The sequence below is a fragment of the Eulemur rufifrons genome, chromosome 7 (genome assembly GCF_041146395.1).
Source record: "Eulemur rufifrons isolate Redbay chromosome 7, OSU_ERuf_1, whole genome shotgun sequence".
NCBI lineage: Eukaryota > Metazoa > Chordata > Mammalia > Primates > Lemuridae > Eulemur > Eulemur rufifrons.
The window spans coordinates 57217872-57362050 of record NC_090989.1 but is presented as its reverse complement, the minus strand read 5'-3'; the positions used below and the strand labels follow the sequence as shown (position 1 = coordinate 57362050).

The 144179-nt window shown below is 39.8% G+C and overlaps 2 protein-coding genes across 8 annotated transcripts; one reads left to right on the top strand and one right to left on the bottom strand.

Annotated features, from left to right (window-relative positions):
• Nucleotides 1–24703: 24703 nt before the first annotated feature.
• Nucleotides 24704–44665, top strand: USF3 (upstream transcription factor family member 3). Of its 2 annotated transcripts, none has more exons than XM_069475094.1 (6): nt 24704–24802; nt 26258–26322; nt 27484–27512; nt 29699–29781; nt 34985–35081; nt 37972–44665. In XM_069475094.1, the coding sequence occupies exons 2-6, from the start codon at nt 26276–26278 to the stop codon at nt 44424–44426; spliced, it is 6711 nt and encodes a 2236-aa protein (XP_069331195.1). In that variant the 5' UTR covers nt 24704–24802; nt 26258–26275; the 3' UTR covers nt 44427–44665. The 2 variants fall into 2 exon arrangements, with proteins under 2 accessions (XP_069331195.1, XP_069331196.1); XM_069475095.1 differs by having other exon boundaries at nt 24795–24823.
• Nucleotides 44666–59076: 14411 nt separating this feature from the next.
• Nucleotides 59077–141356, bottom strand: SIDT1 (SID1 transmembrane family member 1). 6 transcript variants are annotated; one of them, XM_069472621.1, is made up of 26 exons: nt 141135–141356; nt 114662–114783; nt 113402–113572; nt 107432–107477; nt 104333–104434; nt 103626–103709; nt 101955–102042; nt 100469–100540; nt 99212–99305; nt 90233–90276; nt 82229–82300; nt 80740–80885; nt 79887–79960; nt 78991–79057; nt 77507–77580; nt 76406–76529; nt 76079–76196; nt 73527–73663; nt 72777–72885; nt 70296–70310; nt 69222–69301; nt 66337–66383; nt 63904–64009; nt 63697–63807; nt 62248–62361; nt 59077–60512 (listed from the first exon to the last, which is right to left on the bottom strand). In XM_069472621.1, exons 1-26 carry the CDS (start codon nt 141354–141356, stop codon nt 60450–60452), a joined length of 2502 nt encoding a protein of 833 aa, XP_069328722.1. In that variant the 3' UTR covers nt 59077–60449. The 6 variants fall into 6 exon arrangements, with proteins under 6 accessions (XP_069328722.1, XP_069328723.1, XP_069328721.1 ...); XM_069472622.1 differs by having other exon boundaries at nt 69222–69298; XM_069472620.1 differs by lacking the exon at nt 70296–70310 and having other exon boundaries at nt 69222–69298.
• Between the last annotated feature and the right edge of the window lie 2823 nt (nt 141357–144179).

Here is a 144179-nt window from a genome sequence, read left to right as displayed (position 1 = left end):
GTTGGATTGGTTTGGCTTGCAACCGTCCTGACTCTGCTTGTATTAATAACCATAGTTTCAGGTTTGATTTCATCCCAGATGTTTCTGTCTTAGTAGCTTCCTCATACCTTAACTAGCATTGGATTCATGTGTAGACATCAATTTTTTTCCATATCTTTTCCTATTTTCTTCAGTAGATCGATTATTTTCTCTTCTCTGGCCCCATAACAGCTTATATTTATTTCTATGTTGGCACTTACCACATTGCCGTAAGTATGTGTTTATCTGCCTTCCCCACCATACTGCCAACCATGGTCTCCATGTTCACCAACTCCAAGGGGTACCATTCACATTATATTCTTAAATACCATTGCAACATGGCAGAAGTAGAAGCCCACCAACATAGGAACTGTGTTCCTTTATCTTTGTATCCTTTAGACCTAACATTACCTTTGTCATTACTAGGTACTTAATAAATGTTTATTGAATGAGTAAATGACTGCCATGTTATATATTATACAAAGACAGTTATGTACATCTTGAGTGAAGGTTGATTGGCATTAAGTGGTTTTGCTATTAAATATTCTTATGTTCTGTACTCTTGTTACAGATTTCTTAAAGGTTAGTGGAACCTAAGTGATTGTAGTTGTGACAGACCCCTTAAATATGTAATCTTCCTTCCAATATGCACAGGCATATATACGTTAAGTATTTTGCTCTGAGCTATAAAGGTTTACCCTTGTTATCCATAAAATATTTGTGGAAGTCTTGCCAAGAGTAAAGTTAACTGTCCAATTGGGTAATTTTTCTTTTTCTCATTAAAATTTCCATATGGGTATAATTGCACTACTTCAGAAGGCCAGATCTTTTAATTAGATCAGTAGGGCATGATAAGTTGCTCCTATTAATGTGTAATATTGTGTTTTTAATTCAGTTCTCTAAGTATTTATTGAGTACTTACCATGTACCCAGCACTGTTAGGTGCTCAAGAGAATACAGTTGTAGTCAATGATGGATTCAGCTGTGAGAACTTTTTAGAATTTTTGGGAAGATTGAGGAACACCCATATGAAATAACCAATGGACTCAATGGAGTCCTCATTAGATGCTAAATTAAACATAAGTACATAAAACCTATGATGTAATGATTTCCTAATACTAAAATATTAGGAAAGACCAGATATTCCTTCAACAGACATTTATTGCTACATTACCAAATACTAATTGTTGAGGATACGAATATGAGAGAGTGTGGTTTCTGCCACTTAGACCCTTATGGTCTAGTGGGAAAAACTAATAAGCATATGGAGAGTATTTCTTGTTAAGATGCTGTGAGGTATTATGTCAGGATGTTTGGGACTGTGAAGAAGGGTGTCTATTCTAACCTCTAGGGGATCAGAGAGAATTTTAAAGAGGATGATTAGGAGTTTCCAGTTGGAAAGTCGATAAGGACATTTCATTCAGAGTAACAGGCACAAAGCCATGGAAATGAGAGAGGGCATTCCTTGGTTAAGTAGCTGCAAGTAGCTTGATATCAGTAGAAAGTGGTGTGTTAAAGAGCATGAACCTCAGAGTCATACAGATACGGTTCACCAACTTATTCCTGAGAGATCTGAGCCCTTGCAGAGCTTGCCTGTGTAGGGTAGCAGTAGTCTTCTGGTAACTTCACTGCTGGTCTTAGGGCAAACAGGTGCCCCAGGATTTGCCCAATTTCCAGTTGTGCATTTTGTAATTGCTTTTTTGTCTGTTGCCTAGCTACATGAGGAGCCCCAGGTAGCCTTATCTCCATTATTGGGTCTGCTGATGAAAACATTCTCACATTAAATGTTATAATTTCTTGTTTGTTTTGAGACAGAGTCTCACTCTATTGCCCCAGATAGAGTGCAGTAGTGTCATCATAGCTCACTACAACCTCAGACTTCTGGGTTCAAGTGATCCTACTGCCTCAGCCTCCTAAGAAGCTGGGACTACAGGCATGTGCCACCACACCTGGCTAATTTTTCTGTTTTCTGTAGAGACAAGGTATTGCTATGTTGCTCAGGCTGGCCTTGAATTCCTAACTCAAGCGATCCACCCACCTTGGCTTCCCAAAGTGCCAGGATTATAGGCATGAGGCACTGTGCCTGGCCTGTTATAATTTCTCAAGCAGCAGAAACCACAGTGAAGGGGAGAGGGAGAAGAAATTTGTGGTATTACCATGAGAGGTACCACTTCTACCTCTATGCCACTTACAGGACCACTTGCTCTGTGGTTATAAACAACAGAAATTGACTTTGGCTAACTTAAGCAAGAAATGGATACTGGGTAAGCTCTCAGAAGTGAAGGAAGAAAGAATAACAAAACCTTGAGAAGGCCAGGGAAACAGAAGCTCCCAGGTTCACATGGATTCATGGAGCTAGCTCAGCCTCAGCCAGCTTTCCTCCTTGTGTAGAGAGTCTTATTGGTCACCGCTTTGCCCACCCCAGAGGGGAGCCCATGTTTGATGGGCCCATCAGACCTTAGGAATGGGGCAGAGAAAGTCTCCAAAGAAAGTTTATTGCCAAAAGGCCAAAACAATAGATATTTCCTACAAAGCTCATTGGATTTAGCAGTGTGGAAGTTTTTAGGTGAGCTTGGCATAAGCAATTTTAGGAATAAAAGTCAGATAACAGCTTGTTGATGAGTGAATAGGAAGTGAGGAAGAGGGGGTAGTAAGTGTAAACCCCTTGTTCAAGAAGCCTTATAGTTAGGAGGAAGAAAGGGTGGGAGCACCTAGAGGGAGTTGCAAGGTCAGGGAGAAAAATCATTTTAGCCTTTTAAATGGAAAAAATTGAATAAGAATATTTTTAATGGACAAGCACTAATGGGAAAAGAGAGATGAATAATAAATGAGAGAGAAAACATATTATGTAACAAATTTACTAAGCAGCAGGAGTAATAGAGTCCAGGGTATAGGTAGAGGGTTTAGTTTTAGCTAGAAATATAAGGGAAGGTTTTATAGAGGAGGACAGACTTACATTGGACTTTAAAGTGTTGGTAGGATTTGGATAAGCAGAGCAAAGCAGAAAGGTCATTTCAGTAGGAAAATAGCATGGATTTAGCAAACAGTGAACTAGCTGATAAGGAGCACAGAGAAGAAGCTGTCTGAACCTGTCTGAACTGGAGAGGAGGGAAGAGCAGATGACATGATTAGCTCCATAATGCTGCTGCTTTGTGTGTTGTACTAGGTGAAAGTGGGCCGATGAGACTGGCCAATGAAGAAGGTAGAGTCATGAAGGCCAGGACCCAGAGTTTGGATGGTGGGAATTTATACTGTGATTCTAGAGCAAGAGAGGAACATGATGATTATGGTGAATTGGAAAAATTGATAAGACATTGGGGTATAGAATCCTTTCAGTAGGAGAAAGGCTGGGAGTTTAAAAACAAACAAACAAACAAACAAACAAAAAACTATTTAGAACCAGACATGTGTAAAATGGGACCTTGTCTAAGATGGCAGTAAGAAACAGGAAGAGATGAACGTTGTAAAAAGGATTGATAGAATTTGGTGAGAAGATTTGAAGATTATTTGAAGATTATTTTTGGGTTTAGAGCCAGGTTAACATTTTGGTGTCATTGATAAAAATGGAGAACTTGGAAGTAGATCTCTTAAGAGGCAAAGCAATTTAACACATTCCAAGCAGACTTGTTAATTTTTTTTTTTTTTTTTTTTTTTTAGACAGAGTCTCACTCTGTTGCCCGGGCTAGAGTGCCGTGGCATCCGCCTCGCTCACAACAACCTCAAACTCCTGGGCTCAAGCCATTCTTCTGCCTCAGCCTCCCAAGTAGCTGGGACTACAGGCATGCGCCACCATGCCCGGCTAATTTTTTTTCTATATAATATATATATTTAGTTGTCCAGATAATTTCTTTCTATTTTTTAGTAGAGACAGGGTCTTGCTCTTGCTCAGGCTGGTCTCCAACTCCTGACCTCGAGCCATCCACCCGCCTCGGCCTCCCAGAGTGCTGGGATTACAGGTGTGAGCCACCACACCCGGCCATTAATTTGTTTTGAAATGAAATGTTCTGAAGAGACCTTTGCTCAACCAAAGATTTGAAGTGAGATCGGAGTTGAAAGCTAGCTTCATTATAAAAACATAATGGTTTTTATACAGAAACAATTTGAAACTTTGTAGGAAGGAAGCAAACAGAAAAAAGAGAAGAGAGCGGTGAGCCTTGGAAGTGAAATGAGAAAGATAAGGATTCATGTTAGAGAAAGAGGATGTATAATTGGAGAAGAGGAAGGCAACCTAGGAGAGAGAATTTCAAGAAAAGGAGAGATCAGCAGCCTCAAATCCTGCAAAGAGGAGAATGATGACAGAGACAGGACTGTTGATTTGGTGAAAAAGAGTCCCTGACCTCCAAGGAAGCAATTTTGATTGGAGCAATCAGAAGGTATTCTGCCGTGGTATAGGAGGGATTGGTCAGTGAAGGGGAAGTTTCACAGGAACAGGAGGAGAGAGATGGAATGATAGGCCGAAAAGGCAGAAAATTCTTATTTAATATGAGGAAAATCCTGTGTTCTGAAAGGAGCGATGGTTAAGAGAGGAAATAAAGTGCTAAAGAGGAAAGAATCAAGTAGAGTCTCTCTTCTCAGATCAAAGAATTAGCTTTAGGAAGTCCTGGAGGGTTGAAAGGATAGAGGCACAGACTGGGGTCTGTTATGGTAAACTTAGGATCCAGCTAAGGAATTTGTACCAGATGACTTCCATTTTCTCAATTAGGGGGAAATGGAAGAAAGGCAACTTACATGTATTGAGCTCCTGCCATGTACCAGGCATTTTGCTAGATCTATGAAATATATTATCATGCAAACTCTTAGCAGTCCTCCAAGGGGTTGGTGATACTTTCCTGATTATAAATGTGAGGATGCTGAGATTCTGAAGAGAACTTATTTCAAAACCAAATAGCTAATACATGTCAGCTTTGAAATATGATCCTAAGTCTGACATCAAATGCTACTTCCATCCACTGTATCATTCGTTGTTATGAAGTGAAGGATACATGGGGGCTTGATAGCATCTATATTAATGACAATAGTGGCTGTGCCTCAGAGTCATTTTAGGAGCTTTAAAAAATTTCTGCGCCCCACCTCAGTCATTCATTTTTTTCATTGAACAAATACTGATTACCCACTATGTGCCTAGCATGGTTCTAGGCACTTGGAATACACCAGTGACTGAAACACACTCAAATGCTTGCCCTCAAGGACACTGCATCCAAATCTACTGAACCAATCTCTTGAAGCAGATTCTGGTGATTCTGATGGTTATTCAGGTTTCAGAACCATTGCTCTAGGAGTTATCAATGAGAAACAGACTAGGATTGCTGAGTGTGAATTCATAATGGGCCAACTCTGCACAGATGGCAGTCAGGGGCACTCAGCAGAGGGGGGGTATTACTGGAGGGTGATCTTGCATCAAGGGACTAGCATAAGACCAAGGAGTTAAACTTTGGATTAGCTGACTCTAGAGTCACTTATATTACAAAGGAAGTTTATTAATGATCATAATAATGTTTGACATTTGTATGGATTTAGCCATATTAGTTACAGAGAGGACCTTTGTTCATTTAGCAAACACTTGAGTAACACATTGCGTTAGGGGGCCCTTGGGATACAAGGACAAAATTGTCCCTGCCCTAAAGGAACTTAGACATGTATGATATCAGTTGATCCCTAAAAGAACCGTGTGAGGGAGTGTGAGCTATTCTGGAACCACTTTCCATGGATATTTGGGTTGAACCAAATCAGTTAAAGTAATTATAGACATTGGGAGCCAGGTTTCTCACTGTCAGAGAAGGATGTTACAAATAAGCAAGAGGGGAAGAGTATACTGAGCCTTGTGGTGCTGGATTAGAATCAAAGATATAGGTATAAGATCATGTCTTTGTAATATAAATACAGATACAGATAAGAATATAGATATGTGCATATACATGAGTTAGTAGACATACGTTTATGTCTGTTTGCTAGCTCTGTCTGCTGAAAGGGCCTGGAAGCACTGACACCCCTGTAGCAATGAGTACATGCAGCACCTAGATCTTGGTTTCTAAATTTCATTCACGAATAAAAAGAACAAAAGTTCCTTGGAGAAATAACTGATTCTAGGCGTAGGGCAGAGAAAACACAAGATGAGCCTGGAGCATCTTGTAGTGCCGGAAAGCGAGGAAGCACTGAAAAGGGGGGGCATGTGAAAAAGGCATGGCGGTCAGTCCTAAAGAGCACCCAACGGCCAAAGCTCAAACAATTTGAACAACTTAACTCCAGCATTGAATTGTGACCCAAAGGATAAAATAAATATCCACGAGTCCATACTGATATAAATAAATGATTGAATAATCGAGGGAGAAGGGACAAATCTTCCTTTCAGAAGAATTCTAAAAATATATTTAAATCCCATATCCACGAGGTAGAGATTAATTCTCCTCTCTTTGAATGTGGGCTAGACTTAGTACTCACTTCCAAAGAACAGGGTATGGAATGGGGAAAAGAGTAATATAACAATAATTACTTGAGTAGTATTAACAGGAAATTTGAGGAGGAAAATTGCTGGGGAGGAGTACTTCTCTTTACAACTGAAATCCTTCACTATGATTTGAGTAGTTTAAGCATGTTGTGTTTGTTTGATGGAAAAAAAAACTAGGTAAGTGACAAATAATAAGAAAATAGGAAAATAAGGATACATCCTACTTAGTGTTGAAAAGTTGGGAAGAGCGTTATGTACAGATCACAAACATTGAGTAATTTATGAAAAATGCAAAGCATATGGGTTCAGATTGATGGCAAAACCTTACTGTGTGGAAAAATCTGCAACCTAATACAGGTTTAAAAGAAAAACACTAGTAAAGTGAGTTTTCCCAACACAATTCTGGAGAACCCCAGAGCTCAGAGACTTCGAAAGTCAGAGTGGGTTCAGGGTGGTCAAAAGGTTATTAATTACCACACCTCAAAACAGCTGTAACAGGATACACTAGAATAGCTAATTACATTTAGCCATAGGCTAGAACATAGCTACATAAATTGGGGATATTTCCAACATGAGCTTTAGGGACAGAGAGAAAATCAGGGTTATACCTTGGAGAACTTGTGGTTGCCACTGTGAATGTGGAGCTCCTTCCTTCAAACCCACCTCACCTGGCTGTTCGCTGGTACTCACACGTGATACTCCTCATAGCCAGAACTCCTAGGAGTGATTATCACATGTGTTAAAACAGTGATTCTTAGTGGTAGATACACATTAAAATCACCTTGGGAGCTTTTTTTTTTTTTTTTTTTTTTACAGTGTAGCCAGAGTTGAGAACCACTATGCTGAGAAAACCAATGTTAGCCAACAATTTATTTAACCAAGAATCACTAAATAAGGAAAATCAACAGGATGAAAGAGGGACACCAAGCTGAACAGAGAAATCAATCTTTGAGAAAATAACTTGAATGTGTTAGACAAAGGGCCATATTTTTTGTTCAAAATATCCTCAAAGATTTGAGAGAATATCATTTCCACAAAATAACACTGGGTTGTTATGAAAAAAGAAATGAGAACAAGAAATTTTAAAAAAATTGAAAACGTGTTTCTGAAATGAAATTTCAATAGCAGGCTGAGTAGCAACGTGGCTGTAATAGAAAACTAAATTAATGAGCTAGAAGGTAGACCAAGGAAATCTTCTGAAATATGGTGCAAAAGCACAAAGATAAAAATGAGAGATTGAGACATGGAATATAGATCTAGGAGAAGAACTAATATTCTAGTACTAAGATTCCAGACAATTTCAATAAGTCCTTGGCAGAAGTGGATGGTGAGTGGTTGTTGGATAAGAAATAGAGTGTGTTAAAACTAGGAGGGGAGGAGACCATAAATACACTTTTTGATAGGAGGAAAAATATTGAAATTTTAATATTAAGATATTTTAGTTGATTGATAAACAGCTCCTTTTCTCTGACGTCCTTTCCTTTGCTTTTCATTGTTTCTCAGTTTCGTACTCAGATTAGCTTCCTTCTTTGCAATATGCCTGCAAGTTCAGTATTTGGAATTATATACTTTCTCTTTAAATCAGGGAGAGAAATCATAGCTACTTGTATCTTCAAAGAAAAGTCCTGGCTTTGCTATAATTTAGCCAACCTGAGACTAATCACTGCGGCTGGAGAAAAGTCATTTGCAAAGACCTGCCAAGAGCTGGTACTGAAAGGACAAAGGCTGGGTTGGTGAAGGGTACATACCAAAGTGAAAATTGGGGAATTTCATGAAATGGAGAGGAGAAAATATCTAACACATGTCCACCGCAGTATGTTTCTTAAAATTGTTAAGGATGTTCACAAATAGAATAGAAATAAAAGGAAAAAAGATATTGAGGAAAATAACAAGAAAATATTTATCAGACAAGTAAAAGTAAAAACGGGTGAGGAGGAGAGAGGGAACAGAATATGACCAAATATAACAACAGATGTGACTGTAATAAATCCTCATTAAACAAAAAAAAAAAGGCTCAAAGATTGTAGAGAAATAAAACTCCAAATTTGTGTTATTTCAGACAAATATAAAACAAACCAATGCAGAAAGGTTAAAAATAAAATACATGTATACACACTCCAAGCAAATGTTAAATAAAAGACAATGCATGGTAATATCAGATGACATTTAATTCCAGACAACTATCATTTAATTTCTAAAATAATTTAATATAACTTTGTACTTAAGGAATTAATAATACACACTCATAGAACACTTAACAAAAATATATCATGTAAGATGGCTATAAATAAAATCTCAAATTCCAAAAAGTAGATAATTATTTCCAATTATAATGCAAGAAAACAGTTAACAGCAACAACAAAATTAACAAAGGGAAACCAAAGAAGAAATATCACTACTTGGAAAGCTTTTAATTTCAACTCAGGTTGAGGAGGAGATAAAAATTGAAATTACAAGGAAGAAAAAGTCACAGTAATAATAACAATCAAATCCCAGAAAAAGAAATATAAATGATTTATAATGTATGAAAGGGTATTCAGCTTCACTAGTCATCAAGGAGATTCAAATGAAGCAATAACAAGACACTTTTTTTTTTTTACCTTTGGAATGCTAAAAATTTAAAAGGTATTTTAATTTAATTTAATGTTTTTAGAGATGGAGTCTCTCTCTGTTGTCTGGGCTGGAGTGCAGCGGCACTATCATAGCTTACTGCAGCCTTGAACTCCTGGGCTTAAGCAATCCTCCTGCCTCAGCCTCCTAAGTAGCTGGCACTATAGGCACCAACCACCATGCCTGGCTTAAAAGATTTTTTCTTTTTCTATCTTTCCGTCTTCTCCTTCCTATTCCCCTTCCCTTCAGACAAGGTCTTGCTGTTTTGCCCAGGGTAGAGTACATGGTGTCATAGCTCACTGCAACCTCAAACTCCTTGGCTCAAGCAATCCTCCTGCCTCAGCCTCCCAAGTAGCTGGGACTACAGGCACACTCCACCACGCCTGGCTAAGTTTTTCTATATTTGGTAGAGATGGGGTCTTGTTCTTGCTTAGGCTGGTCTCAAACTCCTGACCTCAAGCAGTCCTCCCACCTTGGCCTCCCAAAATGATAGTATTGCAGGCATGAGCTACCACATCTAGCCTTAAAAGAGATTTATTTTTTAAAGCATTGTTTTCAATAGAAGAAAAAAAAAGAGGGAATAAAGATATATTCATCAATGAGAACAGCTAAATAAATTAAGCTATAGCTCATCTGTTCTATGTAATGCTATGGAGGCATTAGAAAGAATAAGGTAAATTGATATATTGATATGTACTTACCTGGAAAGATGTCCATAATATATTTCTTTTTTTTTTTATTTCAGCATATTATGGGGGGTACAAAAGTTTAGGTTACGTAGGGGTCCCTTGCCCCCTGGCCCCCCCACCCCCAAGTCAGAACTTCAAATGTGTCCTTCCTCTAGTGTCCATCCCCTAGACGGTGCGCATCACACTCATTATGTATGTATACATCCATCCCCTCCCCCATCATAATATATTTCTATATAAAAATAAAGCATGTTTCAAAGTGACATATATAACATAATTTCGTTTATTAATTTCATTTTTTTCATTTTTCAAACCACCTGCCTTTGAAATGATTTCATGTTTATAATAAAATTCTGTGTATATGATAATATGTATATATAGATAACCCTGTGGGAAGATCAGAAAAATTGATACCAAATTGATTCTCAACTGGGAGAGGGTAGAATTGAATAGGTAGTAGTGGGTACTTTGATCCATTTCCTCAAAAAAGGGGATGTTAGAGGTAATGTTTTTGTGTTGTTCTGTACTTTAAAGTAATTTAAAATTTAACTTAAATTGCATACTATTTAGAAATCAATGACTATAGAAATATTGCATTAAAAAGTCTATGGGCTGTGGCCAAAATTATACCTTGAGAAAATATCATAGCCTTAAATATTTTGGAATAGAAATGCATGCATGTAACAAAAATTTAAAGTTGTATATAGGAATATACAGTAAATCTTCCTTGTACCCTGTCCGCCATTTCCCGTCCTCAAAGGCAATGCTTCCAGAGATAGTCTGTACATTTATTAACATAGACATATGTATTTGCCCCATTCCCAAAGGGATAGGTATTATATACAATAGTTTGTAACTTTAAATTAAAAAAAATTGTATATAATAGTATTAGTTTGGTAGGGCTACCATAACAAAAATACCACAGACTGGGTGGCTTAATCAACAGAAATATATTTTCTTACAGTTCAGAGGCTAGCAGTCCAAGATCAAGGTTTTGGGGGGTTTGGTTTCTTATGAGGCCTCTCTGCGTGGCTTGCGGGCTTGGCTTCTTGCTGTATCCTTACGTGGTTGTCTCTGTGTCTGAGTCATCTGTCTCCTGATTTCCTCTTACAAAGACACTAGTCATATTGGATTAGAGCCCACCCTAATGACCCCCTTTTAACTTAATTATCTCTTTAAATACCATATCTCCAGATACAGTCACTTTTTGCTGTACTAGGGGTTAGAACTTCAACATATAAATTTTTGGGGAACACAGTGTAGCACATCCACACCCCTCTCTCTCTCTCTCTCTCTCTCCACACGCATACACACAAGTACATGATACAATGTATAAGTGGAGATATTAAATTCAACCATCTAAAACTGCAGTTTCAAGAGACAGAAAAGGTTGAATATAGGCAATTTCAGATAGTTCAACACAATACCATGACATATTTAATCAGTCTCCTTTTGAAGAGCCTTTAGGGTGTTTTCTTGTCTTTTCCTACTTCAAACAACTATTTCAATGAATATCCTTGAATAAATGTCTTTTTAAACATACATGAATATGCCTGTAGGGTAAATTTCTAGAAGTTGCTGCGTCAAAGAGGTGTGTGTTTCTGTGGACCAGATTTGGACCAGTCAAGGGAGCTGGTCTGGGCACCCTGCCACAGGCCTTCCTGACGGGCAAGGCTGCTTCAGCAGACAGACGGGAGCTGTAAGGTGAGAGGCAGAAGTTGGGGGGTAGAGGGAGAGTATAAGATACTGGGTGGGAAGAGACATTATCCACTCAAGAGAACTGTATTGAGATATTCCCAATGGATTATTTTGTGACTAAAAAGGTCGAGAGGATTTTTATTATATAATTGTGATCAGCAAAATCATAGGATCTACCCTAAATTTTATCCAAGGAGAAGGAAAACTCTACAGAGAAGATCTGAATTGGCAGTGGAAAGTATTTTATACTATTTGAATTTTATGTGTTCTTTCAGTTACTAATGTGTATAGTCACTAATGTGTACATAGTAACATAGGACATAAGTAATTGCTTGGACATACGTAGGAAGATGTCTGGAATTGATACTACCAGACTGCTATAAGTAGAGGGGCATTGATACTTGATATACATCTTTGCTGTATAAAATTTTTACAAAGAGAAGGGGTTACTTTTGCAACTGATTTTTTTTTTTAAAAAGCTTTAAAGCATGAAGTTCTCTTTGAACTTAGTTATGATATAATTTCTGTGTCAGAAGTGTTTGTACTTTGGTGAAGAACAAGACAAGGTCTAAAAAAAAAGTCAAGCTGTTTACAATGGTTATCCCATTTAACTTTATACATTTCTGTATTCTTCAAAAATAATTTTTATGTAAACAGATTACTTGTGTAGTTTGTTTTTTTTTTTTTTTTTTTGAGACAGAGTCTTACTCTGTTGCCCGGGCTAGAGTGAGTGCCGTGGCGTCAGCCTAGCTCACAGCAACCTCAAACTCCTGGGCTCAAGTGATCCTCCTGTCTCAGCCTCCTGAGTAGCTGGGACTACAGGCATGCACCACCATGCCCGGCTAATTTTTTTTTCTATATATATTTTTAGCTGTCCATATAATTTCTTTCTATTTTTAGTAGAGATGGGGTCTCGCTGTTGCTCAGGCTGGTCTCGAACTCCTGAGCTCAAACGATCCGCCCACCTCGGCCTCCCAGAGTGCTAGGATTACAGGCGTGAGCCACCGCGCCCGGCCATACTTGTGTAGTTTGAAAATAAAAGTTTAAAAATATATTCAGCAAATCATGCCTTCGGTTTATTTCTTTGTTTCAAGATATAGTTTGGCTCAACTTCACAATGAAAGCTCTAGTTGCAGGACTTCATTGTTTCATAGTCTTTATATGTGTCATAGTCTCTCAAGATTGACATTATGAACCTCTGCAACTGATAGTACCAAACATTATGGTCATGTGGTTGACAGGAAGGAGCCAAGAGACACTGTTGAAGGAGGTAAGATTTCTTTAATGGCACAGGAAATTAGAACTTCTGGTAGCAGGTACACAAAACAGAAAACAACACAGCACACCCCACCCATAAATAGGTCCTGAAGTTCCCACTGAGGTATAAAGCAGCTGCTGAAACCGCATATACAGATGAAGGATTCTTCTGGGTGTGACAAGCACCTCTGTGCTGTTCCTGCACTATCGTACAGATATGTCCAAAGAGTTCAAGATTTAATGAGTTGAAGCAGGTAGACCAGTAATAGGACATTCCAGGTAGAAGATTTTTAACCTAAAAGATAACTGCAAATATTATAATAATAGCTCATATAGCAAAGTCCAGAGAGCAAAGATGCATAAAGCATTACATAAAATGATAGAAATTAGAGCATGAGTATCTGTGTGATATTATAAATGCTGTAATCATGATTTTGAATATTTAATGAAATGGGGAAATGCTCATGCTAAGTAAAAAGCAGAGTACAAAAATTGTGTATGGTTCAACATTTGTGAAAAATCAGGTGTATATAGAAAAAAATCCAGAAGGAAATCCCTAAAAACCCACAGTGATTCTTGTGGATTCTTGTTGAGTGATGTGATTGAGAGCAGTTTTAATTTTTCTTTTTTATCTTGCTTTGCTTTCTTGGTATATGTTACTTTTATTACAAGGAAAAACTGTTAAAGCAAAGTGATCAAAATAAGTAAAGCTCCTTTTGTTACAGAGTGTAAAATGAACTAGTAGTATAATGGTTGTGACCCAGACCAAGGATTTAGGCTTAGTTATATAATTTCAGTGGATCATATTCTAGGATGAGTCATTTTGATTGGAGAGGACTGAGGGTTTACTGGAGATGTCAGATAAAGAAATAGAACACATTTATGGATATATCCATGTAGCCATTCCATAAAACATTTTATATATAGTTGCTCTTCAATTTATGATGGTTACATCCCAATAAACCCATCCTAAGTTGGCAATATTTTAAGTTTAAATACATTTAATATGCCTAACTCACTGAACATCATAGCTTAGCCTAGTCTACCTTAAACATGCTCAAAACTTACATTAGCCTACAGTTGGCAAAATCATCTAACACAAAGCCAATTTTATAATAAAGTATTGAATATCTCATGTAATTTATTGAATACTGTATTGAAAGTGAAAACAGAGTAGTTGTATGGGTGCTCAGAGTATGGTTTCTACTGAATGCGTATCACTTTTGCACCACGGTAAAGTTGAAAGATCTTGTTGAACTATCATTAAGTCAGGGTCCTTCTATAATTGTAAAACATTTAGAAATGCATTAAACAACAGCAAAGCAGAATTAAGTAAAGAGATTGAAAATATTGTCCCAAAACCATGAACAAATAAAGTTTAAGCAATGTACCATAAAATATTTTCAATTAAGAACTTTAAATTCTAGGCCGGGCGTGGTGGCTCACGCCTGTAATCCTAGCACTCTGGGAGGCCAAGGCGGGAGGATCCCTCAAGGTCAGGAGTTCAAGACCAGCCTGAGCAAGAGTGAGACCCATCTCTACGAAAAAGAAAAAAAAATAGAAAGAAATTAGTTGGACAACTAAAAATATATAGAAAAAATTAGCTGAGCATGGTGGCGCATGCCTGTAATCTCAGCTATTTGGGAGGCTGAGGCAAAAGGATTGCTTGAGACCAGGAGTTTGAGGTTGCTGTGAGCTAGGCTGACACCACGGCACTCTAGCCCAGGCAACAGAGTGAGAGTCTGTCTCAAAAAAAAAAAAAAAAAAAAGAACTGTAATTCTAACTTGAAAATTTTACGGTAAGAATTAGATTTTTATCTTCATCATATCTAAAGACATAATTTAAATGAACCCTTTCCCACTAATTTGCTTCTTAGTGGGAGGAAGAAAAGGTTTGCCACTGACCCGTTAGACTTAATTTACTCCTAAATAAATGCTAGTACTTATTTTTGGTAACTTCATATTGTTTCTACATTGAGGAGATTGGAGATGATTGGTAACTAAATAGAATTTTGGAATTATATACTGAAAGAAATCTGATGTATAAACTAATGAAAAAAAGATAAATGGGTGGAGAATTTCAAATTGTGTAATGAGACTTTTATCAAAGTATTCCTTTTATTAAAAAAATAGTTGATTAAGAAATAAGTCACGTACCATAAAATTCACCCAGTTAAAGTGTAATTCTTTGGCTTTTAGTGTATTTACAGAGTTGTGCAACTATTATCATAATCTGTTTTTAGAACATTTCATCATCCCCAAAAGAAATCCACACCCATTAGCAGTCATTCCCCATCCCCATCCCCCACCCCCAGCTTTTTGCAACCATTAGTCTACCTTTTATCCCTATAGATTTTCCTATTCTGGACATTTAATGTAAATGAGATCGTACAATATACAGTCTTCTGTGACTGGCTTCTTTCCCATTGCTTAATGTTTTTAAGGTTCATCCATGTTGTAGCATGTATCATTATTTCATTCCTTTTTCTTGCCGAATAATAGTCCATTGTGTGAATATATCACATTTTATTTATCCCTTCATCAATTTATATACATTTGGTTTGTTTCCACTTTTTGGTTGTTATACATATTGCTACTGTAAACATTCAAATACAAGGTTTTGTGTGAATGTATGTTTTCAGTTCTTTGGGTATATACCTGGGAGCATATGGGTCATATTGTAACCCTATATTTAAATTTTGAGGAACTGCCAAACTGTTTTCCAAAGTAGCTGTGCCATTTTTCAGCCCCACAAGCAATATTTGAGTGCTCTGATTTCTCTACATTCTCGCCAGCACTTGTAATTGACTTTTTTTAAATTTTGGTTATCCTAGTGGGTATGAGGTCATATCTCACTCACATGGTTGTTATTTACATTTTTCTAGTGACTAATGATGTTGAACATCTTTGCTTGTGCTTGCTGGCCATTTGTATGTCTTCTTTGGACCCATGCAAATCCTTTGCCCATTTAAGCATTCCTTTCTCTCTGCAACCATGGCAGCATCTATTGTTTTTTGACTTTTTAATAATGGCCATTCTAACAAGGGTAAGGTGGTATCTCATTGTGGTTTTAATTGTATTTCCCTAATGATTAGTAATGTTGGACATTTCTTCATATGTTTGTTGGCCGTCTATCTTCTTTTGAAAAACTTCTGTTCATGTCTTTTGGCCACTTTTTAATGGGGTTGTTCATTTTTTTCTTGCTGATTTGTTTGAGTTCTTTTTAGATTCTGGTTATTAACCCTTTATTGGATGTATAGTTTGTGAATATTTTTTCTCATTCTGTAGATTCTCTATTTACTCTGTTGATTATTTCCTTTGCTGTGCAGAAACTTTTTAATTTAATTAAGTCCCATTTATTTATTTATTTTTGTTGTTGCTGTGTTTGCCTTTGGGGTCTTAGTCATAAATTCTTTGCCTAAGCCAATGTCTAGAAGAGATTTTCCTACATTTTCTTCTAGAATTTTTATGGTTTCATGCCTTACATTTAGGTCTTTTATCCATCTCCAATTAATTTTTGTATATGGTGAGAGATAGAAATTCTGCTTAATTCTTCTGCATGTGGCTATCCAGTTTTTCCAGCACAGTTTATTGAATAGGGCTTCCTTTCCCCAGTGTATGCTGTTGTCTGTTTTGTTGAAGATCAGCTGATTATAGGCAGATGGTTTTATTTCTGGTTTCTCTATTTTGTCCCATTGGTCTGTGTTTCTACTTTTTTATACTGTAATAGTACCATGCTGTTTTGGTTACTGTAGCCTTGTAGTATAATATGAAGTCTGATCATGTGGTGCCTACAAATTTGTTCTTTTTGCTTAGGATTTCTTTAGCTATTTGGGTGTTTTTTTGGTTCCAAATGAAGCTTAGGATTATTTTTCCTAGGTCTGTGAAATAAGATGTGGTGTTTTGATAGGAATCACATTGACTTTGTAAATCACTTTGTTCAGTATGGACATTTTAACAATGTTGTTTCTGCCGATCTGTGAGCAAGGGATGTTTTTCCATTTGTTTGTGTTCTGTGATTTCTTTCATCAGTGTTTTATAGTTCTCCTTATAGAGATCTTTCGCCTCCTTGGTTAAGTATATTCCTAGGTATTTTATTTCTTTGTAGCTGTTGTGAATGGTATTGAGTCCTTGATTTGACTCTCAGCTTGACTGTTATTAGTTTATAGAAATGCTACTGTTTGATGTACATAGATTTTGTAACCTGAGACTTTGCTGTATTTATTTATTAATTCTAGGAGTCTTTTGGTGGAGTTTTTAGAATTTTCTAGGTACAAGATCATATTATCAGCAAACAGGGATAGTTTGATATCCTTTTTCCCAATGTGGATACCCTTTATTTCTTTCTGTTGCCTGATTGCTATGGCTAGAACTTCCAGTACTATGGTAAATAGAAGTGGTGACAGTGGACACCCTAGTCTTGTTCCAGTTCTTAGGGGGAATGCTTTCAACTTTTCCCTTTTCAATATGATGTTGGCTGTGGGTTTGTCATATATGGCTTTTGTTATTTTGAGGTATATTCCTTCTATGCCTAGTTTTTTGAGAGTTTTTATCATGAAAGAGAGCTGGATTTTATGGAATGCTTTTTCTGCATTTGTTGAGATGATCATATCATCTTTGTTTTTGCTTCTATTTATGTGGTGAGTCACATTTATTGATTTGCATATGTTAAACCATCCTTGCATCCCTGGGATGAAACCCACTTGATCATGGTGAGTTATCTTTTGGATGTGCTGTTGAATTTGGTTTGCTAGTATTTTGTTGAGGATTTTTGCATCTATGTTTATAAAGGATATTGGTCTATGGTTTTCTTTTTCTGTTGTGTCCTTTCGTGGCTTTGATATTAAGGTGATAACTGGCTTCATAGAATGAGTTAGGGAGGCTTCCCTTTTTCTCGATGTTATGGAATAATTTCTGTAGGATAGGTACCAGTTCTTCTTTGTAGGTCTGGAAGAATTTAGAATCTGTCTGGTCTGCGGTGGTTTGTTTGTTTGTTTGTTTGTTTGTTGTTGTTTTGGGGAGATTTTTTTATTACTGCTTCAATCTTATTGCTCATTATTGGTCTGTTCAGGATTTCTGTTTCTTCCTGATTCAAGCTTGGGAGGTTTTGTGTTTTCAGGAATTTATCCATTTCCTGTGTGTTTTCTACTTTGTGAGAATGGAAGTTTTTGTAGTACTCATGGATAATATTTTGTATTTCGGTGGTATCAGTTGTAATGTCTCCTTTTTGATTTCTGATTGAGCTTATTGAAGTCCATTCTCTTCTATTTCTAGTTAATTTGGCTGATGGTCTATCAATTTTATTTATCTTTTCAAAGAACCAAGTTTTTGTTTCATTGATCCTTTGTATTTTTTGTTTGTTTGTTTGTTTTCATTTCATTTAGTCCTGCTCTAAATTTTGTTATTTCTTTTCTCCTGCTGGCTTTAGGTTTGGCTTGCTCTTTTTCTTCTGGTTCCTTAAAATGTGACATTAGGTTGTTAATTTGTGATCTTTGTGTCTTTTTGATGTAGGCATTTAAGACTATATAAATTTTCCCCTGAAGACAGCTTTTATTGTATCCTGCAGATTTCAATAGCTTGTGTTTCCTTTGTCATTCAGTTTGAGGAATCTTTTAATTTCTATTTTACTTTCTTTTCTTTTCTTTCTTTTCTTTCTTTTTTCTTTGTTTCTTTCTTTTCTCCTCCCTTCCTTCCTTCCTTCTTTCCTCCTTGCTTTCTCTTTCTTTGACTGGGTCTTCCTCTGTTGCCCAGGCTACAGTGCAGCTCAAGCGATCCTCCTGCATCACCCTCCCTAGTAGCTGGGACTACAGACATGTGCCACCATGCCCGGGTAATTTATTTATTTTATTTTATTTTCCTTCCTCCCTACCTTCCTTCCTCTTTTCTTTTCTTTTTTTCTTTCTTTCTCTCTCTCTTTCTTTCCTTCCTTCCTTCTGTTTCTTTCTTTCCTTCTTTCCTTCCTCTTCTCTTTTCTTTTCTTTTCTTTTCTTTTCTTTTCTTTTCTTTTCTTTTCTTTTCTTTCAACAGTCTTGCTCTTGCTCAGGCTGGTCTTGAACTCCTAGGCTCAAGCAATCCTCCTGCCTCAGCCTCCCTAGTAGCTGGGACTACAGGCACACGCCACCATGCCTGGCTAATTTTTCTACTTTTTGGTGACAGGGTCTCGCTCTTGCTTAGGCTGGTCTCAAACTTCTGAGCTCAAGTGTTCCTCCTGCCGTGGCCTCCCAGAGTGTTAGGATTATAGGTGTGAGCCATGGTGCCCAGCCATGTTTTTAATAATTTTATGCAGGAAACAAAGTTTTGACTGTGGCCCAGCACATGAGATCAGGTATGGAATTTTCCATTTGTGGCATCATATTGGTGCTAAAAAAGTCTTGGATTTTGGAGTGTTTTCGATTTTGGATTTTCAGATTAGAGATGCTCAACCTGTACCATCTATTACTATATAGCAGGACCATAAGATGTAAATTGAGAAAGAGGGAATATGATAGTTGGAGGAATAGTCTGCTGAAATGTACAATACTATGTTTGTTCCCTTGGGAGAAGCACTATGAAAAGCACTACAGCATAGTTAAGGACTTGGTTCTGGAGTCTGATAGAACTGAGTTAGAATCCTGTCTCTGCCATTATTAACTATGTGACTGTGGACAAATTACTTAATTATTTTAATACCACTTTATAAGTTAGTGAATATTAAATGAAACAATGTATATGTCTATAAATAGTTATGTAATGTTTGTAGTTATATAATTTTTTGTATTAATAAAATGAGTTTTAAAAAGCATATATCATATTGGATTGATTAAATCAGGAGATATCAAATATTTTGTGTTCATAGCATACTTTTTTGTTTTTCCATTCATTATCTATTAATGTTAAGATATTTTTAATTAAAATACAATTCATGTACCACAGTACTAACCCTTTTAAAGTGTACAATTCAGTGTTTTTTTAGCATATTCACAAAGTTATGCAACCATGTCCACCATCTAATTCAAGAGCACCATCCCAAAAATAAACCCCGTAACCATTAGCAGTCACTCTCCATTCCCTCCTCCCACCCCTGGTAACCACTAATCTACCTCCTGTCCATATAGATTTGCCTATTCTGGATATTTCATATAAATGGAGTAATATAATATGTGACCTTCAGTTTCAGGCTTCTTTCACTTAGCATAATGTTTTCAAGGTTCATCTGTGCTGTAGCATATATCAATACTTCATGTCTTTTTATTACTGGATAATATTCCGTTGTATGAATATACCACGTTTTATTTCTCCATTCAGCATTTCATGGACATTTGGGTTGTTTTAACTCTTTGGCTATTGTGAATATTGCTACTACAAACATTTGTAAACAAATTTTTGTGTGAACATATTTTCAGTTCTCTTGGGTATGTACCTAGTAGTGGAATTGCTAGGTCATACAGTAACTCTGTGTATAACTTTTTGAGGAGCTGTGAAACTGTTTTCCATTTTCCATTCCTAACAGCAATGTATGAGATAATAGTTCATTTTTGAGTATATATTTTTAAAAGAAACTTCAAGGGATTAAGTGGCAGGGACCATGAGAAAGCCTTTTGAGATGCTAGTCATGTTCTATATCTTAATCTCAGTGGTAGTTACATGGGTTGTATTCATATATAAAAATTCATCAAGCTCAGTACTTGAGTTAGTGACTTATTGTATCTAAGTTGTATATCAATTAAAAAAATCCTTACTTCATTGTCCTCTTTTTCATTTTACTATAGACCAGGGAGACTTTGTTTTGGACCAATGTTATTTTATAGATTGATATTTGGGAACCACTGATCTCAAGATAAAATCTGAACACATTCCTTAGGCATAGAAAATTCCTTCCTAGTCTGGTCCAAGTTCTCTTTCTGCCCTCACCTCCTGCCTTTCTCCCTCCCTTCTATATTTTGTACAGTCCTAGTGCAATCCTCACACTCACCAAGCTTCTTGGAATTTCATTGCCCTTGCAGTTGCTCTTCCTTCTACCTGATATCCTCCCATCTCTACATGGTAAAATCCTACTATTTTCTAAGACCTAGCTTTCTTTGAGTCCCACAGGAAACGTGCTTGATTCTCTGTTCTCACCTAGCATTTTATTAATAAATCTTTGAGGTAGCACTTACCAATTTTTAAATTCACGTTTGAAAACTTTTTATTTTAAATAATTATAGACTCACAGGGAGTTACAAAAATAGCATGAGTCTGCTTACTCTTCACCTAGCTTCCGCCAGTGGTGCTATCTTATATACAGTTGTAGGGCAATGTGAAAACCTGGAAGTTGACATTCACTAATCAATTTCTGTTACTTATCTTTTCCTTTTCCTATGCTGTCCAATATGGTAGCTACTGGCCATGTATAGCTATTTAAATTTAAACATAAATTACTTAAAATTATATACAATTAAAAATTTAGTTCCATGGTTTCACTAACCACTTTTCAAGCCACATTTCACTAGTGGTGACTATATTGAACAGTGGAGATGTAGAATATTTCATTATTGCATACAAAGTTGTTTTGGATAGCTCTGATCTAGCCTGTGCTGTTGTTGAGGGCAGACATGCCTTATTCATCTTTATATCTATAATTCCTATGGATTAAGTGTGTGCACTTAATCCATACTTGAATGACTGAGGCTAGTGCTGTCCTCTTGTTTTACACATGAAGAAACATAGGCCCTGATAAATGACGTGATACCACTAGGTGTGGTGGCATGTCACTATAGTCCCAGCTACTCAGGAAGGTGAGGCGGGAGGATCGCTTGAGCCAGGAGTTCGAGACCAGCCTGGGCAACATAGTGAGATCCTTATTTCTAAGTAAACAGATAAATACATACATATATACATAAAATGATATCTAGATATTGAGTAGCAAATCTAGAACTAGAACTCAGGTTTCCTAATTCCAAGTTCACTGATCTTTCCATATGGGCCTTAATTTGTGAGCTCCTCAGCTTGTGTAAGCTTTAGAGTAAGAAGTATTGAAGTAATGTAATACTTCTCAAACTCTAGGGTGCATTAGAATCAACTGAGAAGCTTGTTAGAAGTGCATATTTCTGGACTGTCCTTCCCACGATTCTGATTCATTAGATCTGGGTGGGGCATAGGAATCTATATTTTAAACATGTACTTAAGACTGTGTGGTAGTGACATAAGGATAGATCAGAGTAGACAGCAATGGAATAGACAGTCTAGAAATGGACACATTTATATCACACTTGATTTTCAACAAAGGCGCCAGAGCAATCCATTGAGGAAATCTTTTTAACTAATGGTATTGGAATAACTAAATATTCCATATGGGAAAAAAATGAATTTTGACCCCTACCTCTTGCCATATGTAATATGGATCATTGACCTAAATGTAACAGTTAAAACTGTAAACCTTCTAGAGGTAATCATAAAACAATATTTTGGAGATAGGTAAAGGTTTTTTGGATAGGACACAAAAAAGAATAATTATAAAAGAAAAATTTGATAATTTATGCTTCATCAAGAACTTTTGCCCACCAACAGACACTACTAAGAAAATGAATAGGCCGGCCACATAATGCATAGGCAGGTTTTCACAATGTTTTGAAAACATTTACAAAATATATTTCAGATTACAGGTAAAGGACAGGTATCCAGAAAATACAAATAACTCAGAATACATAAAGACTTTCTATAAATCAATAATAAAAAGATAAACAGGCCAATTAAAAATTAGCAAAAGATATGAACAGACAAAAGAAGATCTACAAATGTGGCCTTAATATGCACATAAAAAATTCATTAGTTATCTAGGAAATGCAAATTAAACTATGAGATGCAACTATATACCTTCCAGAATGGCTAAAGTTAATAGGCTGACAATACCATATGTCAGTGAGGATGTGGAGCAATCAGAATTCTCCTATATTGTGGGTCAGAGTGCAAAATGGTACTACCACTGTGGATAAATTGAGATTAGCTTTTTTTTTTTTTTCCTGAGACAGGATCTCATTTTGTTGCTGGGGCAGTGGTGTCACCATAACTCACTGCAACCTCAAACTCCTGGGCTTAAATGATCCTCCTGCCTTAGCCTCTCAAGTAGCTGGGACTATAGGCACATGCCACCATGCCCAGCTAATTTTTTATTTTTTGTAGAGATAGGGGTCTCGCTATTGCCCAGGCTGGTCTTGAACTCCTGGCTTCAAGGGATCCTCCTTCTTCGGCCTCCCAAAGTGCTAGGATTACAGGTGTGAGCCACTGCAGTCAGCCAGGATTAACTTGCTTATAGAAATATTTTTGTGGATATTATCTTTCATTTCTTTTTGGTGAAGACCAAGGTGTAGAATATCAGGGTATATAATATAATTAGCAATTCCACTCCTAGATATTTACCCAAGAGAAATGAAGGATGATATCCATAAAGGAACTTCTACAAGAATGTTTATAGCAGCTTTATTTGTAATAGCCCAAACATGGAAATAGTCCAGATGTCCATCAACAGAAAAATGGATAAACAAACTCTGTTATAAATTCATATGCAGTTACATATTTATACTCAGCAATAAAAAGGAACAAACTACCAGATGAATTTCAAAACATTATGCTTGTGAAAGCTTGACACAAAATAATTTTCAGTCAATACAATTAATACATTTACATAAAGTTTTATGGTGAAAAAAATTAGGGTACTGGTTGCCTCTGCAGTCGGGGAAGGGACTGACTAGGAAGAGTCATAAAAGAGCTTTTGATGATGTTCTGTACCTTGGTGGGGGTCGGGTCACGCAAGTGTGTGCATTTATCAAACTCACTGAATGTTACGCTTAAGATATGTACAATTTATTATTTGTAAATTTTACCTCAAGGAGAAAAAAAGTTTGAAAAGATGTGATTTTGATGCAGATGATCTGAGGACCACATTTTGAGAACCATTGAGTTTGACTAGTTTTAGAAATAATTCTTTCTTACCATAAAAACATAATTCATAGATTACTAATGTAATATTTTGGTAGTTTTAAAAACTCATGGCACTTTAAATATTTTAAAGGGTATATTTGTATTTAGTTATGTAAATATTACATTAAAATGTCGTTTATTAGTTGGTTAATTAGTAAGTGGACAAGGATTTTTGAAAATATAGTATAGTTCCTAATTCCAATACATTTTTTTTTTTTTTTTTGTCAACCCGGCTAGAGTGCAGTGGTGTCATCATAGCTCCATGGAACCTCAAACTCCTGGGTTCAAGCAATCCTCCTGCCTCAGCCTCCCAAGTAGCTGGAACTGCATCCCTTTGGTTAAGTCTGGGATGAAGCCCCCAAATCTACATTTTTTTTTAGAGCACATACAATGCACAGGTCTGAGGGCTGTCTTATTGTCACTGCCTTACTGGAAAGTTCCTGAGTAAGTTTTAGTCACTCTTACAAGAGAGAAATGGGAGGTAGGAAATTGAAGGAAACATAATTTTATTTTATTTACTTATTTTTTTTATTTTTTAAATTTCAGTAGATTTAGGGGGTACAAGTTGTTTTTTGATATATGGATGAATTGTATAGTGGTGAAGTTGGGGCTTTTACTATACCTGTCACACGAACAGTGTACATTCTACCCGATAGGTAATTTTTGATCCCTCACTTCCCTCTCATCCTTCCCCCTCCTAAGTCTCCAAAGTCTATTAGACCAGGCATGATCAAAATTGAAGGAAAAATAATTTTAGAATTGAGGACAGTTGTAGGTGGATGACTTGGAGTAACCAATAGGCAATGAGGACCTAAGGAACGGTGAGCATGCAAAAGAGAAAGGGGGCCAGAGCATGGGTAACAAACTGCAAAGTGACTTTTGAGAGCAACTGCATTTGTTTGTTTTCAAGAGGTGGAGAGAATTCAGGATCATCTTAGATACCACTAAAAATCTGCCTATATGCCTTAGGTTGCCAGCCCTTGTCCTATGTGCTACTAGTGGACATTGAGCGACTATAAACATTCATTGCTTTTTCTTTTGTGTAGTAAGAAGAAAACATAACCTATAGACCATCTTCTGGCAGAAGATGATAGATTTGGATCAGAAACGGGAGGTGTTGGAAGCCAGGAATCAAAAGTGAAGAAACTCTGTAAGCCCTTGGGTGAGAAAGGTGACAGGGATTAAATAATTAATTAATTATGTATGTATTTATGTATGTGTTTATGTATTTATTTAATGACATGTCCCACATCATCGTTACATGGTCATCTAACGTGAGTGCATTGCTAGTAGCCAATAGGTTCCTTCACAAATGGTAGTGAGAAAATGGAATAGAAATAAGCTGCTGGAAATGGGTCCCGGTCACACATTTCTCCACAGGCTGCTTCAGTACGTACTCTCTGTCATCCCTCTGCCTGCATTCTCTTCCACTTATTTCCTAGGACACTTCCCTCTCCTTCTTGGGGCTGAAGGTAACTTGAAATACCTCATTAATATCCACAGCTAACATTTATTGAGTCCTTGTTACTGCTAGGCACCATGGTGTTGTGCTGTCCCTGCCTAATTTCATTCCCTTCTCAAAATAACCCAATACTGTAGATATTGTTATTATGATCCATGTTATAGTGAACCATCTGAGGTTCTGAGAGATTATGTATCTTTCCTGAGACCTGACAGCTAGGAAATGGCAGAACCAGACTTTAATACTTTCTGACTTCAGATTCCATACTTGTGCCTTCTTTCTCTCTCAGAGAAAAAAAATGGGAAACTACCCTTATACCTCCTCCTATACCACAACAGGTATTCCAACTTGGCAGACATCTTTTTGAAAAGTTGTCAATCCATGGGATTTAAAAGCATTAAAGTTTTCATTATGAAATTTTTGAATATCAGAGATGAGAAAGAAATCACCTATTATATTGCTGACCTTACATAACTGTGATTAATATATTAATGTATTTGTTTTCAGGCTTCTTCCATATAATGTGTATATTTCCCAAAAGTACATATATTCTTTCATATCCTGATCTTTTAAATATAAATAGGATTTTCATGCCCAGATTTTAATGATTCTCAAATGATAACATGAGTTTTCTAGCAGTTTGAAGTTAAAGAAAGCCCAATAAATGAATGCTTTTTTCCATGTATGGAATATTACATGTTTTGCACTTGTCACTTTTTTTCCCGTGTTCAGAGAGTGGTGACCGTTGTTCTAATTGAACTTTTGTATAACACTTCAGTATCATGGACAAAGAACATACTTTCCCAACTCAAGTATGTACTACCTGTCTTTCCAGCTCTTGTTCAAATGTATATCCTCTTTAAGCTTTTTTTGATTTCCAAGCCTGCAGTGACCTTTCTCTACTCCAATCTTCTCAAGGGCTTTCTACTCACATTTGACATTCACCATGTTCTACATTTGCTAGTTATAATATTTTTGTCCTGTTTTCTTATACCTCTCTTTCTATCCCCAACACCGAATCCAGTGCTTTTTCAGTGTCAATTTTTTTTGCATTTTGGTATTCAAATCAAATTGCTATTGATCAACTTTTCCAAGATTCTAGAATAGCTAAACTTTCTGGTGTGTCTTTCCATCTTTTTATAGGTTCCTATCACTGTAACCATGCCAGAAATGACAGAGAATGAGACTCCTACAAAAAAGCAGCACAGGTATGTATCCATAGTCCAAAATTAATATACTTTGAGCAAGTAAGAAGCAGAATTAGTTCCTATTTTGCTAAGTAGGTAGTCCTTAGGGAACTTTTATGTGGATGCTTAGAAAATTATTACTTTTCAAAAATACATGTGGATAAATACTAATATAAATAGATTTACTGAAGGGGGTATATGGCTAAAATTTACCTCTCCTCCTCATTCTGTTAGCAGTATGACAAGAAAGAATGACTATCAGTAGTTTAAATAGTATATTACCAGATCTATGCTAAATGTTTAGTTTCTAATGACATTTTTACTTGCATACAGTATTAGTTTTTGGATATCCTAAGTTCATGTAGGCTGTAGTCAGTTTGAGTAGACATTTTGTGACATTACAATCCATTAATACCAATATGCATATCAGCACAATATTAACTCCTGGTTTTTTGTATAACATAACCTCTCCTGAATTTCCAGCATTTTGGGTAACATTTCTGCTTAGAATTGCATGGTCAATGCTTTTACTAATATGAAAATCACTATCCTCTTTCCTTATCAAATAGCTATTAGAGAATGCTGATGTATTGGGCAATTATGCATAAAAGGGAAAATCAATGTTTTTAGTATATTGGCTTTCAAGAAAATTTAAGAGTTTATGCAATCTAAGGTACAGAAATGTAAAAGACAGCTCAAATGCGAATTGTCAGTGCATGGGTGCTGTTGGCCGCCACATTTTCCTCCATAGGGATTACAAAGATACTTTCTACTGTTGCTTTTCTCTTGTACATACCCACACCCGCTCCTGCCCAGGTGCCAGGACAAACATCAGCAGTCACCTACTTGGCACATTACTTTGCGAATTTATTAGCAGCTAAATTACATTCCAAATAAAGTTTTCCATGATTGCTTTACTTCCTAACCTATGACTTCTGCGTATGGAAGAATAGAGAGTTGTAGTTACTTTCAGAAATTGTGGTTTCTAAATTTATATTGTGGTATCTGCTTTTAGGCTTTTATACCATAATGTGTGTTAAGAAAATTTTTCTTTAGATGGTTGCTTATTGATGCAACATATACAAATTCGTAAAATTTATTTTTATGATTCTCAAAATATAAAGTGGTAAGAATGGTTTCCCATTATTTCCGTGTCACCTTTATCTATACTTTTTGTTTCAGAAAGAAAAACCGGGAGACACACAATGCAGGTAAAAACAACCATTTAAATTTTACTTGTTAGTATTTTTTAAATTCAAAATGAAATGATACTGCAGCTAATTATAGGTTTTTATGTTATAAGTATAGAATCATTATTCATTATGCTTTAGGAAAATGTTCGTTTATTGTTTTTGACAAAATACTCCCTGAGTCTCTTGAAGATGGTTTGCTTACTTTTCAACTTCTGATTTGTAGCCTATTTAGATAACTTAAGAGATTTATATATTTCTGGAGCTAGTGTTTTAAGTGATTTCACCCATCAAATCCAGATATATTTGTCCTAAATAGAATGAAGGGTATGTGTCTTTGCAGAAATTCTAGAGGGGGCTGGCTGCATAGAGGTGTAGGTAAGAGAGGAACAGCAGGCTGTAGATCTTAAATTGTGGAATTCTCGATTATAGGAAGAAATGTAGGAAATAAATATTTGATTTTATCTCCAATATTGAAATTATAGGCCAAAGCCAAATAAACATATATAGAAATAATAGCGCATACGTTTGCAATTTGACACATTGTTTAACATTTCATTTTCCATCAAGAAGTGCATTCAGATCTAAAAAAAATTATTTTAGACATTAATTTCTATTACTCTATAAATGATATCTTCCTTTCCCTAAGGAAAGGGCACTTGGGAAAATTTTATCTATGGAAAGATGTGTTGAATGCTGGTGGGATATCGATGTTTCCCAGAATGAGGAGTTTATTGCCTTTTAAACCCCATTTATTACTAGGGGTAAAGAGCTGACACTTTTTTTTAAATCTCCACACATTAAAAAATCCACTCTTAGATAACACATACTGTTGTTAGAGAATTCAGAGGAAAGGTAAGCCAAAGTTTATTGCTTTGCTTTTTTTGGCTGTATGAATTAAATCTAATCTTTTTTGGCCATCTGAGCTAAATCTTTTTGATTAGAATCGCCTGTCACATGGTGCCATAGATATATCCTTACCATAACTTAGTAAGAGAGAGTAATTAGATGTCATTAAAAAGGTTGCCCTTACTGCTAGATCATGAAGTATATATTTTGCAAAACAAGTTCTACTCATGCTCTAATCTGAAAGATCATCTTTTTAGAAGCACTGGAATCGTTTGTTAAAAAGGAAGGTTTTAGAAAACTTTCTAACAGAAAAGAGACAAGACTAACATTTCTACTTACAGTGTCTTACAGAAATTATTTATATAATCTCTTGTATTCTTTTGCCCCTTTCAAAGTTGTGGCACATAAGGCTGGAACATTTTGCTGTTGATTGAGAAGTTGTAGGTTTTCCAGTTTCTTAGATGGGAAAGATCCTGTGGGACCAAAATGGAGATATCCCATAGAGAAAACCAAAGCAATGCCTTTCTTGTCTATTTTAAGTCATAACTAATAGCTGTTTCTATTCTAAAAAGACCCTCTGGTCATCCTAAAAGTGTTTTAAGTTTCTTTAACCTGTCTAGGAAGGTCTCAGTTGTACATTTGCCATAAAGAGGCAGCTTTTTAATAGCTTGTTAGTATGTTCTTTACATCTGGTTCTCAGGCCAGGCACGGTGGCTCTCACCTGTATTCCTAGCACTCTGGGAAGCTGAGGCAGGAGGATCGCTTGAGCTCAGAAGTTTGAGACCAGCCTGAGCAAGAGCAAGACCCTGAGGTCTCTACTAAAAATAGAAAAAATTAGCTGGGCATGGTGGTGTACACCTGTAGTCCCAGCTACTTGGAAGGCTGAGGCAGGAGGATCACTTGAGGCCAGGAGCTTGAGGTTGCAGTGAGCTATGATCACATCACTGCACTCTAGCTGGGCAACAGAGTGAGATTCTGTCTCAAAAAAAAAAAAAAAAAAAAAAACGGTTATTAAAATCTCTAGTAATTACTTAAACTAAACTGTAATAGAATGATGGTCTAATAGTGATAGAATATTAGCAATTCCTCTTTGTTTACAATTTGAATTTAATTTTTATCAGTGATATTGTTTAAAATGCTAATAAATGTATTGCTTATGTCAATTTGTATAACACTAGACTTAAAATATGACATTTTTAGAAATCTTATTTACTTATTATGGTTATTTGTCTTTAGTAGATAATGTTTGATAAGAGTTTTTTAGGGATTTCTTTACCTAAAATTTTTTTACCCAGGGAGAATGGGGCACTTTGGCAGAGTAGTATAAGTTTTGATAAATGATTTTTCCCCCTATCTAGTGGAGAGACATAGAAAGAAGAAAATCAATGCTGGGATAAACAGAATAGGAGAGCTGATCCCATGTTCTCCTGCCCTGAAGCAGGTAAGGAGTCCATTCATATTTTCATTCATTACTTGTGAACAGACACTTTCTAAGTTGTTTTGGTGCTTAGAATGATTTTTTTTGTTCCCTGCCACTTACGGTTTTTTTGAAGTTATTGCCTCATTTTTCATTTGCTTTATTTTCCGTATACCTGTTTTTAATTCTTCCCACATTTCCAACAATCTCTAGTACAGTTTCTACATGGTCAAATGTACCATATAATTTCTAGACTCTTAAGTTGAGTTTTCTCTTCCATTACTAAATTAATCCGAGGATTGTGTTTATATACATGCCACTCTGTTTACCAAGCATTTCTTTTGTTTTTCTGCCAATGCATGTTCTTTACTCTCTTTAAATTCTTTTTTTTTTTTTTTTTTTTTTTTTTTGAGACAGAGTCTCACTCTGTTGCCCAGGCTAGAGTGAGTGCCGTGGCGTCAGCCTAGCTCACAGCAACCTCAAACTCCTGAGCTCAAGCGATCCTCCTGTCTCAGCCTCCTGAGTAGCTGGGACTACAGGCATGCGCCACCATGCCCGGCTAATTTTTTCTATATATATTTTTAGCTGTATAATTTCTTTCTATTTTTAGTATAGGTGGGGTCTCGCTCTTGCTCAGGCTGGTCTCGAACTCCTGAGCTCAAACGATCCGCCCACCTCGGCCTCCCAGAGTGCTAGGATTACAGGCGTGAGCCACCGTGCCCGGCCTTCTTTAAATTCTTAACTAGAATCTTCCAAGGATATCTTCTTTATTTTATTCTCCATGCCCTATGAACCTCAATTAGTACTTAAAATCTCTTCTTCAGGTGTAACAGTTTTCTGTAATGAGCACACCTTTTAATTTTTTCCAATAAAAAAAATTTTTCCCAGTAATGAGGATAAAGTATGCTCACTGAAAACAAAACAAAACAAAAAATTGAAACAATGTGGAAAGCATGAAAAAGTTAAAAAACTAAATTTTTTAGTTATTTATAATTCCCAAGTTATAACCACTATTACAGTGTTGTTACACATCTCTTCAGATATTGCTTTATGAATCTTTGTGTATATACATCCAGTGCTATTTTATAACCTGCTTTGTCACTTTCACTCTGGTACACAGTGGACATTTGGTTGTAGATTCCTGTCCTCATATAAGCTCCTTTCATTTTAATTATTATATAATGTTCCAGTATAATGGGATATCATAATTTGCAATAGTCTTTTTTGTTAATAAATTTTTAATTAAATTAATATATGCAAAAATTAATGCCGCACATAGCAAACAGCACTAAAAAGCTTACCAACAATTGTTAATTTCCTACCTGCTTCCCAACCCTAACACAGCTCCCCAGAGGCAACTATTCTGAACTGTTTCTTCTAGTTTTTACTGTTACATTTCTAAATAACATACTTATGTTGCTGTATCTTAATTTTTCCATTTTATTTTTTATTTATTTATTTTTTTTAGAGGCGGAGTCTCCTCTGTCACCTAGGCTGGAGGAGTACAGTGGCATGATCATAGCTCACTGTAACCTTGAACTCCTGGGCTCAGGTGATCTACTGCAGCCTCTTGAGTAGCTAGGACTATAGGCATGCAGTATCACAACCGGCTAATTTTTATTATATAAAAAAAATTTTTGGTAAAGACAGGGTCTTGCTATGTTGCTCAGGCTGGTCTCAAACTCCTGGCCTCAAGCAATTTTCCTGACTCAGCCTCCCAAAGTGCTGGGATTACAGGTATGAGCCACCACGCCTGGCCAATTTTACCATTTTAGATATTATCTATCAACTTCCTATTATGCTTTTCCCATGGCTTCCCCTTCTCTGATCCTCCCAATATAATTCTATCACAACTTTTGGTTAAAATTGGCATTCAGTTTTTATGTTATTAAGACCTTGTAAATACTGTTCATTTGTAACTTTTGAGTTTTTGGGGCAAATAATTGCCTCATAGTTTTTCATTTGCTTAATTTTCCATACACTTATCTTTAATTCTTCCCATATTTTCAACATTCTCTTAGTACAGTTTTCTATGTGGTTAAATGTACCACATAATTTCCATTTTCCCTTTTTTTCCTTTGAGATTTTACTTCTGAAACCCTCTGTCCTCCTTTTCATTCTCAACCGGTTGGTCTCTTCCAGCTCTTCTGTTTTTAATTTCAGCTCTCATATTTTTAGTTTCCAAGAGTCTTTTTTCTTATTCTCTTGTTTGTGACTTTTCATACCATATGTTTGTAGATACAATCTTCTCATCTCTGAATGTTACTTAGGGTTTTTTTCCTGAAGTTTTCTTTAATTTTCTGGTTTTGTTTCCCCTGATTTCCTTTTTTCACCTTTTGTTTTGATATTTTATCTTCCTTTTTGGAGGCTTTTCTTAAATGTTTAGTGATATGTAGCTGTTTTTTCATACTTGAGAATGAGGCATTAAAAAGCTGATTAAATAGCCTTGTCATTTGGTGGCCCTAAGTGTTACATGATTAGATTGTGTGCTAGTTTTGTTGTGGAACTAAAAATTATCAGTATTTGTAGTTTCTTTCTTTTGTTGGACAAATATTAAATTTTTTTTTTTTTTTCCCCAGAGAGGAGTCCATCCATCTCCTACCTGGGAGCGGGAATGGTGGGAAGAGGAGTATAAGCCTGGTTGCCGTTATTCTGGGGGCTGGGTGGGGGATGGGGCTAGATAGTCTCATGCTTTAGTAGGCAGAGTTTTACCAGACTCCCTGTTTTCACTTAGGAGCTTCATCTTGTCTACTTTTATGCCAAGTCTCCCTGACGTTGAAAGTCTCTGGTTCAAATTTCATGGAAAATAAATGTGTCTCCTGCAGTTGGGACAGGAAAGGACAGTCATCCAGTTGCATAGGGTGTGCATATGTGTTGGGGAGTGTTTCCTTATCACTGTTTCATTAAGAGTCTTTCAACCAGTCCCCTCAATTGTAACCCTACCTCACCGCCCCTGCAGTAGTAGCTGGTGCTTCTCAGTGTTGAAGCTGCCTAGGATTTGGAAGGGCCACCTCAGCCTGCTTCTCAGCATTATCTCCCTTGGAAGGGACTTACATTTCAGTCTCTTTTCACTCGTCCCTACGGAGTGGACTCAGACTTTCATAAATGTGTTTTTCAGTCTTTTAAAAATGTACTTTCTGTTTCCTTAACACAGTGGCACACTGTGTCTTCTGATTTGGGTTTTTTTCCCCCTACATCTCAATGTGTTCTGGTAGCTGCTCAGTAAATACTGGTGTTTGCCCAGTAAAATCTCATTTTCCTGCTCTTGGCTTTTGTTTCTCCAAGTTTCTCTGAAGAAAGAAAATCCTAACCATTTCACTTCCTTGATGTCCTAGAATGTGCGAAGGAAGTCAGTATTTGGCTCCCAGAAGCAGAGCAGCCTGAGATTCTCTTTCTATTTATCCGTGCTCTGCCCCATCTCCAGGAGAGGGGCGGGTGGCTGGGCATTATCAGCTTCTGCCTTTGTTCAGATTCTTGTTTTAGTAAAGGGCAGTATTTTTTTTCTCTTAAAAGTAAAGAATTTCCTGGGTTTATGTATTGGGTCTTTGTTGAGACTCAGTATAAGGAACCCAGAACTATAACTTGCCAAACAAGGGACTAAATCACAGTGAGTTCTACATGAAAAGAGCTATCTGTAAAGTACTGGAGATATTTAATAGTAAAGATGAGTAGAAATTAAATAATCACTGCAATATTTTTAATAGCTAGAGAATAAAAACCAGAAATGACTATTAGGTAGCTTCAATATTTATCAGTAATAGACTGGTAAATAAAATAAATACAGTCATTAGGAAGAATAAGATAGATATCTAAATGCTGTATGGAAATGTTTCCAAGATATATTTTTAAATTTAAAAAATGCAACATATTGTTTATAATGTCCTATCTGTTTTTTTAACAAAGGTATATATAGGCATATATTAGCATAAGGCATTTCTTGAAGGATATACAAGTAACTTTATGGTAGTTGCCTCTGGAACAGAGTCTGGAGAGCTAAAGCAAGAAGAATAGTACTTTTTGGTATACATCTCTTCATACAATTTACATTTTTTGCCATATGCATATTGTTTTCAGTTTTAAATATTACTGATTAGTACAATCATAAAATATAATCTTTTTGAAAAAGCTTAGTTAGGAATAGAATATACTGGGAGTATGACACCAAAACTTAAGTAACATTTCTTTCTTGACTTGTTATTTACAAGAGTTTGTAGTTGTGGTTAACAGAGTAAAGAATAACATTAAAATCTAAAATCTTTACATCGTCTTAAAGGCCTTGTCTGGCTTCTTCTACCATTCTTCGCCTATATACTTTGATTTAGCCCCACTCACGTCCTTACTGTTCCTCAAACATGCCAGTCCCTGCCTGAGGGCCTTTGCTCTGCTGATTTTGCCACCTGGAGCCTCTTTCTTCAGATATCCACAGGGCATGCTTCCTTTTGCTTCTGAGTTTTTGCTTAAGGGCCTTCCTCACCTTTCATATAAAAACACATTGTAGCAGAGTGTCTAAGTTCAGGCTGCTATGATAGAGAATACCATAAACTGGGTGACTTAAACAACAGAAATTTATTTTTCACAGTTCTGGAGGCTGGGAAGTCCAAGATCAAGGCACCAGCCCTCAAATCCTAGTGAGGGCCTGCTTCCTGGTTATCTCCTCAGATGTCGGAGAGAGAGATCATCACTCTCTGTCTCTTCTTATAAGGGCACGAATCCAATCATGAGCGCTCCACCGTCATGACCTGATTACCTCCTAAAGGACCTACCTCCAAATGCTATCACAATGGGGGTAAAGGTTTCAACTTATGAATTTTAGGGGGACACAAACATTCAATCCATTGTACAGAGTAACTCCACCATCACTCTAGCCTCCTCCTTACCCTGCTTTATTTTTCTTCATTCATGTGTGTGTGTATAATCTTACCACCATCTAATTATTGTGTGTATGTGTGTGTGTGTATGTGTGTGTGTATTCCTCAAGGGCAAAGACTTTGTCTGTTTTACTACTATATGTATCCCCAGTGTCTAGAACAGAGCCTGAAACATAGTAAATGCCCAATAAATATTTAATAAATGAAAAATGAACAGTGGAAGCTTTTGAATATGGTGCTTGTTTTAAATTTTGAAAAGATATATAACATATATATGATACAGACAAACATTTAAGTTTCTTCTGGCAAGTTCTTACCCTTCTGTGAAACTTTTAAACGGTTAATTTTTTTTTTGGCAGAGCAAGAATATGATCCTGGACCAAGCCTTTAAATATATAACAGAATTGAAAAGGCAAAATGATGAACTCCTGCTTAATGGAGGAAACAATGAACAAGGTAAGGATTTGAAGATTCTCACTTTTTGTTGTTTTTTTAAATGTTTAGGACTTTGAGTCACAGTGAAACTTATATTAAGATACAGAAGGCTTTTTTACCCCAAAACATTGTTAAGACCCTGCATTTAAATGGTCCGGGAGAATAATGTTGCAAATACATTCATTTTAGTTTAACTCTTTTCCTTCCTCTGTGAGCAACTCTAATCTTGTAGGCATCCACAATTTTGATTTTGTACTCTTCTGGGGAATTCATATTTGCCTAACTCATAATACTATTAATAATAATACTAAATCTCCTTTATTTCAGTTTTATTCTGCAGCTAGGGGGAGTTCTGTTCAGTGTAATTAAAAATAAGATTAGGATATGCCTGTGCCAAGACTTAGCTATGCATTAACTAAAAAGGCCAAAATATTCAGTTCACAATTGTTTATATCGCGTGTGATGTGTGCATCAAACTGCCTGATCATTTAATGATATTTGACTTTTAGATAGAGGTGACTTTTTTATGCTGTCCAGTGAGTTCTGTTTTTCCACCAGTTTTGGAGAGAAGATTTCCTTATAGCAGCCGAAAAGAAAAACATCCCAGGCAAGTGTAAAGCTCAGGGTAGTAGGCCAGTTTGAATTGTCTTTTATTTATGGCTCTGACAAGAGCAGAGAGAGAATTTCCTATGACAACTCAGTAGGCCACTTTAAAAGGAGGGGGAAAAGGCAGAATTTGCTAAGGTAGGGAGAGTGCTGGGCTATGTTTATTGTGATGGATGAGAGGGATGCTGGAAAGCATATCCAGGAGGCCAGCATCCAAAATTCTCCTGTTTACTTTTAGTTAAATAGCCACTTACCCCCTCACCTAGGTCAGCTGTCTTTTATGGTCCAGGTCCTTTTTTGCAATGCTGTCAGATGGTTACATACGTAATACAAGTTTGGTAACCATTTTGCGGCACTCTGCAAAAGGAATGGATGGTAAGGCCAATAAGAGTACATTTTTCTAATGAAGGCTCCTTTGATTTCAAAGGACAGAGGCTGAGGCAATCAAGTTTGAGAAAGGGGAAACTATTGAAAAAATACAAGTTGCATGGGGCTCATAAAAAACTGACCAGCCAGGCCAGGAGTTGGGGGTAGCACCTGAGGCAGCTTAAATCTGGCTATTTATCATCTCAGCCATGATCATGATTTCTGTGGTTCTTCTTCTGTGCATCTGCACTATCTGCTCTATCTTCTTTTTTCCTCCCAGCAGCTTTCTTCACTTACTCATTGTCCACATGCACAGTGTTCAAAGCAATGGCCTTGGCGTCAGGTCCACCTGGGCTTGAGTCTCAGCTTCCTTTACTGACTCAGTACTCTTTGGCCAATTACTTAACCTCTTCAAGTCTCAGTTTCCCAATCTTATCTTTCCCTTTCTTTTCCCTTTCCTTTCTTTCCTTTTCTTTTCTTCTCACTCCATTGCCCAGGCTAGAGTGCCGTGGCATCAGCCTAACTCACAGCAACTTCAAACTCCTGGGCTCAAGTGATCCTCCTCCCTCAGCCTCCTGAGTAGCTCGGACTACAGGTGCACACCACCATGCCTGGCTAATTTTTTTGATTTTTAGTAGAGACCTCAGGGTCTTGCTCTTGCTCAGGCTGGTCTCAAACTCCTGAGCTCAAGCGATCCTCCTGCCTCGGCCTCTCAGAATGCTAGGATTACAGGCGTGAGCCACTGTGCCTGGCTGAGTTTCCCAATCTTAAAATGAGAATGATCATAATGTATACCTGGCCGACTTGAGGAAAATTATGTAACTACTCTGAGCCCATCTCTCACATCTAAAAATGGTGATAATAATAGGTAGTTCCCATCTTAGGGTTCTTATGAGGATTAAAAGAGATAATACAAATAAAGCACTTAAAGCCTAGCACATAGTAAATGCTTGATAAATGTTAGTGTTATCATCATTGTTGTTATTATTAAATGAGACAGTGAATGAAAAGTGTCAAGCAGTAAATGTGTAATAAATAAGAGTAGTGATTGTTATTAGTTGGTCCATAATGTCCGTGGAACACTGGCATCTTTCTTTTGCCTCTTAGTTCAAGTATCCGAGAAAAATAATCTGCTAGTCTCAGCTCATCCTTGTTGGAATGGAACTTTTTGTTTCAGGCTATCTCCTAGGGCATTAGCCTTGAGGTTTGGTTGGGGATGGATTAGAATACTCACCACTATGCATGGCAGATGGGGACCTAGGAGGTCACAGAACACAATACCGGCAGCCCAGGCTACCCCATTAGTAGGGCCTGTGGGTGAAACTGTCTCCCTTAGAAAGGAGTAGGGCTATGACAGGCGCCTTCGCCATTCAGTAGTGTACCCCCACTGTCCCTCCCACTGCAAATGCAGGTTCCATTGTAGATGCTTTCTTTGCTGCTCTACCACTTTTCTTGTTACATGTTCTTGTTCCTTTCGGTCTCCATGGGTAAAATAGAAACTAAAGCCATTTGTAAAAGAGACTATCCATTACCACCACAGGTAATGTTAGCTGTTGCAGCATTTAAATGGTTTTATACTGATATTCAGTGTTATTTTCCTAGCATGTTACCATGATATATACATGTCTTCTCTTGCTTCACCTATGTAGCTGCCCTATTAGAAATTTTTCAGTTAGGAATTTTGAGATTTCTACATTATGAGTAAATTTTCAGTTGTTGATCTTTAAAGGTTTATACTTCTAAAAGGAAGTCATATGGGTTTGAGATACCATGCTAAAAAAGAAGAAAGAAGGTGTATTAGAAAAGAGCTGAAGATTCTCAGTTGAGGTATTTAGAATGCTATAATTAGAATTCAGTTGTTTAGGGCACAGCTCTTTCCCAAGTTATTAAAAATACTATCATTCACCCGTATTTTTAATTTTTACTTTTAATATTATAGCTGAAGAAATTAAAAAGCTACGGAAACAACTAGAAGAAATCCAAAAAGAAAATGGCCGATATATTGAATTACTGAAAGCAAATGACATATGCTTATATGATGACCCTACAATCCACTGGAAAGGAAATCTTAAAAACTCAAAGGTCTCTGTTGTTATTCCTAGTGACCAGGTTCAAAAAAATATCATTGTTTATTCCAGTGGGAGTCAGCCTGGTGGAAACAGCCAGGGAACAGCTGTTCAGGGGATAACCTTTAATGTTGGTCATAATTTACAAAAGCAAACTGCCAATGTGGTGCCGGTACAGAGGACTTGCAATCTTGTGACTCCTGTGTCTATTTCTGGAGTTTACCCTCCTGAAAACAAGCCATGGCATCAGACCACGGTTTCTGCATTAGCTACCAACCAGCCGGTTCCTCTTTGTCTTCCTGCCACCATTTCTGCTCAAAATATTCTCGAGCTTTCCACCTCTGAAAGTGAATCGAGTGTGCCTGGTGCCACTGGTAGCTCACTGATTGCTGTTCCAGTTGGGCCTGAACCTCATCAACATCGTTCCTTGAACACATGTTTAAATGATCAAAATTCTTCTGAAAATAAGAATGGACAAGAGAGCCCCAAATTATTGAAGAAAACAGCCGCTTGTGCTACAAGCATTCCCCCCAGTTCCTCAGCAGCTGCTACTAAAGTGCACCATGGAAACAAGTCCTGCCTGAACGTACAGGACTTCAGAGGTGATTTTCAGAACACCTTTGTTGTTTCAGTTGCCACCACTGTCTGCTCCCAGCCTCCTAGATCCGCAGGTGATTCTTCTCCAGTGAGCACTAGCAAGAGTGCAGGCTCGACAAGTACAACCACAGTGGTGGCACCATCTGCCCCCGGAGTAGGGAAGACCACCACTCTTGTAAGCACTCTTTCTGCAAACCCTTTGGACAATGGTTGGACTCTTTCTTGTTCTTTGCCTTCTTCAAGTGTTAGTGCTTCAGATTTGAAAAACATTAATAGCCTTACCCGAATTTCTTCAGCTGGAAACACACAGACAACATGGACTACTCTGCAACTGGCAGGAAACACTATTCAGCCCTTAAGCCAGACACCATCTTCCACTGTGACTCCAGTATTAAATGAGTCTGAGACTAGCCCCACCACAAGCAACCACACTAGACATGTGGCTGCAGGCATTAACTTGAGTAATTCCTTTCCAGCAGATGGGCAGCCAGTTGAGCAAGTAGTTGTAACCTTGCCTTCGTGTCCATCTCTACCTATGCAGCCACTAATTGCCCAGCCACAAGTTAAATCTCAGCCTCCAAAAAATATCCTTCCACTGAATTCAACAATGCAAGTGATTCATATGGCTCAGCCAGTTGGCCCAGCTGTGAATGCAGCTCCAACAAATCAAAACGTTATCATTCTTCAGCCGCCCAGCACCACCCCGTGCCCAACAGTGATGAGGGCAGAGGTTCCCAACCAAACAGTAGGTCAGCAGATAGTAATCATACAGGCAGCTAATCAGAATCCTTTGCCACTTCTCTCTGCTCCACCTGCTGGTTCTGTTCGACTGCCTGTCAATGGAGCCAGTGCTATAATAGGGTCTAATAATTCAGTGCAAAATGTTTCAACCCCACAGACTTTTGGAGGAAAGCATCTTGTCCACATATTACCAAGACCTTCATCTTTATCACCATCTAATTCAACCCAAACTTTTTCTGTTACTATGTCAAACCAACAGCAGCCTCAAACCATTTCTTTGAATGGGCAGCTCTTTGCTTTGCAGCCTGTGATGTCTTCATCAGGAACTACAAATCAAACCCCTATGCAAATTATTCAACCCACCACCAGCGAAGATCCAAATACCAACGTTGCCCTGAATACATTTGGTGCTTTGGCCAGCCTCAATCAAAGCATATCACAGATGGCTGGGCAAAGCTGTGTACAATTGTCTATTAGCCAGCCTGCCAATCCTCCAACTACTGCAAATAGTCAAACCACCCCAGCTAATTGTGTTTCTTTAACAACAACTGTAGCACCTCCCATGACAACAGAGAATTCAGCCACACTACCCAGTACTTATAATCTAGTGACGACTCCCTCAGTGAACACTGTTGCTTGTTTGCCACCTAACGTGAAGTCAAAAAGGTCGAATAAGAAGCCAGGTGCCAAGAAACACTTAGCAGCAAACAAGTCGGCCTGTCCCCCGAATCCAGTCAGAGATGTGAGCAAGTTGGACTGCCCCAGCACTGAAGGCTCAGCAGAGCCACCCTGTAACGATGGACTGCTGGAAAGCCTCCCTGTTGTGTCACCATCTGTCCCTGCGTCCCAGGCAAACAGTGTAAGTGTTTCTGCTTCACATTCGTTGGACATTCTCAATTCGGAATCAGTAATACCCGAGTCTGTGTCCAAATCTAAGTCATCAGAAGAGTCCAGCTCACCCTCCCAGGAATCTGTAACAAGTGAACATTTTGCAATGGCCCCAGCAAAATCCAAAGATTCTACCCCCAGTTTGCAACGAGAGACATCTCAGGATAAACCACCAACTAGTTTAACAGTGTCAGATGCTGCCAAATCCTGCACTTCAGCCAATGCGTTGATTCCACCTCCAGATGATCCTCACATTTTGGTTTCTCAGGTTTCTGGTTTGTCATCTACCACAAGCACTACAAGTACTGACTGTGTTTCTGAGGTAGAAATCGTTGCTGAACCTTGCAGAGTGGAGCAAGAGTCATCGGATACAATGCAAACCACGGGTCTCTTAAAGGGGCAAGGTTTAAATACATTGCTATCTGATCTTGCTAAAGAAAAAGACCCTCAGAAATCATCTCTTTCAGATCAGATGGATCATCCTGACTTTTCTTCAGAAAATTCTAAAATAGTTGACTCGAGTGTTAATTTACATCCCAAACAGGAACTGTTACTAATGAACAATGATGATAGAGACCCACCACAGCATCATTCCTGTCTCCCTGATCAGGAGGTTATTAATGGTTCTTTGCTCACCAGTAGGCAGGCTGACTCTCCCATGTCAACCAGCTCTGGCAGCAGTCGTAGTTTCTCAGTTGCATCCATGCTTCCTGAAACAACTAGAGAGGATGTGACCAGCAATGCAACAACTAATACGTGTGACAGCTGTACCTTTGCAGAGCAAACAGATATAGTAGCTCTTGCAGCAAGAGCTATTTTTGACCAGGAGAACCTTGAGAAGGGAAGAGTTGGCCTCCAGGCTGATGTAAGAGAAGTTACTTCAAAGCCTTCTGAAACATCATCTTTAGAGGGAGACCCAGCTTTCAAATCACAGACACCTAAAGAGAATAGAACAGGACAGGCAGAAGCAACACCAAATGAATTCAATTCTCAGGATTCGACTGAAGCAACGGTGGATAGGCCCCTGGAGAAACCAAGTTGTTCTCTAGGAATTAAAACATCAAATGCCTCTTTACAGGCTTCGCCGTCTCAGCCACCAAGCATCACCAGTTTAAGTGTAAATAACCTTATTCATCAGAGCAGCATCAGCCATCCTTTGGTCAGCTGTTCGGGTTTAGCCCAAACTTCAGAGCAAACAACTGTTCCTGCAACGGTTAATCTGACTGTTTCATCTAGCTCTTACGGCAGTCAGCCCCCTGGACCATCTCTGATGACCGAATATTCCCAAGAACAGCTAAACACTATGACTAGTACCATACCAAATTCACAGATTCAAGAGCCACTCTTAAAGCCAAGTCATGAAAACCGTAAGGATTCTGCCAAGCGTGCTGTCCAAGATGACCTTTTACTGTCTTCAGCTAAACGTCAAAAGCATTGTCAGCCAGCCCCGCTCAGGCTTGAAAGTATGTCCCTGATGAGCAGAACTCCAGACAGCATTTCTGATCAAACTCAAATGATGGTTAGTCAGATTCCTCCCAACACTTCAAACTCAGTTGTGCCTGTTAGCAACCCAGCACATGGAGATGGCCTTGCACGATTGTTTCCACCTGGTAACAACTTTGTGGCCCCTGCACTGAGGCAAACTGAAGTTCAGTGTAGTTCTCAGCCTTCAGTTGCTGAGCAGCAGCAAACCCAGGCAAGTCAACATCTACAGGCCCTGCAACAGCATGTTCCAGCTCAAGGGGTATCTCACCTTCATAGTAACCATCTGTACATAAAGCAGCAACAGCAACAGCAAGCAGGGCAGTTAAGAGAGAGGCATCACTTATATCAACTGCAGCATCATGTACCTCATGCAGATAGCTCTGTACACTCTCAGCCCCATAATGTCCACCAACAGAGGACTCTACAACAGGAAGTTCAGTTGCAGAAAAAGAGGAATCTCGTTCAGGGCAGTCAGGCCTCTCAGCTTTCCTTACAACCGAAGCACCATGGAACGGACCAGTCCCGACCCAAGAGTGGTCAGCCACATCCCCACCACCAACAGATGCAGCAACAAATGCAGCAGCACTTTGGAAGTTCCCAGCCAGAGAAGAGCTGTGAAAACCCTTCGACTAGCCGGAACCACCATAACCATCCCCAGAACCATCTCAATCAAGATATTATGCACCAACAGCAGGATGTTGGAAGCAGACAGCAAGGCTCAGGGGTTTCTTCTGAACATGTATCTGGGCATAATCCAATGCAGAGGCTTTTGACATCAAGAGGCTTAGAGCAGCAAATGGTGTCCCAACCAAGTATTGTGACTAGACCTTCAGACATGACCTGTACTCCACATAGACCGGAGAGAAATAGAGTTTCAAGTTACTCTGCTGAGGCACTCATTGGAAAGACATCTTCTAATTCAGAGCAGAGAATGGGTATATCAATTCAGGGTTCCAGAGTTTCAGATCAGCTTGAGATGAGAAGCTATCTTGATGTTCCTAGAAATAAGAGTTTGGCTATTCATAATATGCAGGGTCGTGTGGACCATACTGTAGCCTCAGATATCCGCCTTTCTGATTGTCAGACATTTAAACCAAGTGGAGCCAGTCAACAGCCCCAGAGTAATTTTGATGTACAATCTTCAAGAAATAATGAAATAGGTAACCCTGTATCCTCATTGAGGAGTATGCAGTCCCAGGCTTTTCGAATCAGTCAAAACACTGGCCCACCACCAATCGACCGTCAAAAGAGATTACCTTACCCACCAGTTCAGAGCATCCCAACAGGAAATGCTATTCCACCAAGGGACAGTGAAAATACATGTCACCAGAGTTTCATGCAGAGTCTGCTTGCCCCTCATCTTGGTGATCAGGTCATTGGGAGCCAGAGACCACTCTCAGAACATCAGAGGAATACACAGTGTGGTCCATCCTCTGCAATTGAGTACAATTGTCCTCCAACTCATGAAAGTGTCCACATTAGAAGAGAGAGTGAGAGTCAGAACAGGGAAAGTTGTGACATGTCTTTAGGTGCAATTAACACCAGGAACAGCACCTTGAATATTCCCTTTTCAAGTTCCTCTTCCTCAGGAGATATTCAAGGTCGAAACACAAGTCCCAATGTTTCTGTACAGAAATCCAATCCCATGAGGATTACTGACAGTCATGGGACCAAGGGCCACATGAACCCTCCAGTCACAACTAACATGCATGGGGTTGCAAGGCCAGCTTTGCCACATCCGTCTGTGTCTCATGGAAATGCTGATCAAGGGCCTCCTGTACGCCAGGCTAATTCTTCGGTTCCCCAAAGATCAAGGCATCCCTTGCAAGACAGTAGTGGTTCCAAAATTCGTCAGCCTGAAAGGAATCGTTCTGGAAACCAAAGACATAGTAATGTCTTTGATCCAAGTCTTCCCCATCTTCCTCTGTCTACCAGTGGCAGTATGATTCTTGGACGTCAACAACCTGCTGCAGAGAAGAGAGGAAGTATCGTTCGTTTCATGCCTGATAGCCCACAAGTACCTAATGATAATTCAGGTCCTGACCAGCATACGCTATCACAGAATTTTGGTTTTCCCTTTATTCCTGAGGGTGGCATGAATCCACCAATAAATGCTAATACTTCTTTCATTCCACAGGTTACTCAGCCTAATGCCACTCGAGCGCCAGCCCTCATCCCAGTAGATCCCCAAAATACCCTGCCCTCCTTCTATCCCCCATACTCTCCTGCCCATCCTACACTGTCCAATGATATCTCGATCCCCTATTTTTCTAATCAAATGTTCTCAAATCCTAGCACAGAGAAGGTAAACAGTGGAAGTTTAAATAACCGATTTGGATCAATTTTGTCTCCTCCCAGACCTGTTGGCTTTGCCCAACCAAGTTTTCCTCTTCTTCCTGATATGCCACCAATGCACATGACCAACTCTCACTTATCCAATTTTAATATGACATCTTTGTTTCCAGAAATAGCTACAGCTCTCCCTGATGGTTCAGCAATGTCACCTTTGCTTACAATAGCAAACTCCTCTGCCTCTGACTCTTCTAAGCAGTCCTCAAACAGACCTGCCCACAACATAAGCCATATTTTGGGTCATGATTGTAGTTCAGCTGTTTAAATACCAATAAACTAAATGTAAAGGTAACGGGTAAGATTACAAATGTATTTGTGTGTGCATGCACACATACATGTACATGAGCAAAGGGGATGTGTGCGTATGTGTCTTCATGTTTTGTTACCTTCTGAATGTAGGGAGGCTGTGTCAGAGATGAAGCAAATATGGGATTGTCAAAAATAAGTTATCTTTCATTTTCAACTGCATGGCATGCTTTTTTATTTTCCAAGCACATTTGCATTTCCAAGTTTGATTTGTTTTTTTTTTTTTTTTGTTTTGTTTTTTTTTGAGACAGAATCTCACTCTGTTGCCCAGGCTAGAGTGAGTGCCATGGCGTCAGCCTAGCTCACAGCAACCTCAAACTCCTGGGCTCAAGCGATCCTCCTGTCTCAGCCTCCCGAGTAGCTGGGACTACAGGCATGCACCACCATGCCTGGCTAATTTTTTCTATATATATATATATTTTTTAGCTGTCCATATAATTTCTTTCTATTTTTTTAGTAGAGATGGGGTCTCGCTCTTGCTCAGGCTGGTCTCGAACTCCTGAGCTCAAACGATCCGCCCACCTCGGCCTCCCAGAGTGCTAGGATTACAGGCGTGAGCCACCGCGCCTGGCCCCCAAGTTTGATTTGTAATCTTATATTCCCTAAATACTAATCACCTGGAAGTTGGGGGAGATCATCTTGGCATGTGCTGGGTAGTAGGAAGGAGTCTAGATTTTAAACTTAATTGTTGATAAATCATAGAATAGATAGTTGAGATTGTTGCGTGGCCATCTAAACATACAGGCAACTTGATAAAACACAGTGGCTCATAACCAAATGCTGACTATTGTCAACATCTAGAACAGTTTCTTACCCATGGCAGGTACTGAATTGATGTTGAATTAAAAGTCTGTAGTTATCAAGCAGTTAACAAATAAATGAAATGTTTAATCAGCCTTTATTCCCAAGGCTTGGTTTAGATAGAGGCTTCTTTCTTATTGTAACAATCCATAAATTATTTGAATTCCATGTCTTATTCTTTAAATTCTTTAATGTGCCAAGATCCTTTAAAGCAAAGGTCTTCCTCAGACAATTAGCCTTACAAAGAGAAAGCTAAATAGTACATAGATGTTTTCCATTTTGTACTTGCATTTGCTTCAGGGCCATAAGGATGAAAGTAGTTAGATTGTGGAATTTTGCATGAGTTCAGTTAGCGATTGGTGTTTCATCAATTGAATTTTGATTTAATATTCTCTCTTCATTCTGCTTATTTGATCTTCAAATGAATTCTTTTGCATTCGTTTAAATATTAGGATCGATCAGTAAATAGTGTGTTTGGAATCTACATATTTGAGCCTTACTTTTAAAATATTTCTGAATAGAGCTTTAAGCTCTGTCACTATTTTAATTTACTGATGGTATTTATATTTTTAAATACGGCATTGTATATTGCATTGTTATTCGTTACAGAATTATAATGAGAAGATGAATTTGTTCATTATTTTTCTTGTTGGTAGATGTGAAATGGTGCTTCAAAAAAATAGTCTTTATATATGTCCGTGTGTGATTTGTGTGTGTGTGTGTGTGTGTGTGTGTGCACAGACAGATTTTTAGAGTCTAGACTCGCCCTTTAAAGACAGGCCTGCCATCTGAAAATGGAAAATTGACACCTGAGACCTGATAAAGTGTAGAGAAACTTCACGTAGGGAGGAGTTTTTAAAAGTCCCACTGAAGTTAATAATAAATTTAAAAACGCATATATTCAATTTTCAATACTTTAAAAACCTAAGAAAATAACAGTATACACTCATTTTCTTAAACCCATTAAGCCCATTACTTTTTGTTGTTATATTCTGCCAAAAAAAACCGGGATGGGGTGGGAGAGATGCATATAAATTGTTCTGTCTACTCTATTAACAAATGAACACAAGGACCAGCATTTTTTTTTTTTTTTTTTTCTTATCCTAAAAAAGCCTCCTAAGGCCTGGTCAGAGCAGTTAACTCCAGTGAATACCTCTTCTAAAGACTCAGCAAAAGGGTCAGTTGTGCCTCTTTAACTGTTCTTACCAAACTTTCCTATCTTTTTCTGCTGCTAACTAAAGCAGCTTCCTGGAGGCAAAAAAAAAAAAAAAAATGTAAACAAGAAAAACCTGTATTTTCTTCCTTCAAAATGGTCTTGGGGTAGAATAAGAGAGCCTCATGAATAAGTTACTTAAAAAAGACAACAGAGAAAACACGATAGTCAAAACTTTTTATTGAGGAAAAAAGTGACATTTATGACTTGCTTTTTAATTCTCTTAACTGAATTTTAAGCTTTAATGTTCAAGTTTTTCTTTGTACTTGAAAAGTCTAATCTACCAATTTCAAGAGGGGGCAGTTTTCTATGTGTTTGGCATCCATCTTCCCTCCGTCTCTCTACTCTCTCTCCCTCCTCCCCTCCCTCCTTTACCTCTCCTCCCCAGTGGGCACCCCCACCCCCACAGTGGCTGTTCAGTTCTGGAGGACTGGGGGCTCTAGGTATAATTGGAATTAAGGTAACAGGCTAAGGAGAAGGTCAGTTTGAACATTGCAGTGCAAAGGCCTCAAAGCCTGCTACTTTCAGATATTTCTGTTGCATTGACTATATTTTCCTGCTCAGCTGCATTCAGAGATAGCATTTGCATTTCTCAGAGCTTTCATTCCAGCAATATAACATTTTGATCTTGATTGAGTCTCAGAAGGCTTATTTGATCATCTGAAGAAAGATGTGACCACCTGCAAATAATCGGGCCCCTGCTTATTTTGTAGCTCTAATTATTTTACACAGGTGCATGTATATGTAAGAGTTCATTTCATATATGGGCTCAATTCCAAAAGTGTTCAGACTATAGTACTTATTTGATTTAAAAGCATGAGTATATGAGATTTACTAGCAGTATTAAGTATTTGATAATTAGATCTACATAATTTCTGGGAGGAAATTTGTTATATAATATCTGGTGGTATCTGGATATAATTTTGGTAAAGGAATGGCAGAAAATGTAGTCAATTTTGGTTATAATGAATGTAAGGTTATTCTTGGCTTACTATATATGACTATAGAAAGTAAAACCAGTTCCACAAGTAATTTTGTAACTTCTGGAAATACACAAAGTTATGTCTGAGTCATAAGTGAGAATCATTGATTGAATCATTTCTCTTTGTCTTTTTTAGCATTATTGATCACATGTAATCAGTTATAGAAACTGGTTGATTCCTCTCAGCATTTAACGGTAACTTCTAATGAAGTGAAAAATTTCAGATCTCATGTATAAGCTTTTTTTTTCTTTTTTGGGGGGGAAGGGGGGGACCTGGTCTTACTTTGTCACCCAGGCTAGAGTGCAGAGGGGTCATAGTAGCTCACTGCAACCTCAAACTCCTGGGTTCACTTGATCCTCCTGCCTCAGCCTCCCAAGTACCTAGGACTATAGGCATAGCACACCTGGTTAATTTTTCTTATTTTTTGTGAGACAGGGGTCTCTCTATTGCCCAGACTGGTCTTCAACTCTTGGCTTCAAGCATCCTCCCGCCTTGGCCTCCCAAAGTGCTAGGAGTACTGGCATGGAGCCACCAAGCCTGGCCTAAGTATATGCTTTTAATGAGTCAATCATAGATGAAAGAAATCCAGTTTGATGTCATTTCTTTTTTGTGTGTGGAAAATATAAGTTGCTTTGAGATGGCTTGTATGTTTTATACCACTTCAGTAAATTTGTTTTTGTTTTATGCCTTGGGGCACCAGAGATGGCACCTTTTTTCTAAGTAGGTCATGGGAATTCCACAGTGATCATGTTTCATAAAATTTAACATATCAGAACTGTGAAGGAAAGGGAGGAATTGTTCTTTTGCAGCAATTTCCAGTCACATATCAGGGTTATGTTGAACTGCAACAAAGATCAAGTTTTAAAAATTAACCTTCGTAAAATACAAAATTGTTTAAGCATTTGAAAGATAATTCACTTGCCTTTTTCTTGCCTTCTAACATTAGCAATTTCATGGAGAGGCTAAAACTTATACTCCAGAAAATGTGGAAACACATTTTAATGGGAGTAAAATTTTAAAATTTTGAGTAAGAGTACAATATTATTAATATACATCTTCTTAGTTTTATCTTCCCTACATAGGTACTTAGGCTCTTATTATCTTCCCTCTCCTCCATTTCAAATAGCAGGGAAGAAGGCCGGTCATTTCCTTAGGATGATTAGTCCTTTGCCTTGAAACGTTTATGGGGCCCAATGTCTCTTAGATCAGCGTGTGGTAGCGAATCCTACTCCCAAATGAGTGATTTCCGATTCCTGGCTTTGGGAACCACTGTGCTGCCTATTTTCTTAAAGGGCAACAACAATTTCTCAGAAAAAAAAAAAAAAAAAAGTTCAAAATTGATTTAAAAGATTTCAACGTGCCACACAGCTCTGTCTCTTGGTTTGGGGGACTTGCTTTTTCCCATGGAGGAATGAAGAAAGGGCAAAGGTGGTACCAAAATGAACCGACTTGGTGGTACCTCTGTTAATCTGTATGAATGCTGTCTTTGCCTGGAGGTAACGTGCTATGGCTGGGTACATCCAGAGGGCAACAGTAATAGCAAACAGGCAGATGGTCTAGTGTGAATTTAATCTGTGAGGGATGATTTTATGAAACCTATATGCAAATGAAAGGCAGAAGTTAGTTTCTTCGCAAGATGCCTTTTTTGGCTGAATGTTGTCATTTTTCCTTCCCCAGAGTTTAACAGAAAAGGGTCCTTTTTTGGATTTAACTTTATTCTACTCTTCTGTGTAGGTTTCTACTAGAGTGAAACCTAGAGAGTGTTTCCACTAGAGTCTGTGGGGGGACACAAAGTTTAGATTGAGATAGTTCAGATACGCTGGTGAGAAGCCCGAGGAGCTTGTTGGACACAGAGCTTCTACTTTTGTCCACATGCCTCTACCCTGGTACTGCACTTTATCTGAAACTGTGCCTCTGGTCCTTAGACCAGCTATTGGAACATATCACTCCGCCACTCCTCTGTTACAGCACAGGATCAGCTGGGATGGTACATGCTGTGTAATCAAACACCTCCTAGAAGACAAGTACAGCTGACGTTTCTCACTGTTGCCTTATTCTCTGAGCCATCTTTGATGCTGATCTTGTAAAAAAACACTTTACTAGTTAGTAGCAAAACTCCTTTTAAACTCAGAGCTTGTATGTGGTAGTCAACATCCTTATTTCTAGATTTACACAAATTGTATCAACTGTAATCTTTCTCTGGCACATGTATGTGGTCAGATGCTTCATAAACATGAACCAACTTGGGTTGCAAATATTGGGCAGAATATCCAAATTGGTGTTATATAGGATGACTGCATAATCTCTCACTAGAGATTTCATGAAACATAGGAGATAACTCTTCATTTGTAATTTAACACATTTTTAAAAAAAGATCTTTAATTTTTTTTTTTTTTTTTTTTGCCTAATTGTGTGTACAGCTATACACCATACTATGTCATAGGCACTTAAAGTTTGATCCATCCAAATCTCTTCTTCACTTTTCTGAGACTTCTCTGTCCTCCCATCCTTGAAGTCTTAAAATCATTTTTCATCTGTGAGGTCACTGAGGCACTGGACTTGACTATGGTGGTAACCTTTAAGGGGCGTTGAACTGTTGATCTTCCAAGAAGAAAGGGACCAGACAGTGTTGCTTAGGATGCTGCAGTTGTGTTACTGTGAAGAAAAGATTCACTTCCACTTTCAGCAGGCCATATATATGTATATATACACACACATATATATTTTCACTTTGGTAAAAAAATGTTGAAAAATCTGAGGAGAACATAATTACCTTCACAAATTATTTATAGATACACTGGGCGAGAAGCTTACTGTAGGGCAGTCACCAGAAAAAAACTAATTTTAGTGCTTTCAATAGTGTAAAATTTGTATCTATTACCATGGCAGCAGTGTCTGCTGTGCACTGTGTCCTATTACTGTAAATCATCTGGTTTATAATTCTAATGGAAGCTAATTTGTTTTGTAATGGAATCCAGAGCAGATATGTATAATATGATCAGGATTGTCCTACAGTTGTAAATAAGAAAAGGTCCTGTTTATTTTGACATCTTTTTACAAATGCATTGTATTAGGGTGTGAATATTCTGAACCATGCTCTTGTTTAAAGTTTTGAAATTTTTATTGTTAAATGTAACATTTTAATGGTTGTAATAATTATTTGTATAGATATGAATATAGTATTTTATTTAAGAAAATAAACTTTGCATTTTTGCATTGTAAATTCTGTCTTTTCTGATCATTGCCACTTCAAACCTGCTATTAAATGACTTGTCTCGAATGCCGAAGTATTTTTTTTTTTTTTTGAGACAGAGTCTGACTCTGTTGCCCGGGCTAGAGTGAGTGCCGTGGCGTCAGCCTAGCTCACAGCAACCTCAAACTCCTGGGCTTAAGCGATCCTACTGCCTCAGCCTCCCGAGTAGCTGGGACTACAGGCATGCGCCACCATGCCCGGCTAATTTTTTGTATATATATATTTTAGTTGTCCATATAATTTCTTTCTATTTTTAGTAGAGACGGGGTCTCGCTCTTGCTCAGGCTGGTCTCGAACTCCTGACCTCCAGCGATCCACCCGCCTCGGCCTCCCAGAGTGCTAGGATTACAGGCGTGAGCCACCGCGCCCAGCCAAATGCCGAAGTATTATATTCAAATAATCTTTAAATTTTGCCAACATGTCTGAAAATAATGCCATGACACATTTGCCATAGGGATTGTGTCCTTGATCAGTCAACCTCAACTCCTAATTATGACCAGAACTGTATTGTTGGAACAAACTATATATCTCTATATTCATTATAAAAAGTAAAAGTAGGATTTCAGATCAGGGTAAATTTTCTTCATATACAGTCATGCACCGCTAAGGACGTTTTGGTCAACAATGGACTGCTCCATGATGATGGTCCCATAAGATTATAATGAAGCTGAAAAATTCCTATTGCCTAGTGACCTAGCGTAACTGTTGTAATGTCCTAGCTCAACTCAGTGACATGTTTGTGGTGTAAACAAACCTGCACTGCCAGGTGTATAAAAGTATAACACATACAATTATGCACAGTACATAATACTTGATAATGATAATCAATGATTATGTTACTGGTTTATATATTTACTAAACCATACTTTTTATCATTTTATTTTTATTATGCCCTTATTGGTGAGATATCATTATTTTAGAGTATATTCTTTCTACTTATGTGAAAAAAAGTTAACTGTAGAACAGGCTCAGGCAGGTCCTTCAGGAGAGAGATATTCCAGACGAAGGCATGGTTGTCATAAGAGGGACAGCTCCATGTGTGTTGCTGCCCCTGAAGACCTTCCAGTGGGACAAGATGTGGAGTTGAAAGACAGTGATACTGATGATCCTACCCTGTGTAGGCCTAGGCTAATGTGTGTGTTTGTGTCTTAGTTTTTAACAAAATGGGTTAAAAAGTGAAAATAAAAATAAAAATTTTTTAAATAGAAAAGCTTATAGAATAAGGGTATAAAGAAAGAAAATATTTTTTTACAGCTCTACAATATGTGTTTTAAGCTGTGTTATTACATGAGTCAAAAAGTTTAAAAAATTAAAAAGTTTATAGAGTAAAATAGTTACTGTAGGCTAAAGTTAATTTATTGAAGAAAGACATTTTTTTTTTTATAAATTTAGTGTAGCCTAAGTGTACAGTGTTTGTAAAATCTACCTAGTGTACAGTAATGTCCTAGGCCTTCACATTCACTCAACTCAGTCACTGACTCAGTCAGAGCAACTTCCTGTCCTGCAAACTCCATTCATGGTAAGTGCCCTATACGGGTGTACCATTTTATATTTTATACCATACTTTTACCGTACCTTTTCTGTTTAGATATGTTTATATACACAAATACTTGCTATCGTGCTACATTTGCCTACAGTATTCAGTACAGTAACATGTCTGTACCGGTTTATAGCCTAGGAGCAATAGTCTATACCAGATAGCCTAGGTGTGTAGTAGGCTATACCATCTAGATTTGCATAAGTACACCCTCTGATATTCTTACAATGACAAAATTGCCTAATGACGCATTTCTCAATTGTTAAACATGACTCTACTTCAAGTAAAACATATACTACAGCAGAGTGAATACAGAATCCCATAGGAGAATCCAGCTAGTGTATATGTCAGACAGTAAATAGATTACAAAAATGTTAAATAATACTATTCTTCTCACAGTTTTTGTTTTGGAAAATATAGTTATTTTTCATAAAATGTTATTTGTGTTATGTAATGAGTTTATTATCTTTAAATGAATTCACAAATATTTGTAAATCTTTGATTTTTTTCTAACATGATAAATACTGGCAGGTATAACCCACATAAACAAAAACTTTTTGGAGTCCTCAATAATTTTTAAGAGTGTAAATAGGTCTTGAGACCAAAAAATTTGAGAACTAGTATTTTAGAAGAAACCATAGGAAATATCTGTCTGACCATAACCATAAAAGAAAAAATTGTTAGATTGAGCTTCATTAAAATTAAGAATTTCTCTTCATCAAGTCACAGAGTGTCAAAGATTTTATATATCAAAAGGAAAAATACTCGTAAGCCGATTTTTAAAATGGGCAAAGAACTTGAAAAAATCCTTCACACAAATGGCCAAGAAGCCTATATGAAAAGTTGCTCAACATCATTAATAATCAGAGAAATGCAAAATAAAATACAACGAGATACCACTTCATTCTCACCTACAGAGGCTAAACTTGAAAGAACTGACAAATGCCAAAGATGTGAAATAATTGGAACTTTCGTACAGTGCTGATGGGAGTGTAAATTGGTCCAATCACACAACTCAGCAATTCCATAGTACACTGGGTATATACCTTGGAAAAAAGATCACAAAAAGACACGTATCAGATTGTTCATAGCAGCTTTCTTTGCAGTAGACAAAAACTGGAAACAGCTCAAATGTCCACCAATAGGAGAAAAGGTAAATAAAATGGCATATAGTTACAAAACAAAGCTACTTATAGACACAGATAAATCTCACAGACATCATATAATATTAAGTGAAGAAGCCAGACAAAAAGGGGTACATCCTGCATGATTCCATTTACACAAAGTTCAAGACCAGGCAAAATTAATTGATGGTGAGAAAAGTCAGAATAGTGGTTATGTTGGGGGCAGGGATTGACTTAAAACAGGCATGAGAATGCCGGAAATGTTTTGCGTCTTAATGGTGGTTACATTGGTGAATGTGCATGTGTGCACATACAATATATATACACGTGTAAAACTTCAATCTATGTACACTTAAGGTTAGTGTACATTTTATCCATTACCAAATATATTTTATACCTAAACAAAAATGTTAAGAAAAAATTATCTATGGAAGTTTGAACGGATGTTGGTTTTTCTCTTGATAAATTCCTCTTGACTAAATAATATCCAAGAGTTACTTTACTGTCATTCTTTAGAAAAAGAAAAGGCCATGGCACTATTTTGTATCTGGCTCATCTGTTATACAATGAGACTGAAATGCAGCCTCTGCTAGAATATACTCAGTTGGTCAATGTCAACGGTTCCTTTGCCCTTTTCTTCGTCCTGTGAGAAATGAAGGAGATGATGCTAATTTGCTTCTTAAACTCAAAAGTCAGGTAGGTTGGTCGACTAGTACCAGTGTGCCACTTAATTTTTCACGTGATCAAGTAAGCTACAGATTTGGGGGGAGGTATGAGAATCCAGCTTGTAGCAAAGTTTGTGCTGTGCAGGTCTGGTTGGTGGTGGTGTTTTCTGACATTGCCTAATCACATTCAGATCGTGGTTTGGAAGGAGGCTGCAGCCAAATTGCAGTGGTGGAGAACTTACTGTTTTGCAAAGTTTTCTGGGAATTCATGATTCAATTAGGTTAAATCCCATTTTTTTGAATGCTGCCATGGGGTGAATGTACAAATTCATGTTAAATATTTTAAAAAAAAAAAGCCCAACAGCTTAGTACAGAAGATGAGAATTGGTTAGAATGTCAGTGTTCCAAACCAAGTCATACTGCTTTTTGTTGTCTTATTTCTGGACAAACTTAGAAACATTCATCACTATTATCATTGTACCCCAGATGAAGAAATATGATTTTCTAGTTCCTCTGCCTAAATTTGGCTGCGATGAAACCACTGCCTTATAGGAGGAGAGAGCTGGGCCCAGCGACCAAGAACAAAAAGACGGTTCAACTACTGTGAGAGTTGTAGATTCTGATCCATTGGGCCAGCAAGATGAGTGTTAGAGGCAGCGTTGGAGAACTTTCTGGCTCTTGACAACTTTTTGAGTCTCTGACTGTTTTTTAGAAAATTAAAAAACCACACTACATTCCTGTGCTTTCTCTTCTTTTTAAATTTTGTTTTTGAACCAACAGTCTCCCAGTGGTAACCTGACACATTATGCTCTGTGTATTTTGACCTAAAAGGAATCTTCAGGTCTACGGCCTTTTGCCAAATGCAATCACTGAATTTTAAAAAAGGACTTTGGTTCTAGCTTTACAAGCTTAGAAACTAAAGTAACGCATATGAATGCAGCTGTTCCAGTTTAGGGAGCCAAGATGATACAAAGCCATGGTTTTATTGGATGGCTTTCCTAAAGCACAGTGGGTTTCACTGTTACTCAGAATTATATATCAGGCACATATCTTCTGAATTTTGAAAAACCTTTTCTTGTCAATATGTTCAATAGTTATATAATTCTAGGCTGTGTGTTTTGCACATATAGATGCAGCCCCAAATAAAAGTTGAGCATTCATTATAGCACAAAATGTTTATCCTTTCTGTGATCTTGTTACCCGCACTACTCATTTCTAGTCCAGGTTCACCTAGACTAGTGACTTCTCTAAGTTTCAGTTTCTCCATCTAGGAAACGGACATGATAGGAATGACTTCTTAGGGGGTTTTCAGTATTATTAATTAATTATTAATATTAATATTACTATATAAGATAATGTATATAAAACCCTTGGCAAAGTGCCTGATGATGAATGTTGGCTGTTTTAATGATCAGTTCCACGAACTTTAGTGTTCTAGAGGTTGGAGATGGGAATTGAAGACATACGTTTCTAATAGTAAGATCCCACTAAAAGGGCAGCCTGAGAACGTCGTCCCACACTCGGCTCATAGCAGAGGGGGTTGTTGCCACCTAGACAGCATTAGAGAGATGGAGCTGCTTTTGTTCCCTCTCCAACCATCCCTCTCTCTAGATCTCTGTTCTCTGCTGGGATTAAAACTAGGACTTTGATTTTTCTTATGAAAAAAACTGAGGTTGTCAGTTAAAGCATCTCTTTTATTTTTCTGATTTCTCCACCTTTATCTGGAAAGGATAGTTATTCTTCTCCTCCGGGCACAACAGGCCAGGCTGCAGAAGTCCAACAGAATGTAAACTTCTCTGTTAGTCCAAATAGAATATTCAAAATACTGTCTGTAGTGGTAGTGGTGGTCTCTGTGCTCTCAGCTCAGTGGACCCCAGGGCTCTCTTTCTTTTTGCTTTCAGTACACCTGAAAACAAACAAACAAAACCAAACCCACAAACCCACCACATCAAAAGTTTGTCCCTCCTCCTTTGGTCCAGTCCTCCTTCCCCAACAGTTTTTATAGAGTCCTCACTAAAATAACATCCCATAGGCTCTATCATGTGTGCCACCAGCACTACTGCCCAACACTTTCTGTGAAGTTAAACACTTTTCTTTTCCTCCTAGCTTCCCCTTTTACTTCCATTACCCAGAGAAGCAACTATGTTTCCTCTATGTCCCAGTCTAATCTCATTTACTCTCTTGTTTAAAGCCACCGTCCACATTTACAGTTTTTAGGGATAATTCAGGCTGGATTCTCAGCTGTTCTCTTCCCCCTTAGGCTGTCAGGAAACTGCTGCTTGAAGCTGACCGTAAGCTGAGTCTCCTTTTGGTCTTCCAGGTTTAGTTATTATTCTTGCCTCATCTCAGTTTTCCTTTTCCTTAATGCTCCATCCACTTCGTTATTACATTGTTCTGGCACTTGAAAGTTAACTGGAAATTCTCAGACATGTTTGAAGCAATTGCTGCAAGCCTATTTCTTCAGAGAACTAGCACCCTTCTCTGACACCAGATGCCCAGCAGGGTCTCCCCAAATTATTTTTTTGTTTGGTTTTGCAATAGAACTGGGAATTGCAGATGGAGAAAGCCTCTCTGAGGAGGTCTCTTATAAAGACCTATGGAACCAAACATCCTTTCCAGGAATGCGGTGGTGAGAGATGCTAAATTATATCAGCAATTAGAGCTTTACATCTGGGGATAAAAATTGCTCAGTTGTAATAGCTACTGGAGAGGAGAAACTCTAGGTTTTCTTTCCTTTGAGATTCCCAGGGCAGAGACAGCAGTAATGAGGTGAGACCCTATGCACGACTAGGCTTTCCACTTGGTCCTAGTTTTGGTGCCATTTTTCCATCTGAGATGGAAGCAGCATATAAAGGGCCAGAGTTGGTGACACGCAGCAATCAAAGACATGGACGGGCTGGGGGTAGGGGGCTGGATGGATCTCAGCGGTGTCCCTGAAGGTGAAGAGGCCTCCCCAGCCCTCAGGGCCTCCTGGAACTGAGGACAGGAGACAGGAGAGCCCATGGAGGAGAGAACCCCCAGCAGCAGCAAACCTGTTCTTGCTCCTTGCGGGATTGAAGAGGTGTGAGCTGAGGATCCTGTCTGTGCTCACACTGCCCCTGGGCCCTACATGTCTTCACCTTGTCCCCCTTGTGTGGTGTCATGGAGCTGTGCCAGTGGAGGATCAGAGAGATTCAGCAATTTACCCAAGGTCACACAGCAAGGAGGTAGACATATTTGGACTAAAGTTTGACTCCAGAATCTTTCTCAGCTTCTACTCTTCCTTCTATGAAGAATGTTTGCCTTTGTTCTTCCCTTTCCCCCAAGTTATAGACAGAGAAATTGTCACCCAGAATGAGAAACATTTGGATATTACTTGATTTACCGACATGCATTTTGTGACCCCACAGAACATTCTGGCGAGTGCTTGGAGTTACAAAGGGAGCAGCTGCCACTTTCTTTGCCCCAAGGAGCTGGCTCGGTGATCTCCTTCAGTCATGGAAAGTCCCTTCCCCAGATAGACTCTGGTTTTCCACTGGCTTCTCCTGCTGCTAAAATAAAACCCGGCTAATCCCTCAGTGAACCATCCAGCGTAAACAGGTGGAGTTGCCGCTCCAGTGTTTGTCAGACGTGTGGAGAAGTCATTTTTTTTATGTGCAGTTTCGCCCCTCTCGGCTGCCACGTCTCTGTCCTGCTCCAGCTAAACTGCCCTTGTCACTTCTGAGCTTGCCCTGCCAGGAGCCTCTTCAGAGTGACTGTTTTTCTCCAGTTACCCTCCAGTTGCACTTGGCTTTCTGAGTTACCCTTCCTTTCTCCTTTAAAGGGCGATGTCCATGGACACAGGCAGGAGTCAGCACGGACACGATGCCCCGTTCAGCACAGGCATTGTCCTGCACGAGGCACCGTTCAGCTCTCTGCGGCTCTCCTCGTTCCCCTCCACCCCAGCGCTCTTGGTAACCCCACGCTTGCAGCCGAGTGACTTTCTTATGTCCTCCAGCCATGAGGTCGGTGCTGCAGAAAGAATTAGCAACACGTACATTTAGAATTGATATTTATAAGAGCAGCTTGGTCTCGGTTTTCAGTCCTGCCGCAGAGAAAAAAGCTGACCACAATGTGTGACTTTGTAGCACAAGACAGACATGATCAGAAAACAGTCAAGAATACAGAACAATCCATCCTTTTCTACCAGGCCCCCTCCCTCACTTCCACTGACATTTCCCCAAACAAGCTACCAAACAGGTAATGTATCTTGGCATTTACTCACTTCAGGCCATAGGGCTACTTGAATGGACTTAGTGGTTTACATTTCCTCAGTGGGTCTTTTTTGGATTAGAAACAATGAGTACCTTAAAATAAAAGAATTAGGTCAAATCAGCCATAGATAAAACAGGTTCAAAAATTTTTTAGGCCGGGCTTGGTGGCTCATACCTATAATTCTAGCACTCTGGGAGGCCGAGGCAGGAGGATGGCTCGAGGTCAGGAGTTTGAGACCAGCCTGAACAAGAGCGAGACCTCGTCTCTACTAAAAAATAGAAAGAAATTATCTGGACAACTTAAAATATATATATAAAAAAAATTAGCCGGGCATGGTGGCGCATGCCTGTAGTCCCAGCTACTCAGGAGGCTGAGACAGGAGGATCGCTTGAGCCCAGGAGTTTGAGGTTGCTGTGAGCTAGGCTGACGCCATGCCACTCTAGCCCAGGCAACAGAGTGAGACTCTGTCTCAAAAAAAAAAAATTTTTTTTAGATATTAGATTAACACAACCATTTAATTGGTGGCCTTCATATGGCCTATGGAAACCAACAATTTTTAAGGAGTAAAGAATAACAGAAGATCACGCATAAAATTTGGGGGCATTTACAAAATCATCACATTTTTTACGGAAAGCAACTTTGTGTTTTTAAAATCCGGAAAACTTGCTTTTCAAACTTCTAAAATGTGTTTTTGAACACTATGCAAATATCTTAGATAAAGAATCATATTTTTTTTTTTTTAAAAAAGAATGATCCATTTCTCTAGTGAATGATCAGGAAAGCAGAGGCGAGAGGTGACTTCAATTTCACAAGCAAATAGATAAGTACTCGCACGTTCGTATGTCTGTTTCCCGATTACATCACACTCCAGGCAAGGAGGGAGCCTGGTCACAATGGGACTTCTCAGAGGCAGAGCTGCCAGGCTGTGTGTGAGTGGAACTGGGACACTGAGCTTTTCAACACCTTAAAAGGGGAGAGAATGGGAGTCAGATGCCACCAAGAGACAACACTAAATTAGCTGTGCTCTTTGCAGTGGGGGGGGAAGAGGAAAATGTGTTCATCCTGAAGAGTTAATAATACTTCTGAGAACTTCAGGGAGACAGTGTGGAACCCTGACATATATCAAATGACAGACGAGGGGCTCTGTCGAGGAGGACCCTTAGGGCAGTGCCCCTGGTTAGAACACTTATTTCTTCCCCAAAGGTGATGTGGACACAGCACTGGGCTGTGTGAATCGGAGGGCCAACTAAGTGCTGTTCCCTTTGCTGAATCTGTCCTGACGGTGATGCCCGCTGCTGCCGTTACCAGTCTCTCGACACTGTCGATCCTTCACCTTGCTCCTTCTGCTGCTAGAAGAGTTTTGCCCGTTTCCCCTTCCACCTTGGAGCCGGCCTGGAGTCCGTGGAGTAACAGGGCCTTTCCAAGAAGGTGGGGCCGGAGTGATGGGGTCCACACACCGCAGTGAGGTGAAGACACTAAGGAATAAGTAAGCACCCAGGTGTCAGTGCCAGTGACAAAGCCCAATCCTGAGTCCCTCCAGTGGTGTCAGGAACCCGGCGGAAACATCCGGCGTTCCTTCTGAGGAGGCGACTAGCTGGCGCTCCCAGGGCATCTATCGCAGTGGGGTGGGGCTTGGGTCCACCTCCCCGCCATACTCTGAGGAATCACATCCTCCCAGGGCCTTGGAGAGGTGAGCTGGTGCTTTGCGGCGTCTAGAGCTGTGGGTGTCACAGAGGTGTGGAGGGAGCCGAGCCAAATTTTGGGGTGGGGAATCCAAGCGGCTGGCCTTTCCAGGCAGGGTGGCAGCTGGAGGGGAGGGTGCAGCAGCATTTGCCATTGCTGGCCAGTGTCAGGTGAGGGTGGAGGGGTCCCAAGGTAGCGAATCAACTTGGATGCAGCTTCTGTGCTTGTGTCACTCACAGAGCTGCAGACGGAAGGAAGGGGCGAGTGTTTCTCTGCTCCTCGCTCGGGTTTGCCTCTGACTGCGGCGAGTCTCCCCTGCTGCCTCCTTCTTGCAGGTTTAGGTCCCTGCTCCTCCCTCCTGTGTGAACGCGGGGTTGACCCCACAGAGGGCGAGTGAGCGTTTGGCAGTGGTTGCTTTGCTGGGGTCACTATTTTTCTTGAAACAGCACCAGGATCGATGGCTCCCTCTCCCCCTCTAAGTGTTGGCGGCTCAGAAGACAGGGATCTGGTCTCTCCGAACCACATCCAGGTCATCGTCCAAAGTTAACAAAACCTGAAAGGAGAGGAACAGAGAGATGAAAGGATTGTACAGTCACTGCCACACGAACAAGTCCCTACTTTCTCTCTGAGACTCCCACAGACTGGAAATTGAATTTCCTTGCTCATTTTGGTGTCTTCCGCAGCTCTCTGCAATGCCTTGCTCTTAATAGGCATTTATTATAATTGTATGGTTCATTTGTCAGTTAAATCAAATATTGCTCAGGGCTTATTATGTGCTATTCTAGATGCTGGACATATACCTTGGAACGAAAAAGACAAAAATCCCAACTTGCAGCCAGGCACGGTGGCTCATGCCTGTAATCCTAGCTAGCACTGTGAGAGGCCAAGGCGGGAGGATTGCTTGAGCTCATGAGTTTGAGACCAGCCTGAGCGAGAGTGAGAGCAAAATCCCATCTCTAAAAACAATAGAAAAATTAGCTGGGTGTGGTGGCACATGCCTGTAGTCCCAGCTACTCGGGAGGCTGAGGCAGGAGGATCACTGGAGTCCAGGAGTTTGAGGCTGCAGTGAGCTATGATGATGCCATTGCACCCTATCCAGGGTGACAGAGTGAGACAGTCTCAAAAAAAAAAAAAAAAAAAAAAAATCCCAACTCGCAATGGAGCTTACATTCAAGAGAAAGCATTAGACATAAAACAAATACATGAATAAAATAGAGTTTGTTAGATAGTATTATGTGCTAAGGATAAAAATTAAACTAGGAAGGAATATATGAAGTATGAGGTGTGGCGAGGTAAAAAATTTTGATAGGGTAGCCTGGGAAGTCATTACTTAGAAGGGGACATTTAGGTCAAGACCTAAAGGAAATGAAGCCTTGTTGCATAGAGCATTTCTATATAAGGAATGTACCCTCCTCCTCCCCACATGGAACCTTTAGCTCCACTTTTGTTGTCTCTGTCTCTAATGAAGGTGACTATCAAAAGTAAAAGCCATAAGGAATGTTTGTACAGATTGGTTAAACTTCCCAAACTGGCCACTGGGGGGTAGCCCCGCTCCACTCCTGAGGTTACGTGACAGGCCTGAGCCCGCGTAGAGTGGCCCCTGTCGGGAGCCCAGGAGTCAAGTAGGGTTGGTTGTTAATTGTCAGTTGAACGCCTGGACAGACATCACAGACTTTTGATTTGGAAAAGTCAAAATTACGATTAAAGGGTGCCAGGGGCTGTCATCCAGGGTTGACATAAACGCACATGGCTTCTGAAAAGGGGCTGGACAAAAAATAAAGGGAATACAAGAGAGATTTGGACAGACCGGTTGGAAGGCCACAGAGGCCTGGCTGCTGTCCTGAGCCGCTCCAGGAATCTTTGAAATATTTGTAAACTATTCAGGGAGACTGGAGGAGGAGGAGGAGGAATGAGAGCACGGCCTGAGAAGGAATAATCCAATGTCACGGGAATTTTAGTGAAGGCCAAAAGTGGTTCCTGGGGGAATTCTGGGCATGTGGGTCTAATAATCAATTTAGTCCAAATGTGCTGTGCAACTTAGGGGAAATAATTTTGTCACTCTGTGTCTAAAAATACTGAAGGGTAAAAGAAAAAGAAAAATAAAGAACTACCCAAAGGATATGATATTTAAAAAAGAAATAAGATGGTCTATACGTTGAATTACAATGAGTTGGAAAGGGAAATTAGACAGGAATATGAACGAGGATGTCAGGAGGAGCGAAGAGAGAAAAATGAGAGAACAAGATGTAAAGGGAGGAGAAAGTAACAAAGAGACATGGTAAACTCACCAGGAACGAGAAAAACAGGGCAGTAGCAGAGAGGAAATGCCAGATGTCATGGTCATCGAAGAAATCCAGCAGGACACACTCGCGGTTCTTCTCCCGGGATTCGGCTGGGGTTCCCTGGAGGAAGGTGAGGAGGACATGGGCAGGATTCCCGAAATTCAATGGTTTAGGGGGTTGAACATCCCGAAAGCTACAACAATGCTGCTAGATGTCTGGTTCAAAAAGTCAGCTTCCAAGAAAATATAGGTCCACGCAAAAACTTGTACACAAATGTTCACAGCAGCATCATTCATTGTGGCCAAAGAGTGGAAACAACCCAAGTGTCCATCAACTGATGAATGGATTGATAAAGTGTGGTATTACCATAGCCACACATTGGATTAATGTTCAGCAATAGAGGGACATGAAGTACTGACACGTGCTACAACATAGTTGAACCTAGGAAACATTATGCTAAATGAAAAAAGCCAGACTCAAAGGCCACATATTGTGTGCTTCCATTTATATTAAATGTCCAGAATAGGCAAATCTATAGAGACAAAATGTAGATTAGCAGTTGAGTAGGGATAAGGGGTTAGGGAGAAATGAGGAGTGACTGCTAATGTGCAGGAGGTTTCTTTCTGGGGTGACAAAAGTGTTCTAAAATCCACTGTGGTGATTGTCATGATGAAGAACTAAGACTTCTTCCCTGTTGTGCCTCAGATATATTCCTATTAGCACTCGGTTTTGCTATCCATGAAATGAAATGGATGTAATAATACCCACACCTGGGTCTTTGTTGAAGGATGGTGATTATGAGAAAGGCAGAGAAGATACACACTAATCAAGGATTTTGCACAAGTTAACCATCCATTGGGACCAGGATCATAATATAACACGTAATGAAGATCAAATCTGCAATATATATAGGGCTCACGATTTTTTTTTTAGATAGAATCTCACCCAGGCTAGAGTGCAGTGACTTCATCATAGCACACTGCAACCTCCAACTCCTGGGCTCAAATGATCCTCCTGCCTCAGCTTCCTGAGTACCTGGGACAACAGGAGTGCACCACCATGCCAGGGGATTTTTCTATTTTTATTTTTTTTTTATTATTATTATTATTTTTTTTTGTAGAGATGGGGTCTCGCTCTTGCTTAGGCTAGTCTGGACCTCCTGACCTCAAGCAATCCTCCCACCTGGGCCTCCCAAAGTGCTAGGATTGCAGGCGTGAGCCACCGCGCCCAGCCTGGGATTATAAATTTATGAAGTGCTACCCTGGGGGTGACGACCACATGCCAGTTATTATGGATTTATGTGTGGATATTAAAAACCATCCCTTTTAGAGAAACCTTTCATTTTGGAGAAAGTAAAAAGGATAAGAAGAAAGACACATTAAGAGAGGGAAGTAGAAAGTTAAAAAAGGCAAGGTGGAGAAAGCTGCTTTTTGGACAAGAAAACTGTCCTCTTACCTCCCAGCTGCTGAGATTCTGGAAGAAAAAATACAGGGCAGCAGCCCACACCACAGCGGTGGCCACGATGCAGAAGAGCGGGACCGGGAGGACCTTCTCGGAGCTGCGAAGCTGTCGGGTGAGAAGCAGATGCTGCCAAGCTGGCCCCCCGCCTGCGGGAGGGCTGGGAGGGCCGAGGCACAGCGGGCTCCCCGCGCCCAGGCTTACCTTCATGATGATGTAAAAGGCCAGGTACAGCAGCAGGTTGCAGATGAAGATGCCCAGCATGTAGGAAGCAAAGTCCCTGGGGCGGTATATCAATCCGAAGAGGGCGCTGTGGACACAGAAGGAATGTTGGCAGCCGTGAAGGTGGATTTGTAACCTTGTTGGCTTTTTTACCTCCCCATCCGCATTTGCAGGAGGGAGGGGGATCATTAAACAAAACCACTTTAACATATAAGTAACTTTCAATTTATTACAAGAACATTCATTCCTAAAGACTATGGAAAGTTCTCCTAAGTGACTGTACTGTAAACAATCATCTTCCCTCTGGTTGAAAAGGAGGGTTTTCCTCACATCCTTCAGTTTTTCACTATTCTAAGGAACACTGCAATGAATAAACGAATACCTTTAGACATATTGGGCTTATTTTTTTCATTTACTATTAGTTCCTTAGAATAGATTACTAGAAGGAGAATTATCTCCATACTTGGTTTGATACATATTACCAAATGTTTGTTAGCTGTCCATGGTTTTAAAATTAATACTGAAGTTTATTTTCGTTGGGGTTTAGCTTAATTTTGCTCCAATTTCTATTCAGTTGTAACAAACCCTTTATCACATAACTCTTCCTTATCTTCTTGTTTTGAAATTGTTTTTAACAAATATATTAATACATCCACACACGTATTAAGAAATATCTCTGTCTACATCTATAGCTCATTGGGTCTCTGTCCTTTCCAGTCTGACTCACTGATTTATTTCCAATTTGTACTTTTGGATCAGTATCTCACTGTTTTATTATTGTTTTATAATATGTTAGGTTATCTGGTTAGGCTAGCCTGTAATATCCCATATGGTAGTCACATGTAGCTATTTAAGTTTAAATTAATTAAAAATTTAAAAACCTGAAATTCTAGTTCCTCAGTCACACTAGCCACATTTCAAGTTCTCAATATCCATGTGATAATGGTTATTGTATTAGACAGTGTAGTGTGGAACATTTACATCATTCTGGAAAGTTCTACTGGATAATGCTGGGCTAGTCACTATGACCCTCTGTCCTTCCTTCTTTCCATTGCTCTTCTTTTTCAGAGATCTTTGAAAATTTTGCCAAACTAGGCAAATAAATTTTATAATTATATCCTACTAACTTAATTACAATTCTAACTCTAAATTTATATATTAACTTGAGAAAGGATGTCTTTGCCATAGTTAATCTTCCCACCCATCTCTCTTCATTTGGTTTTCCTTTGTGTCTCCTAATAAGGTAATCAAGTTTTCTGCAGAAAGATTCTGCATATCTCTCAAAATTTATCCCTAAGTATTTTAAGTGTAAAGCTGTTATTAATGGACCTTCTTTTTGTTCATTTTGAACTCTAACCCACTTGTTCTGTGCAATATAGCAAATTTTCTCATCGATTCTGAAATCTTCAGTTTACCAAATACTCTTGTAGAGCCTTCACTCAGATTCACCAATTATTAGCATTTTGCCACATTTGCTTTAGCTTTATCTCTCTCTCTCTCTCTACACACACATGAATACATGTATACAAACATCTCTGTGTGTCTACATGGTATATACATATATATGGCATATACACATTTTTCTTCTTTAGGACCATCTGAGTAACATTCCTATTAAATCACTCCATGTCTTTATGGAGCAACTGTGAGGGAGGTGACGCTCTATGGGATAGACACAGTGTTAGTGTCATTGCACCTCCTCCATTCCTGTAGGCCCTGGTGTCCCCCAGAGCTGTCGAGGAGGAGAAAGGCCATTTGCCTTGTCTTATGAACAGATCGTGGGTTTGGTTTTGATCATGTGAGAGGCAGATACAAGCCAGGTGATTCAGAGCCCCTGGGGTCATAGTCATCGGTTGTTCATTACCAAGAAGTTGGTCCCTTTTCTCCTGCCAGCACCCTGAGTCACCAGACGGTGCATTCTGCTCCTGGAAGGTTAGTTGAGAGGGAAGGAAAAAAATAGGAAAAAGACTTGCTCTGTCTCACACACATACACATTTAGTAAGAAAGAAATTTCTACAGAAAAAAAATGCCTACTGGATAACCTTTATGGATAGTTCTACAAAAGAGTTTAAAACCTTGTGTTTTTGCAACAATTGGTATAACATCTATCTACCTACCTATCCATCCATCCTTCCATCTGATCTATCCACATAGATTTAACAAGTTTTGATGTTTGTCTTGTTAAGCAAATGAACTCTATGCATCAGTTTTTTAAGAGAGGTTGCAACTGATACACAAGGGTGTCCTAATGCCTTCCTTGCAAGAAGAAAAATACCTTTTTTCAAGTCTCTAGGGCAAGCAGTCCTACCTTCTCCTTAATTTCAGATTTCTTCATAACAATGACAGTCAAGGAAAGCTGAACCACGGTGCTACAGACATTTACAAAGATAAATGTGTTTTTGTAAGTCTACTTACAAGGACCAGTTAACCAGATTCCCCACAATGAGCAACACCATTCTATCCTGGAAAAGAGGAAAGAAAACATCATGAGATGCTATACATACAACTTTTCTTTTAACCTACTGTGGTGAAAGCATCAACTATGGGAAAACAATTGTCTTCGTGAAAAAACTTTTCTATGGTTCTAAGAAGGCCTTGCCTACCTTCTGACACTACTCCTTTACCAGGACTAAACAGCCAGGTTTCTGACTGCAGACAGACCTGACCCGTTCCCTGTGACAGATGATCTTTTAAGATGGTCTTTTCCTCTCTGTTTTCTCCTCCACCCAGTAACTTTCGTGTTAAGACCGTGTTTTGTAGAGACAGGAGCTGGAGAGTTGCAGGACCTCCTTGGAGCCCAAGTAATGCTTACAAAACTAACTGCCTACAGCTGAGTCCTGAGAGTTGCAATACAGGCTACCAAAGCAGGTCAGCAAAGCAGGACTCTGGCTGTTTCTCCCCAGTGTTTAGTGGGAACCCGGACCCACTTCTCAGTGGGGAAGTTGGTGCTGAGTGCTGATTAGTCAGTAGTTAAAGGAATTCTGCCACTGGTGCTGTGTAATCGAGGACTGTTTCTCTAGGTTGTCCTACTTGGTAGCCTGTATTGCAACTCTCAGGACTCAGCTGTAGGAAGTTAGTTTTGTACGCATTACTTGGGCTCCAAGGAGGTCCTGCAACTCTCCGGCTCCTGTTTCTACAAAACACGGTCTTAACACGAAAGTTACTGGGTGGAGGAGAAAATAGAGAGGAAAAGACCATCTTAAATGACAATTATTCTGACAGAGATTTATTTGCAATCTGTTCCTGTTCCTTTGCATAGTACTTAAAACTTTTAGGTAAGATTTGATTAGACTCTAATTCGCAAAGACACTAATTTACTATTTAAAAGCAGTGGTTCTTTGTCTTTGCAGGTTATCCATCCAATTTGGAGGAAATATTTTCTTTTAAAGAAACATTAATTCAACTATTAGAATGACCAAAATCCAAAACACTGACAACACCAAATGCTGGCAAGGATGTGGAGCAATAGGAAATCTCATTTATTGCCCATGGGAAGGCAAAATGATACAGCCACTGTGGAAGACAGTTTGGCAGTTTCTTATAAAATCAGCTATGTGCTTACCATACCATTTAGCACTAGCTCTCCTTAGTATTTGCCCCAATGGGTTGAAAATTTATATCCACACAAAAACCTGCACACGAATGTTATAGCAGCCTTATTCATATCGATAATTACCAAAACTTGGGAACAACCAAGATGTACCTCAGTAGGTGAATAGGTAAACTGTGGCACATCCAGACAATAGAATATTATTCAGTGCTAAAAAGAAATGAGCTATCAAGCCATGAAAAGACATGGAAGGAACTCAAATGCATATTACTAAATGAAAGAAGCCAATCTGCAAAGGCTACGTACTGTATGGTTCCAGTTACATGACATTTAGGAAAAGGCAAAACTGTGGAGACAACAAGAAGATCAGTGGTTGCCAGGGGTTAGGAGGGAAGGAGGGATGAATAGGCAGAGCACAGAGGATTTTTAGGGCAGTGAAACTGTATGATACTGTGATGGTGGGTACATGTCATTAGATATTCCTCAAAACCCATAGCATGTACAACATCAAGAGTGAACCCTGATGTGCTGTAGACTATGGATTGGGTGACAGTGATGTACCAGTGTAGGTTCATCAGTTGTAACCAATGCACCACTCTAGTGTGGAACGTCAATAGTCGGGGAGGCTGTCTGGGGGTGGGGGTGGGGGGATGGGGCAGAGGCTATATGGGAAATCTCTGCACCTTCTGCTCAATTTTCCTGTGAACCTAAAAGCTGCTCTAAAATATAAAGTCTATTTAAAAAAAAAAAAAAAAGAAGAAGAAAGCCTGCATCAATTAATGTAAAATACAAACGGAAACATTACTCGCCCCTGCTGGTTCGCAGCGAAGGCATGCCTAACTCTCAAAATACTCATACATCGTAATGCGCTTTTTAATTCTCCCCTGAATAAAACCCTCCAGCCTCCACTCCCTCAAGTTTTTAGTGCCTATAGTTCCTGCCCAAGCTCTAGAGGGCTAAAAGATCCCCATATTCCTTTATGTAAAAATCCTTCTGATTATAAAGGCTCAGTTGTACTTACTAAATCCCTGTGAACCGGGCCATAATTATCATATCACTGGTTCTGACCAGAGCACTGTGCAAAGGCTGGGGCAGTGGGCTCAGAGGAGGTAAGTAGTCTCCCCAAGTAGCCAGGGAGCTAAGACAGAGCTGGGACCAGGGCCCTGACCTCTGGGCTCAGTGTAGAAGTGTATAATATACTGAAAACTATAAGGGCAAACTTGTAAAAGTATTTTTCGACCATCAAGCAATAACCACAGTGTTAAAAAATATTCTTGCTAATTGTAAAAGTCAAACAATACAGAAATGCATAATGTGGACGTGTAAGCTCCTAATGAAAGTGACTGGAGTGACCACATGTCCCAGTTTGCTGGGGATGATCCTGGCTTATGCCTGCTGTCTCGGTGTAATTATTAATAGTGTGCCCTTTCATTTTCACAAGGGCACTTCTTTGGATGAGTATTTATGGAGATACTCTGTCTTGATCCTCCCCATAGCAATTATCACTGTTTAACAGTTGGGTACGTATATTTTCTTCTTTATATACCAGCAAATATTTCATTAACAGAAATGGCACCATCCTAGCTTGTTTTTTATGAAAAAGAGAAAGCAACATGCTTCTTCTCCTGCTAACTGGACCTCAGCCACCCTCGACCATCTGGCCCTCTTGACTTCAGGAGCCTTGAGTGACTGCCCTAAGCCTGCCCCACCTGCAGTTTCCCTGCCAAGGAACACAGGAGCACGCACATACCATGTACAGAGGCCGGCTACACTGCTGGACACAATCCGTGTAGAACACCATAGCCGCCCGCCGGAAAATTCCCAAATCTGCTGATGACACAATCACGTGGTAAGAAGGCTTAGTAAGAGACAACACAAATACTCTGAAGTGGCCCAAGCTTTTGGCCCAAGTGGGGCCAGGATGATGTCATCTTCACTTCATTAAAATGCATTAGAATGCTTTGCACCTAATAGGCGAGCGATAAATGTTTGCTTTAAAAAATGATATTGTCATGGAAGGGGTGCCGTATCCATGCATCACACAGCAGAAGGGCAAGCGAGACAGACACTCCTGAGAGGCACTTGCAAGTAACGTGGGGGGTGGCGGGCCCTTATTCTGCCTCCTTCAGCTAAGCTTCCCTGTGTTTACTTTACTCTGATGGGGTTTCCTTTATAGCAGAGATGCCACAGGACCCCTCAAATCCACCTTAAACCATCTGCTCTCCCCAGAGGATGGGACATCTTATCATGTAAAGGTTCAAATCTATATTTCTTAATGTGGTTATAAATTAGTAAGAATTGAACCAAGGAATCCTGGACTTTACCAAGCATGTTCAGAAAGCCCATCTGTACTAAAACAATAATCAAAACAATGGAAGTTAAGATGGGGAGAAAAAGACAGGAAAAGTTTTTTTAAATGCAATTTTCGAAAGGACAGTATGAAATGCAGTGAGTGTGCGTGTTATAAGTTACATGAATGGTGTCAGGGTCAAAGGCGGGGCTGTCCTGTGAGCACATCACATGCAAGTCGGGGTCTGCCCAAAGCAAGCTTTTCAGAGAGTGTGGATCCCAGCTCTGTGAATGCTACTTCTTCTCAAGGTGACCCCTGCGGTTAATTTAACTAGGAGGGCGAGGCCTGGCCACGACAGCCCAGCAGGCTGGGTTGGAGTGCAGCCTCCCCCTCAGCCTCTCTCCGGCTACCCCCTCCCACGGAGCCTTCCCCACCTGCAGAGGGGTGTGTAGGGAGCAGAGCTGGCAGGACAGCCAGGTGGGTCACTTTGATAAGGAAACGATCTAGAACCCTGAGAAGGTGGCTGAACGTTACCTGGGTCAGACACATCTGAATCAATGGGAAGCAGAGAAGAAATGAGAAAAAAAAAAACCAACATTTGTAAGAAAGTAGCCAAAACAGGTAAACTACTGCTCATTTTATTTTTTCTCAAAATGGATGACTTTAATTTTGTTTTCTAGTTATAAAAGCAATGTTTTCTCATCAAAAAGAACACAGAATCTTTTCTGCCTGTCTCAAATATTCAGAAGTTTACTACTGCTCAAAGAGGAGGCCAGATTACCATGCTACCCCTTTCGCTGTCTACCCCAGCTACGACTTGTGAATATTTCCTTTCTGAATAAGTCCCCTACACTCTTTTGTGTGACATCTTTTCTCTGTTGGGACCCTGACAAATTATTACACAGTCATAATATAATATGTTAAATTCCTCTTCTTTTAAAAGTTAAAGTAATTTAGTATTGCAAAATTGCATGAGGCAGAGGTGGCACAAATATAGTAAAAGCTTCTTTCTGTATTTGTGGTCATTACCATTACATATATCTGCATTCAAGTTTATTTTCCAACTCTGAGAGAAACCAGAACAACAATGCTCCAAATTATTTTCTTTTTGAAAGTTTAGTTTGACTAACTAAACTTCGCTCACCTTCTGTCTAGAGGAGGGGGCATGACCAGAGCAGCACACCAAATGTTCTACCCAACTGGCTACTGTAACCGGGGCATTTGGAGCTCCACTCGCTATGTTCACACCAGAGGCAAATCTACTGATTGTGCCAAAAGGGAAAACTAGACTGCAAAAATGAACACTTGTTCTATTCAGTCTTCTAGTCTTAAAGCCACTTGTTTGTGTAGAATTGCTCTTGGGCCTGAGCAAGAGAGGTCCTGTATTTTAGAGGGCTCTTATTCCCTCATGAGGGAGGAATCTGCAGGGCAAGGGGACGATTCTTTTGCCTTCTGGACCACATTCGGAATTCCTGGACTCCAGAATTTCCTTCCCAGATGGCTCTGAGCCTGATCTCAGACCCTGCATCCCCCTGCCCCCGAACCCCCGATCTGTCTTCCTGAGGGTGGACGGACCACTAGTGCGCGTCTCTGGGGCAAGGAAAGTTGTGGCTGTTTGTGGGGGATGTGGCTGGACGTTGGATGTTGGGCAAGGATGTCCATTTGCACACCTGTGAGACCTTTCAAAACACAGGACAGAACCAGAGGTAGGAAAAAAAGAGGGGCAGGGGCTGGGGACCAGCTCTCCTGCACAGCTATGGTCTGGAGCATTCTTTCGGGGACTGAGAATCCTAAATTTGAAACTAGACTTTCTAGGTATATGAACGAATATTATATTTTCATTTTGTTAGTCCATCCATTCCTCCTTCCTTCCCTTTCTTTCTTCTTTCATATATTTAATAGCTTTTTAGTCTGCTTTATAACTTTGAAATTGTTTCGCATATGGTATGCAGGATTTTATTTGCACTCTAGTTCTGGGCTCTGTAAATATTAGGGGTGGACCTATGTTTACATATAATAATTTGTCTTGAAATATACAAAAGAATATTTAAGTCTGACTTCCTGGGACTTAAAATGATTTGATAAATTTAAACACTCTAAAACAACTTGAATCTGTTCCCGTGTATGATTAGTGACCAAGAGCAGGTCACAAGCTGATTTTTTTCTTTCGTTTTTTTTTTTTTTTTTTTTTTGAGATAGGGTCTCACTCTGTCACTTGGGCTAGAGGGCAGTGACATCATCATAGCTCACTACAAACTCAAATTCCTGGGCTCAATCAATCCTCCTGCCTCAGGCTCCTGAGTAGCTGGGACTACAGGTGCACGCCACCATGCCCAGCTAATATTTTCTATTTTTAGTAGAGACAGTGTCTCACTCTTGTTCAGGCTGGTCTCGAACTCCCAGCCTCAAGTAATCCTCCCTCCTCAGCCTCTCAGAGTGCTAGGATTACAGGCGTGAGCACCGTGCTGAGCCCACAAGTTGATTTCTGTGGAACACTCAATGCTCCCTGGTAAGTTCACATTGTTAGAGGGAGTTCAGCAGGTGCCCTGCCTTTAAGATTGGCAAGTTGGCCGCAAAAAGTTTCAGCCCTAGAATCTGAAAATATATAATTCATTCTTGACAATCATTTAACATGGTTAGAAAAATGTTCCTTTTAAATGCTGCAAACTGAAAAATGTTCCTCTAGGTGGAACTAGTGTTATGATGATCATACCAGTCTCTGAATGCACTTTCAAAGTGGTGGATTGTAAAGTGTTTGCAACTAGGAGCTGGAGGTATGCCTCAGCTGGGAGGTGTGGCAAGCTTAGTTTCTCATCTGAAAATAGAACTTGTGATAATAGCCTTTTGCAATCCTATAAGGGAGAGGAATCTCTTGGAGAGAACATATGCAATTAAACAGCACAGGATCTGGAGCACGTGACTAGTAACACTTTCATTTAGGATGAGTGAAGGCAAGGTTTGCTTTTTCACAGTATGTTAATCCACGTGTTTAATATAGGATAACAGATGACTCACCTATCTTGAAACGACCCATGTAGTAGATCTGGGTGCTGAGGGCCAGAGAGGCCAGAATGTGGATTGCAGAGAAGATGACCCAGAACCACACGTCATTTTTTCCAAACACCTGGGAGTAAAGATGGAAGTTACCTTAATCTGGTGTTTTTCCCAGAGAACTCACTAAAATCGTTCTCTCTCTTAGGTAAGGATTCAAAAACTGAGCTGTGTGTGCATTCTGTTTTTTCCCCTTTCTCAGGTGGAACTCACAGGGATCCTACTGCACAGTGGGCTGCACAAAGAATGGGTAATTGGCCAAGTGGAAATGCAAAAGGGAAGAAACAGGGGAGGCAGCTGAACAACAGCAATAGGTCTACAGTTGGGGCTGATGCACTTCAAATAACTGAAAACAGCCCACACTAGTTGCCATGCATATTTAGAAAGTAGTTTCTGTTCTTTCAAGTTAGTCTCTCCAATCAGGGTATATATCTCTGTTCCAATTTCCCAGGAGTCAGGCCCCAGCTTTACATTAAAACTATTCAGGGGTACTTATATAGATGCCTAGTACGTTATTAAAAATAACCAACGCAATAACTAAGTAAAAGTGTGCCATGAATGGATCAATGATGACAGTATGTCATGAATGGAGGATTACGGTTAATCCAAATCTGTTCACCTGAGCTCCAATAAACAAACAAACAAACAAACAACAGGCCTCCCAAGGGGGCACTTTTTGAGAGCCAGACTGAAGGCAGGGGGAGAGGGACGCACCACTCCGAGGACGGTGAGCATGATGACCACAGCGAAGGAGGCATAGGCCGAGTAGGCGCTGGCATTGATGTCCGGGTGGCGGGTCTGGTAGAGCTTCAGCATGCAGAGGCCGGCGATCATATACATGAAGGAGGTGTCTGAGGACCCAGAGGAGGAGCCGAGACGGTCAGGACTCAGTAAGCAACAGACAGATGAGACTTTCTAGATTTTTCTTCAGCCTCCGAGTAGCCCTTCACTTCTGTCTATGGACTATGGATTGCTGCCCTCAGACTGTGTGGAGACCTCCAACATTAGCCCTTCTAGACACATTCTCCAGGCAAAACCCACACACTCCTCTTCTAAACACCCGCAAGGCCATTCTGAATTCACAGAAGGAAAGCATGTGAGTTAACAAGTAACTCCTATATCACAGAAGAAAAGTATTTTGATATGATAAATAATTGACTATCCTTACTTTCAGGGTTATCTTGAGTTTTAAATGCTGGTGTTCAACAATAACAAAAGAATCCCTAATGGTGATAGTTTAGACAGTGTGACCATAAAATGAGTCCCAGGTGGGTGCAGGAGGACATTCTCAGCAGTCTGGAATATAACCACATTGATCTCTGCATGTACAGAGCTTTATAGCCTAGTGATAGAAAATAGGTAGAAATTAAACGTAGCTTAGCTGCATTAGAATTACGAAAATGCAAATTAAGACAACAATGCAGCGCCCCATATTACTCAACAATTTAAAAAAAAATTTAAATGCTTGACAATAACAAATTGTTAGTGATTATGTGGGGAAATGGGAACTCTTACACAGCTAATGAGAGTGGGAATTAATGCTCTGGAGAGAAATTTGTCAATTTTTGGTAAAATGGAAGCTGCACAAACAAAGTGACTCAAAATTCTATGTCTTGGTATCGCGGGAGCCTCTCTCACATGTGCACAGAGACATACACAAGGATGCTCACTGCAGCATTGTCTGTAATAGCAAAGTATTGGCAACATCCAAACGTTGTTCAGCGGAAGAACCGATAAATGTGATCTATTTTTATTATAGAATATGACAGCCCTTAAAAATGAATGAACTACCTGTCCTTGATTCATTTCTTTTAAACCTCTGTTCTGGCTTCTCAATAGTGTCCTTCATTCAATATTGATAAACCTTGAAAACATATTGTGAATTGAAAAAAGAAGGTTGCAGAACACATTGTGATTAATTAGTATCAATTTGCTACAAATGTAACAAAATTATAAGAAGAAACTGGAAGGATAAATACCAAATTAATCACAGTTGTTGCCTCCGGGGAGAGAGGGAGGACATTCAGCTTCAGAAGTGCTTCAAAACAGGACCTCAACTTTATCACAGTGTTTTCTTTCTTAAAAAGTAGATCTAAGGCAAATATTGTAAAATGTTGATATTTGTTCATTCTGCATGATGAATGATATTCTCTGTAGTTTTCTCTATGAAAAATGTTATCTAATTAAAAAGATCAAATGTGGCAGAGAAGGTCTGTGGTGCTCTCAGTTAACAGCCAGAGGCCAGGGCACAAACATAAAACGACCATTTTAAAAATCCTTATCCTTGAGTGGGGAGGTCATGGTTACTTGCCTACTACCTTCAGCTCTTCCCTTGCCCCTTCTTAACAGCATCTCAGTGCTAACTCAATATCTACCCCCTTTTCAATTCAGAAGTGCACCCAGCCCGTCCCTTTGCTTCAGGAAAGCTATTCCCACCCTTGGCTCCAGGGATGGGTCTGATTGGTCTGAAGGAATCCTACCTCTTTTGCTGATTGGTGTAGCAATCCAGGCCCAAGCCAACCAGCACTTGGGTAATGATTCAAAAATAGGCTCATGACTGTTAAGCTACTGAGATGTGAGGGGATGTTATCTGGGGGTTTCTCAAAAAGAAGCTTCCTTGCTCTTAAATGAAGACTCCCGGGAAGCCAGCTTGCTGCCTCCTCAGGAATTGTGGGGGGTACTATTAATATAAAGCCAGGACCTTCTGTAGCTACGTTTGCTACCATCAGAGAAGATAGCCTGAGGACAAAACTAACATACAGGCTGGGCACAAGCAAAGGGATCACAGAGAAATGGGGCCAGAGCCACGAGGTAGATCAATCACAAGCTCTTTTTACCTCTGGACTTTCAGACGGTAGCTGATAAATGTCCTTACTATTCAATCCAATCTGAATTGGGTTTTCTATTACTTTCATCCCGAAGCAGTCTAACTGCTCAATGAAGCCAAGTTACACCAAGGGACCTTTCTAGAAGTCTGCTTGTGGATTCTATCTGACTTGTTGCCTAAAGCTTAGCCCATTGCCTGGTTTCAAATCTAGCCATGGGATCATCTTCCAGCATTGAGCATTTTCTAGTCTAAAAGGTGGTCAGAGAGAAAAAACGGTACAACGTGTGGAAACCATGCGCTGTGGTGAGGTGCTCTCAGATCACTTCAGCTCACATAAAATGCCATTTAATTCTTGCAAGCGTGACTTTGGCACTTTGGGGAGGGTCCCAGGATAAGACTCATAACTCAAACCTGTGTAGTAGATATAAGTTCTAATTACCGAACTGGAAGTTGGAGTAATTAGGGCAGACATGGTAACAAGCACTGAGCACCCCTTCCATCATCAATGCGATGCCCATAGCATAGAAGAGACCAAAGTGTTTGGGAATCCCATACTCCTGAAAAAGGAGAAAGGTGGTCAATAGAAAGATACTAATTGGGGGATTATCCAGCATGTCACTAATCTGGAATATGCGTCTGGCCACATATGGTTCATTGCACATAACATATCACACCATCAAGCCAGATGTTCCTCCCCTTTGCAGATCCCCTTTGGAGCTACAACCCTTCCTAGTTCTCTCCTCTGATTTACCCACTCTCTCCTCACCATAGCAAAGATGTCCTTGGCTTCCAGGGCTCTTCGATGGAGGATGTCCCGGCGCAAGACTATCAACAGGAAGAGGAAGCCCAGAAGCACATGGCCCAGGTTACTGAGAATGTTGTTGAAGGCACTGCAGGGACAAGTGAGAAGCCATGAGAGAGGCAAGGCAATCCCAGGGATTCAAAGAATGAATGAATGCATGAAGGAGCGAGTGAACTCAGCGTTCAGTGTTTTCTACCACTAAATGATTCCGTAAGGCTTCAGGATCAGAAAATCATTAGAAATACTCTTCAACCTAACTCCTTCATTTTATGATGGTTACTTAGTCTGTGATAATTTATCTGTTTCCTCTCAGGGATGCCCGCTCAGCTTCCTACCACCTGCCCAATGCTCTCTTGTCCCAGTGGCACTGGCATGGCATGAATCTTGGGAAAGACAGCTACTCCAAAGACAGGCGAGTGTTTCAGCTACATAGTGAGAGGGAATTCTCATAGGTGGACCCATGTTAAGTGTCAATATTCAGCTATCTAATTGTGAATTTCAGTATAAGTGTCAGCCAATCACAGCTAGCAGCTTTATTTCAGGAAACTGAGGCTGGTTCATCTCTGGAACAGTAAGCCAGGCTCCCACCCAGGCAAATGCTCTTTCCACTTTATCAGGTTCTGGTGGAGGGCATAGCCTTGGAGGGGTCCAGTCCTGACATCACTAGCAGCTGAGGGACCTTCAGCAAATCCTCATCTGTTCTTATCTACCCTGAGACAGACAGGGTAACGACGTCTGTCTCATGAGATTGTTTAATGGATTGAATGAGACAACAGGCTGCCAGCTCATGCCTGTGAACAAATGCCATCACAGCTGGGTCCCTGACATTTTCAGAAACATCACTACCCTCTTCTCAGAAGCTTATCCTTAGGCGTGCTCCCCGAGGCCCTCCTACGGGAGTGAGAGAAGCATACCTGGACTCAACTTCTTGGTTTAGTTCCTCTTTACCCTTGGCTGTGGTCGTTTTTCCACAGTTATTTTTAACATTTTAAAAAACTGAAATCACAACATTAGACAGAAAGGCATCTTTAAATGCCTCACAGGCAACCGGAGGACTGGGTTTACCTCAGGACGCCCAAGGGGTGTGCACAGAGGAAGTTGTAGTAACAGATGTCCTGGTTGCCAGTGACATTTACCACCTGTAAAATCAAGAGCGAGAAGAGGAAATGTGGTTTTTCTCGGTCCTCTGAGCCCCGGCCTGAAATCACAAAGATAGACAGGGCTTCTCCCAGGGATGCTCTGTCAGGGATTTACAGGGTACCAGTGCTCCTTCTCGGCAGGGATGCGTCATTATCTGCCACCATGACACCGCACAGGCACATTCCCTTTATTGTTACCATCTTGTATCCAATGGAAATATTCTGTGTACCCGTTTATGCAGCCTCAAGGTGGAATTCAGCTAAGTGTGCTTCCTCTGTTGTCATGATAAAAGGACTCTGAAGGGATGCTAATATTGGGACATGCTTTTTAGGACTGTCATGCTATGTCCCACTTTCTAGACTAATGCTGGCGGATATGGAGTTGTCTCACCCTCTGGGTGGAAATGATACCTCAGGCAGGTTTACATGAGGAGATGTATGTTTGGTTTTCCGTGTTTGTCACCTTCTCTGTCAAGAAACTTCCCAAACCACAGCACAGTTGTATCTTCTGACAGGGCCCCAAAGTATGCAGAGAATATTTAGATTATAAACAGTGGTTCTCAAATCTCCTGAAGTCCTTGTCCTCATTACATAATAAGTATGGACTTGACTAAATATTATTAGGCCACGAGCTCTCAAACTTGGCTGTACATTGGACTCACTGAGGGTTTAAACAATACAGATGCCTTGTTCCACTCTCTGAGACTTTGCTTGAATTGGTGTGGGGTACGGCCTGGACACAGGGAGTTTTTAAAGTTCTCCAGGTGATTTTAATGCACAGGAAAGTCTGAGAGCCCCTGCATTAGAGACCCTTTCAGCCTGTGCTGTTCTAAATGAGCTTTCTCGTGTGTAATAAATTCTAGAGAAGGTCACTTAAGTGTACCTGGACCCTAGGGTTTTATGAAGGAGTAGTGAGGATTGTCAACCTGTTTTAGTAATTATTTTGTTTGTAATATTTTGGAATTTTTCATATTGTGTATTTTCTTTTTACTTTAATATTTTGTTATTTACCCTCAGTGAGAAAGCACAGGCTCAATGAGACCAGGTTTCCTTGTTTTGGTCTGAAACTTTACTTCCTCTACTCATTATTCCATGATGACCAGAAAGCCCAGACTGGTAAATCACAGATGCAGTTGATAGCTATTACTCCTGCATGAGTACAAGATTATAATTCAGATTGGTAATAACATAAGAGGTCCTAGATCCCTTTGTGATTGAAAAATTGGGAACTAGATTGAAAGGTCAGCTAAAGATGAAGCCATGGCGAAATCCAATTGGAACCCAATCAGGAAATTAATTCTTGAGCTGATCCCAAGTTATGCTTTTCTCCGTAAGTCACAGTGAAGACTTTCCCTGTGGGATAAAAGCTGGGATTCTGAGGATGGGTTCTGAGGATGGGGCAGCACTTACGGTTTGGTAGGTGATGACCAGCTGGATCACAGGCAGTGCATAAAACACAGCGATGGTGATGATGTTCCTGTGCAGGCAGAAAGAACCAGAGATAGTCATTTCCAAATTAACAATGGAATCTTTGCTCAATATTTTTAAAAGAATCCTTCCACCCCATAGGTCCATAGTTAACTTGCAAAAGTATTTAGAAGCTGATTATGCGGTTTGTGTTTCTCCAGTCTTCCTCTCCCCGTCTCTTGCATTTGGGCACTTGGTCCACAATATCTTATCTAAAGGGGAGGTAAAGAGGTAAAGAAAAACTCCCCTTGGCTACTATCAATTCAGTTGCAGAGAACACTGACAACATCAACTGAGATGATGTATTTAAAAGTCAACGTTTGACACCCAAGAAATATTAGGTTTTTTTCCCCCTTTCTCTTCATAAAACCATTTATAAAACAGTATAAATAATACCTGCTTCTGGTTTAACCAAATAATCATGAGGGCTTATCTCTTTAGGATGTTGCTAGATTAAGCATCAGTGTGTAAGTTATGGATCACGTGAAGGGGATGCAGTGTCTCTTAGTTACCTCAGTTCCAAACTGGTGGTCCCACTGTGAAATTCCACGTGGCCCCACTGTCCCTTGTTTCCCTCTAATATCTGTTACCAAGTAAAAGAATGCAAGGAGCTGTCACAAGAGGATAAAAGTCCTTGCAAGGCAGCTCAGCCCCTTGGCTGGGAGGGAGGCTGCATCCGCGTGTGAGCACTGTGGGTCAACGTATCATCGGTTATCTATCATCACCTAAGCCTGTGCCTCATTAGGCCCTAGAGTCTTGTGACTGAGTGGTTGTGGTTCTTACAAAGAAAAGTTTGCATTTACTTTAGGGAACCATGGTCTTTTTGCTCATCTACTTACCAAAAATAAATCTTATATTTTTTGCTGACAATTCTCCGGTCCTTCCTGGACAGATCTGACAGGTAAAGGAACATCTGAGATGGCAAATAAAAATAGAATGCAAAACTGTACTTGGCTTTTCATGCATAAGATACAAAGAAGAGCTGTACAAATTTCAATTAAAAGTATTCAAAGAATAAAATTATTAAAATATATTAAATTTGGTTAAAAATCAAATTTATTTTATTAAAATTATATAAGACTTTTCTTTTAATTTTGCTTTTCCCATGATACCTTTACAAGAATCCTAGTATTTTCCTTGGAATAGTAAGGATTGACTGATGTGGGCAATCTATTGAGAGTCTTGGGTACTTCTTATGTCTCAAGAATTGATTTCCCAGCTTTCAAAGCCTGTCCACTGTGTGGTTCTTAAATTACACAGGGTGGAAAGTGTGCAATTCACCTTCACATCTTCTGGTTACAACACAATATAATAATATATGCCAGGAAAAAAATGAGCTTTGCGACTAAGGATGATATGTACAGAACCAGGGAGCTTTCCCAGGTACACTCCTCAAATCAGTGTTTTCTTCCATCTGGTTGGAGCCCTTCATCCTTTATTGTCCACAGTCAGCCACTTCAAACCTTGAGAGTGTTTTAATACTCTCTTCTCTTTATTACTCCCACTTTCTTCCTCGAGAAAAAAGTGCTAATTCACAGAGTATTAGTCTGTAGTTATGTTTCATCTAAGCACTCTGGGAAATTTGACTTCCCTTAAAGGAAGAAAAATAAAGGCAACTGAGGCATCCCTGAAGTTTTTTCACTGCCAAACTTTCTGCCCTCTCAAAGAAGATGGCCAGGTAGAGGTAAGTACCTTGGTCCGGACGATGTTTTTATCACTCTCAATGTCCGGCATGGTGTCAAAGTCACTCTCCTCCACGGAGCTGTCTGTGTCTGACTGGCATGGCGGCCCACCATCAGAGGAGGACATCTGCCTTCCAGGACTGGAGCTTGACTCATCTGAAACAGAGAAAACTCATCTGCCTTCAAAAGCCAAGAAGAGTCTATGAAGCCCATTCCTGTCTACAAAAAGCACAATGCAGACTCATTCCAGAAAATACTGTGTTGGTCCAAACTAACTCCTTACCCATGAGACATGTTCCTTCTCTCTATTCCTTCTCAATGATTTTATTTTTCCCCTTCTTCTACTTTTATATTTAACTTGTCTATCTCCAGGGCTGAATACATATTAGAATATAAGGGCATCTGCTCTGTTAACTATTTGGATGCAAAAATAACATTGTGCTTGTATTTCATGTTTCATATTTTAAAATCTGTACATACATATATAAGCATACACATGCACATAGCTATGTATAGCATCTATCACATATATGTGTAAGCACACACATATCCAGCAGCTATACATTTCTTACGGATAAAGTATTTGTATACAGAAATCCCCCACATGCCATATCTATGATTATATAATGAAAACAACATTCTCAGGAAGAAGAATCCTTCTGTTCCCGTGAATGTTTCCCAGAGCAGATGGGAATTTGTGCAGCTTGATGAGCACATGAGCTGAGCTTACCTTCCGCTTTATTTCTTCTGTTCAGATGGTTTTAAAAAAATCCTGTTCTTATGGAACTAAAAATAAGTAGCCTGCACTGAGCCCACATGCTTCTCAAAGTTACAGAACAACAGGGCAAGAATACAAGATTCCCAGTCCCTCTACACTGACATTTTAAGGAGGACCATTCATAGGTCTGCAACTGACATGGAAGCGGCAGGCAGCTCACTGCGCTCCTATCCTAGCAAGACAGGTACAGGGATTCTGTTCCTTTCAGGCCACTGAAGGAACACTGGGGTTTGCCATGTGACTGGGTGGCAGAGAGCAGGTTCAGTTATGAAGTTAGCCAGAATGAAGGGTTGTTAGCCTACAGCCATGTTCACCTGCAGCACTGCCTTAGTCTTCCGATCGCCCTTACTCCACTGAAACCTGAGAATGAAACAACCGGTCAATTGATGTCAGGCTCCCTGGGACACATCTCTCATGCCCTAAAACAGCTGGGTACCGAAAAAGTCCCCAAGCGACCGTTGTATTAGATGACAGTCATTGTAGGGAATTCTGCTCAAGTGTGGCTAGCAGATCCAAGAAACAGAACAATAGAACTGGAGAAAGTTGGAGCTGGAAGGAAGCTTCCAGATCCTCCAACTAATTCGTCTTACAAATAAAAGACGATCTCATAGGGTTACTGCCTGGCCGGTGCTCGCAGTTGTTAGTGGCTGGAGGGCCCTTTGTATGCTATTCTCTGGAGAATGAGGAAATACTTCCATGAAGGACTCATCGTGGGAAATACCTATTGTCCCATAATTGCTCCCTTCAGGTGTGCTGGCAGCAATGGGATGTGACACCACCATATTTCCTGAGTCTGTTAAAAAAAAGCAAAGAGGCAAACACTTTATGTTCAGTTCTAAAACAAAGCAACACAAATCTAAGTAGCTTGAATCATCAGGCCACAACAATTTAAATTTGATTTTCCTTTTATTCTAATACAGGAGATACCAAACTATGGTTCATACACCAAATCTAGCCTGCCACCTGCTTTTGTACAACCTTCGAACTAAGAATGCTTTTCAAATTTTTATTTTTTAGAGATGAGGGTCTTGGGATTTTGCCCAGGCTGGTCTCAAACTCCTGTGCTCAAGTGATCTTCCCACCTTGGGCTCCCCAGTAGCAGGGACTACAGGTGCCAACCACCAAGCCCAGCTGTTTTTAAAATTTTTAAATGGTTGGGGAAAAGAATAAAAAGAAGAATACTATTTTGTGACAGGTGAAAATCATATGAAATTCAAATTTCAGTATTCATATGTAGAGTTCTATTGAAACACAGCCACACTCATCTGAGTAAGTCTGTGGCTGCTTTTGTGCTATACTGGCACAACTGAGTAGGTGCAACAGCCTGCAGGGCCCAAGAAGTCTAACATGTTTACTATTTGGCTCTTTATAAAAAAGAACTAGCTGATTCTTTCCTGACAGTATTGCAGAATCACAAGAATAAAGGGCTTGGAATTACTGTTAGGGAAGCCACCATTGCACAAAAACAGCAGTGATAAAACTCCAATTATCAAGCCACTGTAATTTGGAAGTTTATTTGTTATAGCATTTAGCAATACCCTACCTATAGGCAGGCAGCCCAGATAGGAAGAAAGTTACTGTACTCACTGGAGCAATAAATGATGACAATATGAAGTAAGGATGTGGAGGAAGATGGGTTATTTGGAGGGATATTTAGGAAGTAGAATGGATGTATCTGTTGCCAGCTGCTTGTTGGCATTGAGAGAAAAGTAGACGCTAAGAAAATATTCCTCAAGCTTTTCCAATGAAGTACTCCTTGTAACAGAGAGAGTGAACTCATTGCTCTGAGAGTCTGGGGGTGTCTCTGGAGCCATCCCACCACAAACTTCAGAGAAAAATACCTCCCAGTCTTCTTACTGGTTATTAGGCAAGATGCTAATCCATTGGGTTTATCCATTTCTAAGAATTAAGCCAAACTGAACAAAGGGAGCAGAAATCATACATTAGCAGGTGTCTAGGCAGTTTCTCTGACTCTGATTTAGCGCCACAACATTTCTAAAAGCCGCACTCATCTATGCAAATGCATTTCATTTCTTCACTGCCTTCTCAGCTTTGCTAAGGATCTGGGATATTGTCAGGCTGGTGGGAATTTCAATAAATTCTTCTTTCTGAGACATGAGATTGCCCATATCACATGACAGACAAAAAGTCTGTGAGCTAACCGGTCAGTATCTTGTACTATTGCAGGGAAATATATTTTCAGTGAGGAAATACAACTGAGGATATTCTAAAATGTCCTCACTGTAAATATACTTTTGTTTCTTCATTGAAAACAGAGTTCATCGCAGTTTATGGTAAAGTTACAGTGCTAAACACAAGCAAAAGAACCAAAGCCTCCAAAAATTCCCAGGTTGTCATAGTCAACTCTCTTTCTCCAGCTCTCAAACTTCATTTCCATTGGAGGGCAGTAAAAATATTCAGTTTTGCAAGCCAACCTTGTAGGCTTTATCATGCTTTTATATTCTTTGTATAGCCAGTAATTTCCTCCATGAAGAAAAATTAAATCCTAGATTAAAAAGTTTTAGCCAAATGATGAGAGACAAACATGATGGCCTTGTGGACTAATTTTCTTTCTCCTTTTGGTAGCTTCGCCAAGAGTTGGCTCAGCTGGACAGCAAGGCCTTTGGCTAACGCAGTGTTCTTGGGCTGTTCCTCAGAATGTAAACCTTGGCCTTCAGAATGCACACTTTGGTCCCCAGAAAGCATACTCCCCAGTATTGTTACTAGGCTTGGAGATCTTTTGATATATCTCTTATTATTTAGAGAGATTAGGTGTTCCCTGGGCCTTTCTTGGGCTAACCCATAAATATGTAACATGGTATAAACACCATTTATGCTTTTCATCCAAATTTAAGGCAAACAAACAGTTAACTGTCAGACTCTTAAGTATGTCCATCACCTTTCACAGTTACGTCTGTCTTGTTGTTGGAAGAGTACCTAAAATCTACTCTCTTAGCAAATCTTCAGTATAGAATACAATATTTTAAACTACAGTCCTCCTATGGTACACTAGATCTCTAGACTTACCCTATATAACTGCAAGTTTGCATCCTTTGACCTACACCTTCTTATTTGCTCTCCCTCCCTGTCCCTGGTTATCCACTGTTCTACTTTCTGTTTCTCTGTGTTTGGCTATTTTTTAGATTCCTCATATAAGTGAGATCATACAGTGCTTTTCTTTCTGTGTCTGGTGTATTTCATTTAACATGATGTCTTCCAAGTTCATCCATGGAGGACATGTTGTTGCAAATGGCTGTATTTCCTTTTTAAAGGCTGAGTAATATTCCATTGTGTATGTATGCCACAAACTTACCTTCTTAGTTGAAATACAGAGATTTTCCTTCAAAATATGAATAATTGGTAATAAATGTGTTACTTTCATGTAGTGCTTAAGAATATATGTCAAAAGAGACAAGGAGGTTGAAGCTCACTTGCATCTCCATTTTAATAAACTCATATTTTTAAAAAGTAAGCACAACTTTTGAGTTTTAGATTGGTTGCTTGCCCATGATTCCCCCCTGGAATAGGGTCATGCTGCATCTTCGTTCAGTTTAGTTCATTGTGGAGTCTCAGGTAACCCCTGTGTTGGTCTCGTTCCTAGGTGATGTGGTAGTCTTTTACATTTCCCTCAGTATCTTTCACATTTTCTCTTTTTAAGCTTAAGCTCCTTATTTTCAACCATTAACCTATATGTCTTTTGTCTAAAATGCAATCTAGAAAATTATTAAGCATGCAAATAGTAAATAACAAATGACACTAAAATCCTAAAACCCAAAATTTTTGGCATTTTGGTGTTACTGGAAGCCCTCTGATATGGGAATTAGAAGTGTGTGTAGGACAATGCTTGAATTCAGTTGTGGCAGGAGATTGTCGAAACGGTTTCCTGGGAGCCAATGTTTTGCATGTGTGTAATCAAAAGGAGAACAAAAAGAAAAACTAAAATCAAAGTGAGTGAACAAACAAAAACAATCACTGTTTTGTTAGGTGACAACTCCATTGAAAAGACAAAACCAGCTGTGTAGGTCTGCTCAGACTTGAGGAATTGCTGACTTCTGGACTCTGCTCTGGCTCATAACTGAGCATGATCTCGTTTGGGTGTTTTTGCTGGCCCTGTTGACTTTGAGGCAACTGCAATGCCATGGGTTCTGTGATGGACAGGAGCACCAAGATTTTCATGTGCAATACCATTGCCAGCACCCAAAAATGTTTTAACTCTGTGGAATTTTATATGCACAACTTAAATATGAGATTGGCCAACATGGGATAACAGTATTCTGTTAGTTATGCTTATGTCTCGGGCCTCTTTAAGAATGCAAAAACTAAAGCATTTCCCTTCCAAATTTCAAGTATGGTCTCGGAAGGCAAGCCATATCTTTATTTAACTGTATAGTATTTAGAAAGCAGAATTAAACGCAAGCTATCAGTTTATAGGGCAGATCAAGATGTTCTGGCTGGGAATAGCAGACATATAAGATTGTGAATGATCTCATCTTAATAAGGAAACTTGTTTTGGTGTGTTTTTCTCTGAGCATGAGACCCTTGCCATCTGTCTACTTCACTAACATAGAACAGGATAGGCTTGCACACTTGCTTTTTGTGTTATACATGAGGAGAAAAATTTCATTTCATTCTGAGCATGCTTGCAACTTTCAGGGACTTCATATTTATAGTTGTTCTGGCCCCCTTATGTCTCTAAAGACTCAGGAGGTTGGAAGCTGAAGAGGGAGTCAGAAATGATGTGTACTGGCTGCCATGACATTTTATTTTGATGCCAGTTGGCTACCTACCCCAGCTAGTCTCGTGCTTTGTTTCAAAAGTTGAGGAGAAAGCGAAGAAAATCATTCATCTTTGTAGAGAAATGTAAAAGTAAAATTCCTCTAGGGGAAAAAAAAACTGGGCAAGAAAAGTCAAAGAAATTTGGAAAAAGAAGAGTAGAAACGCAGGAGCAGAATTGAGAGCCCTTGCCACAAAGCCTGATGATCGCCTGTGTTCCCAGCGTCCTCCAAACCAGCATACTCTTTGTCTTCTTCCCACTGGACCCTGCTCCTTGCTAAGAGGCTGATTCAGTCACAGCTCTCTCCAGGGAAGGACTGGGCTGGCCATTTGGTTCTTAGATCTACAAACTTGTCAGGCTTGTCAAGCTCTCTCACGTGAGGAAGAAATCTCCTTTCACGCTGCGCCCCAGGTTCATGGTGGCAGCTCATGTGGTCCCAGAGGCCTGTGGGGGAGGGCTCATTAGAATTCCTTCCCAGTTGGTAGCCGACTTTCTGAAGAGGCTCTTTAACAATGGTGTGAAATGCAGGGTTTCTCTGCTGATAGAGCAAGTGGGGGAAATGTTTTCAGAGCACAGTCTTTCTAGTACACTTCAGGTGATCACAGAGGCCCTGTCTTAAGGATTAAGTAATGATTGGAGGATGCAGTGTCCAGTCATTCAATCCACAGTAAAAAATACCTTCAAGGCCTCTGGAGCAGCTCTTTACCAACTCTATTTCCCTCTTACCCAGGCTCCAGGGTCTTAGCTCCTTCTTCATCCCATGAAGTGTAAAAAAAATCCTTTTGCTTTTCAATATAATTGGAGCCAACATTGACATTTTTCAAACACAAATTAACTAAAGAACTGCAGGCATACCAAAGAAAACAAAATGCAGAGTAGCCTCCAGATTTCTGTAGTGCAGCCTTCCTATCACTACCTGACTAGAACTGAGCTGCAGCCACCTGGGCAACTCACAGGACCTGGTTCTGTGTCCTCCACCCCAGTCATACCTAATGTGAAAGTGTTAGGCCAAGTTATTTAGATGTCTAGCTCCACAATGATGTGGGCAGACAACATGAGAAGTCCAGTGGGATCCCCTTCCCCTTTCCGAAGCTGCTTCTACCATTTTCTCTGGACACAATTCCAGGGCATTTCCTGTAGCTCTGAGCTCCATTTAACTTCCTGTGCCACACAGATACCCTGAACCTGGCCTTGGGAGGAAAAGACATTTCCGTGTCCTTGCTCCTCTCCAAAGGTTCCTCCCCTGGATGTCTCACATTAGCGTTCAGATATGGTCCCCACTTGCCTTTGTCTCTTGCTCCTGGCTGATTTCTCAATGCTATGTTGGAAATGCTTAAAAAAGTCACTAACTGGTACTTCCCTTGGGCAGAGCTTGTCTTCCGCTCTTATTTTAAGCATCCAGGTCTTGGCTCGCTAGTGGTCACCAATGGAGGTAGTGCCATCTTTCCCTGTGGCCTTTCTGCATTGCAAAATTTCCTTATTTTCCTCCTATTTCAAAGCCCTTTGTGTGAGCGTTCCTGTTCCCTACTTCCTATCCAAGCTGGCATTTTGTTCAGTTATCCTCACTTGTGCCTGGCAGCTGCTGTGTTGGTCAGTAGTTCTCAAGCAGAAGGAGGAGAGGGGACAGTCTTGTCAGACATTTGGTGATGTCTGGAGGCATTTTTAGCTGTCACAAGGAGGGAGTGTACTACTGGAATATAGTGGGTACAGGTGAAGGATGCTATTAAACATCCTGTAATGTACAGAATAGTCCCCAACAGCAAGGAACTATCTGGCTTGTGATGTCAATAATATTGAGTTTGAGAAACCCTGGTCTCAGAGAAAGAGGACCTCACCCTAATTTTAAAAGTTTAAGTTTGATGTGTAGGTAAATCTATTCCTTTTCAGTGACTAGTTTAACAATAAATATATGATCCACTCTAGGCCAATGAAACGTGAAGATAAGTTGTTGGGGGCTTTGGAAAAAGTGCTTCCCTCTGAAGTTGTCAGGTGAGAGTGTGAGCCTCAACCCATCTCCTCTCCAGCCCGGGGGTGGGGGGGGGGGTAAACTGGAGCCAAGAGAATGGCAGGGAAATGGACCAGATCCACTGGATCCAGTTGATCCTGAAGTCCACCCCTCTGCTCGACTTCCGGGGATAGGAGCCTTTTTATTGATTAAGCATGTTTGAGATATATTTTATTGTTTTTGCTATTGTTATTACTTGCAGCTACATGAATCTTAATGACACATCTTTTTTTTTTTTTTGAGACAGAGTCTTGCTTTGTTGCCCGGGCTAGAGTGAGTGCCATGGCGTCAGCCTAGCTCACAGCAACCTCAAACTCCTGGGCTTAAGTGATCCTACTGCCTCAGCCTCCCAAGTAGCTGGGACTACAGGCATGCGCCACCATGCCCAGCTAATTTTTTCTCTATATATTTTAGTTGGCCAGATAATTTCTTTCTATTTTTAGTAGAGATGGGGTCTCACTCTTGCTCAGGCTGGTCTTGAACTCCTGACCTCGAGCAATCCACCACCCTCAGCCTCCCAGAGTGCTAGGATTACAGGCGTGAGCCACCACGCCTGGCCTTAATGACACATCTTTACTGTTTTTGGTCACTCACTTATTCCTGCTTGCCATCTGAAGGGTGCCTCTAGCTCTTAGCTAATTTTCAGAGGCTTTCTGACCTTGAACTATGATGTGGCTTAAGTCCCAGCTCTGTCTACTTATGGTTCAATGTTCAGGAAACCTTTCTGAACCTGGAATTCCTTTAGTTATTATTATAATAATAAAAAGACTTCACTCATACAATAAAATATAACAGGCCACCATTGAGAGTGTACCTAGTGGGATCCAACCAATTGAATTTGGGCCTAAGTTCAACTAGGCCTAAAGTAATAACAAAACCTGGGAGCACTGTAGGAAAACAGATGAGATCCAGAAAGAATACAAATTCTTTTAAGCATTTTATGACTAAAAGGGAAAGGAGCACTTAGCATTTTAAAGCCATGGGAGCAGGTGTTCTTTTACAGTCTTTTATATTGGCAGCTGAATGTTTATTAAAACAAAGTGCTTGGGTGGCTGGAAAAATAGACATGCTGACATTAAGGAAGTTGAATGTAAAAAATAAAGCAAGCTCTCCAACAAAAGGAGAAATGTTCCTGCTGGAGGGGGCTAGGGAGTGAGTTTACATCTTTCTAAGATTCTGTGCACTCATTTCAGTGTGGAAAACATAAAACTAAACATCTGCTACGGGTGACTTAAAAATCAAGTCCCACTTCATCATTCCTTTTCCAAATTCTCACTCTATGCCAAATAGCTTATGAGCACTGATTAACTCATGCTGATTTAGACTTTTCGAAAGTGAGAACATTTAAATTTTTTAAGTTTTGTTAAAAAGATCAGGCAATTGAATTCCTTTGTTCAAACTCTCAGAGTAGAAGAAAGGAAATATTACAATGGTTGGAGATTTGATTACTCTGGATTCCCTAAAGTTATTATACTTTTTACTATACTTGCTAGTCTCAAATATTTCCATTTTCTAGATACTTAAATTAAAAAAGACTCTATCTCAGTTTGGGAAAAGTAAATTCTGTATTAGAGTTGGCATAATAAGTTCTTCTTATTGTTCACAAATCAGCTTTGGGATAAGATCAGGATGAACAATTATGTCCTAGAAACAATTAAACTTTTAAAAAAGATGAATGGCTGGCAAACGGTCTGTGGATGACTACAAGGGACACTCCAAGTAAAGGTTTTTATTGTGAGCTCCACATCGCGATAATTATCCATTATAAAATTGGTTCTCACTAGCTCTGCTTTCTATAGAAAGATTGCAGATTAGACTACTCTGTGGCATAGAAATCAAGGAAGTGTTTTTAAATTGCAAAAGGCAGAGAGACAAGACCAGCACCAACTGGGACGTCACCATGGTATTTGACATCATTTTGAATTGAAACCGGGGATTTTTCTTACCATCATTGGAACCAAAGCTTCCATCGATGGATTTTCTCTGAAACCTGCAAACAAGCACATATACATACTCTTAAGGCAGCGAAACCTCAGCATTTTACATTTATGTGTTCCCTATAGACTCTGTGGCAGATTTGTCTTCTAGTATCTCTTACATTTTTGGATGGGGAGAAATTGGAACCCTAACACATTGCTGCTGGTGGGAATGGAAAATGGTGCAGTCACTTTGGAAAACAGTTTGGCAGTTCCTCAAAAAGTTAAACATAGAGTTGCCATATGGCCCAGCAATTCCACTCCCAGGCATATGCATCACTCATTCATCCGTCAGGTTTCAGATATCATTCACATGCCATAAAACTCACCCTTTAAAGTGCACAGATCAGCGAGTTTTAGTATGTTCACAAAGTTGAACAACTACCACCACTGCCTAATTCCAGAATATTTTCATCATTCCCAGAAGAAATCCCAAACCCGGTAGCACTCACTCCCCGGTCCCCACTCCCCCAGCCCCTGGCAACCACTAATCTACTGTCTGTCTCCATAAATTTGCCTATTCTGGACATTTCATATAAATGGAATCATACTATATGTGAACTTTTGCCATATGTGAGCTTTTGTGTCTGACTTCTTTCACTTTGGGTAACGTTTTAAGGGTCCTTTATGGTGTAGTGTGTATCAGTACTTCAATCTTTTCACGGCTGAAAAATATTCCAACGAAATGTATATAGCACATTTCATTTATTTATTTGCACTTGATGGATATTTTGGCTGTTTCCACTTTTTTGGCTATCATGAATAATACTGCTGTGAACATTTGTAAAAGTTTTTGTGTGGAAATGTGTATTCAGAGCTCCTGGGTTTATACTTAGGAGTAGAATTGCTGGGCATGGGGTAACTCTACGCTTAAGTTTTTTTTCCAAACTGTTTTTCACAGTGGCTACACAGCAAGAACTATTTTACATTTCCACCAGTAATGTATGAGGGTTTCAATTTCTCCATATCCTTGCCAACTCTTGTTATTTTTCATTTAAAAATTTATTATAGCCATCCTAGTGAATGTGACATTTCATTGCAGTGTTGTTGTTGTTGTTGTTGTTGTTGTTTTTGAGACAGAGTCTTGCTCTGTCACCCTGGGTAGAGTGCAGTGGTATCATTGGTCGTTGTAGCTCATGCAACCTCCAAACTCCTGGGCTCAAAAGATCCTCCTGCCTCAGCCTGATGAGTAGCTGGGAGTATAGGTGCATGCCATGATGCCTGGCTAATTTTTCTATTTTTAGTAGAGACAGGGTCTTGCTCTTGCACAGGCTGGTCTCAAACTCCTGGCCTCAAGGGAGGCTCCCAGCTCAGCCTCCCAAAGTGCTAGGATTACAGGCAGGAGCCACTGCACCTAGACTCATTGTAGTTTTGATTTGTATTTCCTTAATGACTAATTATGTTGAACATCTTTTCATATGCCTATTGGCCATTTGTATATCTTCTTTGGAGAAATATCCATTTGTATATCTTCTTTGGAGAAATATCTATTTATGTCCTTTGCCCATTTTTAAATGGGGTTGTCTTTTTATCATTGAGTTGTAAGAATTCTTTATATAGTCTGGACACTAGACTCTCACAAAGTATACAGTTTGCAAACATTTCCCTCCCATTTTGTGGGTTGTATTTTCACTTCTGTGATAGTGTTTTTCAAAACAAAAAAGTTGGCTGCACATGGTGGTTCATGACTGTAATCCTAGCACTTTGGGAGGCTAAGGTGGGAGGATCACTTGAGGCCAGTTCAAGACCAGCCTAAACAACATAGCTAGACTCTGTCTCTACAAAAGTTAGAAAAAATTAGCCATGCATGTTGGTACATGCCTGTGGTCCCAGCTACTCAGGAGATTGAGGCAGGAGGATCATTTGAGCCCTGGAGTTGGAGGTTACACTGAGCTGTGAAGACACCACTGTACTCCAGTCCAGGCAACAGAGACAGACTCTGTCTCAAAAACAAAACAAAACAACCCCCCCCCCCCAAAAAAAAAATCCACAAAAGTTTTCATTTTTAGGAAGGTCAATTTATCTATCTTTTTCTTTTGTTACTTGTGCTTTTGGTGTCTAAGAAACTATTACCTAATCCAAGGTTATGAAGATTTACACACCTGTATTTTCTTCTAAGAGTTTTATAGTTTTGACTCTCATACTTATGTCTTCTATCCATTTTGAGTTAATTTTTGTATACGTTGTGTAGAAAGAAATATCATTCTTTTTCATGTGGATATCTAGTTGTTTTAGCACCATTTGTTGAAAAGAATATCCTTTCTTCATTGAATTGTCTTGGTATCCTTGTTGAAAATTGACTGACCATAAACATAAAGGTTTCTTTCTGAACTCACAATTCTATTTATTGATCTATATGTCTTTCTTTCTTTTTTTTGTTTATTTATTTCAGCTTATTATGGGGGTACAAAAGTTCAGGTTATATATATTGCCCATGTCCCGCCCATCCCCCCAAGTCAGAGCTTCAAGCGTGTCCATTCCCCAGACAGAGCACAATGCACTCATCATGTAGGTATACACCCATCTTTATGTCAGCACCAGAGTCTTGATTTGTAATAAGTTTTCATATTAGAAAGTGTAAGTGCTCCAATGTTTTTCTTTTCTTTTCATATGGACCCTTGCACTTCCATATGAATTTTAAAATCAGTTTGTCAATTTCTGTAAAAAAGGCCAGCGGGGACTTTAATAGCAAGTGTGTTGAATCTGTAAATCAATTTAGGGAGTATTCCTGTGTATATTAGTTTCCTATTGCTGCTGTACCAAACTATCACAAATTTAGTAGCTTAAACCAACACAAATTTATTATCTTATAGTTCTGGATGTCATAATAGTAAAATGTGTCTTATGTGGCTAAAATCAGGGTGACCCAGGGCTGTATTCTTCCTGTACCAATTTCCTTGCCTTCTCAAGCTTCTAGAGGTGTTTCTTGACTCATGGCCCCTTCCTCCATCTCCAAAGTACATTATTCCAACCTCTGCTTTGCCGCATCTCAGATCTCCTTCTCCCTTTGACCTTCTTGTCTCCCTTATAAGGATCCTTGTGATTATATTAATATTAGGCCCATGTGGATAATCCAAGATAATCTCCACAACTTTATCACACCTACAAGGTTCCTTTTGACATGTAAGGTAACATATTCACAGGTTCTAAAAATTAAAACATGGACATCTGTCTATTATACCATCTTAACAATATTAAATCTTCCAATCCATGAGCACGAGATATCTTTTTATTTATTTAGGTCTTCTTTAATTTCTTTCAATGCTATTTTGTAGTTTTCAATGTACAAATCTTACACTTAGTTTACTCCTAAGTATTTTATTATTTTTGATGCTTTTTTTTTTTCTTTTTTGAGACAGAGTCTCACTCTGTTGCCTGGGCTAGAGTGCTGTGGCATCATCCTAGGTCACAGCAACCTCAAACTCCTGGGCTCAAGCAATCCTGCTCCCTCAGCTTCCCGAGTAGCTGGGACTACAGGCATGTGCCACTATGCCCAGCTAATTTTTTATATATATTTTTAGTTGTCCAGCTAATTTCTTTCTATTTTTTTAGTAGAGACAGGGTCTCGCTCTTGCTCAGGCTGGAATTTTTTGATGCTTTTTTAAATGGAATTATTTTCTTAATTTCATTTTTAATTGTTCATTGTTGGTGTATTTAAATACAACTGATTTTTGTATATTGATCTTGTATCTTACAGTCTTGTTGAACTCATGATTTCTTTTTGGAGTGATGAAAATATTCTGATTTAAATAGTGGTGACGGTTGTGCAACTGTGTATACTAAAAATCACTGAATTGTACACTTCAAAGGGGTAACTTTTATGTTCTATGAATTGTATCTCAATAAAGCTGTTATAAACAAACCAGGTATATTATTTGGGAATATCTGTCAAAAATTAAAAGGTGAATTGCCCTCTTCTCCCAGAATGAGGTTGGAGGGGTAGGGGAGCAAAGTTGGGGGCCAGACATGCTCATGTTTTGGTACATGCTCTTATTTAGTTCCAGATGGAGACCCTAGAAGTTGCAGACCCTGATCCCGGTATGTTTGGTGGAAGAACTTCTCTTTATGCCTCTTTTGTTCCCGGCCACACCAAACTTATCCCTGCCTCAGGGCCTTTGCTCTTGTTCTCTGCCTGGGCCACTCTCTCCCTGCATCCTTAAGTGGCTGGCTCCTTGCCATTTGGGTCCTGGTTCTGAGAGGGCTTCCCTGCTGACCAAATCAAATCCAAAGTAGCTTCCCCAATCCAATCATTGTCTCACACACCACTGAGTTTATTTTCCTCTTGCCAATAGCTGGAATGATTTTCTTTATTAAATGCTTACTTCCTTGTATGTTTCTCCCCTTTACAATGTAAGCTCTATCAGAGTGGGATCTAGGCTGCTTTGTTCACTACTGTATCGCCAACCTCTAGGACACGGCTGGCACATAGGAGATGATAACTAAATATTTGTTGAATGAGCAAAGCATATCATTAAGGAGAGTAGATAAAAGAAAAAACAAAAAAAGAAAAGAAAAAAGGAGAGTAGTTATGATTTGTCCTGAGTCTTCTAGCTGGCAAATGAGGCTGAGGTGAAGTTTCTTTTTAAAAAATTTAGTGCTATTGAGTGGCAAACGATTATATGGACTCACAGAAGATGACGTGTTTGGATTATGTGTTTGTATTAATGGGTTTTACCCACATTTGCACTAGGTTTGGGAACTGATAAGAACTCTTCATTAGAGGAGTTAAATGATTTACAAAGCTAGGATGAGGCAGGCAGTATCCAGTGACTAATGGGAACAATAGCAAATGAGAACTGTTCTAAATTGATTGCAAAACGGCCCCACCTCATCTGTATCTAACACCTTCAATCAACCAAAAGGTAGAGTCTACATCTTCATCTCTTGAATCTAGACTGGCAGCAGGACTTATTTTGGCCAATAAAATAAGGGAGAAGTGATACTGTGCTACTTTGGAACCTACATCTTAAGGGGGCCTTGCACCCTTCTGCGATCTCTCTTAGAGACAAATAAGCCCAGGCTGGCCTGCTGGAGGAGGAGAGACCAAGTGCAGCTGAGGCCAGCCTAGGAGAGCCAGTTCCTAGCGGACTTGCCAGCAGATCACACCCTATGACCACACCCGGATGGGATCTCTGAGCCCAGCCCAGATTAGCAGAACTACCCACCTGACCCATAAACTCATACAAACTTAAATATTTATTGCTGTATGCCACGGGAGTTTTTTGTGGCTTTTTGAAATGTAGCATTATTGTGGCAATGGATAACTAGTACAAGAATCAAAGGCAAGGATGAGGACAGTTTGGATTCAATGTCTGGCAGAGTGGTTGAGAAGAACAAATAAGAACACATGCGCTGTGCCTGGCCCAGAGCCTGCACGTTCACTGTAAGGGGCTTAATAAATACGTGTTGAATGGACTGGGGGTTGGGGATAGGAAGGGAATAGTGTTTAAGTTCAGGCCAATACAGCATGAAGACATTTGGGATTCTCAGCTCCTTGAGGGTAGGGGCCATGTCTCTTATCATGTTTTCCATCCTGATCTCATAGCATGTACTACAAATTCCATATGTATTAATAATAAGGTACAGGGGACTTGTCAAGTGAATGGCATTATGCTGAGAGAACTGGCTTGGTATGGTTTTGTGCAAAACTTTGTTATTTTGCTTTTTTAGTAAAGGACGAGTTCTCCTATTAGCATTTTTCAGTCTATTCCTCTATTTAGAATGCCAGATAGTTCTCATGTCTCCAGATTTCTATTTCCAGTTTATCTATATTTGGAAAAAAAACCTATGCCTGTGCATTCGACTGCAGCAAAATAATCTGCAAGTTAGAAGTTTCAATAGTCTTATACCACAACTTTCAAAAACTGTGCTTGCTTCAGTTGGCTAAGCAACAATTGTAGAGAGATTAATAAGCAGTTATTAACTTACTTTTTTGTCTGTTTACATGTTAATTATGCATAGTAGCTAACTAAAGAGGGGTAATCCTGTTTTCTAAAATCTAAAACATCAGGAGTAGAGACAGTCTTCTTATGAGAGGCAGAAGACAGGAACTTCTTTTCCATGACATTGGAACACATCCTAGGCAAAATTGGAAGCATTTTGAATGCTTTTTCAATCAGATCCTTGCTAGGGTGCCAGGGGTCTTCCCTCACATACCCTGACCACTCCAGACCTATCTTCTTTTTTTTTTTTGAGACAGAGTCTCACTCTGTTGCCCGGGCGAGAGTGAGTGCTGTGGCGTCAGTCTAGCTCACAGCAACCTCAAACTCCTGGGCTTAAGTGATCCTACTGCTTCAGCCTCCCGAGTAGCTGGGACTACAGGCATGTGCCACCATGCCCAGCTAATTTTTTCTATATATATTTTTAGTTGGCCAGATAATTTCTTTCTATTTTTTAGTAGACACAGGGTCTCACTCTTGCTCAGGCTGGTCTTGAACTCCTGACCTCGAGCGATCCACCCGCCTCAGCCTCCCAGGGTGCTAGGATTACAGGCGTGAGCCACTGCGCCCGGCCCTCCAGACCTATCTTGATCAGCCTCTTCAGACCTAAGGCTCTGGGTCCAGGCTGCCTGAGTTCAAATCCTAGCTCCTTCATTTCCTGGCTGTGAATTCTTGGTCAAATTACTTAATCCTTCTGTGCCTCAATTTCTTTAACTGTCACATGTTGATAATAATTGTAGCCACTGTTGGGGGCATCCCAGAGGAGATAATCTACTTAGAGGGCTCAGCACACTGCCTGGCACAGAGCAGGTACTTGTTAAATATTAGTGACTATGACCTTATAAATTAATTGAGCTGCTAATCAGTTAATATAAATACTTTCCAGGTATAATATTTGCCTGTAGCCTGAGGTTTTTGTTTTTCACTTTTTATTTGAAAATAATTTCAAATTTACAGAGAACTTGCAAGAATAAGAATAGAAAGTTGAACACCCGTATACCCTTTACCTAGATACACCTATTGTTAACATCTACCCCATTTGCTTTTATCATTCTCTCTCTCTTCCTATATATAAATCTATATATAATATAGATATAATATGTGTATCAAGATTTATAATATGCATTTTCTGGACCATTTGAAAATAAGTTGCATACATTGTGGACTTTTATCTCTAAATATTTTGAAAGAACAAAGATATTCTCTTAAATAACCACAATACAGTTATCAAATTCCACAAATTTAACATTGATGTAATAGTCCTATCTATCTGTATTCCAATTTTGTCAAGCAACCCAATAATGTCCTTTAGAAGTCTGTTTTCCTTTTAGTACTAGAGCCTGTCTGAGATGAGGTATTGTCTTTAGTTGTCCCATCTCTTTAGTCTCCGTTAACCTGGAACACTTTCATAGCCTTTCTTTGTCTTTTATGACACATTTTAATAGAATGTTTATCATTTGGGTTTGCTTACTTTTTCCACATGATTAGATTCAAAATATGCACTTCTGGAATGCCACATCAGTGACGCTGTATCCTTGTCAGCGTGTCAATCTGGAGGCACACAATATTCATCTTTCCCTTGGTGATATTAATTTTGATCACCCAGTCAATGTGTTCAATTTCTTCACAGTATATTTACTGTTTTTTTACTTACAACTATTAAGCAGTTTGTGAGGATACACTTTAAGGCCTTATAAACATCTTGATCATCATCAGATCTCTCCCCCGAGATTTAGCGTCCATTGATGATTCTTAACCTGGTCCAGTCTTAAATATGATGATTGCAAAATGATGACTTTTTTCAACTCCAGCACTCCCTTCATATTTACCAGTCAGCCCTTGGCATTCCGCCATATGCAAGAGACCTCCCTTCCACTGCCAGTATTTGCTAAGGGCTCCTTTTACCTTAGCAAAGGAACCTGTTTCAGTAAATTGGTTGAATTCATTGGGTGTATATCTGAGGTCTTTCCTTTTATGAATACAGAGTCATGAGTTTCAATTTTTTCCAATGGTTTATAATTCATTATTCTTAATAATTTTGGTGCTCAAATTGTCCCAGATTTGGCCAGTAGTCATCTATTGTTTTCCAAAGCAGTGTCTCATCTCAAAAGCTTCACAAAGGTCACAGAAGGGAGTTATTTTTGAGTCAGAGGTAGCCCTGCATCATTAAGACATGTAGTTGTATCATTGAGGTAGCCATAAGGTCTTTCTACAGATGGAGTTAATCTTGCCTAACAGTCTCAAAGCCCTAATGTGGCTTTGTTTTCTTTACATGTTCAAGACAAGAAAGAACATTTGTTTACTGTAAACCTCCTGCCATTCTTTTGTAGTTGTGAAACAAGAGAGCACAACAAAGAATGGAATTCTCAAGGTTCAGCCCTGCTGTGAGAGGCAAGGAAAGCCAGGTGCTCTTTTCATCAGGGGCTCTAAACTCCTGTAAAGGGAAATTTCCTTGCTCACATTACAGCACAATTATCTCCCTTTTTTCCTCCCAAGGGACATGTACTACAAAATTGTTGCTAAGATAGCAGGAAAGCACCTGGTAAAGTGGTATAAAAGCATATTACTCCTACTATTTATTGTACCTCAAGATTAATTTTAGCCATTAAATTTACTTTTTGATAGAATGTTTAAGGCTCTTTCTAAACCTCCATGTTAGGAAAAACTGATCATTTCCTACATCCTGTAGGATTTACAATGAGTATTTTTTGGTCTAAAAAATATGCAAGTTGCCCCCCCCCCTTTTTTTTTTTTGGTTTCATTGACTATGAAAATAACCAACACTCTACTGGCACTTACTATGTGCGTACTAATGTAAACAGTGTAGTGATAGACTATTCTATAAGCTAAGTTATCTCGTTTTACAGAAGAGGAAACTGAAGCACACAGAATTAAGTGACTTGCCCAAGGTCACATACTGGCTGAGGTCGACTTGAAGCCAGTGACTATGGCTCTACAGCCTGTGCTCTAATCATCACACAGAGACAGGCAAAGGAAATCTTTGACTTACCTCACACAATGAACAAACACAACGAGCAGACATCCCACGTAGAAGGACAGGAAGATGAAGACACTGAAGAGACTGGATTTCACATAAACAGATCCTGAGAAGAGAGAAACAACTTTGGTCAGGTTGTCCTCAGGTGCAAAGAAGACTGTGTTGGAGACAGAACAGCTTGAAGGGCCCATCTCTGTCACACCCATTCTTAAGTCCTAAGAAATTCTCATTCAGAGCAGCAATGCTCCTGGAGGTCGCTTGGCATTATCTGAAAGGAGGGTCAGTCTTGCTAGCAAAATAACAGAAAAATGAGCTCTCTGCGCTCGCTCGCTCGCTCGTGCGCGCGCGCTCTCTCTCTCTCTCTCTCTCCCTAGCTGACAGGCACCCTGCAAGGTTCTGTCTTCACAACATCTGAAAAGAGCCCAATAGACAGAAAGGAAATGTAAACCTTTCTTTTTACATTCACCAGCTCACTGTCTTTTAGAATTCCTCTTATAGCCTCCAGGAGTTCCTGAGAAGCTCCTGGAGGGACAGCAGGGGTGCAAACTCCAGGCCTCAGTTTCCTGCCCAAAACCATATCTCAGGGGTGAGATCACATCCCCAGCGATAAGCCTGACTACACTTCAGAGATAACCAAGTTTCCAGGAGCAGGAAAAAACCAGAAAGACAGACAACCTGATGTCTTGCTGCTGCTTCCTGCTAATCACTACACAGCCGCTTCTGTTATCAACTGACAGCAATCACTTTTTTCTTCCTTTCTCTTTGTCCCCATAAAAACAGACAAGCCTCTTGGCCTCTGCATAAGGGCCTCCCTTCTCTTTTGAGTGCCTCAACACACAATTCCTCTCTCTTTTTCCCTTTATTTCCCTTTTCTCTTTCCCACTCTCACTCTTTCTCTCTATCCTTCTGAGAAGATAAAATAAATTTTATACTTTTATATCCTTATCTCTGTGTGAGAAATTTTTCTCCACCCATGCTGTGAGCACCTACTAAGTTTTCCACCCTAACGTTATCCACGAGTGGCTGCTTTTCACAGTGGTGACTTCCTAGCTGGGAAGGACTGCTTGTATACAATTTCGTAATGGAGTTTCTTTTCTTTTTTGGAAGGGATTTAACAAAATGCTCTGATTCTCTTTTCTATCCCTAAGGTAAATATACTTTTAGTTTTCTCATGATGATTTTCTCTGGAAGGATGATATTAGTATTAAACTATATGATAGATTTCCTGACACAGGAATCTCTCCATAGCCTTCTAGAGCTAACACTGACCTTTAATAGAAGGAACAATGGTTACTTTAAGGTTCTTTGCTCGTTGTAGATTCCAGGTCTGGTTCTCCTTTTCTGGTTAAAAAAAAAAAAAAAAAAAAAGAACAAGTCAACAGTTAATCAGATACTAGATTTTTGGCCTCTTTTTTGAACAGTTGTTCAAAAAATTCCAGAATTAACTCTGGCTGCAGAATCTTATTTTAGCAAGAACTGGAGGAAAATCCAACCCCTAAACCTAATATCCCTTTTGGTTAAGACTCTCTCCATTTGGCCTTTGCTTGGGTGCACTTTGGTAGCTCTAGTTGATGCGTGTGAGATTGTAGCTCCCTTCTCCAGTGAAGAAGGATTGACCCTGCCCCTGACATCCACAGACATCTGAAGAAAACAGCTACAAAAATAGAAAGCTACCTCTTCTTTTAGTTTGCATTTTTCTAGACAGTGAGTTTTTTTCCCCTTATGTAGTCACCAAAGGGCTTGTAGTTTACAAGGAACATTGGACATTGGTAAAACTATGTAATTAAGAGATTAAAGAACATACTAGCTGAAATTTCACCTAAATATCAAGGGAACCATATTACACTCTACAGTAAACAGCCTCTGTGTTGAACACACATGGTTCATCAGTGGCTGGTGGTCTGTGTTTTCAATAAATAGCCTATTTCATTTCCAAGGTAGTTACTGAGTAGTTACCCATAACTATATGAATTATCCCTAAGAGCTCACACAACCCCTTATCATTGGGATAAGTTTTACACTTGGCTTTCTTACTATCTTACAAGGTACAATTTGGGCAACTGGAATGGAGAACTCTGAATTTTCCTTGACATCTTTGTGGAAATGATGACGACTGATAAATCTAAGTGGCTCCATTACTGCTGAGCTAGCAAACTGATCTTAGGAAATGAACCTGGATCCTCTGTGTAAGGTCATCACTTCATGGTAGCAAATATTTGTTGTAACAGGTTAACTGAGTGAACTTACATGGAGTGAGGGAATACAAGACTCTGAAAAGATGAAATGTACTGAATGATATTTTGTAGTGTCACTAATATCTTTAGATGTATTATTTTCTTCCTTTTGTTTTTTTCTCAAGTATCTCTCACACTGCCTTGCCAAGTCACTGCTGAGGGACCCTTACTTAATGGGACCTAGAGATGAACTTTTGGCTTCCCTTTCATTCCCTTCCTTCAGGTCTTTCTTCCTTTCTTTTCTTCCTTCCTTCCATCCCTCCCTCCCTCCCTCCTTTCTTTCCCTTTCCCTTCTCCTTCCCCTCCTCTCTCCTCCCCTCCCCTCCTCTCCCTTCCCTTCCCTTCCCTTCCCTTCCCTTCCCCTTCCTTTCTTCTTTCTTTCCCTCCCCCCTTCCCTCCCTTCCTTTCTTCCTTCCTCCCTCCCTCCCTCCCTCCCTTCCTTTCTTCCTTCTTTCCTTCCTTGAAGACAAAGTCACCCTTGAGTTTTTCTAAATAGCTAAGTACTCCTCACAAACTCTTACCCTGGATGAAGAAAGATCCTCCACAGGCATAATCTTCAGGCTTTATCACAAACACCACAAAGAACTGCTCTCCTGGAAAATCCTTCTTCTGCATAAGACATAACAACCTTATGATAGGCAGGTAAGAAAGATAGCAAGAAGAAGGGAGAAAGTCCCTGGGGGTAGGGGGCAGAGAGAAAGAGGAAACAGAAGAAAGGAAAGTTCAGCCCTGCCCTCTAACTCCTTAGAAAGGACTTTCACATACCCATGATCTACTCCAGATTATCCGTAATGAGATAATTGTCATATCCAAGAAATTAAAGTAAATAGATACACTGTTCCGATTTCAATATGTTTTTGCCCATTTGAGTGCTTAGAACTGTAACAGACACCATATAAATAGTATGTCAACAACCTGTGTCTAATAGTTAATACTATACATTAAATTTTTATTTTAAAATCTAATGTAGCATGCATGAGGGACAAATAACTTTCTAAAAATCACTCAGTTTGTAGTTAAATAAATAATTTAGGTTAAGGAGGGAAAGGACTCAAGTCAGGAGATCTGAGTTATCATCCTGGCTTTGACTTTCTCTGAGGATGCTTCTCTGAGTCCCCATTTTCTCATCCGTGATGAAGTGTGGTTGACAAGATACTCTTTAAGGTCCACTATAGTTCTACAACTGTCTTTTCTCTTAATTATCCCCAGATTTCTGCTATCACTGAGAAAATGGTCCAAGATTGAAGCATGGGCCCAAAAGAGAAGTAACAATTTATTGCCAAACACATCCAAGGTAGACATGTGCTAATATGCTTTGCTCTTCATTAATTTAGTGTCCTGGATTATGTAAAATCCGAAGTTCCCTACTATGGTTGTTTTACCATCCTTTTTAATTTGGGACCACATAATGCTGGAAATGCTAAGGAAGAAATAAATTCTGAAAATAGGAGCAGATATTTGGGATATTAAATCTGAGGCCCTCAAAAATTAAAGCCTGACTGATAGAAATTTTTAGGTCTGCTGTCTAAATTATAATTAACCTTTCTTCAGTCTTCACTTGTTTTCAATAAACAGTATCACCTTACCCCAAAGAACAGGTCAAGTTGCAGGTAACTCAAGTAAGTATCACCCCAAAGGCAGGGACAGAATCCCTCTGCAAATATGCTGACATGATGTGTGCATGTTTTTGCTGAAGAATGACCACTGAAATAATCATTTAATCACAAATACCAAAAGGATACATTGTTACAAAAATATGATTCATATTCCTTTATACCTGTCTATTCTGTCCAGAGCTGAGGTCTTCTTTTACTTACTGATACTGGTACAGATTAGAATTGCTTTAAATGGATATGATAAACTTCACCCTAAATTAGCAGTCCCAATGAGTAGATTGGAATCTCTGGCCCTACATCTTTAAGTAGTCTGCCAGATGTATGTCCCCTTGCACCATGGGGTCCCCAGAATCCCCAAGGGAAAGAGGGCACCTGGCAGAGTAGCACTGTCTACCATTACCCAGGCTTTCCTTTCAGGCACAGTATAATAATATTAGTTTTTAAACCAATCAGAAAGGAAGGAGATCCAAGGCACACAGTGGATGGCCATCCCTTTGGGATGCTGGCCTAGAAGGTAAACTGAGTATCAGTTGAGCATTGTCATTGACAATAATGACCACGGAAGTGATGTCTCACCTGTAGCGTGATGGCAGCTTTCTTGGTCATGGACTGATAGACACCATTAAATTCCACATTGTGGTCAAGATCATACACCGGGCACTGTAGCATGCATGAGGGATAAAAAGGAAAGCATCCCTAATGTCATCTAATGTCATACCACACCTAGGTCCTGTCAGGGCTTTTCACCTGGATCACCATGAAAAGTTTTCCCCCAGAATAGTCATTAAATAGTCCTCCCAAAACTGGGTGCCTTCTCCTCTAAAGTAAGTCACTTTATATTGAAGAGAATTATAAACTGATTGTCTTAAAGAGTATAACATTTTTCCCATTTTTTGTTAACACCTCATGAGACAGAAAGGACCCAATGTTACAATAAAAATTTAAAAACAAATAGTAGGTTTCTATTTTATTTTTCTTGTGGAACCCACAAGTTGGTCTTGTTTGCTTTTTGTCATGATCCTCCCTCCCTCCCTTCTTCCTTCTCTTCTTTGTTGATTTTGGGGAGAACTCAACTATTCTTTATCTCTCTAAATCAATGTCTGCAAACATGGACTGCCCACTCCGTGTTCACAGAAACTGCTCTTAGTATTTGGCAGTTTTGGGGGAGATACACAGTAAAAGGGCAACATGGTTCCCACCCCTCTCTTCCATTTGCTCTGGAATAATGTTAATATAATGTTCAATATTCCATGCTAGAAGGTTGACAGGTTCTCAGCACTCACCATGATATTCTGGACTGAGACAACAGAACATGGATAAGCCATTTCAGACACCACTTTAATGATAACTGAGTCCACGTCTTTGGGAAATTTGTATAGAAAATACTGAGAATAAGAAAAAGAAAGACATTTGTTAATATTTTCACATGAATAGGATTATTCCTGTACTATTAGAGGCAAAGTTCATAGGTAAATCTCAGTGAATCTCCAATAATTAACTCAGTCAGCCATTTATCTCAGATGTATTGCATAACAACTGCTCTGTGCAGGGCCCTGTGCCAGACTAGGAATACAGCCATGGATAAGACAAGGTAGCCGTTGCATTCAATGTTGCCATTTCATTTTTCCATGGTATGACCATTTCCTTCTCAACCAAACTTTTCCACACTTCAATCCATTTCCCACTTAAGAAACACCACCCCCACCCCTTTGAATTAGAGATATGCAGGATATAACATGAGACAAAATTTACTTCTGTGTGGTCATTGGGAAATATGAAGCTCCATGTTGAAAAGCAGATAAGCCTGTTCTTCAAGAATTTTAACTGCCTTCTCACAGGGGAGAATTTGCATTTGATCAATCCTTCCCCTAGATCTTTTGCTAAAGAGTCTATTTGCTTGCTGGAATATACTGAGAAGATATTTAGATTCAAAGATCAAGCCCTACATATAGTCCCTTGAAATATGTTCACAATTTTGGGCAGGCTGAAGTATCTTTTAAAGTATTTCTCAAATATCACCAGAATCAGGAAAGATTTCTTTTTCTTTTCTTTCTTTCTTTCTTTTTTTTTTCTGAATGCTGATCCTGTTCCTTCTAAGGAAACATTTCTAATTGAAAGAGGTTATACGGTTTACCTACTTAGATTATGAATCCACTGGAAAAATGTATGAACTCTAAATTGTAAACATGTTGCTAATGATGCGGAAAGGGGAATTCTGCCCAATAGTTACAAATACAGTAACTGGTTGAGAAGCTGTGTTAAGCTTACGATAAATATTTTGAGGAAACCAACCCAAACAAGCTTCATATCTTAAGACTTTATAATAAACTTATCACTTTAAAAGAGAGGCAAAATATGTTACAACTTAATTTTGTTTTCCAACATCCTCTTTACTAACACTATTTTGAGAACTAGGGCAATAAAAATAGAATGTTTTTCAATAATCCAAAGTGTTCTAATGGGGAAAAAATCATCTCGCGATTAAGGAGTGTCATTAGTGATGCTATCTGGAAATCTATTCATACCTCATAACAGATGGCAATACCCCCAAGAGCCCACTTCATTTTGGAGCTTGATTCAAATACATATAACACAGGGCTCTTCAGAAGATGAGTAGACTGAAATTCCCAAGAGGTGTTCTTGGTTCTCAGGGGAATCATATTTTGTAACTCAAGAGCATTATTATGATTACTATTAGCAATAATGAACATCATATATATTCCTATGTATGACAGTAACTGATTTTGTGCAATCAGTGAACACCTACTGGAGCTTTATCTACATGCCAAAGTATTATCAATCTTCTTTATCTCTAGGTTACCATAAACCCCAAATAAATATTTTGACCCCTGCCCTGACAATCAACTTTTAACAGAAAGAGGCAAATGACAAGTATCCAAAAGTATTGCTGGAATTTAGGCTAAAAATTACCATCTGGGGCCTGACTCCCTGCCCAGTTTCTGCAACCTACTTCTGTCTACACATATAGAGGCAGAGACAGTGATTGACACAGGTTATCTGAGAATGTGCAGTCCTTTGGGTGAGTTTATAGAAACAAAAAAATCTTTCCTGCAGTCAAAGAGGATATAAAATACAAGCCAAAAATGGGAACAGTTAAGAGTAAAGTGAGACTGTCATAGATATCAAGGAATTTGTTTTGTTTTACTAGTGTGTTTTAAGAATATTTTATTCCAGTTTGAGGTTTATATGCAAATTATTAAGGTTTAATATTTATATTTTTTAAAAATAAAAAGAAGCCATAATATATAATTGTCGCTGACTTTTCAGTCTACAAGATCTTCTGTTATACAGTGAATACAACATTCAGTATATCATATTTTTATAGCTCTGTGCAGAACTATTAGACTGTACTTTTTCTGTAGTTGGAGTGAAAGTTGTTCCTCTTCTTTTTTAGGTATCTCCCATTGCACCTTGTAACTAGTGCTTCTTAAATATTTCTTGAAATTAAATGGTTAATAAACATTGAGGGCAATAGATTGTGGGCCTGTGGGCCTCTCTCGCCACTGGGTGGCAGTATATATGTTCTGTAGAGACTTTCATTGAACAGGAAATAAAACTCAGAAAATGTGTGGGAGTTGGTTCATATAGGTTTGGGAGAAATGATTGTGCTGAATCTCTTCCCAACTGAATGTTCAACAAATTACAGTGGCAGCTTGAAATCACCCACGGTGGAGGTATTTACACCACAGAAATGGGCAATCACTACAAATCAGGGCTTTCTTTCTGAGAACCAGTTGTTAAATATTTATCAGCACATCAGTGATTGTAATAAATTCACAAGTTAATATAATACATTATGGGTAGAACTAATCTATTTCACCCATAACATTGTAAAAATTAATATCAGCCTTATTTTTATTGTATTTTCAGGTCAGTTATTATTTGTATCTGTTTAGTGTCAGCCTTCCACTTCCTGTCCCCCTCCTTCCCAACTATAATCTCTCTCTGTATAGATCTATAATGGCAGGACTTGTGTCTCTCTCTTCTTCATCCTTGTGTCCCTAGCACCAAGTATGGTCTAATCAACTGCACAGGGAGTTGGTGGTCTCAACTCTCAAGAATGACCAAACTGGGGCCAGGGATTGGTACAAAGCAGGCACATGATTTGCTCAATGAAGGTTGAACCAAGGAACACCTGAAAACAAATATCATGCCTCCCATTTTATACCAATCAAGGTGATAAGATTAAATGTTGTTGTATCCAAAATCCCAGTGACATGAATAACAAACCAGAATACAAATATATCTCAAGCTGTGAAAGATCAAGGGCAACACCACAAGCTGACTCTACCTGTTACCATGGTTTCTTTGGGCAACACCAACAGGTCGACACTTGATAACTCTTGGAACCCTTCACTTACCTGAGGCTGAGAGGGGCTGGCAGTGAAGTGAAAGGCAACATTTGTCCTGAGAAATGTAAGTGGGAGAATGGAAAGGGGGAAAAGTGAGAGAAAAGCGTAAGTTAGCAAGCAAAAATTATTTATTTAAAAGAAAGCCATCTTAAACTAGATGTGAGCAGAGCCTTACCCTTTGCGAAGGGAGCTCTGGTCCTACCAAAGTGCCAAAATAAGCTGCACAGGGACTTGATGGTTTCAACTCTCAGAATGACCAAACTGGGGCCTGACATTGTTTTTATGTCTTTAAATATTCATGATGTCAGCCCTATATAAATAAGTACTCTGTTTACGTTTGTAGCCACTTTTGCCTTGGGTCTCTCTTAAGAAATCAAGCACAGGGTTTAGGTGTCAGAAGTGGGCTGAAAGAAAGGGAAAACACAGGTTCGACGTCCTTTTGGATAATGTAGGTACCACTTCAAAATAATTTTGATGGATCCATGCCAAAAGATCAGTTTTTACAAAACATGGTGAATAGATAACCACCATGGGACAGTCCCTAGGGATAGGAGTATGCTCTTCCTGCCCCCAACCACCTCCTCAATTGCCTGCCATACCAGCTGAAATTCTCAAAATTTTGTCTTCTTTGGGTTGGGCATTGCTTTCTAAGGCCCTCCTTTAAAATGTAAATACCACCAAAAGAATGGAATGACGTTAGTTTCCCTCCAATTAGTAATTTACTGTGAATTGTTTTATTACATACTTTCATTTTTTCTGTGAAAGACAGCAATGATCCAGGCACGGGAGGAAAAGAGAGTGTGAGGAGTATGTAGGACGCATACATTTGTAGGGTAGAGTGCAGTCTGCAGTGAGCATCTGTTCAAAAGGTTTGAAAACAAAAAGACAAATTTGGTCTTCTCTGTAGTTTTGTAAGGGCTGCTTTCCAGCTCTTGCCTCATCGCTAGCTGTGAAGATCACTCACACCGTCCACTGTATTCTCAAATCCCTGGGCTGCTGAAGCAGCACCCCTGGGGTGGGGGCGTGCTCCCACCCTTCCAAGGCAGCCTGCATTTCTGGGGGTCTGAACCTGCACTTCTTCTGGGCTGCCCTCATCAGCTTCGTACCCTGGGGCTCTCTGAAGATTCTGTCTTTCCACTCCTAATTTTTCTCTTATAAAAATTAAATATTTTTTTAAATTAAAGATTTCTTCAGAAAGGGCATGTCAAAACATTTAAGCAAGAAATATATAATTAGAGGTGCTATGTAGAAGTTATAAAATTTGAGCACCATTTTATAAAGGTAATGACACCACCATTTGGGCTGTCATTGGAACCGGGCTCAGAATTTAGCTTGCAACAATGGATGCGATTTTTACATAACCACTTTTCACAGAAATCACCGTCAATGTTGAGGGTCGGTTCTGCGGAAGCACAGTTGAAAACTCCTGGCCTTAAGCCAAAGTCAGTGTCAAACCCAGTTGTGCTTCTGCTCCAAAGAGTCCACGGCCAGAGTTAGGACCTCTGGTGCCATGTGTGGTCTGAGTAGGGCCCTTTCAGCAGTCTGGAGAGTGTCACCTGCTGTTACCAGGACGACATGGGGCCTTCAATTCTCTTTGTTGCCAGGCCAGAGGAATGAAGAGGACACTGATTTTCTTGGCTAGCAACAGACAGCACAAAGCATGATAATTTCCAGAAACAACCTGTGTTCTTTGGCCAGATTTTAAACAATTTCCCCTTACCATTTGAATTTCAATTGTAATACTGAATGTATGGATATTGATATGCACTTTCTGTTTTTTTTTTCTTGTTCTTTAAATTTTGTTTGCTATTACAATGCATGCGAACTTGGAAAGCACATTATTGCCTTGAAGACTATCATATAGCCCTCTCTTTCTCATGGAGTCATCAGTATGTGCAAAATAAACAGTGTATCTGTTGCAAATGAAACATTCTGCTTCGTTCCACATGGGTCCTAACAAGGGGGGAAAGGTTTATTTCATCAAGGGTCATTAACCAACAGAGCAAAGCTAACTGAAACTCATACACCTTTAGTTTTAGAGAAAGAAGCATAAAAATTTCAGTTTGTTTCAAAAATTAAACAGAGGAAACAAATATTTAATCAATAAACATAAGAGGCTAAAAACCAATTTTGTTTCCTTGTTTGGGCTATTTTGAGGAAGGGGTGAAGGGAAAAGGAACAGATGGAGTCAAGTGCGTTGCAGGTGCAGATAAGCGAGACAGGGAGAAGAGGCAGAAAGGGGCCCATGGCAGAGGCAGAAAGAGGGAGAAGAAATACAGTCAGGAGAGGAATAAAACAAAAGAAGAAGAACAGAGGGATGGGAAGAAAGGGTAAGCGGGAAGAGAGGCAGGGACAAAAGTTCAGCAGTTTGCAGGTGAGTTCCAGAGACAACTGCAAGAGTCATGATCTGTCCATGCTATTCTGCTGCTTAAATCCTTTACTGGCCCCATAACCTGTAAGGTGAAGTTTCAATGCCCTCGTCCAGCACCTAAGATCTTAAAGATCAAGGTTGGGTACTGCCTGTTTCCCCAAGCCCTACCTTCTGCAGCTCTGCCTTGGGCACCCAGAAACCCTGAAGGGTTTCTACTTCCTAAGTGCACTAGTCTGCTGTAACTCAGACCTCTCCCCTGAGTGTCACCCTGGCTACATCCAACACTTCGCCAGATGTCTGTACTTCAAACTCAATGTGTCCAAAAGTGAACTTAGCATCTTTTCCTTCCCTCCTCAACATTCTTGTTTTCATTTACTGGCACCACCATCTACAACCTACACTGACGTTCTTGACTCTTCCATTTCCCTTTCCCGTCATATCCAGTCAAGTTTTATCAATTTCACCTCCTAAATTCATCAGTTCACCTTCTCATTATTTATCTTGACCACTGTATCAGCCTTCTAACTTCTCTGCATCCAGTCCTGTGCCCTTCAAATCCATTCTTCACACAAGTGTCACAATGTAGACAACTGTCTAAATTTCTTAACATCGCTTCTGAGCTCCTCTCACCCCAGGGCCATATGCCTGCCAGCTTCTACAGCCTCCTTCTGTTTCCTGCCTGCAACTTCACACTCCAGGACTCTGAACACCCAGGCACTGGAGTTTGGGGACGGGAGTCGTGGCAAAGATGCAGGGGTGTGTGGAGGGGTGTGGCGGATAGGTAGATGGCAGGGAGCAATGCTTTAAGGCAGAGTTGTTTTATTTTTAAAGATGGATTTAAATAAATAAATGCTTTATGGAATTGAAAAACATATTTAGGGAAACATACAAATTGGCAGGACAGTTTCAACAGAAAGTAGAAATAGCATGTTATGGTGGGAAGAGCTCAGAGCTGGGAGTCAGAAGTAGAATTTTGTCTCAATTTCTCCCTTTCCTAGCTGGGTGAGTTTGAACAAGTCACTCATCCTATCTGGGCATAGTTTGCTTATCCGTAAAAATGAGGTGGGTGGATTAGATTCCCAAAGGTCCTTCAATACTTAAAATTTATGAGTTTAGCAGAAAAATTCCCAAAACATGCTCTATCTACATTCTAGTCTGCCACTCAGAAATGTACAACAGAAGCTGCAACGTTAGAAATTTTGAGTTAATTCTTCAGTGTTTCTCACAATACCTGGAGCCCAGTTCTTACCACAGCCCTCAGCTCTTCCCCTGCCCTCTGCATCCTCTGGATTTCTGGGTCACCAGGGAGGAAGAGACACATACATCTCAGCTACTAACTCTTCTCAGGTTTATCTTGGTCTTATAAAAGCCCTAGTAACGGTGTGCATTTTGAAATGCTCTCAAGGTCTGGTTGCTGAGGCTAAGTTATATTTTAAGAGGTAAAAGCAGCAAACAATGTGAGAGAACAGATTTGCAGTGCCACCAGCATGCAAATCATTCATTAACACTTGCACAGAGCTGTGACCTTATGACTTCAGTTTCACAGAATTCGGTTCTCCAAAGGGTCAAATTAAGCAGCCCTACAATTCAAGTGCATCATCGCCAGCTGTTGCTGATGGGTCAAAGACACAGAGACCAATCAGTAAAGACAAGCTTTCTCTAAAGCTCAAACTGCACTCTGCTCAAGTACTATCATGTGCTACCACTCCCATCAAATGTATATGCATGAATTCCCACAATGTTAAATATTACACATAGATTTTTAAATTATTAAATTAAACTTAAGCACCGTATTTAGAAATTGCTTTAGGGTAATTGTTCTCAGCTCTGGCTGTACATTAGAATCACCTGGGGGAACTTTTAAAAACTATACCAGTGCCCAAATCTACCCGCTGGAGACTCTCATTTAATTGATCTGGGTGGATCTTATCCACTAGAGAATCTTCTCCTGCTTATTTTTGTGGGGAATAGAGTTTTCTTTGCTTTTGAAATTATCACATCATTTTTTTTTAACACCAGAATTAATGGAAGGACTTGGAAAAAATGCTGCGACTACTTCTCCATCCTTCTGATCAATTCATTCGTCCCTCTGTCCGTCTGTCTCTATGGGTACAATGCTATGTCAAGGGATGTAGAGGAGACCAAGGTAAATATTTGATTCCTGTTAGCAACTCCACTGGCTACAGACCTCTTTATAAACTGCCTTACAAAATTTAAAGAGAAATTTATAATAGAGCAGAACATTCTGATCAGCAATATAAGCTGTAAAAAGTGTCATATACTAAATAGTTTTAAATTTTCTTGTTTTTAAATTAACTTTTTAATTAAAATATAACAAACATATAGAAATACAGTTATGAGCATATATCTGAATAAGTTATCACCAGGTAAACATAACCATGTACTTCTTCTTTCCTTCTGAAAGGTACACTTCCTGACTTCTAACATCATGAAATAGTTTTGCCTGTTTTAAAACTTTATATAAATGGAATCAAACAGCATGTATTTCTTCTGTCTGACTTCTTTTGCTCAACATTGTGAAATTTATCCATGTTGTTAGGTATAGCAATAGTTTGTTTATTTTTATTGTTGTATAGTATTCCATTGAATGAATCCCACAATTATATATCTAAGAGTTGGATATATAACTAGTACTGGAACTACACTGTCAGGCCTTTCAAATTACAGCAATTTGGTAGTTGTAGTGGAATCTCATTTTGGTTTTAATTTATATTTCTTATAGCTAAAGAGTGGGCTTTGTTTTTTCTTTTTTTTTGAGACAGAGTCTCACTCTATCACCCAGGCTAGAGTGCAGTGGCATCAGCCTAGCTCACAGCAACCTCAATCTCCTGGGCTCAAACCATCCTCCTGCCTCAGCCTCCCAAGCAGCTGGGACTACAGGTGTGTGCCACCACATTCGGCTAATTTTTTCTATTTTTGGTAGAGATCGGGTCTAGCTCTTGCTTAGGCTGGTCTCGGACTCCTGACCTCAAGTGATCCTCCTCCGTCAGCCTCCCAGAGTGCTAGGATTACAGGTGTGAGACACCGCGCCCAACCAAGGCTGTGTTTTTTGACCATTTGGGTAGCTTGTTTGGTGGAATATCCAAGTCTCATGCTCCTATTTTTTCAGTGGGCTTGCCTGTTTGTTTTATTTTAAAAAAAACAAGAACAAAAGGAACACTAGTCACTCCAAAGAAGGACAAAGTCACATTCCTAACCTGGAAAGAGAAAACTGAAAAGTAATAAGTTTAGGAAAAATAGCTTAAAGTCTCCTTTAAAACAAAAACAAAATTTCCTTTAGGAGTGTGGTGCTGGTTAGTTACAAATTACCCAGTCACCAGTAATTCTTGCCTGGACTACAGACTGGACAGGCCCCTCCCACAAATAGATCCCCTAAATAGATTCTTATGAGGTCAATTGCTCTTACCCTCTGCACCAGTCCCCTACCACCTTCCTATTGCATAGATAGCTATGGGCAGGAGAGTACAGAAGGTGCTAAAATAATGTGCTAAGTGGATAATTTCCTTCTAGAACACCAATCTGTAAGGATGGACCGAACTGAAGCTCAGAGATGTAAATAGAGAAAGGCCACCATGAGTCCTGCTTACCGGAGCTGGAAGTGCTGGAGCTTGGTCACCAGCAGCTTGTACCGGGCACCCAGTGGTGCCATGGATGCTACATCTACAAAGATCAGTTTCTCCAGGGGTCCTGTTTCATTGGTTGCTTCTGAGGGACATAAGGTGCGGCTCACTTCCTGGTAGTTATAGCTCCTCTGGTATCTGTAGTAGCCAATGGAGGGAAAAATCAGCAAGAACAAGAAAGACTCAACGAATGAGCAGGGAAGCTTAGCTCCAAATTTGTTTTCAAGTCCTTATGTTTTAAATTTCAGACTGGACCTCTTGATGGAACTATTGTTGTCAGCATTGAGTTGTGTGATGTGGTCATAGGGACACGAGTATTGTTCTGTGCTGACTGTTCACTTAAGCAGTGTCTATATTACACTAAGCCATCCTCCTAATTCAGTCCGGAAAAAATATCAAATTTTGAAGGGTAACTGTCCTGATAAAACAACCAGCTGATTCCATTTTTTCACTCTTCAAACTTTTGCTAAAATAGAGGGTAAAGAAAGCCCCTGAGTTCCAGTCAAAGCCATCAGAGTCATTATTTCTTTTTTTTTTTTTTTTTTTGAGACAGCGTCGGCCTCCCAGAGTGCTAGGATTACAGGCGTGAGCCACCGCGCCCGGCCTGAGTCATTATTTCAATCCTCAAATTCCCTAACCCTTAAAAATGATGTAACCCCATACTATGTGCCTATTATGTTTGCCTTCTGGGTTTTTCTCAGTGGTGCTATAGTGCCTTATACAGTTCTCCCCTGAGAAAGTAAAAACTTTGTGGGGGCAGGGACTTTGTTGTTTTTCCACTGCTGTATCTCCAGCACCTACTACTTAGTAGTGCTCAATAAATATTATTGAATGAAGAGTGCACATATGGTGGACATTTCAAAGAATAAGGGAGATCTTACTCATTTATGTTGACTGCTGGGCCTAGCCCATTGGATGACCCATTATCCAATCAAGAGCTACCAGATCATTATGGTAGAATTTAAAAATGGTAAAAGTTCTTCTAGGTGTTGCCAATCTACGTAGAGTGCTTATCTGAAATTCAAGAGGATGGAAATCAAACAGAGCTGAACAGGTCAGGGCATGCACCATGACCTTTGTTTGCACTTTGCATGCTGTATGCATAATATCTCAACATTTCAAATGTCTGTTTTCTCCTTTCATTAGAAAAAAGACCAGTTAAGTTCCAGGACATTGAAGAAAACCAAATGCAGTGAAGTCGTCTGAGGGAAAAAATAATCCACTTACAGTCCTTGGAAGAGCAGAGGGACCTGCCAGGACAGCACCTCTTTCTGCTGGCGAACCACAACAAGGACTGGGTAGTTGAGATTCTCGGAGGAACTGTTCACATACACCCTCACGGCAGTCACCTGCACGGCAGGGCAGAGAGAGGTAATGCAAACTACACACACACACCCCACACACCACAGCTGCCACCTGAGGCTCAGAAAAACTTTAATTTCTGACATTTGCTCCTCACGATAGGTCATCCAAATGCTCCAGTTATTTTTCCTCAACCAGAGCGAGTCTCACCTCGATTGCACATTAAAATTGCCTGGGGAGAGAGTAAAAAAACCTGATGCCTGGGTCCAACCTGCCAAACTTCTGATTCAATTGGTCTTGGATGAGGCCAAATTAAGGTGTCCTCAAATAGCAGGCTGAGGAGTTTGAACTGTGCAGTCAACACAAGATTTTAAGAATAAACCCAGAACAGGAAAAAATATATACTGATATGCTTTTTTATTTGAATATAAATCCTAAAGATACAAATATCTAAAAAAAAAAAAATCTCTCCAACCCCCCCCCCCAAAAAAAATACTCGCAAGACCCTCCATTGCTGAAAACCTTTAATTTTGGGTTGGTAAATCACTCTGCTTCAAACAAAAGTGTTATGACCACATTTCATTAACGGATACCAGATGGCTTCGTGTTCCTACCAACGACAAACCATGACGCTGTCCCAGCAACAGATATCACAGGGGCTGAGTATTTCTCTCTTTGTCCTGCTCCAAGGTATGAATCAATCCCTGACATAAAACACTTTTTTTTAGTTCAGCAGCTCCCTGGCTCCTTCTAAATACACTTGTCAACCCAAGAATTCAACCCGATCATGGCTGTTTTAAAAAAAGGAAAATGAACTGTGGTCCTCAATTTAGATGGTTTTAGTGGTTTCCTTCAATTTTTGTAATGCCATAGGCAACACAGAAGAGAACAAAATAGAAGAAAGGGTAAAAAAGAAAAAGCAAAAATTGATCTTCTACATGAGATTTTGTTTTTTTAATGCCCAGTGTTCTCTTGAAAACTCTTTTATTAGGGGAAAGAAAATGAGAGATGAAAACCCTATGTAGTTAAACCCTGATAATCTATCACACATTCAAAATGGAAATCGAGAGGACACAGAACAGCGTGGGTGTCATATATTGTCATTTTGTTCTCTTATATCATTCTCTCTGATTAAGCCACTGCTTTGCTTTTTCAATGTTAAAAGAGTCCAAGAGGAATTTATTTATTTATTTGTTTATTTTTTGAGACAGAGTCTTGCTCTGTTGCCCGGGCTAGAGTGAGTGCCGTGGCATTAGCCCAGCTCACAGCAACCTCAAACTCCTGGGCTTAAGTGATCCTACTGCCTCAGCCTCCTGAGTAGCTGGGACTACAGGCATGTGCCACCATGCCCGGCTAATTTTTTCTATATATATTTTTTTAGTTGGCCAGATAATTTCTTTCTATTTTTTAGTAGAGACGGGGTCTCACTCTTGCTCAGACTGGTTTCGAACTCCTGACCTCAAGCGATCCACCCACCTCGGCCTCCCAGAGTGCTAGGATTACAGGCGTGAGCCACCACGCCCGGCCAAGAGGAATTTATTAATTTGATAGGAAATGCTTGCTCAGGGAGTGTTTTCTTGTGCCTACACTCTCCATGTTTCCATGGAAATTATGCTGCAGCTGATAATTGCCAAAACCATATCTCTAGGGCAGATCTTCTTTCCTAAACCGGATATTCCACAGGCACCTCAAACTCAATGTATCTGAAATAGAATCCATTGCTCCTTTCACCCTAACTTTAATTTCTTCTGAATTCCCTCACTTGTTGCATGGTCCCACCATGCAGCCATTCATCCCAGCCTAAAACCTGATTCTTCCTTCTTCCTTCTTTAGCTCCCTCCATCAATAGTTCTACTGCTTCTATCTCTAATACTGTCCACATTCAGGCCTTCCCTATGCCCCCAGTGGCACTGTCGTGGTTTAGTCCTTCACCGCTGTGTCCTTCCTGGACTGCTCCCTCGCTGGTCGTCCTACCCCCCAGGCTGCACTCCCTAGGATGCCCACTTCATCTGTCATTCCCCTGCTGAAAAGGCCTTCTGTGGCTCTGAAGAATTTTCAAGTTTTCCCCAAAATAATAAGAATCCTATAATGAATATTTATGTACTTATCATTCCAACTTTAATAATTATTAACTCATGCATTTTATTTCATTTATACCTCCTATTTCTTCCATACTTCCCCACTGGATTATTTTAAAGTACACACCAAAGATCACATATCATTTAATCTGTAAACAGTTAAATCTATACCTCTGAAACATAAAGCCTCTTCTTTTTAACATAAATATATGCCATTATCTCATTTAGTAAAATTAATAATTCTTTAAAATTATCTAATATCCACATGGTGTTGGAATTTTTTCGGTTGTTACAAATATTGCTTTCTTTTCAGTTTTTTAAAAAAATTGGGTAAAAATAAGATCCACACATTGTATTTGGCTCATATGTCTTTTGAGTCTCTTTTAATCTAAAGGGTGCCCGTCCCTCCTTTTGGGGGGCATTTGTTTGTTAAATAAAGCAGTTCATAAAACAGCAGTACAAATCTGTAGAAGTACCACATTCTGGATTTTGCTGATTGACCTACAGTGTCATTTAGTCTGGCTTAAATCTACAGCAGTCAGAACCAAGGTAAAAACTAAGGAAGGCTGTGAAATAGGCAAGCTTCATCTTTAGCTTGTCTGCTTCCCTCTTTTCACCCAGCATGCAACCTCCTCGGCCCTTCTTAGGTACTTAGTGCCAGAGGGGACTTCCCTCAATTTTTTTTTCAAACTTTGATCTAAGGCAATGATTCTCAAATTTCACTGTGCTTTTTAGCAAATCAAATCCCTCAAGTCAACCTCTAGCATTTCTGATTCAGCAGATCAGGAATAGAGCTTAAAAATGTGCATTTTTAACAAGCATGCTGGGGGATTCTGATGTACATGGTTCGGGGCCTACACTTTGGGAAGGACTGTTCTAAAGAAATGATCCAATGGATGACCCCATTTGTCAGGAACCTGCCAACTGCCCATTATTATGAGATGCACATCTGTGGGATCACCAATGTTAGAGTACGTCTGGAAGCTGGTGGCTTTTGGGGGCTGAAACTGGGCTGGCAGAACAGATGTGTCACTGCCATGTTGATCCCACTGTCCTGTTCAGCTCCACGCTCTCATTTCATTCGTGGTCTGGTTCTTGTAATCCACTTACTTTTTGTTATTTGATAATGAGTTTATGAGTCATAATAAGAACAAACTCAGAGATACTGGCATAATAAATTGCAAAAAAATATATTAGTGTAGGAGATAGAAGTCACTGGGCAGTTTTTCAAGATGAACAGATAATGTATTACCCCTAGGAAAGGATGAAAAGCCCTGTTCAAAATTCGCTTTGCCTTTCCTGAGGCTAATGTGCAGCTGAGAAAACTGGATTACATTTGCAGCAGCGAAGTAAGTAAGCTGTGTAAAAGCAAAACTAAATGGAGGACAGGGTATTGACCATACTTAATGGGCCCTGACACCTTGTAACAGACCATTCTTAACAACCAAGAGTCTTCCTCCTGTTGCTTCTTCCTGTTGTCATGACAACAAGAGCACTTCTATTATATAGATCTTGCTTTCTGCCTATGTTTACTACAAGCAGGAAATTGAATTGTAGCTCAGAGAGAATTTAAGTACTTCTGTCTCTAATATTATATAGATCACAATTATGAAAGGTACTAAAGCTTAGAAACTCTTTTTTAATCTTTCAGAACATGTCAGTAGGGAAAAGTTCCAAATTATAACTAATATATTCCTGTTGCATAAAAAGGATGAAAAGAGCTTAATTCAAAATCTAGTTTATTTTTACTAAAATAATGAGACTGCAGCTCTATTACTGGGAACATCAGATTAAGAATCAGAGATTACCGGTTTCCATTATTGAGCATACCATTATTTGCCTTTATGATCTTGAAAAACTGATTCCACTTGTAAAGCACCTACAATAGTATTTGCTGATGGTCCCTTTTTCAAATGTGTAACTGTCTGAGTAACTCTGTTGTATTCACTGGGTGTATATCTGCAGGTGTTTAGGTCCTTTGGTTCTCCCTTACTCTCTCCCTTCCCTCCCTCCCTCCCTCCCTTTCTTCCTTTTTTCCTTCCCTCCCTCCCTCCCATGCTCCTGCCATCATTCATCAAACATTCACTGAGGGTTTACCCTAAGTCAGGAGCTATGGGAGATGCTGGGGATACACTAAATGCCACCAATAACATCACAATATGGTGGGTATTATAGTAGCAATATGAGCAGGTGCTGTGGGCACACAGAGGACAGTGACTAACCCTGTGAGGAAGTCAGGAGAGCAACGCAGAGGCTGATCGGCCACTTCCTAAGGTAATGAAGGTGGGCTCTTCCACACAGGTCCTGCCACTGCCTACTTGATGCATAAGACCTTGACTCACAGTGTTAGAAAACTTTCCATCTAGGCAGGTGCTCAGGGAGATCATCTACTCTGACCCTCCCATTTACAGATGAGAAGCCCAAGACATAGAGGTGATGTGACTTCCCCATGGATACTCAGCGATGGAAGAATCATGATTAGAAGCCAAGCTTCCTGCATTCCAGTCTGCACACAGTGCTTGGACAGAATATGTTGTCATCACTATTTTGAATGCTTGGCTCCACCAAACACCAGTTCAAGATCTTTTCCTATTATTCCACTATGAAATCAAGAAGCTATATAAACACCATAAATGAAGGAAAGAGACAAGCCACAGACTAGGAGATATAATTTGTATATATGTAACAGACTAAATATCAGTATCTTGAATATATAAAGAACCCTTAAAACTCATAAGAAAAAAACAACCAATGGAAAAATAGGTTAAGGATATAAACAGCAACTACAGAGGGGAAGAATGACCACAGAACATATGAAAAAGTACTCATAAATTTATACTCATCAGAAAGGTACAACCTCAAAAGCATGACAACATCATGTTTGCAAGGATGTAGAGAAGTAGGTACTCTTGCATTTGTAATAAACAATTGCATATTGCTATTGTTATTTGGTATAACCACTTCAGAGAGCAAGTTGTCAATATCTACTATTGAAGTAGTTGAAGATCAGCTCACGTTACATCTCAACATTTCCACTACTAAGTTTATACACATAAAAAACCTCTTACATATGCACAAGGAATCATGAACAAGAATGTTCATTGCAAGCATTGGTTGCAATAATAAAATTTGGAAACAGCCCAAATGTCAACAAAAATCAGCTAAGTAACAAAAGCATGAATAAATAAATTGTATTCATGCAGTGAAATGCTATACAGTGGCTAGAAGTGAATGACCTGGAATATGGATCAGTGTGGCTACATCTCACGAAGATAAATTGAGAGCAAGAACAGATGGCTAAAGGATACATACGGTTCCATTTATGTAAACTTTGTAAACAAAGCAATACTATATTTTTAAACATCCACATCTTTAGTAAAATATGCATACATGGAAATGATAAACACCAAATTTAACACAATGGATTTCAAGAACTTTGAAGGATCTGAGACTTTACCCCACTTACCACAGTGTCATCATATTTGGTGAAGACACAAGTGTCCTGGGTTGGAAACAAAGAACTTTATCACTCTTGTCATGGCAAGCAGCATTAGCATCACTTCCCCTTGCCCCCAAGTACCGTGAAGGTGACACAAATGGGCCCAGATGGCTGCCAACACACGTACAGTGGGCTGCGCTGCAGGACAGGAACCCTGAGCGCAGACAAGCTAAGTCTTTTAAAATGGGCAGAAAGCCCGCCTGCCTTTTGCTCCAGAGGGAGATGTTGACTATTTTCTGAGGCTGTTTGCTATGCAAATATCCTTGACATGATAGTATAGGAAAAATTTCATTCAGTGCCTTCTTCTAAAATGTGCAGAAATCAAGAGACCTATGAAAGACTGTCTCCCCAAAATGGTGACTTTTGAGGATGGAGGAAGAGGATCAAGGTGAGGGGAAAACAGGAAACTTGAATTGTCTTTTTATTTCCTAAGCTGAGTCTTGTGTACAGAGATGCTTGTTACATTATTTTCTGTACTTGTTTAAACATCTAAAGTGTTTCATAATAACAATAATAATAATAAAGAAGCCATGATGTGCTGGCCTTTGTATTTGCCTACTTCTGAGCAACAACCCTCACTTTCTTCAGGGTCCTTGTCCCCAAAATACACCCTCTTTGACCTCCTGGCTCATTTGTCATGGTCTCTACTTACTCCAGTGTTTGACCTGCTTATGCTAACTTTGTAGATTAGAGGTCCCCACGTGCAAATGGACACTGTGTTTCAGGATGTGGCTGTTAGCTGCCTTCATTTGTCCCAGCCTACTGCAGAACTTTGCACGGTCTTTGGCCTCATTAATGTGCTTCATTTCCGCATTGCTCTACACGGAAAAGAAATATGGTCAGGGGACCCAGGTACTACGTTGACCAGTAACGTGCTAGCCTTGATTCTGTGTTATCAGATTAGTTTTCTAGGATGCTGTGGCAAAGTACCACAAACTGGATGGCTTAAAACAACAAAAATTTATTCTTCCACAGTTCTGGAGACTAGAAGTCTGAAAGCAAGGTGGCAGCAGGGCCATGGTCCCTCTGAGACTCTGGTGGAATCCTTCCTTGCCTATACCTTGCTACCGGTGGTGGCTGGCAATTCTTAACATTCCTTGGCTCGCAGCCGCATCACTCCCTTTTCTGCCTCTGTTGTCACCTGGCCTTTTCCCTGTATGTCTCTGTCTTCACAGACTGCTGTCCTCTATGTGCATGTCTGTGTCTAATTTCCTTTTTCTTAAAAGGATTTAAGTCCTATTGAATTGGGGCCTGCTGTAATGTCCTCATCTTAACTTGATCACATATGCAACCATCATACTTCCAAATAAGGTCACATTCATAGGTTCCGGGGTTAGGACCTCAATGTATATTTCTGGGACAGCAATTCAACCTAGGTTTGTAAGATTTTTAAGTAATAAATCGTTCTCCAAAACTCTGTCTTTTGCTGACTGTCATTTTATTTTTAGCTTGTATTAATACTTACTTGCAGTTAAAGCAAATTGAAATGGAGGCCAGGCCGGAAGAATCCCTGAGCAGACAAAGCCAGTTAGGCCTCATAAATGCCCTTAATCTTTTTTGATTTGCAAACATAAGCAAAACTTAACTTGAGCTGTTTCTTACAAATGCCTATATTAAAGAAAAATGAAACTTAAGGCCAACCAACCAGAAGCCACATACCAACTTATATAACTAGAGATTTTCCAGCAGGATAGACCAAATAAGGCAATTGGGTAACTGTAATCATTGATTTTTTTTTTTTTTTTGGCTTTATTTCTATTTTTACCCTATCAAAGCCTTCCTCTTGTGTTCCCTTAGCTGAGCCCCCCAAACCACTTCTGGTTTGGAGCTGCCCAATTGATGAATTGCTCTTTGCTAAAATAAACTCTTAAAAAAAAAATCTTATTGTGCCTCAGTTTATCTTATAACATTGCCAAGACCTTCAATGGGCTTGTGTATCACAGCTGGGCGGAGTGAAGGCAGGACTTCGGGGACAGTCCATTATGTGACTGTCATATGAAAACAGCTGCACCTGAGCAAAGCAACCTCGCAGCCCTAAGTCTTTTCCTTATTAGAGGCTGGCAAGTCCCATTCAGTGAAGCATTTTATCCCACGGTTTTCACAACTGCTGCAGGGAGTTGAGCTGCTTCAATCATAGGTGGTACTTTTTAAAAAGATAAGCATTAAAATGATTCCTATAGTTATTGATGTGACTGTTTAAAATCCTCTTAGGCTTGATTCAGCCTTGAGCAACTATCTTCTGAACACTTATGCCATAATAAAGAAAGATATGTAGACCTGGATATTATTTCTGGCACTAACATCTACTAGCTGGGTGGCCTTGGACAAATCACTTAATTTTCTGGGCCTCAGTTTCCTCAGTTGTATAATGGGAACAGTAACACTCAGACTGTCCATCTCCCTGGGCAGCTTCGTCAGTCAGATGGTAGGTGATGTGGAACAGTGTTTTGCGATCTCGCAGAGCACCAGGCATTGCAGAAGGCAGAGTTATTTCCACTCCCGTCTATTCCTCAGTCAATCAGTTATTGACTCTGTTGCCCAAGTGTGGAGACACACTTGCAAGCCCAATCACGCCTGGCAAAGGAAAAAGTTACATCCATCTCACGTAGGATATTAATTTCCGGTCACAGCTTGGCTTCCTGGAACAGCTCGTTCATCTCATTGAAAAGAGCAGTTTACCCCTTGGGAGCTATTTATTCCCTATACTTTTAGATTCTCAGCATTTTGTATTCAGAGCACTTTTCTAGGAAGCGTGCTTTACAGACCTCATCTCACCAATTTCTTTATGCCAACAATAATCTAGACATAAATACATTTGTGTAAGCCATCATCTTTTGGTTTATGATACAAATTTTATATTAAAATTTTCAGTTCCAACAAAAACATGGGAAAACGTTGAAGAGTATAATCATTGGCAGGCCAGGAATACAGAATGACACACAGTCAGACTCTGGCTACTTTAGGATGAACTTTGTTCATTCGATAAATATTTAACTCCCTATCCTGTGCCAGGCATTGTTCTGGACACAGGAGATGTGTTAGTCAGCAGTGTGCACACAGTCACTCTCCTATTTGAGATCAGAGGTTTGCCTATGGGGTGCCTGTTAAACAAGCTATTAAACTAACGTTCCAGTTCCTGTGGGAGTGCACGGCATAGACTTTGGGGGAATAGTTTCCAAAAGGATGAGTAGGAACTAACTTGAAAAATGCAGGGAGGGCAGAGAAAGAGAAATGTCCAAAGGGAATAGTGTAGTAGACATAGGGAAGGGGGAGAGGAGAGAGAGAGTGAGAAGCGTGCTTGAAGAATTAAGGGAAAATCAGTTTGGCTGGAGCATGAGTTGTGTGAAGAGCCATTTTAGTCCTGAAGAGTGCTATAAGTCATATTAGGGAGGGTGGGACTTTATTCTAAGGGCAACAGAAAGCCTTTGGAAGGTTATAGCTGCCACTACCCTGCTGACGCAGTCATCCCTGGAAACCCCATGTTGCCTCTATTGCTGCTGGGCAACTGCTTCCTGGTATCATTGGTTCCCAACTCAAAGTCTGGGGAAGACAGACCCGATTGGCAGTGCCCAGGCCACATGCCATGCCTGAGCTTGCTGGGGCGGGGCGGGAGGGGAGCAGAGAGCCAGTGCCTGGTGTTCAGCTCTGTAGTGGAAGGGGCTCTGCCTCCAGCTGAGACTCATGCAATGGGAGTTCCCCAAACACATAGGAATGCGGTTCAGATGTTGGGCAGTCAAAACATGGCTAAGCTCTGCTACACCTGGGACCCTTCTTACATGCAGTAAATACCAAGACCTACAGAACAACTGTTCCCTAGAACACATTTTAGGAAATACCATCCTGGATATTTTTCATGGGAACTGGTGTCAAAACAGATATGTCCTGAAGGCTCTAACCTATTGTGGGCTGCCTTTGCAGCTCAATCCAAGAGCTAAACACCTTCTGTCTCTCCAGGGTTTCTCACAGTTTTTGCATCAGTTTCTCAATCCTTCTGACCTCCCTCCTGCTGTGGGCATCCCTAGGCTTGGTTCCTAGGAGACAGCCAGCACCTCGTGTTGATTCACCAGCCTCATAGCTCCCTGGTGTGCTCATCTCCTGTGCGTGGTTCCTTTTCTCCTATCTTTCCTGCCTCTTTCTCACTGTCTCTTGCTATGCCTCCTTCTCCTGTGAGGGGACTGAAGAGGGAAAAATAATTACTGTGTGGTTTGAGGCAGAGCTCAAGGATCCACTCCCTGGATTTTATTTATATGTTGACTGACTGCACTGCAGGCAAGTTTTTTCTAGAGCTGTTCTGAGGCCTACTTAATTAACGCCCTGAAGATGCAAAAGCTATAGAAAATTATTGTTATGACTGCAAGAGTTATGATCTGATGTTCGTCAGCTATTTATTTCTGTAATAGAATTTATTGTCAGACTGGTGTCATTTATAATGTTAAATAAGCATTTGTCAGGATGTAAGTAATACCTAAAGGAAACTGCTTTCTAAACAAGACAAAACCAATCATCTGCAAACAGCTTCCTCTTCAAAGTCTTCGAAGACAATTTCTTTTTTTTTATATATATGTAATTTTTTACTTTGGAGACAAAGTCTCACTCTGTTGCCTGGGCTAGAGTGCTGTGGCATCAGCCTAGCTCACAGCAACCTCAAATCCCTGGGCTTGAGCAATCCTCCGCCTCAGCCTCCCGAGTAGCTGGGACTACAGGCATGCACCACCATGCCTGGCTAATTTTTTCTATATATTTTTAGTTGTCCAGTTAATTTCTCTCTATTTTTAGTAGAGACAGGGTCTCGTTCTTGGTCAGGCTGGTCTCGAACTCCTGACCTCGAGCGATCCTCCAGCCTCGGCCTCCCAGAGTGCTAGAATTACAGGCGTGAGCCACCACACCTGGCCCGAAGGCGATTTCTTGAGACAAGCAGAAGTGGTTTCAAGGAGGGCCATGTTTAAGGAGAGAAAACCGTGACCTCAAGGTTCAACGGTAGCATGTCTGACTCCAAGAGAGAAAGCCATTTCTTTTTTTTTTTGTTGTTGAGACAGAGTCTCACTTTGTTGCCCAGGCTAGAGTGAGTGCCGTGGCATCAGCTTAGCTCACAGCAACCTCAGACTCCTCGGCTTAAGCGATCCTACTGTCTCAGCCTCCCGAGTAGCTGGGACTACAGGCATGCGCCACTATGCCCGGCTAATTTTTTCTATATAGATTTTTAGTTGTCCATATAATGTCTTTCTATTTTTAGTAGAGACGGGGTCTCGCTCAGGCTGGTCTTGAACTCCTGACCTTGAGCGATCCACCCGCCTCGGCCTCCCAGAGTGCTAGGATTACAGGCGTGAGCCACCGCGCCCGGCCAGAAAGCCATTTCTAATTGTGGAGTAAACATTGTGGCAGAGATGATATATATACTAGTACTTGAATTCACTCTGATGCTCAGATGAGATACTTCTGCTTGAACGGGCAGAGACAGAGGGCTGCAGCACTCCAGCTGTTTTCCCCACACAGCTTGATCCCTGCCAATATCTGGGTCCACATACCTGTTTTCAACAAATGCCATAGCTTGAGAGTCCTCCATGAGGACATTTGGGGGGGTTGATTTTGGGGCTACTCAGCATCCAAAACTCTTTCATATTTTGGAGAAACTGCCCCACTGCAGCCCACTGTGTGAGTTTGTGGGAGGCAAGTCTGCCTACGGATGTCAAAGGGGCCAGGTACTTGACCCCTACTTGGATAGCGGGATACACCCACTTGGTACTTTCAATCATGAGTACATGTCACAAAGATGCAGGAAGAGTTTGGAATTCACTGGCAATGGTGGCATCAATGGGGTACCTAGCAGCAGGATCCAGGGGTGACCACATCTAACGGCAGTGGAGGTGGTGGTGCCAGGGTGAGAACCTCGACCAGACTGTTCCTGCTGTGTGGCTGTGGCTATAATGTCCTGTAGCTTAGCCTCCCTGGGTCCCCAAATGTTTCCTGAGCCTGGTAACTCAGGTGTGTGAGCTACTCAATACTCTTGTAATAACCTCTTTTTCTCCTTGTCTTTCTCCTTATGTGCCACTTTTTATCCCTTTCTTCCCCAGGTCAACATTGTCTCTGTCCCAGAAAGCAATAACTCTTCCTCCCTGGTGAAGGTGGTGTGGAGAGAGAGAAGACAAATACAGATTACTTTTGTTTTTTTAGCATGTAGGGAAGAGGGCTAAAATAAAGCTGTGGGCATTCACGTGTTACCTTTTTGGCCTATAACATATGCTCCCAGTTAGGAGGTTAATTAAGATAGTTGTGAGTCACTTTGTTCACAAAGGGCAGTTAAATCTAGAGGGACAGAAATAGTCAGTTAGTACTGTTTGTCATGGTTTATCTTCGTGGCTGCTTAGTGGAGACCCAGAAATACCAGTTCTTGGAAATAATACTGCCCTGAAGTTAACAGATGGGATAACTGTTCAGGTCTCTAGGCTGTGCTGTGCCTGGCACAAAGAAGGAACCCCGCATTGATGAAAATAAAACACCAAAAGAAAAAAAAAAAGATTGGCCCTCTGGGATCCATAGGGAGTCACGGTAAGATCTTCAGGGGTAGGAAGCTGTGGCTCTTTGAAATGTTGAAGAAAATCTGGCAACTTCACAGTTTGACTTAGTGTCAATCCTGCTTGCCTGGGTTACACAGACAAATGGGTGCCTGGACAATTCACGGGGGAGAAACGATAGCAAAAAAGGCTCTTGTTTCAATTTTCAATAATTGTAAGGCAGTCAGACATAAGGCCCTTAAACTGCATGATCAAAAGACAGGACTGTGAAAGTATGACTATAATATCTTAGAATTGTTTTTATTGTTGTTGATATGCATAACAGGGGCACTATTGTGGGATTGAGAGTGATTTAGCAGAAATGTTCTGAGGAAATATCCCCTGGAACCTGAATTACATTCTTGGCTGTGCTTCAATTTTTTTTGGTCACCCTTTGGTGAGCATGTGCTTCAAATTAGTTACATGATTTTGGACAAGTAATTTGCATCGCTGGCTCTCAGTTTTCTGTTCTGTTAAGTGAGAAGAGATTAGGTGATTTAAAAGGGCCTTTGAGCTCTTAAGTTTAAAGTATAATTACCCCTTTCTTATGGCTTCAAAGGATATTTTATACATTTCTTTTAGTGACGGAAAAAAGAGCTAAGCAGACTTGACAAAGATAACTTTGTTGACTTGAATAAAGGAAATGATGGTGTTGATGGTTTCCTTTGCTGTGCAGAAGGTTTTAGTTTGATACAATCCCATTTGTCTATTTTTCTGTTGTTGCCTGTGCTTTGGAGGTCTTCTGCATAAAATATTTGCCCAGACCAACATCTTGAAATGTTTCCTCTAGGATTTCTTCTAATAGGTTCATAGTTTTGGGTCTTACATTTAAGTCTTTAATCCATTTTGAGTTGATTATTATTATTTTTTTTTTTTTGAGACAGAGTCTCACTCTGTCGCTCTGGCTAGAGTGCCGTGACGTCAGCCTAGCTCACAGCAACCTCCGACTCCTGGGCTCAAGCAATCCTTCTGCCTCAGCCTCCCAAGTAGCTAGGACTACAGGCATGTGCCACCATGCCTGGCTAATTTTTTCTATATATTTTTAGTTGTCCATGTAATTTCTTTCTATTTTTAGAATAGAAAGAACTTTTGCTCAGGCTGGTCTCGAACTCTTGACCTCGAGTGATCTTCCCGCCTCAGCCTCCCAGAGTGCTAGGATTACAGGTGTGAGCCACTACGCCCGGCCTTGAGTTGATTTTTGTATATGGTTAGAGATAGGGGTTTAGTGTCATTCTTCTGCATACGGAGATCCAGTTTTCCCAGCACCTTTTCAAATATGTGGATTTATTTCTGGGTTCTCTATTCTATAGAACATTATCATTTCACATGAAAATCACCGATTCTTTTGTATAAACAATTAATATTTTAATACACATTCTTAGAGACTTACTATATATGAAAGTCAAAGGATTTTAGACTTAGGACTTAATAGAATACAATGCTGACTTCCGTTTTTAAGTAAAATACAGGTCTTCAGCCTTTTTTTTTTTTTTTTTTTTGCTAGCCATCTAATGTATTTAAAACTAAGAAAATCACAAGGTTTCCATTTTCAAAATATCCAAGAAAAGAAAAAAAAGGCAATGATTCTAAGACTGTGTGTGTGTGTTTAGTGAAATAGAAAAGACTTATTGTATCATCTGGCAGGTCCATGAAATGTTCAATATTCTCCTTTGCAAATAAGCAGAAAGGATGGTGAGGCCCCAATTCAAACAGCTCATTAAATGCACCTTGGAATCATTAATGCACCATCGCTGTGTGTTGAGATGGGACTTCTGCTAGCTTCAGAACTAAACAATGTAGGAAGAGCTGGTGAACATATCTGGGGTGCTGCATGGCAACGTGGTTACAGCAACACTGTGTGGTTATTTTTGTTTCAGAAGAAGAAAGAAATGCTGACATCTTTCAGCAACAAAGAAGTTTCAAGATATCACAAGTATCTTCAAGTCTCTTGGTCTTTTAGATTCAAGTACACAGTGAGAAATGGTATAGATTACAGCAGTCCCAACCTTTTTGGCACCAGGACTGCTTTCATGGAAGACAATTTTTTCCCACGGACAGTCTGGGGATGGGGGTGGCAGCAGTGGAGCTGTGTAGCCCAGTCCCTAACAGGTCACTGACTGGTAGCAGTCCGTGGCCTGAAGGTTGGAGACTGCAGTTATAGAAGATACTTCAAGTATTAATATCAAGTTGAAATCAAGCAGGAAAGGAAGAAAGGCTGAAAATCTCTACACATTGTATCAGATGCCTAAAATATCCCCTTGGAATGGACTATCACAGCAGCAAAAAAAAAAAATAAAACAAAACAACAACCAAAAAGCCGAACCCAACATGATAGCAAGCTTATTGACATGACACTCAGCAGGAACACCAGCAAGGGGAAAAAAAGAAAAGCAGGAATTGGAATACTAGTACAGCACACATGGCAGGAGTGAAGAGAAAAAAACAAAACAAAGCAAAACAAAACAAAATTGCTTCCAAGCAGTGAGGAGCCCCACAGGAAACTTTTATAAAAGGAAGAAGAAAAAAAAGAGTAGCTTTTAAGAAACAGTAAAGTTTTCATTTTCTTGCTTTTAAAGAGTTAGAAATGCTTTTTTTGGCCAGAAGTTTATCCTACTTGTCTATAGTTTAGAAAAAAATTATAATCTGACACATGGCAATAAAGTGTCCAAACACCGAATCTTAATGATCGAATAAGATACAAAATGCAATTCACTCATCTTACTATCAGTGGGGAAAATGAAGATCAGGGAGGGAACAGGATTTTCTGAAGGTCCACAGGAGGTTAAGGGATAAAAACACACATCTCCTGGGACCCCACTCCATGCTCTACCCTAATACTGCTATGCCTCTTAGTTGTTTGTTGTCCTTGCCTAGGTAAAAGTAAAACATGTTTATTGTAAAATATTTAGAAAATACATACAAGTACTGAAAAGAGCATTAAAATCTCCTGCAAGCTCATTACGCTGGATATAATGCAAAGTTTAACAAATTTCAGAAACCAGTAATGAAAACTTGTATTACAAAAATATGGCTGGGTGAGGTGGCTCATACCTATAATCCAAGCACTTTAGGGGGCTGAGGATTGCTTGAGCCCAGGAGTTTGAGGTTGCAGTGAGCTATGATGAGGCCACTGTACTCTAGCCTGGGTGACAGAGACTCTGTCTCAGAAAAAAAAAAAAAAAAAGAAAGAAAGAAAAAGAAATTCTGAGAACTCAATAGTCCATGACTCGAAATGGAGAAAATTGTGGACATGAGTCAGACACTCAGGAATTCTTGTCTATCACTGATATAATTTCACTATTGTGGCTTTCAGTTTCTCATGAAAAAAAATTATGTGCTCATCTCTTTAACCGCAAATTCAAAACTGAGAATTGCTGTACTTATTAAATGGTCTAGAGGAAGATCTCCTTGGGATCCAATGGATAATATAGATGATGGGACCCAAGAGATGACCTGGATGATGAGTGAAAATGTCATCTGCTTTTGTGATTCCTTAAAAGCCATGAAAATAGTATTATTTTGCTAGTGATGGGGAGGGGAGAGAAGAAACCTACTTTCTGTGTTAGTGTGAGAGAGATAGTCTTAACATACACACTATATACAGGTAATATGACTGATTTTAAGAGAAAAAAATCCCGTAATACTTAGAATGGTAAGTTATTTATAATGATATTTTAATGTAAATAAAAACAATAAGAATTGGATCCAATAGAAATCTATGAATCCATACTGATACCAATAAAATCAATCAATCGATCAATGAGAGAGAAGAAAAGCTCTTTCTTACAGTAGAATGTCAACTGATAAATGTAGAAGAAACAGTGAATTACAAAACCACTAATTGTAAACCGTCATTGTAATATCTGATTCAGGAAAGAGTAATCAATGATGCTAAAACTAGTTGTTGGAAGCTTGATGAGGCACAGGATATTTACATAGTCTCAAGGTATTGCTTCACAAATTATGTTTTAATTATAAAAGGAAAATAGTAACTTTACAGTGGAGAAACTTGTGAGAAGCTATTTCAATCAAGCAACCAATGTTAACCACACTAGTAATAGGAAAACCCAATATCATGTGCCTCTGATATCATGCACTCAGGATACAATGTCCATCCCGTGGCGTTTGCCAAAAATGTATACCCTGAGCATAATTGTGAGAAAACATAAGACAAATCTGAATTGAGGGACAATCTATAAAATAAATGGCTGTACTCTTCAAAAATATTGAAGTCCTTAAAGACAAAGAAAGAATGAGGAAATGTTCCACATTAAGGAACTAAAGATTCGTGACAGTTAAAAGCAATATGTATTATTGAATTGTATCCTGAACCAGAAGGAAAAAAAACACCTTTTTTTAATTTTGGCTTTAGAAGACATTATTGGGAAATTGGCGAAATTTGAATAGGGTCTATTGATTAAATAGTAGCATTATAATAATGTTAATTTTGTGATTTTGGTAATTGTTTGATGGCTATATAAGAAAATGCACTTATTCATAGGAAATATACACTGAAATATTTAGAGACAAAGGAGCAGCATGTCTGTAACTTACAATCAAGTGTTTCAGGAAAAAGTATTCTGCTTTAAAGGAGAGAGAATGCTAAGACAAATTTGACAAAATGTTAACAATTGAGAAATATGAGAGAAGGGCATATTGGAGTTCTTTATAGTGTTCTCACTTTTCTGTAAGTTTCAAGTTATTTCAAAATTTAAATTTACAGAAAAAAGCAATAGGTAGAGGAGTCTAGGAAGAAGGTATCAATAGCAGCATGGATTTTGAATCTTTCTTGATGTCCCCTGTGAAAACAGAGTAACTTCGATAGAGAACCAAAATTCGAAGAATAATATCTGCGCAAAAAAAAAAAAAAAAAAAAAAATCCTAAGTGCTAAGGTATCCCTACAAACCCTAAAACATGAGTGGGTGTGAAAAAAATTATCAATAGCTTCAACACCTGTACAGTGTTAGCAACTGGGAGGTGTAGCAGAGGAAAGGCATGGAGCTCTGTGGATCTAAGAATCAGAGAACCCCAACATTCTTCAAAAGGTATTCACTGAGAAGACTGGAGGGCCAATCTGAAAACAGCAGCTGAACCTGAAGAGGGTTTTTTTGGCTTCAATTTTTGGGTAAGTGTAAGGATACTTCAGGAAGTACAGAACATTCTGGAACAGTATGGGCCTCACGACTTCTCAAAATTAACTAATGAATACTCCCATCCTAGACAAAACCCTGCCAGGGAAAAAGCCGTGGGAGTTGAATTCAAATCAAGCAGGTTGGAGAATACATGGGCAAAAGACAGAAAAGTCTCCATAAAATGGGGGAGGTAAGCTGTGGAAGCAGATCTCGGAAAGAAAATCATATTTTTCTTCTTTTCTTTTTTCTTTTTTTGAGACAGAGTATTGCTCTGTTGCCCGGGCTAAAGTGCTGTGGCATCAGTCTAGCTCACAGCAACCTCAAACTCCTGGGCTTAAGCGATCCTTCTGCCTCAGCCTCTTGAGTAGCTGGGACTACAGGCATGCGCCACCATGCCCGCTAATTTTTTCTATATATTTTTAGTTGTCCAGCTAATTTCTTTCTATTTTTAGTAGAGACGGGGTCTCACTTTTGCTCAGGCTGGTCTCAAACTCCTGATCTTGAGCGATCCTCCGGCCTTGGCCTCCCAGAGTGCTAGGATTACAGGCATGAGTCACCGTGCCTGGCCGAAAATCATATTTTGATCACTTCCAAAACACAGCAGAAGGAAGCTAGGAAATGTATCTAGATCTTTGTTTCCTTTCTAAAAGTAAGGATACTCAGCAATGTAAACATGAGTGATAGACAATAATTGCAATTAAATCCCATACAAAGTCACTGAAAGTAAAAGAGAATAAGAAACAGAAAACACCATTTCAAATAGTGAACATATGCCAGAAAGCCATGACTATAAAACAGATGAAAACTATAGCCTAGTTTTAAAAAATGAGTTAAAAAATTATGAAAAATTTTAAAACTGTGAAAGAAGAATATAAGTCAGAACTTTAAAAATTCAGAAATGAGATGATTGAGAAAATAAAGGTTTAAAAAAGGAAGTGTCAGAACTCTGAAAAAATTAGAAATCTAAAAATTATTTCATAAATAAATATTAAATTTGAAGTAGCACAAGAATATAATAAATATCTCAGTAGTTTCTTAAGGAAAATAGAAGGTGAAATAGAGGAAAAAGCTTTAAATTCAGGCAGGAAATAAAGAAAGTAATAAAAGTAATTCTGGAAAAGTGATAGTTATAGAAAACAACAAAGAAGGGCCAATATAAGTACAAAGGGAATGCCAGAAGAAGATAATTAAGCATTGGGGCAGACTAATCCTAAAAACTCCAATTCAAGAAAACATTTCTGAATTAAAAAAAAATCATTGAAGCTATGTAGTGAAAAGTTACACCACATATGTGGGAAAATTGACCTACAAGATATAGTCTGGTAAAACTGTTGGATTTGAAAGAAAAAGGGGAAAAATTCTTTCAGGAATCCAGGAAGGAAAATAAAGTTGCTTATAAAGGAAAGAAAATCATTTTGTCATCACTTTTGCTAGAATACAAAGGAGCAACATATTTAAAGCTCAAGGGAAAAAAGTGTGAGCCAGGGATTTTTATATCCAGCCAAACAGTCCTGCAAGTACAAAGGCTGCAGGCAAACTGTTATGAACATGAAAGAACTCTGGGAATATTGTTCTCATGATTTCTTCCTGAATTATTCCCTAGAGAATAAGATTTAGACAACCAAAATAACTGGAGGACATTAACATAAAAACTAGATCTTTAAATATATATGTGCCTATAGAACCAAGACTAAAAATTGGTTATAAGGAAGACAGTATAGCTTATAATGACTATACCCTGTAATAATGCAGATACAACTAACCAAAAATGGAGGGTGAATGGAGAGAATATGTGATAGAATAAGTTTCTTTCCTCCTTCCTCCTTCCTTCCTTCCTTCCTTCCTTCCTTCCTTTCTTTCCTTTTCTTTTTAGAGACAGGGTCTCACTCTGTCACAGCCTGGAATGCAGTGGTGCAATCAGAGCTTACTGTAACCTCGAACTCTTAAGCTCAAGATATACTCCTATCTCAGCCTCCTGAGTAGCTAGAACTACAGGCACACATGATCATAGTTGGCTATTTAAAAAAAAAAATTTTATAGAGGCACAGTCTCACTAATGCCCAGGATCATTAATTTCTTTATAGGTATTAACTAGGTATTTAGAATTGGGATTTGAAGAAAGAGAGGGAGAGAAAGATATCAGCTAATTTCAATATTGTTCATCATTGAGAAATAATAGCCAATAGGCAAAAATAGAGGAGACTAAGGGCATTATATAAGTGTATTAGTAAAAAGGAAACCACTAGAACAAAGACAAAACTGGCTTAAAAATAATCATTTTCTTTTATAGGCCATTACTTGTAGAGAAATAGAAGGAAGGGGATGCAAAGGACAAGGATAGAAGTTAGTATTTTTTGAATATATCATATTTTGCAGATTTTTGTTTTTAATTTTCAAACAAAATTAAGAAGCAATCTCTAAAAGTCAGAAGCAAAATGAAACAATGAACCTAACAAACTGATAGCATAACTGCACTAAAAGGAGCTAAGCTACATTAGTTTAGAGAACAGCAATTTGACTCAGTGGCCATGATGAAATATAATCTAAGGTTTAAAAAACTGCAAAAGTAAATTTTAAACTGTTTCCAATAATCTTATTGTTGGTGGTAATGATAATATCAAAAATGTATGCATACTATGGGATAAAGATAATGAGTAACTGCAATAATTTGATGTCCCCCCTCCCACAACCTCATGTTGAAATTTGATCCCTAGTATTAGAGGTGGGGCCTAATGGGGGATGTTTAGGTCGTGGGGATGGATCCCTCATGAATGGCTTGGTGTTGTCCTCATGGTAATAAATTCTTGCTCTATTAGTTCCAGTGACAGCCTGCTGTTAAAAGAGTCCAGCACCTCCTCCTACTGCTCTCTTGCTTCCTCTCTCACCATGTGATCTCTGCACACATTGGCTCCTTTCCCTTCCACCATGAGTGGAAGCAGTCTGAGGCTTTCACCAGGTGCCTAATCTTCCAGCCAGAATTGTGAGCCAAGTAAACCCTTTTCCTTTATATTAATAAATCATCCAGCCTTTATAGCAACACATATGGGCTAAGATAATAACTGAATTGATCTAGTTGAGAATGAGGATTTTTGGCATGAGAGATAGGAGATATAGATAATATAATATCAATGAGGTTATGTAAAAACACTACATTTCTGAAGCTGAAATGGAAGTAATGTATAAACTTATGATATGACATATTCCTTAGTGCATTCCATTGAAAAGGCTTAGAAAAAATTTACCAATCCATTCTTAATAAGGTCCTCTAGTTCCCAAGCTATGAGCTCTAAAAAGATCAAAGGAACCTGACCTTACTGGGGAAATGGCCAATTGTAGAATGGGGATAGAAATAACTTTTCATGTAAGAAAGCAAGGAAGCTGTCAGAGAGCATTTGGGTTTTACCAGGAGAATTCAAGAGCCAACTTGAATTGGCCTTCACTGGCCAAAGATGGAAAATTTAAACTTAAATAAGAATAAAAGCTGCAATAAATTAAAATATATCAAATATATTTAAACCTATAAGCTCATGATTATATTAAATAAGACCTCATTGATCATCATTACAGGATGCTACAAGACTAACTCACTATTCTGAAAATTGGTAAATAAAGGATAAAGAATGAAATATTTACTCCATTTTTGTTTTGTTTTGGAGCAAAAAAGGTTACTTCATGTTTCTTCACAAACAGCAGCTTACGGTAACCAATAAGCTGATGAAGAGAAGTCTCTCATTACTGAAGTATTCCAGTATATAAAATGGAAAATAAATGATAGAATTAAAATATCATTATCTTACTGCTCCTAATGAATTCGTGGAACTAGACAATGATGATCAATGCTGGCTATCATCACAAAAAGAGACAAGCAAACATTATGTGCCTCTGGGGGGAAATATACAATACCAACTCTGATGTAGTCTTGCCAAAAAAGAACTCAGATATATTTTTCCATACCTGAAATGTCTTTCCCTTTCTTTCTGCCTATCAAAATTCTACTTATCTATTATGACCTTTTCAAGTCTCATTTCCTCAAACAAAGTTACGTGTGGTATATATGACTTCTTTTAGGTCTTGCAGTACTTGGAGCAGTGCTATATAATAAAAATAAAATGTGAGCCACATATGTGTTTGAAAATTTTCTAATGTCTATATTTAAACAGTAAAAAGAAATAGGTAATTTTATGAATACAGTGTATTTAATCTAATATATCAAAAAATTACCAAACACAATAAAAATATTAAGGATTCATTTTATATTTTTTATATGGTATGTATTCTATACTTAACAGCACATCTCAATTCAGTCTGGTCACATTTCAAGTGCTCAACAGCCACATATGGATAGTGGCTACCATACTGGACAGCACAGACTTAGAGAATCCGTTTTACAATTTAGCACCTGATTATCAGGTCTGGGCAGGCAGGAGGCAGATCTTCCATAATATTGAACCTAGAATTGGAGTAATGTCAGCCTGTAAATACCCTTATAATACGCTGATGCCCTGTTTTCAGAGTCTCAGAGAAAAATGTGGGAGGTGACTGCTAAGGGCTGAATGTCCATGTGTTCCACCAAAATTCACATGTTGAAACTTAATCCCCATATGATGGTCTTTGGAAATAGGGCCTTTGGGAGGTAATGAGGCAATGAGGGTGAAGCCCTCATGGTGGGATTGGTGCCCTTATAAGGAGAGACACAAGAGATCATGCTTCTCTCTTTATTCTCTCAGCCACGTGAGGACACAGCGAGAAGGCAGCTGTCTACAAGCTGGAAGCAGGCCCTCACTAGACATGGGATTTGCTGATGTTGATCTGTTTTATCAGCCCAGATGGACTGCGACAGTGACCAATCATCCACATAATGTGCTAATGAGATGATTTGTTCCTCCAACAAGCACTAGTCCAGTTCAGCACGAGGCCGTGGGAGGACAGCAGAGAGGGCTTGTTGGCCTCAGTACCTAAAGACCAAGCATCCTCTAAATGAGGCGGAGAGAACTGAGACCATCATATCAAAGTTTTTAATTCTTTTGGGTAGCTAGTTATGTATATAGCTAGAACTTACCACTGTGAGTCCACGTGGTATTTCATTGTTCATGAGGGCTGGGTAGGCTTTTTGAATCTGGATCCAAGAGACTGGTATAACTGGTTCTAGATATTAATAAAGCCAAGAATTGTTCTTTGGGCTTAGAAATGTATAATATATGTCATTAAAAGATAAATATCTCAGTTAATATACAAAATGAAAGAACCATTTCCAGGGAAACATTTCAAATTCAAAATTCTATGGCAAACAATGAATTCTGTTACTGGAAGCCTCAGAGAAGACAGCCAGTTGCACAGGAGTTGATTTTTATAAAAGAGGTTCTTATCACCATCTAACTCAAATAAAAATATCTGATCGTGGCTGCCACCTGTCTCTACAAGGGTATTCTCATTTCCCAGTAAACCTGTTTGTGCCCTCTGTCCCAGTCAAACATATCCCTGGCAAATTTCCCGACGAGGTGATTTCCTTCCAGTTTGGTTGAGCCTGGTGGTTACAGAACACCCTGTTTGCACAGTGTAATCCTACTCCCCTTAAGGGGAGTCTCCAGACACTTCCCCTCCAGAGAAATGAAATCAACCATGATCTTGACTAATCTGTACCTTCAATCATTCTTTTCTTTTTTTTTTTCTTACTTTTAAAAAAATTATTATTTCAGCATATTGTGGAGGTACAAAAGTTTAGGTTACGTATATTGCCCTTGGCCCCCCGCCCCCCAAGTCAGAGCTTCAAAAGTGTCCATCGCCTAGACAGTGTGCATCGCACTCATTTTTTATGTATCCACCCATCCCCTCCCCCACTCACATCTGCCGGACACCTGATCAATGTTATTCCTAAATGTGCTCTTAGGTGATGATCAGTGAAACCAATTTTCAATCATTATTTTCATTATTCTTCTTTAAACCAGTCATTCCATTCTCTCAGTCACTTTTTTTTTTTTTAAAGGCAACTTCATATTTACATTACTCTATGCCTGGAAGGCATGTGAGACTTTTCCTGGTGCTGAGTTCAGCCAATTAACATGACATGAGCTTGGCTAACTCCTTCTCTGGGACAGCATTGGTTTGGAAAATGCAATGGCTGACAGAAAAGATTAGGAGAAACATCTACCACAATAGCTTCCTTCCTTCACCAAAGCCTAAACTTAGAATAGACTTTCTCCTTCAATGCACAGGAAAAATAATGGCGAACAACAATGGCTTGAAGAATAAAGAAAAAAAATTGAATCTCAAACACTAGAGATTTTTTTTCCTAAACCAAATTCTTTCTTGCACTGAAGAGGAGTGTTGGGCAATGACCCTGCAGGGGGGGAGACCTACCTGACTATGACTTTATTCAGGTTAGAGGAAAAACAGCAATGCCCAAACTTCCACTCTGGAGATCGTGGATCTGGGATCACAGATCTTTATTTGGTAGAGCCCCTTAGTGAGTTTGGGGTTGGTGATAGAGGCAAAAATTGCACAACATGGAAGAGTGACAAAAATTTGAGGGTGGAGGCAAACATTTGGGATGTGAGTGAGGGGATGGCCAAGAAGATGGTGACAAGCCAGGGTCTGAAAGAGAGTGCCACTACCTTGAAATCCCTCCTGGTAGGGAGTAGCTGGTAAATTACTGGGACAGTGTTGCCTAGGTTTCTGACTTAATCTATCACTTATCCTGTGTTGTGCTATAATTCCCTTAAGTTATTCCAGACTCTCAGTAAAATTCTGCTGCATTCAACAGCTTTGTATTTATAGAAGATGGGGCTGCTAGTATCCATCATGGCGTAAAAAGAACCAAGAAGAGAGTAGCCATTGATAGAAACTGAAAGTAATGATTTGGACCGACAGATCAGGAAAATGTCATCTCTGGAGAAATCAACAGGTCTGGCTGGTAAGAAAGGAGGATAATTTCCCATAGTAAGTGGGTTGAGGGTTCTACTGTCTTATTTGCATGTTAAAGATTGGTCCCTGAAAGCTGTAAGATTTGAGGTCATCTGGTTTATATTTTACTGAATACTGGCATTAAAATAATTGAAATCCTTGTTATCTGCCAGGCTTATGGTTCCCAATGTTGTATTTCTCAGAGTAGTAACATTTTAATGAAAATTCTAGGAATTGCTTGGGTTGTCAACTTTTTATTGTATTATGCAAAGATATTTTTAAACTATTTATTTCATAAAATAAAGGGCATTTCAACATACATATAGTCCAAATAGAAATGGAATAGAACAACTTTTAAAATTTTTGTTTTTGTGAAAAACAAAATTTGTTTTATGAAAAACTTTGCTTTTATGCTTTTACCTGAAATTATCTCACATTTTTCAACTCATTAAATTGAAAATGAAAATAATATATGTTTCATTTTATTTAGCTTCAGCTTAAAGATTCTTTAACCCTTTCTTCACTTATTCATTTTTGGAAGAACATTTATAAACCTCTTATGTGCCACACCCTGCGCTAGGTACTAGGCTACAGAAATGAATATGACTGTGCCTCTGCTCTCAATAGCTCAAGATTTACTAGGAAATTCAAGCAGGTGATTTCAACTGCAAAACTCATACAATATTAAGAGGAGAAAGGCAAAGGCAATATTTTAAAAGCAGACAATCTATCTCTAAGCAGAACTATAAGAAACACCAAAGCTTGGTATCAGGATTTACTTGGCAGATGTAATTTGAGTTTCCTTACCTATGATTTAGGGGGAAACTGACACCCAGAGACCATGGAGTTTTCAGACTTTTTTTCTGTTCTCAGCCAATCACAGGGCTAGGAACGTACCTCATGTGTAATATGTCAGGCAGCTGGTGGGTATCCCACACTGGCTAGGAAGAGGTCAGGTTTACCGGGTTTGGGAAACAAAAACTGCCCCCTCTTGCTACCATGGAATGGGTTTCACACAGCCACTCTGCTCACTACTGTACACAGAGGACGCACAGCCTGAAGGTTACTGGAGGATGGAGCAGGATGAGGGCTGTGCTGCCATGGTTACAGCACCATAGGATTTGGTGCCAGACTAGAGATGGGGCACTTGGGGCCCTTCTTCACTACACAACTGGAAGATGTCTGGGAGTCCTGATAGTCACAGTGGTCCCTCCTGTTCAATATCAGCCTCGCTCACTAACTGAAGCAATGAGGTTTTTCGAGTTCTGATTCTGGGTGATAATCAGAGAGGTAGGTATATCATGGTATTCCGATCATCTGGTTCTGGAATCCCTGAGGGAGGGGGCATGCTGGCACAGTAATGGGTACATAAACACATCCATATGGGAACAAGGTCCAGAGGCAGGTACACTGGGGAGTTCTCCCACCCCCACCCCGCGCTCCAGAGGTACCATATCAGAGAAGAAAAGTGAACTATATGCATTTTCTTACAGTATATAATCAGAGTATATATGTCAAAGGGATAGTTATCGTTAACAGTCATCTTCCCCCCCCCCCGTCTCACCTCAACCCTTGCCAGAAATGTGTCTAGAACTTTCACCCTTATTTAAAGTTAGAACCTGGGTAGATCAGCTGATGGCTGCAGTTCCTATGTCTTTGATCAGGTCTTTTGGTGTCTCTGAGGCACAACGTGTGACAATGGTACAGAAACGCGGGAAATGACTGTTGAATGCACATAGGTTCTGCAGCTTCCGTCCATTCTCGCACAATTTCCATTTTAGACTCTGAGCACCTCTCTCTTCCCATGTGCCATGAAATACAAGGGGTTGGCTAAATCATCCAAATGAAATGAGGTTCCTTCTCTGCAGGGGATTAGTAAGAGAGGTGCGGTCTCCCCCTCCCCGCCTCATCCCGAATCTCCAGAAATAGAGACTTTCCTAGAGAAAGGCCCAGCAGGGAGCCAGGACCCGCAGACAGTGCAGGGAACTAGGGTCCCTGCAATGCCCAGAAATGCCAGCGACCAGGCCAGGAGAGGCGCCAGGTGAAGTGGAGTTGTCCCTGAGGCTGGTTGCGGCAGGTCGGGCTGCAGGGCGGTGATTGCTTCGGGCGGGGAGGGAAACAGGGTCCCCCAGTTCCTGAGGTCTCCCCAGGTCGATCCCCAGGGGAACCCAAAACAGCGACCGGGCTCTGAAATCCGGCAAGTTTTAGGAGTCTAGCGAAGGGAGCGAGCGTCTTACCTGGCCGGGCTGGCTGGTGTAGTTGAAGGAGTAGATGTTCTCGGTGCTGAGGCTCACCACCCCGCTGTAGACGTGATCAAAATCGGCGCCCCTGGCAGGGTCGCTCTGGTCGCGGCGCGGCGATGGGGACTGCACCGGGGGCTTAGCCGGTTGCCCGGGCACCGCCGCCCGCAGGAGCCAGGGCAGCGCGCAGAGCAGCGCGAGCCGCGGGCAGCCGCGCATGGTGGGCGCCGCGCCCGGGCCCCAGGGCAGAGCCACCTTGCGGAGCGGGCGAGCGCGGAGCGGCTCCTCGCGAAGCCGGGCGGCCGGCCGGGCGTCGGCTTCAGCGCAGCGCGGGCGGTGCCTGCAGCCCCGCGGGGGAGAGCCGGCGGCGCGCTGGCGAAGGGCCGATCAAATATTGATGCTGCCTCCCGGGGTCTCCACTGCAGGTCACGGGGGGAGAGTAGGGGAGGCAGGAGACGTGGGGGTGGGGAGCTGCTGCTTTTTCCTCAGGCTTCTATGTCCCCTCTTTTTCATCGCCGAGAATCCCCCACTCACCCAGCCAGAATTTCGACCAACCTCTTCCCCTCCAGCTCGACAACGGCAGTAACAGAAAAGGCACTGGAGATGTTAAAAAGAAATATCCACTAGTCGCGAAGCGTCAACCTGACCAGACATCGAGAAAGAAATTCGGTCCGTTTCCAATAAGCGTGCACCCTGGCTGCAGGCGAAGCAATAGGAAGCACAGGAACCGTCCCCCAGGAGGGTGCACGAGTTCGCTCTCCCAGGCTGCTACCTGCAAAGAACTCTTGCCGGTCTGAATGAATGATGACTGTTCTCTATTCTCCCTTCTCTAGTAGAACCCTTCCTCAGACACCTGTTTCATTTCCTTATTACCTCCTGTTCTCCAAGGAGAGCCTCACGTCATCACTTTCTCTCTCCCTCGCCATATGTGTATGTGTGTAAATATGGACAGTAAAAAAAAAAAAAAAAGAAAAGAAAGATATGGCAAAGAGAACAATTTCCAGCACCCCCTCAAGTCTGGTCCCGGAAGTTGTCAAAGAGGACTCAGAATAACTTAACTAGATTTACGCAAAGGCGTTTCTTTCCATCCCAGTCTCTTGCCTACTTTATCTTTGTAATGACTTCTTCCAGATTCTGCGAAAATCCTGAGGATTCTAAATTGTTTTTAAAAACACAGAAACCATAGTACATCATAAAAAGGAAGTACCGGTCTGACAAAAATTAGATTAGATTTAAACGGTTAAAGAGGCCGGTAAGGAGTAGGGTGAGAAAAGGATCCAGCAGAAGTCCTTTGAGAACATTAAACAATCACAATTTAGGTGTCAAAGAAGACTCACTGTTTTATTTTAGCTTCAAGTTATTTGCACACTAGAAAACATGTAATTGTGACTTGAAGGAACATTAAAAAAGAAACCACAAAGAAGAAAAAGATCTTGTTCACAGACTTATGATTGCAGATTAAAATTCTAGTACTTACCATTTGAAAGAAGGGTTTGTTTTTGTCTTTAGCTCATCAAATTCCCCCAATTCATTAAAACATCAAAAATGAATGCAACACATTTAGTATAAAGTTTTCTAACTGTGAAATCAGAAACGATGCTGATGGAGGATTGAGTTAGATAACTCCTTATTAGGACAATTTTCACTTTTAAAAAATGTGTGGGAACATGGGCAAAAATACTAATTCAAAGAAGAGTCTGGGGGTAAAACTTAAAACAGAGCTCACTGTTTTGGAGAAACATAACATAATAATTTCATCCAGAATTTGAATGACTTTAAACTGCTGTATTGAACATGTCTATGCCTCATTTCAAAGTTTAACAAAATTTCATAAACTTGAAATTTATTGAAGGTCTTTGAGGTTAGCCGATGTGGCCAGTTCCTGGACTCTCTAGATATGTAGGATCATGCAGTTCTACTTAAACACCACAAGAGATGAGGAACTGGCTTTCTTTTGGGGGCAAGTGTCTCATTATTAGAAAGATATTTCACATTATTAGTTGAAATGTGCCTCTTTTCCACTCATACTAGTTCTGCCCTCTGGAGTCCTAGGAATAAACCTAATCCTTCTTCCACATGATAGCCCTGTAGGTATTTGACCCTTGTTTCAATGTTTCATCCCAACTTTAAGCAATTAAGTAAGAAGCAATTAGAACAGATCCTTTATCATAATATAAAACCTACAATATTTATTTCAAAGCCACTGTAAGTGATATCTATACCAATTTGAGTTATATATTACAAATCACTCTTTACTATTATCTAATCCTGATTCTAACACAAATTTATTGAGTGACCTTAAATAATTAATCTCTAAGGATCACAAGTTTGTTGTAAGGATAAAAAGGGGAAGAATGCATTTGAAAGTATGTTAAAAAGTTTAAAGTGTTGTAGGAGCAAATATTGTTATTATATGATTCTAGTTCAGTTGCTAAAAAATAAAATATGATCCCTGAGGCAGGTGTTTTTAAATATCTACAATGCCAAGATTCTACTGTGAGGGACCGAACATACAAAAGGGCAATGGCCAGACCATAAATGGCAATGGAACTCTGACCCACAACTTTTGCAGCAATCAGCTCAGGAAGCCAAACTACAACCTTAGCAGCAACCAGTCCAGAAGTCAAACCACATCCTCTGCAGCAAATGGTCCAGAACTGTTAGGACTTGGTCAATGGATCAGTTTCCCGAATTTTTGCTGCTGCTTCCAACTCAGGATCAATCAGAGGAAGCCAAATATGGTTCCCAGACCATAAAATGCCCTGCATATAGTTGGCTTGCCTCCAGCTTCCCCACACCAAGATCCAATCAGCGTACGCTTGAAAGGTTCCCCTTATTTCACCATAAAATTTTCTCACTCTCCTGTCTGCATTTGAGTCTCCGTCAAACACAAGTGATGGTGGCTAACTTCTTTGCTAGAGCAAGTTCTGAATAAATAGCCTCTGTTTTCACTTGAGTGATCTTCATTTATTTCCCTAGTATTCCTGAAGGTTTTACAGAGTTACTGTCTGCACTGCCTGTCACCAGGGACTCCAGTTCTCT

Bases quoted from the DNA above. Each gene is read 5' to 3' on its own strand.
- USF3 (XM_069475094.1), top strand. From the start codon at position 26,276: ATGCCAGAAATGACAGAGAATGAGACTCCTACAAAAAAGCAGCACAG. The intron at 27,513-29,698 runs GTAAAAACAACC...CCCCCTATCTAG, and splicing joins CCGGGAGACACACAATGCAG to TGGAGAGACATAGAAAGAAG. The intron at 35,082-37,971 runs GTAAGGATTTGA...TTAATATTATAG, and splicing joins TGGAGGAAACAATGAACAAG to CTGAAGAAATTAAAAAGCTA.
- SIDT1 (XM_069472621.1), bottom strand. From the start codon at position 141,356: ATGCGCGGCTGCCCGCGGCTCGCGCTGCTCTGCGCGCTGCCCTGGCTC. The intron at 80,886-82,228 runs GTATTTCCCACG...TCTCTGTTTCAG, and splicing joins GAGCAATTATGGGACAATAG to ATGAGTCAAGCTCCAGTCCT. The intron at 79,058-79,886 runs GTAAGTAGATGA...CTGCCTGCACAG, and splicing joins AAATATAAGATTTATTTTTG to GAACATCATCACCATCGCTG.